The sequence below is a fragment of the Lineus longissimus genome, chromosome 3, assembly GCF_910592395.1.
Source record: "Lineus longissimus chromosome 3, tnLinLong1.2, whole genome shotgun sequence".
NCBI lineage: Eukaryota > Metazoa > Nemertea > Pilidiophora > Heteronemertea > Lineidae > Lineus > Lineus longissimus.
This window is the reverse complement of record NC_088310.1, coordinates 17,132,944-17,268,969: the sequence shown is the minus strand read 5'-3', so window position 1 is coordinate 17,268,969 and position 136,026 is coordinate 17,132,944. Positions and strand designations below refer to the sequence as shown.

The 136,026-nt window shown below is 42.2% G+C and overlaps 4 protein-coding genes across 8 annotated transcripts in view; 3 read left to right on the top strand and 1 right to left on the bottom strand.

Moving 5' to 3' along the window:
* The window catches only part of LOC135484048 (uncharacterized), a 3,911-nt gene extending 1,853 nt beyond the window's left edge, over positions 1-2,058 (top strand). Inside the window, exons 3-5 of the mRNA XM_064765121.1 lie at positions 1-84; positions 443-545; positions 983-2,058. The exon at positions 1-84 is cut by the window's left edge and continues 71 nt beyond it. Of these exons, the coding sequence (XP_064621191.1) occupies positions 1-84; positions 443-545; positions 983-1,240 (445 nt within the window). The 3' untranslated portion in view covers positions 1,241-2,058. The remainder of the gene's footprint in view (positions 85-442; positions 546-982) is intronic.
* A 7,851-nt stretch (positions 2,059-9,909) lies between these two features.
* LOC135485000 (sodium- and chloride-dependent glycine transporter 1-like) lies at positions 9,910-35,344 on the top strand. Of its 2 annotated transcripts, XM_064766724.1 has the most exons (14): positions 9,910-9,992; positions 17,910-18,098; positions 18,614-18,745; positions 20,369-20,696; positions 22,076-22,208; positions 22,578-22,712; positions 23,670-23,773; positions 24,772-24,896; positions 26,460-26,572; positions 27,337-27,474; positions 27,998-28,097; positions 32,687-32,787; positions 33,920-34,087; positions 34,818-35,344. In XM_064766724.1, the coding sequence occupies exons 2-14, from the start codon at positions 17,918-17,920 to the stop codon at positions 34,995-34,997; spliced, it is 1,938 nt and encodes a 645-aa protein (XP_064622794.1). In that variant the 5' UTR covers positions 9,910-9,992; positions 17,910-17,917; the 3' UTR covers positions 34,998-35,344. The 2 variants fall into 2 exon arrangements, with proteins under 2 accessions (XP_064622794.1, XP_064622795.1); XM_064766725.1 differs by lacking the exons at positions 9,910-9,992; positions 17,910-18,098 and adding an exon at positions 18,220-18,325.
* A 7,215-nt stretch (positions 35,345-42,559) lies between these two features.
* Positions 42,560-43,162, bottom strand: LOC135484820 (putative nuclease HARBI1). The gene has a single exon (XM_064766509.1). The coding sequence runs from the start codon at positions 43,160-43,162 to the stop codon at positions 42,560-42,562; it is 603 nt and encodes a 200-aa protein (XP_064622579.1).
* Positions 43,163-43,583: 421 nt separating this feature from the next.
* Positions 43,584-103,790, top strand: LOC135484047 (sodium- and chloride-dependent glycine transporter 1-like). 4 transcript variants are annotated; one of them, XM_064765116.1, is made up of 15 exons: positions 43,598-43,674; positions 61,218-61,330; positions 61,993-62,181; positions 62,698-62,829; positions 63,882-64,209; positions 83,953-84,085; positions 84,452-84,586; positions 85,610-85,713; positions 86,714-86,838; positions 89,441-89,553; positions 91,827-91,964; positions 96,562-96,661; positions 100,413-100,513; positions 101,860-102,027; positions 103,145-103,790. In XM_064765116.1, exons 3-15 carry the CDS (start codon positions 62,001-62,003, stop codon positions 103,322-103,324), a joined length of 1,938 nt encoding a protein of 645 aa, XP_064621186.1. In that variant the 5' UTR covers positions 43,598-43,674; positions 61,218-61,330; positions 61,993-62,000; the 3' UTR covers positions 103,325-103,790. The 4 variants fall into 4 exon arrangements, with proteins under 4 accessions (XP_064621187.1, XP_064621186.1, XP_064621189.1 ...); XM_064765117.1 differs by lacking the exon at positions 61,218-61,330 and having other exon boundaries at positions 43,584-43,674; XM_064765119.1 differs by lacking the exons at positions 43,598-43,674; positions 61,218-61,330; positions 61,993-62,181 and adding an exon at positions 62,331-62,408 and having other exon boundaries at positions 103,145-103,789.
* The last annotated feature ends 32,236 nt before the right edge of the window (positions 103,791-136,026 follow it).

The following is a 136,026-nucleotide window of genomic DNA, read 5'->3' as shown; positions in this document are numbered from 1 at the left end:
TAACCTTCAGCAGTCATCAATTGGAATTTTGAATTCAATTCATTGGCCTGGCAGCCGTGTCGAGATATTCTTGTCTGGTTGGAGGTAAGCTTACATGTACAGTCTGTTTGCAGCTGGTGTGGTGTTTTGAATTTCAGTCAGTATCACTACACCATATTTATTAAGATGTACGGTAAACAATTGAAGTTGCAGTACAGGTCGCGTGTTGATCTTGATCCTTTAAAACACAACAAAATGTTTGTCATCAAGGCTCGTCTTTTTTAAATTAGTATCAAAGGTTACATGTATATTAGGATGAGGTGGTTTGCTGGCCAAACCACAATAAACTGATTTGAACTTATGCATTTTAAACTTTTGCTATTAGTCTAAGGAAAAAGGAATGTCTTGAAAGCACTGATTGAAATAATTGGCGAAGTTTGAGCAGTAATATATTTTGTTTCAGAAACTTCATGCATGCCCGGGGTGATACCAGACCATGGAAATCCAAATTGTATGAATGCAGCGAGCAAGAAGACGGCAGCAGCTGTGGAGTCTTTCTTCTGATGGTATGTTCAAAAACATCGATCATTGGAGCATGTGCATGACACACTGTAGCACAGGAATGATCATGAATGAAAGGGGATAACTCATAGTAGCAAGGAAGCATTGGAGTGATTATGCATGCAAGGGGAGGAGCATGGGGATGACTAATTGAAGTTCTAGCAAGGAAGCATGGGAATGAATATGAATGCAAGGGGAGGAACATGGGGATGACGCATTGAAGTTGTAACATTGAGTTGACTTAATTTAGTTGTACCAAGGAAGCATGGGCATGACTATACATGCAAGGGGAGGAGCATGGGGATGACTCATTATAGTTGTAGCAAGGAATAGTTCATGGTAGAATATCTAAGCACTGGCACTGCTAAAACTGACAGCATTTTGGATATTGTCTTTCCTCTTTCCATCCATCCAACAAAAGAATATTTTTCATTCATTGCAGAATGTAGAGGCTATTTTGCTGGATGTAGTACCATCTGTTATGCGCCAGTTCCATGCCAGGATGTATCGCCAATACATAGTTGGTAGATTGCTCAAGGATGGTGTGGAAGACGTCAACCAGAGATGCGACCTTCCCTTCTGTAAGATGGAGGACAACAAGGATCTAGTGCAGTGCATTGAATGTGATCGCTGGTGCCACCTATCCTGCTGTGAAATGGAGCAGAGGCCAGAGATATTCTGTTGTTTGTATTGTATTTGAATGATGTATTAGATACTTTTACTTTAATAGCACCTTTCATAAATTTTCAAGAACATGTCTTGTGGTCTGGCGTGCGTAACAACTTGAAATTGCAGCTGCTGAAGATGTTCAGCTGAAGATGTATGTACTGCTGTCCACTTGTGTCAATAATTGTTTTAATCTACTGTTGTACTGTTGTTTTCATGTATGACCATCAGACCTAGTTCCAACATAAGTTTTCATCGATGTCTGTAGTCAGGAGTGAGGAGTTGAAATAGTTGCAGTTCTATGATATTAGACTTACAGTCAACCACATAAAGTTGGTCACATGGAGGGGAGAAGCAATTTTAATTTGAATTATCTGAAGTTCGACATGTGATTGCTGTGAGATGATCTTGGAGAGAGGCATCAGTTGTTGACAGGAGTAGTTCACATTCTCTCTCAACAGACACTTAATGATCGTGCCATATTTTAGTTTTAATACATAAATTATGATTAGAGAGCATGCATAGGTGGTCTGGGGATGTGATTTAAATGCTCATTTGTCTTTCAATATGCCCAACATGTATAAATAGAATAAAAGCTATTATGAGACATTTAGGTCAGAATTTTTTGCTGGCTCTACTATAAGACATTCAGGTTAGAATACTTTGCTGGTTCTACCATTTAATGCACACGCCAGTATAAAGTGATGGTGTTTTTGTGGTAATCTGTGCCTTGCATGCACAAGGTGGGGAGGGTACTGAAAATTGGAAAATTTCTTTGTGCATCTCTAATGTTGTTCATATTCAGTTCATATATATCACTTTTCATACAATTTTTTGGAATAATATGTTTATCGTAGAAATTTGCTGTTTAGCTTTATAAATAAAGAGTTTATTCCTTTTATTTGAATCTAATCTTGTCGTTTATGACTCGCCCGACTCTTCACTTCTTCTAAAACTGACCTATTCCCACCATTACAATGGAAATGCCTTCCTTCACTCGGAAAATCTCTATCAGACACTTTGCCTTGCTGTGTTGATTGACGGAAAGATGCCTTTTGAAGATGAAGCCCACTTTCAAGTCCAGTGTCAATGAATGCACCATAAAGTGTGCATGGCTTCTTCATAATGAAATGTGTGCCAACTTTAAACTTCATGATTGAAGTTGACATAGCCTGTCTTCAAAAAGGATGAACCGATGACTGCAGCAGTGCATAATATGAGACAGGAGATGTGTGCTGTAGTGTAACTTGCCTTCCTTGCTGCTGCCTAGTACCTTTAAAATTTCGAAATTACACTGTAACCTCGTACCCAGTGTAACACATGAGCAGAAATCCCAATGTAAAATGACGCGAGAATCCCTCGGGACGAGGTTGCTGACACCGGGGCCATTCGGTTATCTGAGACCGGGTGTATCTGTCAGTATTTTCAGATTATGCACAAAAGGGTTTTCATATTATGCACAAAACTTCAATGATCGAACGTACGCACTCGGCAATCGAGTGCCAATGCCGTCATTTCGCTTCAGAGGAATTTGGTTACTCTAAAGGAAAAACCGCATTAACAGACTATTTTCAGATCAATACGCTATTATGCATATTCATGAGTAGGCGTGGTTTATTCATCGGCTTGCCAAACAGGAAAGAAATTTTTCTCTGTTTGGCAAGCCCGGCTCTCCAAACAGGACAAAAAAGATGCCTGTTCGGCGAGCGGCTCGCCAAATAGACTATTTGGCAAGCCCGGCTCTCCAAACAGGAGAAAAAAAGATGCCTGTTCGGCGAGCGGCTCGCCAAATAGACCCGGCCAATTATAAAATACCTGAAGAAAAAACGGCAGCTCGATCGGCTTGTAAATTGATACGACAATTGCGAAAATTAGAAATCAATTCATTTTATTCTGACAACCAATGCATATGTAATGCGAGGCTTTGCTCACCTCCCACATGCTTCAATAAGCTTGTTTGAACTGATAACATAAACTGCTGAAACTCATTTTATCATTATTATTCAGCGTTCACGCCGCACTTGTATGTGTTATTCTCGAGGTATAGTATTCGCCTTCCAAGGCAGGATGCGTATTTTTACGTGCCACTACGATTAGGTGCCATAAAGGTTAATTGTCCCAGTGACTCCATTTTTGGCGCGAGGAAGAGTCCACGCAAGCTATTAATGTTTATCTCTTGGTGAGGTCGTTTGCATGCCTTGGCATTAGACACCAGATTACAGAACTCACTCGGAGTACTGTGAAGAGCAAGGAATTTTAAACCCTTGAAATCTACGCCAGTTCATCCAAAAATTCGATCCTGAATTCTCCCCGGGTCGAACCCGGTGTAATGTTTTTGAGTGTTTCTGTTTTTGAGTGTTTCCCCTCATTGTTTGGGAACGCTCAAAAATAGATTGACGAGTTTTTCTGTGTATCCCCCCTATTGAAAAGTCATGGTCTCTCTAGCTGCCTATTGTTTGGAAACACTGAAACATGGGGAACAACCACAGATGTTACACCGGGCATTATAACATGGTAGCTACAAGTGTTAACCCCGAAGGCTGTGAGGCTCTTTACTTATTCATGAGAGGTCGCACCATTGCAGATGGCGGAAATATACGACAGCTTACCAATCGATGTCCAAGTGATGTGTTCCTAATATGCTTATTCACGGACAAATTAAGGGATGCAACCTCGTTTGATATATTGGGTGGGCTTAAAGATCTCACAAAAGGCAATAAGCGATAATTCATGCACTCTATAATCGATTACACTGTAATTTATCAATAGACCACTTGGGACGTCATTTTAATTAACCTTCTTTTGTCTCATCAAAAATAAAAAATAAAATTGAACAGAACTCATGAATCAATCAAAACTTTCAACAAAATCAAAAGTATTCTATCCTTTAAAGGCCATATATCAAGGTTTTTTGCCATTTTCTGCTGTAAGACGATTTCAAAAGTGTACCTAACACTTTATACAATACAGAAAACCAAATGCAATTAGCTCCATCCATTTTGAAGATATAGCCAATTATGTGTTTGACAACTTGATTACCTAATCAGGCTAGCAACTGGCTTGTTAGAGCCAGGCGGCGGGTTCAGCAAAAGTTGTGATGTAGATCAGGTTATCTGTACATGTCATGCAATCATAAAAGCAGGAGGGCCTTAATTAATTATGCACACCTGGAAGTAATGTGTTTCATTCACTATGGTGTATTGTGTGGCTCCGAATTGTGTCAAGGATAGCACAAAGAACAATCGAATGACGGATGGGACCCATTTTCATGAATTTCCAAAGCCAGTTGAACGAGAGAGGAGGAAGCTGTGGATTCGGAAGTGCAAACGTTTGGAGTGTTGGAAGCCTGGGCCTTCGGCCAAACTTTGCAGTGATCACTTTATCGATACGGATTATCACATGAAGCCGGATATCTGCATCCAACTGAATATTAAATGCCACTTGTTAAAAACAGCTGTTCCAACCATGTCAATTGCATTTAATGCCCGAGGCCTAAGTTATTTTTTGTCATTTCCTTTTGAGAACGCACTCGATGATTTTCTCCAGCCTGAGAGCTCAAGACCGCAGGTTGAGAGCTTTCAGGCCAGATGAAATCATCGAGTGTGATCTGGACGACGAGGATTAGCCACGAGTGCACTTTTTTTTAATCACTTATCATATACCCTTAGTGAATTGAAACCTCCCAAAAATCCATTCAAATTCATCCAAAATTACGGACAGTGCACCAGGCGCCCGGCGGTGAAATTTTTCCCCGCAACCTTTCAGAATAGAATAGAATAGAATAAGGTTTATTGCTCAACTTGTTTACCGGATCAATGCACTAAGGGTATACGGTAAAAAGGGATCGTGACGGTTTTAGCCAGAAGTCCGAAAGATAACTTGTGATATAGGGCTCATTGTATGACATGTCAAATGGTTTTATTCGGTCAAATGATGACTGTCAGTATGGTACCAATTGGTGAATTACACGGAAGTGTACCGAACTATTTCAATTAAGCAGCTCTTTCATAGACAAATGAAGACAATAAATGCGACAATGGAGAACCTTTTTAATACCGCGACTGCATCAGCACCACCAGAAATTGTGGAGTGCCTTTCTGGATACAGAATGAAGCCTTTTAACACTGCTATAATTCATCTTCGCTTCATCCTTAATGTGCCGTTGACGCTTATGATAACACCACTTGGTCTGATTGGGAATTGTTTGGCTTTTATCGTCATAGGTCGTGAGCGGCCTTATACATCAACCTCGATTTTTCTCCAAACAATGGCCGTGGCTGATAGCGTGACATTGGTGGCGTGGTTTTTACGGGAGACCACGAGAGGAATAAACTACTATGTGGTTTTAATCACCACGTATATGGAATTTTATAATGAGGCGTTTATGTATATCACAACCGTGATGTGGTTTAGCAAAACAGTCTCCGTCTACGTCACCGTATGCGTCGCATTCGAGCGGTTCATAGCTGTCTGTAGACCGTTAAAGGCGGCTTCGGTTTGTACCAAAAGGAACTCCTATATCGCTGTTGGCTGTGTGCTTAGCTTTGCATTCACCTATCGCCTGCCGATACGATTTGGCTACACGGTCAACTACCTTTACGACCCTTGCATTGGGAGAATGAGACCAAAGTGGGGCCATTCAGAGCTACGTAAAAATCCAATTTTCGATATTGTTTACGAGAATATCCTAACAGTGATAGTAGATGCAGCTTTACCAATTATTCTCCTGACGGTCATAACATACTTTGTGCTCACAGCACTTAGAGACTCAAGGAAGAAAATGTCAGGAACTTTAGCCAGTGACACCCGAACTATAGGAACGAATTCGGCTACAACCAGGGTGGTGTCGGTGGTGATAGTGTTTATAATACTAGAAACACCAGGGGCTGCAAATGAAATAATCAGAATACTCGATGTCTACTCATCGGTAGATATGGACTCCAACTGGAGCGATCCTTTTTATTCAATTTGCCGTTTTCTCTCCGTATTCAATTGCTTTATTAATTTCTTCATTTATTGTGCGACTGGGAAACGGTTCAGGAGAGGTATAATGGATCTGTTCTGCGGATAAAAAAAGGTCGCTCACTTGAAGTTCGTTTACAGTTTTTATTTCATGTACATGTTTCAGCATCCCGTTCGATTTGATAACTCGAGTTATTTTCGAGCATTTTGGTTTTTCGGATTTAAATAATCGGGTTTTGGCCGTTACATGAGCACCTGTGTTGGTGCATTGATATTGTATTATTATGCCCCACGAAATTTTCTTCATAGTCACAGTTCAACGTTGCAGTTAGTTACTCAACAGAGTATCCGTCAAATTATCTTTAACCCAGTGAAGTCTATATCTCTAGTGATTAATGTTGATCAAAATATACATCATCTGTAGATAGTGTTCCAAAATACAAGATTATTTGCTCGACGTAGCGCTGTCTACATTGGGCACTCCTTTTGAGAGTTAACAAGCGCTATTGCAGATTTCAATCGTAAGGTGAACGTGCTCATTTCTCGATTTTAATATTATTGCGGTTTGAGACTATTCATTCATATTGTACATTCCTTTTATGGTTCCGTTCTCCGGAACATTGGTGATCGATCCATAAACGATATCTATATTGCACATGGAGAAAAGCTGTTAGGAGAGTCCTTGGACTGTATCCAATAATGACACATTGTGTTCTTCTGCCACTTGTCTCAGAATCCAGTCCGATCGAAACAGAGTCAGATATATTTTTGCAAAATCTTGTATAAATGGAGAGGTTGACGACATGTCCACGAAGAGATCAAAAACGTCTGCAAATGAATATCTATGCTTGGCGACTTACCAAGGTCTTATAGAGGACGAAGTAGTTCTGCAGTATCAAAGTCTTTTTGATACATTGCCACTGAAAAGAATGTAACCATGAATGGACTGCTGTAACTTGCGAGGTTGGATATCGGAATACCGACAGAAGATGAGCTATGGCTGAAGGTCTTATGCGTATCTCCTGAGGCTTCGAGATGCAGGTGAGAACAACTAGACTATCAATGATTTAATACGCCAAGCTGGCGATGGTTGAGCTGTTGCGCAGATCACCATGTTGAGGGGGTCACATATGAGGACCTGGTCTACACACTGCTGGTAATCCGATTTGTGTAAGCTAAATATTTCATCTTATGACAAAATGATGACCTGTAAACTTTAAGCACCTTCTCACTTTCGCACCATGCACTTCTAAACTATGTAAATATGACTTATTTACAGGAATAAAGAATATATTATTTTAGGTTTTCGGATACAGAACGAAGCCTTTTAACATTGCATGCCAGGATATCGTTCATGTGCCATTGACGATTATGACCACACAACTTGGTCGGACTTGGAATTGTTTGGGTTTTATCGTCATCGGTCGTGAACGGCCACCTACATGAACCTGTATTTTTCTTCAAGCTATGGCAGTGGCCAATGGCTGATATTTATAAAAATCAAGCATTTGCTTTTACATTGATTTTCAAGCATTTACTATAGCCCCGATATTCATAAAACACAAGGCAAAGCTTATACTTTTAATCTTATGCTACAAGCAAAAGTGTTTGCTTTTTAGTGTTGTAGCAAAAGCTTGAAATCTTTGCTTTTGCTTCATTCTACATGTATATTCATAAACAGGAGTATAAAGCATATGCTAAGCAGTAAATCCTTAGAATTTTCAGACCAAGATTGGAACTTGAACTGGCCAGACGTGATAGAGATGGCACCTTTTTTGCAACTGGGGGGGGGGGGGGGGGGGGGGGCGTCCGAAGGCGTTGCGTTGCGGAGGATGTTTGAAATTCTCAACCTACTGTTTCGAGAACATTACGCAGCGTACTTGACAAAGTTATCGAAAATTCAGGACAATGGATACATGCTCTTTCATAGACCAATAAAGACAGTAAATGCGACAATGGAGGACCTTTTTAATACCGCGACTGCAACAGCACCACCAGAAATTGTGGAGTGCCTTTCCGGATACAGAATGAAGCCTTTTAACAGTGCTAGCAGATATCTTCGCTTCATCCTTCATGTGCCGCTGACGCTCATGATAACACCACTTGGTCAGATTGGGAATTGTTTGCGTTTTATCGTCATCGGCGTGAGCGGCCATTTACATCAACCTCAATTTTTCTCCAAACAATGGCGGTGGCCGATAGTGTGACTTGGATAGCGTGGTTTTTACGAGAGACCTAGGAAGGAATAAGCTAATGGTTTCAATCGCCCAAAAAACCACGTCCCGGTGGCTACAGGCGTCACCTTTTTCAAGTTATTCTCTCTTCTTTGTCATCTTTTTTTACGGTAGATAACCGTAGCGGTTTAGCGACCACTATGTACGGTTCAGCGAACTTCCGTTTTGCCATGGTTTTCGAGGTAGCACATATTTTTACAATTTTCGGTAAGTTCCTGTTGTTTAACCCGGTTCTACTTTTTATGCATACATCATCGGTCGTTGTAGTTTACATCAGTATGCCCATACGGATGTAACTTCGAAAAACGGAGCACGTTTAAAGGTGAAAATTTTATGATGTTCAAAGACTTCATTTTTTCGAATTGACGCCATTCTTGCAGGGCTGCAAGTACTGCAATGTCAGCAGTAACGACTGACGAGTAGCTAGGAATATGCATTTCGCATTACTAAGATACAGCGCAAAATATCTTGACTTGACTGAAAGTTTACGGGCTGTATGGTCCAATGATTAAAAATTATTCATCGCATTTCACTCGAAATATGGCCCAGACAGTCACAAGTCCCAATCTAAAATGTAACTTTATCACCAATAGTTTATCGTTTTTGCTTTCGAGGCACGGGAATTGCCTTCAGTTAGCCAAATATTTTACTCTATTTCAGGAGCAATGTTTCTTCACAATTTTTTTGAGAAAACGTCGACGAAAATGCACGGTCTCGTCGAGCAATATCTCATACACCATCCCGGAGAGTGCACTTTATGCTTGTAGGTCTTGTTGCATAACACAATCTTGTAAAGGTTCTCGCCAGTGCTCTGTGCTGACTGAGCGTCCATTTTACAAACACGTCGCACACCAGTGCTTCGAACCTTGAGCTTTTTACGAACCGATGCTCGGAGAACAACTTGTTTGTTGAAAGTCTCAGTAAAATTCTATCATTTAAATTGCTGTTTGCTTATACATTTTTGTTCTGTTTCATATGAACCTTGATGATTATTGATAGGTTGTTCAAGGATGGGGACGAGAAGAACTGGGATCATCATGCCGGTGTGACAGCGGATATAGTCCCCCTGGAGTCATAGTCCGGTAGCATTGTATTTGACTAATTAAGCAGCATGATCTATTGTACCGCTAACCCTAACCAAAACATTTAGCAATGCGGACTATTGTTACACGGACTATCAGCCCTAGGACTACTATCCCCGTCACACCGGTACCGTGCCATGGAGTGCTGCAGTATATGCCGGAAACTGAATTCGGACGATGCAGATTGCCTTTGTTAAACCGTACAAGGTGAAGTCGCTGAACCGTACTCAAGGGTTCTCTAAACATGTACGGTCATTACAAGTCCAATATGACATGGACCTGATTCTTTCGTCTCTTCTATGAATACGAGGACAAGCGTTCCATTCAGAAACTCGCGTACGACTTGGTGATGCATAAAATTGTTTTGACACCGACTAAGGCGCGGTGAGGGCACTGTATTAGGTAGGCCACTTATTTCACTGACTGACCAAGTTCAGACAGACCAAGTCAAGATTGTTCATTCGTATTTGGTATTGAATTCCTTAAACGTTTCCTAGGCGTCTATATCGTGAGTACACGTATTTTACAATTTCATACATATTAAAGGGATTCACCTTTCGTATTTACTGATCGGCCAGGAAAGTAGAAATACTGTAATACACAATGGTGTAGTGCAGGAATCTTGTTTACAGATTTGCTAAAACCTGGTATTCATAGCGCATGTATTTGTTTTTCTATCTACTCACCGGCATTGATGAAATTTGTATTCAGTATGTATGTACACAATTGGACATTTTCAGATTCAATTACAAAACTTTTATTATTTTACTAATGGCGTAGTACTCATGGTATATTTTACTGAGGTACTGAGTCCAAACTAGTTTTCTTGTCAGATCTTCAATAAGGTCAGGTCAACTGTCCCCAGATCGTTGATCCGGATGAGTTCAATCACTACTATAATGGACGTAGAGCTGAAATAGTTTGTCTCCTCCGTCAGTTCAGATCGGATGACCTCGAAACTTTTCCTGAAAGTCGTGGTTGATATGGAGATGCACCTCGCCGGGTTATATAGGTAAAATTTGCAGCGATCTCGGAGAAATAGCATTTTTTGTTCTTTCTATATATGGGCATACTCATGAACATAAGGGGCCTTTTCAGCAAGTCTGATTTGCATATGTGGCCATCTGTTAAATCAAAAGTGTGGGGCTATACAAAAATAAGCCGGGAAAGTATTGGGGCCACTATATGTTTAAAGCATTCATCCATTTCCGTAATTTTCCCCCTTTAATTTGGGTCGTACTCTTTCACCTTACGTTGTTAATCGCTCTTAATTTTTTGAAGTAACGTATGGGAATTCATCACGTGATACACGTCTCATCATAACAAAACCGTCTGACCCGACCCAAGCACTGGGCGCAAAGTAGCGCAGCTCCCTATATGAATACCCGGGGCAAATATAAAATATAATATAAAATCCCGATTAACATTTCTTTACTGCGATAAAAACAGGCTAACCACTGCAGATTTACAAGTAAGTGAGTGTTCCGGAACGAGTGGAGTCCGTGCGGAGGGTGTCGAAAAAACCCTAGGTGAACTACTTCCTCCGTCTGGTGCTGCCACCCACTATGCTCGCGGCATTTGTTGTACTAAGTTCGTAACACGCCAACTCTTCACCATTCGCGAAATAGTTCGTCAAAATAAGTCGAGACCACTTTGAAGAGTGGTGGAGTTTGATTTTTCCGGTCGTTTTGGCCAAAAACGCGTTTATTGTAAGTAACTTGGAGGAAAATCATCCCCCCAAATCATGTTCGATTTGTAAACACTTGGGTCGGCGCGGAGTGCTCCACATCACCAGGTCAGGTCGAACTCGAGAACCCAGGTGCACTCTCAATATCGAGTGTAAGGTACCAAGATGCAATTCGTGAAAAATACTCGGAAAAGCAAGTGTACTCGCTTTCTCGAGTGTTATATCCCGTGAGTCACTGCGCCGATCGCACTTGAAATACCAGGTATACTCATGACTGTCTGCCATGTTTATGGTGTAACCATAGCGGACAGTCACACAGGTGCACAGAGGTAACCATAGCGGACAGTCTGCCGAATATTTTTGCATTTTACGTCACATTATAGAACACTTCGAGACAAGCGCTTGTAATCTTCCTATTCTGGTGTATATGCTAGCCAACACAGCCCGTTCAATAATCTCCAAAACTTAGGCAATTTTGGTAGAATACACGCAAATTGTGCCATTACTCTTGGCATAGAGCTTCAAAAACACTGATTCATCTACTTGTTAAGGACAGCTTCATTAATATTAACCTAATAGCAGGTGTGTTAAAGCTATGATTTAGAAATACCACCCAGCAAATCCCCGTCGAGTGCCATAGAACAGGAAATATTTGCGGTTGAATCAGCCTGTGCTTTCAAATTATTTGCTGTCGTCTGCTAGCCGCTTCGGAAACCATAGCGGACAGGGATTTGACAAGATAATTACTCCAAGGTTGAAGTGAGCTGGATATCAGACCCGAACTAAAACTATGACGAGCTATAGCTCTTTTACAGACCGATTGGAGATCTGGGACGAACTAGCAATGCAGCCGAGTCGTGTAAGGTCTCTAGTTTATTGATAGAATGAGTTGGATTGAAAATGAGTTGAATCATCCACATCCGTACCTTCCACATGGACAGCTATTCCAGAACCACTGTAAACTTCGACCACTGGTAGGCCTGATGTGGGTAACTTGACTTGTGAATGTAGGAACTACACACACGTTGCAAGAGCAGGTCTCGGACTATTACAAGACGAAATCGGCGATCATGTGTATGAATGGAGAGAAGAAAGGGGTAGGCCTGTAGTAAAGGGGATTGGGTGAGGGGTTGGTGAGGTGGGTGGTCCGCAGGTGAAACATCTTCAGTGAAATTTGCATGATTCAAACCCTCACCATATGAACAGGAAAAAGGAATGATATCAATTACCAGAGAGTACATATTACATGTATATTTTATGGCACCATCCCGGTAACAGAAAATGCCCTTACAGTTTCGTTACAGCAATTCCCATTGGCTAATCGTCCAGCTCCACGAATACCAGCTATTTGTGGCTGTCCATAAGGAGACCAAATTAGGATGACGCGATGGGTTGCCCAGGTAGTGTAGTCAACCATCGCTTAGTGATCACCCACCGTACTTCCCAGGTACTCCTCTCCGCCTCTTCCCAACTATAATGATGTACATGTATACAATTTACAAAATATGTTCTACTTCTTGTATATAGGCAAGATGGCAATGTGAAATCTATGGGCCATGGCATTTTAAAAGTTTTCTTTATCTGAAAAACATCTAATACTGTCTAGCTATGATCCACAGACACACCACTGTTTTACTGTCCAATAAACAGGTAATTTCTGAAACGCTCTAGTTTGTGTATCTTGTGGCTGGCTTGATCACAGTATTTGATCATGATTTTGCCTCTGCTCAACTCTGATAAGTGGTAACGTATGTCGATGTGCTTGAAGCGTTGGTGGTTTACTGGATTTTGGACCAGAGCAATGATGCCCCGATTACCCTCAAAGATCAATGCTGGCCCATACACATGTTTGCAATCGACATCCCTCAGTAGTTGCATCAAATACATGCTCTCCTGGACAGTTGCTGCCACGCATGAGGGCATGCACAATGCCACTGTGGGCTGTTTCCTTGATTTCCATGAAACTGGGGATGCCTCTTTGCTCAGAGTAAAACAATACCTAGTTGTACTCCTCCTGTCAGCAGAAGATGATTCCCAATCAGCATGTATCCTGTGAGAGATAGGCCATTTTCACTATTCGTGTAACACAGCTCGTAATTTAGAGTCCCTATGAGAACGTGCTTTGCAGCAAACCAGTGTCCTTTTAGTGGTTTAGCTAGGAACTGAGATAGCTTGGTGATCACTCAGTAACTATCTGGTCTTGTGCACGTCATGGTATATATCAGGCTGCCCAAAAGTTTCTGTTCGGCTAGAGCACGTCATCTGGGTTTACAATCAAACACTTAAAACTTCTCAAGCAGTTTGCACAAGTACATGTACCCCTTGTGGTTCATTTTGACAATGCCGTCCCTTTGTTCGAAATCTATGCCCTAGAAATAGGCCAACCGGTCCCGGTCTTTCACGTTGAACCTCTTTTTTCATCAGTTTGTAATGCCCGATGTCCGCGATACATCGTGGACAGCGGGGAAATCCGTGTAGATATTTAATAGTATAAATATTTTTGCTTATAGGACGGGTCCTATTTTTCTACAGATAAACGGTCCTTTTATAGATTATTACAACGTGGACAGCGGGTTTATATATTTCTATTAAACAAATAACCCTCTAAACCTCAACTTCCAATAATTCAAAAGATTGAAATGAATGGAACTCTGCGATGGGTCGATGTCATAGCCCATTACATCATTCCAGTCCTATTATTGCGCATGAAGGTAGAAATGGGAACGGTCAGAAGATATAGGGCCTAGCTTACTGCTGCACTTCACATGCGAACATGGTTTGGAAACAAGAAGAGGTGGAGGTCCTCATAGAGGAATATCGCAAACAACATGTCCTCTACGCAGTTCGAGACCCGGTGTGGCGGGGATAGTAGTCCTAGGGCTGATAGTCCTTGTCACAATAGCCTGCATTGCTAAATGTTTTGGTTAGGGTTAGCGGTACAATAGATCATGCTGCTTAATTGGTCAAATACAATGCTACCGGACTATGACTCCAGGGGGACTATATCCGCTGTCACACCGGCGCACCATAATCGTGTTAAAGTGGAGATAGCATGGCAAAAAATCAAAGATGCTCTGCAGACGAAAAAGCCGACAGTCACCGTCGATCAACTTAAGACCAAAATCAACGGCCTAAGAAGTCATTTTTCAACTGAACTCTCTAAGATAAAGGATTCACAGAGGAGTGGATGCGGGGCCTCTGATGTTCACGTTCCCTCGGTGGGATGGTACCAAAAACTACAATTCCTGACCCCTTATCTGAAACCCAGGCACATCACCTCGACCATGAAGACTACTACTATCGAAGAAGATGAGAAAGATATATCGGAAGAGGTATTTGTAATTTTCATTATTTAATTCACTTCAACGTACATTACAATACGTTTTAACAAACAAAAGGCAATTTCCTCTTATAACTACAAAACTACCTTCACTTTCAAAGTTCACAGTTATCATAAAACTATGTGTACCGGTATATATCTAAACTTACATGTTGTCTCCCACTAGGGCTGACCATGGATAATGAGGGGGGGGGGTCAATCGCGCACAATAGTATTACACAAATTTGTGTTGCCATGGCACACGACCTTCCCTGTTGACATAACGGCACAAGTCATCTCTCTGTTCCTGGGGACCTTTGCCATACCTATTTCCACCTTGTTGTGCAATATCTTCGAAACAAAGCTCTGCGCTGCGAACATTGCGCCAGTCACCAGCTTGTACTACACCACGATCCGTATCTTCTGTGTCGAGGGAGCTAATTGGGAAGTAATGGACTGGTTTCCTAACACGGAGGAAGTTGTGCAGTGCACATGTAGCCAGGATGATCTTCTCTACTTTTTCTGCGGACAGAAGAATGGCCGAGAGAAACACTCTAAGGCATTTTCGACAATCCTCCTTGCTCTACTCAATCTGTAGTTGTATGTCCGCTTTGCGAGATCCATATTCCGGAACGGATACGGTTTCATGATGTCATTCTGCAGAGGAAAGGCGTCGTCCGCCACAAAAAAAGTAGGGAAGGAGCATGTTACTGCCCTTCACAGCTTCTGCGGCTGGGAAATGCAAACTTCCATCGGTCATAGCACGATTGAGATCACTTTTTCGAAAGACACCACCGTCTCCTACCCGACCGTTGGTCCCAGCATCAATCATCAGAAACTTGTAGTCCGAATCCACCAATGCGAACAATACCAAACTGTTGGTACCTTTGTAGTTGTGATAAAAAGAGCCAGCCTTTAAAGGTGAACGGAACGTAACATGTTTTCCATCCATGGCTCCTACACAATGCGGCATATTCCACTTTTCTTCAAATTGATCCGCGACGGCTCTCCACTCTTCAGGATTGGAAGGCATCTGAAGAAAGGAAGATTAGGCTAATAAGCATGCGTTTTTAACTGATGGTCCTATTATATAATTCCAGGATTCCAATGGCGAGATAGGTGATGATGACTACCAGCAAACCGAAAGCGAGAGCCTTCCCGACAAACCAGTTTCGTTTCCAAGAAAGGCATGTCCGCGGAAGAAGGTCAAAACATCTACCGTATCCAGCTCGTCAAGTAAAGGATCATTTGACATGATTGAAACAGCAACTAACGTGATGAAAGAACTTAAAGATGCGGCTCTTGCTCCCACTGATAATCCAGATGATGAATATGACATCTTTGGCAAATTCATCGCTTCCGAACTACGAGGGATTTCTACGCCCGATATCCGACAAAGTGTCAAGAGGAAGATAACAATGGCCATATTCGACGGTCAGGACACTGATTCGTTGAGGAAGTCTGAAAACCATGCCGGTAACTGCCCTTTCAATCACACGCCTACAATCATGACCATGCCTACATCTTTGGATTCTGGTATTTACAATCCAGCTCCTCCACTTCGTTTCAGTGCTCCAGGCGCAGCTACTGTACGACCGAATCAACGTCACTTTGTCAACACAGATGTGCAACCTGTATCAGATGTTCTTTCAAAGGCCATGAGGGAATTGTATTAGCTACATACACCGGATTCTAAAATGTACGGTAACTCCATGACCTTACGTTTGAGGGTCTTGTGTATCTGCATATACATGCAGCTTCATTTGTTACTTTGGAAAGGAATAAAGTAAAATATACATGTACATCATTTCAATGTTTTGACTGAATTGAACGTAAAGAAATAAAAATGCTCACCTTTATGAAGTCTGCCTTTAGGACCTCGTACAGAACGTCGCACATTTCTGGTACAATACGACTGGTAGTAGTGGCAGGGATCCTTGTCGAGAACTCAAGACTTGAGAAAGTTTCCCCTGTTGCCAAAAATCGCAGAGTGATAGCCAGGCGTTCAGCAGGGCTTATTGCCTGGCGCATGTTTGTATCCTGCCGTATGACGTATGGAGTCACCAAATCGACCAGCTCCGCAAAAGTCTCTTCATTCATCCTCAAATAGTTCTTATATGAAGCTGGATCTTCTACTCTTAATTCGTCTACGAGCATGGTGTATGCCCCCTTTTCTGGTCGTCTTAATATCCACTTCCTGGTCCATAATGCCCCAGGTCGTGGCTTTTTCTTCTTTTTCTTCATGCCAGCTGCCAAAACGACAGCTGTGATGGCCACGCACGAGGCCATCGCACGTCGTAGTCTCGACTGGACGGGTGCCATGTTCGAAAAGAACGTAGATTTCTACGCCATGGACACCGGGGCGTTTATATTTTTCTCACTTAGATATTTGTTAATAGATATTTATTAATAGAAAAAGTCATCGTGGACATCGGGCATTAGTACTGTCAGCAATTATCAAATCATCAATGTATCCAGGGCTCTACCGAGCTTTTTGTGAAGTTTGTTTTCAAACAGGTGACTGTGCAACAAATTATTCCAATTTCTATCTGACTGCTTCAGACCATACACTAGGGATTTGTTTAATTTCCTCAGAACTGGGGACATCAAAACCTTCGGCCTGTTCTACATAAACTTCACTGTCGATATGGGCACTAAGATAGGCTGTTTTTACACCCATCTAGTGCAGCACCAAACCATGTTGTGCTGCCAATTGCATCACAGCACGCACTGAAGTAAAGTAATTGTTAGCTATTGGACTTTTGGAGCAAAGGTCTCCTGATAATCTACACCTTTCACCTGGCTATACCCCTTTGCAACATGCCTAGCTTTATAAGTCTTGGCCCCAGTGGCATCCTACCCCCTTATAGCCCCACTCTTTTCCTGCCCTTTGGCAAAGTGGTCATTTCCCCTCGGGGAATTCATTCCATCCTTCATGGCTACCTTCCAATATTTTGACTTATTTTCGTCAGCTTACTTTTTGGGTTCAAGTTCAGAGTTGCAAAACGTTTACGGTGACAGATCATAAAAGCCCTTTACCGCTACATTTTTAGGCTGACAATTTAAATTTCTCTTTATTACTCAATAAGAAAGGTAATCTCGCGCAAAACACAAATAATGTTTACAGTAGTACTCACAATGAACATTCAACATGTGTATGGGCATTTGCACGGCCCCGCGGTGACTCACGCGAATGCTGTCTAATTTGTGTGCCTGATTATCACATGTTTAGTCACTGTTTTAGCAAGATAATCGTGTCTAACTGAAAAACATCCTTTATGAATATCGGCCAATATTTTTACGGTGAAGTAGCAAGGGCTATTATTGAACGGTCTTTCTAAAGCCTGTATCGATGATTCTCTCACACGTCATGATGATTATATACATGTACATGTATATGTATTTTCATCTTTTTGTAGTCGTTTAAATGAAGAGTTCGATGACCTGCTGTTGCCGGAAGTCCGATGACGTCAAACAAGATGGGGACGAAAACACTATCCGTGGAAACTGGTCCGGCAAGGCTGATTTCTTTCTGGCGAGTTTCGGTTTTTCAGTAGGACTAGGGAACATGTGGAGGTTCCCATATTTGTGCTATAAGAATGGGGGCGGTAAGTAAAGACGCAGTATAATTGGGTTTATTTCATCTTCACTTTAGCTTACACTTTGGTGGTCGATGATCAGATGGGCAGCGCCGCCAAGTGGAAATACATGCTGAAAACCGGCCCTCAAACAAGCGTCTTTGATCGCTGCAACGTAGCCATGGCAACAGTTGGCGGCCGCTTCCAAATCAAAATCATCAGTCCGGTCACAGAGTACACATCCGTCTGAATCAACGGTAAAATGCGTTGTTTCTTGTTATCCTTTAATTGAGCAGCACTCCAGGTTCCAGAAACGCCCAATAATCACGCCAAAACAAAAAAAATGCTGCATCGAACTCTGGCATGAACTGAGGAGCAGGAAATCCACGATTTATAAGGAAACATTGCAAATCCCTTTTGATACCCTTGGCGTTATGACGCGTGCGCGTGTAAGGGGATGCAACACCTGAAAATCATGTTCCAATTTCTGCCGATCATGGTTTTGATGTCAAAAGAGAATTCAACTCGACTAATTGCCATTATAGGTGCCTTCCTTATTCCATATGTGCTCTTCCTATTGATGCTGGGCTGGCCATTATTCTTCCTCGAAGCTGCGTATGGTCAGTTCTCAAGTCTCAGCCCAGTTCTAGCATGGAGGATTAGTCCGCTGTTCAAGGGTAGGTTTGTGATATGTTTATGCATTGTGTTTTAAAAATGGCACACTTGCAAGGTTGAATATATGTACTCCAAGTCTATTTCACCGATCTTAGACCAGTCTTGAATTAAGGAATTGAACCCGAGGCGGAGGACCTTGGTTGAGTTACCAAGACACTCGAGGGTGGAGCTAAAATACAGTCCAAACCCGAGCCGACAGGCGAGGGTTTGGACGAAAATTTAGCTCCACCCTCGAGTGTCTTGGTAACTCAACCAAGGTCCGAAGCCGAGGGTTCAATTTCTATTCTAAAATACCTCAAACTTAAAAAGATAGGCCACGAAATAACTTGAATATGTGCGAATTTGGCAAATTCCATCCATCGCCTGCCCGGAGCGCCGGTAGCGCCGTTGTTTACATTATGTTACGGCAGCCCGTATAGGAAGTCCGGATCGGCTCGCTCAAGTGACGCTAAAATCCGCGCAAATGGGCTATTTGGAGCGTTTTTCTCAGCAAATATGTGTAGTGCTCATTAAAAAACTTAGGGTGGTTGATGCTTCCTTGGCTGATTTGTGTTTGAAGCAGTGTTTTGAGAGCCTCAAACTTCTGAAGTGAGCTGTGTGCATGGTTCCACATTTTAGTGCAACCCGAGGGAACTTTGGTAGAGCATCTTGGTTGCGTGTCCAAAACACTCCACTCTCAGAACGAGGCTTATGCATTTTCCATTTAAAAGTTGACTTTACGGTACCAAGGTATTTTAGAATATTCAATCAAGGCTAAATATTAAACAGACAGTGTTTTGATGCCATACAGTGAGTTGAGTTTGGATTGGGGGGGGGGGGGGGGGGGGGGGGGGGGGGGGGGGGGTGGCAACAGCAAGTTGTCCAAAGATTATGACGTTATGTTCTAGTTCGGGACTGTTTTGACTTTGAGGTAATTAACCAACATGTCTTTAAAAAAGATGATAAACTTTAGCTTCTTTGGTAGATGAAAGATGAAAACGTGAGCTATGGAGGGCTCTTTGACAGATATAAAATAATTATCAGTAAAAGAACAACAAATATATAGAACATACATGAAAACATACACAATAGATTGATCACAATATTCATGGTTAGTACAATACCGATGCTGTTCAGAGATTTGCCTCTAACTGTTCAGTAAGTAGGCCCTAGTCATGCAAAAATTAATCATTCTATATCTTGTTAATGCAATGCAATTATGAGTCTTTATCTTGAAATTCTGACTTGTCATCTCGAAATTCTGACTTTTTCTCTCGGAAATTGTTCGACAAAATCTCGAAATTCTGACTTTTTATCTCAGAATTTTAAGTTTGGACCACCTAACTCTAAACGTGAGGCTTCGGCGTAATCACCTTGTATATGGCAGGTATTAGGATGCCACGATTGTCCGCTGGTCATGCTTTGGTATGCTCGACGTACATCTAGTGATATATTTTAACTAAGTCAAAAGTAATTCAACTCGCTGCAGTCAGTTACAATGAACCGAGTTGCAATTCATTACGTTCGCCATTAATGCAAGACCACACCGATCTTAGCGATTCATTTCATCTGAATTCATATCCTGATCTCTAATCTCGATCTTTAGGGCCATCAATTATTCTTATCTCCATCGCTTTATTCCACAGGAGTTGGTTGCGGTATGGTGGTCATGGTAGCATTGGGTTCAATGTACTATAACGTGATTATTGCCTGGACCTTGTTCTACGTAGGAAATTCCTTCAGTGCAGAGCTGCCGTGGGCTACGTGCAATAATACCTGGAATACAGACGCATGCGTAGTACGTAACATGAACAACACGTGGTTATTCGACACCTCTCAGAATCTTACCAATGCAACCTGGAATTACCTCAGCGAGAGCAGGATGGAAGGAGAGAGGATTTCCACTGTCAATGACACGAATGGTTTGTTTCCCTTTCCTGTGAAATGGACATCTCCGAGTGAAGAATTTTGGGAGTAAGTTGGTCCATGTAGATTTATCATTTATTTCAAAATTTTCACTGCAAAAAACGCTGATCGCATTGATTCAGTTATATATTATCTTGAAACTTGATACATTTGTAGCCCTATGTTATGAAACCTTTGCAGACTAAATTTCGGTTTGCTTTGGCCCCAGGTGGCTAAAATCGAAAGCAATCACTTGTCTGCGAGGGAGGTGAGCACAGTTGCCCTGGCCATTTCATTTTCATCTAAATTGTTACGTCCGTCTAAGGTCTCATAAGGGAGGTTTTTTTTTATTCATGCGCGGCCAACCGTAGTTCCTAAAATCATTGATTTCTCGGTCCTCACAATATGTCAGTGTTGATTCAGCAGTTGCTTTGGCAAAGACATGTTTTTTTGGAGTTTCTGAAACCTAGAGCGCTACTCAATAGGCGGCTAACAAGAAACTACGCATTTACTGTTGTTGCCGACATATGTGTACACTGAACTTGGGATGTGCGTCGGCCCCTTGTTGAAATGCCGTCCAGTGCCAGTTGGTGCGTTTTTCGCTGATTTGTGCAAAATTCAACATGTCTCAAAAGTTCAATGGTTGACCCTCGTTTTTTGTTTTTTTTTGTTAAGCGTAAGCAACTGTCTTTCATGGGAGAATGGTCACTGTAAGAATTATTCAGGACGAAATGTATAATATTTGGGGTTTTTCGTGATTGTCCGGCCCAATTGGCAATATTGCCATTTGGGATGGTGAACAGAGCTAGGAGCAGATGCGACGCTTATGATTTATTTAAAGAAATAAAATGCCCGATTTAACATCCTGCAGAATCAGGGGAATCGGGCGTTTCAAGTGATATACGACACAAATGGGTTGTCCTCATGCATTCACTTTGGAAATGCATTTTAAAATAGATGTTACGTCCTGTTAATGGGGCACGTCATCATCGCGTACATTTGGGAAAAACTCCCTAACGAGACCTAACATGTCTAAGTTTGTAGGTGCATACACCGTGTAGAATGCGGTGTTCGTTCTCTGTCTACCTCGTTTACCTGATGATGACTCAACTGACCTGATGTAGTAAAATAAAATATCCGGTATTGATAAGTTGAAAAGAAGTGAAGATCTAGAAGTCTGAAACAACTAGCTTATGGTAGCTGGTCATTCCGTACGTTTTAGTTTTTGAAACAAGTCCTTTCTCATTTAATTGAGGTTTTTGCAGGCGTAACAAAATGTACGCTCCACATCTTTTCACCATTTAGCCGAACGCCATAGTAATGGTGTCCTGAAATTCACGTGTTATTGCATAGTGGATGCTTAAAAATAAGACCATTTGGGGGGATTTTCTTTTGTTGACGTATTTATATGCTTTCTTTATTATGAACAGCACGGTATCTTTTTGCAGTCGGCATGTCCTCCAAAGAACCAGTGGTATTCACAGCATGGGTGAGATGAGATGGGAGCTCTTTGCCTGCTATACTCTCACTTGGGTTGTAACATGTCTGTGCATCATAAGAGGCGTCAAATCATCGGGAAAGGTAGGTCGATTGTGAAATGGGAACTCGCGATCCTTTTCTAGACTTTACTGGCTCGGAAAGATATTCCTTCACGTGCAGGCAGTAAACACGCGGCCGCGTATTGAAACAATTTAGAATCATCGGTGTCTCCTGAAAAGGTTAATAAAACAAATTAGAATCATTGGACCTTTATCAAATTCATTTATGGCAATGACAAGATAAGGACTACACTTCTGCAAAGTTTGGTGCAAATCCCAGCATTAAGAGTGGATTGTTTTAAATCACGAAAATGTATGTCTAGAATTTACACGAATCCTGTGGCAGATTTTATTGTGTACTGCCGAGTGAGCCGGAATACAGAATCGCGACCGATTTCATTTCCTTTTCTAGGCTGTGTACGTGACAGCCCTCGCCCCGGTCGTTATTCAGATTGTGGTGCTCTGTCGAGGAGTGACCTTACCAGGAGCCATAGAAGGCATCAAGCTATACATAATTCCCAAATGGGAAACATTGCTCAACACCAGGGTGAGTATTTTAATATTTTATCCACTCACATTAGAATCCACATTAAAATCGCACGATAGGCTACTATACACGTTTCAATATTAATAAAATTCGTTAAAACACCATAATATAACCTTCTTTGGTGTGTAATTAGGCAAGTGCAAACATCATGCACTTGTCTTCACTATCGAGTTGAAACTCGGCCGTCTGGTTTACTGTGCTTGAGTGGACAAAAGTACGGTTAAGTTAGTAGCACGGGACCAGTGAAAACTCGTTCATTGTTAAAAGACTACACGTGATATGTTGCAAGTCATGTCCAGGCATCCAGATTGGGATCATGTTTCAAGTCGCGTTCTGGCATCCTGGTGGGGACCATGCTGCATGTACAAGTCGCGTTCTGGCATGTAGATGGGGATCATGTTGCAAGTCTTGTCCTGGCATCCAGATGGGATCATGTTGCAAGTCATATCCAGACATTAGTCGAGAGAGGGATCATGTTGCAAGTCATGGTGTAGTGTTTCCAGATCGGGGTCATCCCTATGTTCCCCGGTACCTATGTTCCCCGGTACCTATGTTCCCCCATATAGTTTTTATGATACAGTGTATGTACCAATTTGAAGCAAAGGCGCGTGCACCTTGGCCTTTAAGTCACGAAACAATGAATCTATGCTGAGTAGAAATGTCTTTAAATACAAACAAAAAATACTGAATCTCTGCTTTTTGGGGGATTTCTGGGAATTGCAATTTCCTGGAATTCAGTGACTTCATTCTGTGAGGTCTTTCCAGGAATTTGTGGAAACAAACCGTATCACAAAAAACACTCTTTTCTTTGCGGACATAGGTACTGGGAACATAGGTACCTCGGGAACATAGGTACAGGGGAACATAGGTACCTCGTCGGGGAACATAGGTATGCTCCCTCTAGATCGGTGCAGCATGCGCGTGACACCTTTCCAGACCATTGCTTTGATTTTGCAGGTATGGATAGACGCCGCCTTCCAGATTGCATATTCCAATGGAGCAGGATGGGGTGCTATCGTCACTATGGCCAGCTACAACAAATTCCATACAGATTGCTACAAGTATATATAAATATGATTCACAAATTAGGCTTAAACATTATGAAAAGTCTAGGGTCTGCCATTTCCTATCGGATTTCTTTGTGATTTAAAATATTTCATACTTTATGCATGTATTATGCATATGTATTCTCATTGCTTCTGATTTTACTGTGTTAAAAGTTGTTCATTCTTCTTTAACTCGAAGGACGCAAAAGTAACTATTTTAAGTCTTAGGCGAAGAGCCTCCTCTCCCATATCCAGTTACAAGTGAGACATACAACCGTGAAATCCATTCTAAAAGGTCAATGGTCGGGCCTATGTCTAGGACCATAAATCGACTCATTGTGACTGATTTTCATTCGAGTTGCTCGAAAAGGCCGGCGCCGTCCTTGAAATTGTTCTCGCCAGTGCCACAAGTAACAGAAGAAAACATTGCTGTTGCAGTAACCAGACTATCAGCGTGATAAAGATTGAGCTATAAAGAGATCTATTTAGGGTGGCCCAGAAAGCCTTTCCCTCACACAATGGATACACAATAGATTTCTATTGTGCAAGAGAAAAGTTTTCTGGGCCACCCTGTTTATCACGGTGTAGACAACTGCATAATTTTAAGTTTCAAAACGTAGGCCTTTATGAAGTGCAGACACCATCATATTGATACCGCCGTGACCGTGCGAGTTGGTTGGTACACGTCCGTAAATACCACCATGTTTACCATTACAACGTCAGATGACCCGCATAAGATCAGCTGAGAGATTCCAATAACATGTGAGGGGCGTTCCGTGTGAAAAAAATTGGCGCTGAAGGAGGGGGGGGGGGGGCACCAAGAAAAGTGGGTGTATGACGTAATATGAGAAGTAATATGGCGTGGTAAATACCTTTAAGTGCAGGCCTCGTCGCATGTCGGTAACAAGTTATCAGCAGACACAACTACCTGCACCACTCGGTCCCCGTATAATTAATGCTGTTAAAACTGTCGGCAAATAAGGAATTTACTGTGTCTACATTATCATTTCCAGGCAGGCTGTTGCAATTTCATCATTAGGGAGCGCCTTCAGCATTTTCAGTGGTTTCGTTGTATTTTCTATAATTGGATACTTGGCTCATGAGGTTGGCGAGGACGCGGAAAATGTCGTCAGCCATGGTATTTATCATTTATTATAGTGCCATCTACTAACATATGAAATATGATCTTACCAGAGCAGGCATGCGCTTATTATAGTCTTGTCCAAGATGTTGAGAAATCTTGAAAATCGCTCTCTAATTAAACAATTGCGTAGTTAAAAATGTAAATCATCAATTGATCTCAGTTCATGTTTTAAAATGAGCGGTTGATTCAGACTAATAGTATGCCCAAGTTAAGGACTTACAGGACGCTGAAAAATTCATTTGGTGTTGAGGACTTCGTGAAAGCTCCGCTAAGTAGAGCAGAGCGGTCAGTGTTAGCCCAGTTGCGGAACAGGTCATTTAATATCAATATTTAGATAGGGTGCTATAGGGGCATCCAACTTGAGAATTATTATAATCTGTCATGAATATAACTCTAATAGTGTAGAGAATGAGGAAAATTTGCTGTGTCTATGCCCTGCCAATAAAACGCAGGGTATAAGACTGTTCCGTGAGATTGAGGACGCAAATGACATCAATCTTCAAAATGCTTTGCCAAATGACATTCTGAAAACTATGCTTAAGAACTCTTGTATCGCCAGATGTGTTGCAAATATATTGAAATAATTAATTGTGAGAAACGACGTTTGTCCGAGTAATATTCTGTACTGTCTCATAGAGGTCCGTCGCGTGCCAAATCCTACCCTTAACCCTAACCCTAACCCCTAACCAAGCAATCTGATTGGCTCCGACGATTTGGCACTGGACACTAGTGCAAAGGCCTGTGAAAGGCCGGCTATTTAATAGGTGACAAGAAACATATATGTGTAACTAGCCTTATTAGGCTTACAGCATACAATATTACTATCCTTATTTCAAATGCTTGCTTGACGCTGGATACATATCTCTAAGTCTCTTAATTTCTTGCAATTAATAATTTTCGGGTGTCATCAGCTAAGGTATATGCATTTTTTTCAGACTCTTACACTAACCTGCTGATATTTCTCGGATACCATCAGCTAAGGTACATTGTAGACACTTACACTAACATGTAAACTGTAAATCTAGGTCACTCGCAAAAGGTCAATGCAAAAGGTCAATGCAAAATGTCACAAGCAAAAAAATGCTTTAAAAAAAGTACTATAATTCTACACCTCGAACAAAAGACTTTAGTTACAATGTATTACGTATTGACTGCCATTACCGCTTCAGTTGGTACAAAATGTGGAAAAAGAATCTTTTCAGTGTTTTGAACTAGAAATTGATATCGCACTGTTGACCTTGTTCAAGTTGGTTTTCTCTGCAAACACCGCTCAGGCGAAGTATTCTTAAAAACGTCGGAGAGGCGCCTCGGATTTTGCCTACGTTTTAGCTCCACCCTCGTACACCTCCAGTTCTGTATAATTTCCTTTTAAATAAAAGTTCATTAAAAAAATAACTATTGTAAATACATGACGCGTGTTTAGTTCCTGATGGGTCTAGCAGGAACTATGTGATGGTTTTGGCAGCTTGAATAAAGACCAAATCACTTTTATTCGATAATGCACATCGCTGGTTGCACTACCTTCCTAGCTGACTGAGTCCACTTTTCAATTTGCAGGCCCTGGTTTGATCTTCGTTGTATACCCGGCAGCACTAGCCAAAATGCCTGGTGGTCAGTTTTGGTCCGTCCTGTTCTTCCTTATGGTATTTATGGTAGGCCTTGACAGCCAGGTGAGTCTGAAGGGATCTCTCCAAACGGTATCTAAATAAATATGCGTATTTTGTGTTCGGCGAAATCCAGTTAATCATTCAAAGGCGGTTATAGAGACACGATTAGAAGTATCGTTATATAATGAATAAGGGAGAGGTTATATAATGACTAAAGGAAGGGATTATTGCCTAGGATTTTGAAGCATACTGTAAAATCTTTCACTTTATTGAATGACTCTACAAGAACTAAACCGGATATAGTACAACGCAAAATCCTTTATAATGGCCAATGGTTAATGATGACAAGGCTACACAGTGAAACCAAGGCTACACGTACATACAGCTTTCTATAGTTCTGATTGAACGAAAGCAACACTGTCTGGCTGATAAGCAATTAAAACCTCAACGCCAGGTGATCTAATTTCCATAGTGATGCACAGAAATATCTTACAAACAAGACAATGATTTGATAATCGCCGAACTCATTCATATTCCCGATTTCCTGCAGGAGAGGCATGTCAGTCTGCTATTGAAAACATTTTATACTCATTTAACATGTTTAATGTGAGTGTTCTAAACGTCGTCTGTTGCAAAATTCGTTTCAGACCTTTGTAGAAATTTATCATCAAATGTTGGGTTATACGTATCCTGTTTTTTTGAGAGGCATCTTGTCATAACTGAGAAGCTTCCTGTCACTACAAAAGAGACTAAGAGTCCCATCGTGATTATAAGCTTTACGCGTATCTTAGTTTCATGTATCTTGCTATCATTTCCATTCAATTCAGTTTGCAAGCGTGGAGACAGTGATCACGACCATCGTCGACAACAACCCTCGCCTAATCCGTGGTCGGTTGAGGCGAATGCTGTTGACCGCACTGACCTGTTTTGTTATCGCTATTCTTGGTATACCATGTGTCATGCAGGTAAGCAACCATACTACGCGAATCCAGATATGCGCCGATACGGACGGAATATCTCCAATTTGGATGGAGCCATTTTTCACTTTTTTAAGTATTTTTTCCGAGTAATAGCACCAACTCATGATTTGCCTTTCTTGTCTTCATAAACGAACAATTATAAGATTAATTAACGAGCCAAAGGCACATGAACATGCATGATCCGAGAACATAGCCACAAGTACCTAAATTTTTTGTTTTCTGACCCATGCGTCATGGTTTAAAGTGGTGATTCCGATCCATGAAATATGCTGTTCAAAGTAACAAAATGAAAGGATATTGGAGGTTTTAATCGTTTATATTTTCATTATACGTGTGCGATAGCAAAAAAGAACTGTCGATCCTTCCTTGCATGTATATCATGGACCTGATAACTGACATCTCAAAGGCCTACGCCGTTCGTTGAATATTTGACATTTGTAATTGAATTTGAAAATTCATTAAGAGGGATTTCACTGTATCATTCTTTCTTTATCATTTTTATTTTGAGGGCGGAGTATACGTGCTCTCCTTATTGGACTGGTACGTTGCCACTTTGTCTGTGGCTCTCATCTTCTTCACAGAGCTCGTGGTCATATCATGGATCTACGGTAAGATATTACTTACACAGTGAAACTCGTGAGTGCAATTAGGGACACTCAATACATTCAATTGGCGTTTGCCTTGTCACAACCACTAATGTAAAAACCGATGCTTAAAGGAATGGGTGGCTCTTTATTTTGATAGGATTAATATTCTTCTTCTGTTTCATGAGCAAACTATACCTCTGAAAATTTTTGACGATTTCTAAATTTTGATTTTAATCTGAGGTTTAAGAAAATCAAGACTTTCGTTAATCTTCGCCCTCAAAGTCAAAGGGTCAATGAATTTCTAGTGCGCCAATTTCTTTCCCGCTCCCTGAGGCCGGACGTCATTTTGAGTTCACCTCGTCAACAGGGTCACTGAGGACAGTGAAGGCAGTGTTGTTTTGCCGAGATTTGGGAGGCGGAAGCCTCGCAAATCACGCCTTTTCTTTCCCATTTTTCTTATTGTTCGAAGCCACATTAAGAAAATTACGAAATGGACGCAGTGTATATTTTTATGTGTTCTTACAACATCATCCGCCACTGGGGTGAAAAATCTACACCACGACGTCACGCTGCAGGCGCCCGATTACCCCATTTCTGCGACGATGATGGAAATGATGTTCGTCGTAATAACGGGGTGACGTGAATTCCGATCTCGGCGTGCACTCACGTAGCGGGAGAGTCTTTCGCGCCCATCTTGACCCGCAATGTCTTGAGATCGCTAAATCGCTCACCCAAACGTTTGTGAGGCTCGATACTAGTGATGACGCAAACGCATGAGAGTCGGGATGTTGGCACCAGGACTTGAGCGTACTAAAAATAACGAATAAAGCTTTTTCTGGTATCTAAGAGCAACCTCCTTGCACATGACCGGAAATATTTATATTGACGTAGTTCTGTCCCTGCTTGAAATGGCCGCCATTGCAATCTGAATATGGTGAAACACCTCATCCACGAAATTACTGGACTTTCTGTGGGGTTTTTTATTACCAAAATTCCAAAATGGTTGTCATATTTCATTTCATGTCTTTGTCTGAAAAATTTCCCCCTAAAAAACCGTGATTTTAAGGGGTTTTATGCGCACTGGTAGCGTATAGAAAATTGCTGTGTGATCAGGTTTGTTGGTGCGGACGGAGGTGAGTTCTGGCCCTAGACCAGTTCTAATCGGCTCTAAATGGAAATGAATATTCACTTTAGTAATATTAAACAGGGTACAGCAGACTCGAATATCGTTAGGTAATCGCCACATTTACGGTATTTTTTTCGAGCATTCTTGTCGCGTACATTTGTGTACGTTATACATGCAATACTCGGGCAATCGAAGCCAATGGAGCAGAGATAATATGCTTGATGCTTGAATATTATCGCTGCTTTGGAGAATGATCGAAGAGCTGAAACAAAATTGGAAAAGCATCAAACACGTTCAAAAAATAGTTCAGTGATGAACCAGAAGAAGAACAAACATACTGCAGTAAAAAGCCGCCCGTTCCTTTAATGTTAAAACCAACGCCTAAAAAAGACGTCGAAAGGATTGTACAGTTTATAGCGTCAGACGTTTTTATATCATGCGTTACAAAGATTTATGTCGATTTGTTTTCGCACCGTGGGGGAGTCTATATAATAGCGCAGTGTCCGACGTCTGTCGTCGTCTGTATACCGTTTCAAAAACAGTGGCACGTTCTTGGATCTGATTACCTCTGACACTGAATTTCGGTCCGAACTGAATCTCGACTTGGCCACCAGGGGGCCAAAGGTGACAACCTAAAAGTGTGATATTTCGCTTAAAAATGACTTGTTTTCAGAAATAGTTTTGTGGTACGTGCTCCGAGCAAGGATACATCACATAGATTTGACGGGCTTACTGGACTTTGCGCAATATTTCGCCAAAAAAGTATTCTACGCAACGGTCCCTAGGTGACTTTTCCTATTCATAATACACAGCCTGTCCATCCGAGATCGTGGTTACATGGGGAGTAATCGTTGTAAAATTAGGCCAAACGCAAAGACAGTTAACCCGGGTACCACTATGTTTACGATGCGAACAAGCCGTGTAAGTCATTATCAGCATTTTTTCATTGAACATTTGCGGGTACAGCGTCACAGGGAGCAGCATTGAACGGTAAACAGGTTCACACCATATTCAGACAACGGCTTGTAACAGCCATACAGGAAACGATTCGTATCAAAAACCGACGATCACAACTATTCGCTTGCTGAGAGTATACATTACGCGCATACATTACATTCAGACATTTGAGCTTCCAAGCTTTGAGAAATAACAGGTCATGTGTGAATTTGGCATGTAATTTTGGTAATTTACGTGAGTACATTTTCAACCCCGAAAAGTGTGATGAAGTTATGCTTTTATTTAGTAAAAATCGGTAGGCATGTCCAACAAGACATGTGTTTCAGCTGCCTGGGTGGGTGTGGGTCATCACTCAAAAGTCGTTCTCTGCAATGCATGCAAGCACTGCGTGTGTGTTTGATTTGTGTATACATGTACAATGTACGTTACCCTCTCTACTTCAAATGAATGAACCTCATAAGGGTTTGATTAATTAATTGTTTGTCGTACCTTCTTCGATCGAGGTCCGAAAAAATTTTCAGGCTAGAGTACCGGGGTAAAACATAATGGTCGCTCCCCCATTTCGCTCGTTTCGTTTCGTTGCGCAAAGTCTAGTAAGCCGATTTGACGTGCTTTTCACGGTCACAGAGGTCAAAAGGCGTAAATTTGTCGTTTGAGTGTAATTATTGCACGTTTCTTAACAACCAAAGCTATTAACTTGAAACTTGGTACACATGGCTCCCAACATCAGATAAACGTTGACGCCAAATTTCAGTCTGATCTTAGTCTTGACTTGGCCACCAGGTGGCCAAAACTGAAAAGGTGAAAGGTGCAATATCTCACTTATTAGTGACTTGTTTTCGATAATATTTTGACGGTAGGTACTCCAAGCAAGGATACACTACAGGTCTTAGGGGTGTTCGATTTGACACTAGATTGTCAAGATCACAGAGGTCAAATGGCATAAATTGGCCGTTAGGGTGTAACTATGACACGTTTCTTTACCGCCAAAGCTATGAACTTGAAACTTAGCAGGCATGACTCTCTAGGTCAGATAACCTTTGACACTAAAGTTCGGTCCAATCTAATTCTCGATTTGGCCACCAGAGGGCCAAAACTGAAAAGGTTGAAATTGAAAAAATACAGATTGTTTAAGACTTTTGTGATGTCCCTTTATGGTAGTTCCCTGTGGGATTACTCGCATCGGTCTTTCTCTAGGTTTTCCACGGCATGGATAAATTGTATGCGTAAACTACTATCATTACCAAGAAGAACACATAGGGCACTGTTGCCATTGATAGTGAGGGACGAAAATCCTAAGGCTCGGGTTTTTAAACGGTTTACGAAATTCTTCGAGACTTGTAGAAGGAGTGGTAATGAAAAAGTAAGAATGTCTGTAAATTTAACAATAACGGGACAATCAAATGCCAGAAACGTACTAGAAGTGAACAATTTTGAAGACAGGACTACAGAGGAGTACGGACAGATGTCGGAAATGATACGTGATTTATTAATAAAAAGAGATAGTGAAGATTACCATTTCCTTAACAGAATAGAGATAAATGACTTGTTAATATACCTGTGTGTTCACTAATAGTGAACTTTATATATATTTTTTTCTTTTCAAGCACCTGTGTAAATAGTTGCACCAACTGTACACTGTACGATCAGAAATAAATAAATAAATTAAGTAGCGTAAATTCTCGTTAGGCTTTAACTGGGGCATGTTTCTTGACAGCAGTGACAATTGATCTCACATTTGGTAAACATGTTCGGTACCATATAGTCAGATGATCCCAGTTCGGTTCAATCTGAATCACAGCTTGGCCACCAGGGGGCCAAATCTGAAAACCTTAAAAATGCGATTATTGCAGAACAACCTGCCCGATTGCCACCAATCTGGTATCTAACCACCATTATGGTATGAGGTCACAGACTAGGTTAAATGGCATAACATTTCCATTTGGCTACATACTATAGCATGTTTCTTAACCACCATGAATGTCTACAAAATATCTATACGGTGAGCACAATGGCCCCTGACCTTTTCATTTACTTTAAGCGTTGATCTTTATATCAAAGCGTCAAATGATCTCACAGTAAGCGTTAGGACGTAAACCTTTCACACTAAGTTTCGGTTTTTACATAAAGGGTTGTATATGGCCTTACTATCAATTGATGTGATAATAAAAACAGTAACCATTTCTTTATTCTCAGGTGCTAATATGTATGCCCTGGCGGCAGACCCTTTCTCAACACTTTCACTAAAATATAAGAACTTAACATTCAATTTCGAGAAGAAATTCTACTTTGACTCTATGAATCTGAACACTCTTTTTATGTTTTTAAGATTTACTATCCATTCATAACGGGATGTCAGACTGATGTTCAAATTAACATCCAGAGTCCTCTGAGGTCCTGAGTTCGTCTCCCAGTCAATGCACATACTCATGTGACAGAGAGGGCGACTCTCCCATAGTTTTACAGTTTCCTCCTGCAGCATATTACCAATGGCCAAATAGTTTTCAATGTGTCTTTTCTCGTGCAGGGCTTAATCAATTCTTCAAAGACATCGAGCTGATGATTGGTTACCAGCCTCACTTTATTTGGAAGATAATGTGGGGAGGTGTTTCACCAGCTTTGACGATGGTAAGTGGTGCTGGTCGTCAATCTTTCGCCGCTTGGCATATATCGCGTGGGCCACAGCAAACGAGTAAACTACTGAACATGGAATTGTACGTCAAATTTAGATAGAACAAGGGCTGTACATGTGCCTGCCCATGCCGATCTACCGTCGTATTATCCATCCTTGGAGACGTTAGGATTGATGCCGGTAAGTCGGCATGGCACATGTCACATTGCAGACTCATTATACCAGAAGTACCTGAGGAGGTAACAATGCATGGGTTGATTCTGAGCGAGCACCACTGAGTAACCCGCTGGTGAATCTACTTCGAAATTATATGCATTAGTGTCATATCGTCTATGTGGACACGGGTTATTTTAGTGAATTTACCAATTTACGCACGTTTTGGCCGTTTTTACTGATGCGGTATTCTCCCAGGGCCCAGGCTGGTCGACAAATTGGAAAACCAGCAGCCTTGATACCCAACATTAAGATCAGGGGTGATATGAATAATAACTAGCAAGTGCTTTAATCTAAAACTACATGTACATATACACTAGGCCTTTCTGAACAAAATTGAAGTAAAAGCTTTTGCTAGTCTTCATTCGTATCATCCCAAGATAAGATTCTCGACAATCTGGGGAACTGATTTTCCAGGGCCGTGAACGTCCTGTAACAATTTTTACCACCAGTGCAAGTACGGGGTAGCGAGGCATTGTTGACACTGATCTGGTTGAACTTTTTTATGGCAAAGACCAAGCCTTATATAAGGACGTAATCATAAGTGGCTGAAAACAACTTTTGCAATGTCTTAAATCGAATACAAAGCACGTTACACGTAATTTAATTAGCCGACATGACACCATTTCGTTCTCCGATAAAGAGGTTAGGAATTATGTGATGTTTAATCTCTTCACGTGCTGTCGTATAAATTTCAACGTTAAGCACTTCCAATATCCTCCTTGAAAGCCTCCATTATTTCAAACGACTTGGATTCTAACTCTTTAGTTAGCACACTGTTTTTATCAACACGCAGTATAACCCAAAATCGGCGGTCAGTCAGTAGCATGATGACATGGCTCCCTCGGAGATGCGTAGCTACAAAGATATGCAGATCCAATATTGATGTATTCCTTTTCCTTTGCTTTGTTCCAGGGTATATTTTTGCTGAGTGTGATACGATACACACCAGTGTCGTACGGCAGTTATGTCTACCCACAGTGGGCAGTGGCAATCGGTTGGACATTCGCCCTTTTGTCATTTGTGCCCATTCCATTATTCATGGTGAAAGTATTGATATCTGCCAAAGGAAATGTTAAACGTGTAAGTGATGTGATGTGTACTGAAAGGTGACATAATTTGAAGATTTACTTTCTGTATGATTGTAAAGTCTATTCTGCAAGAATCTAAAAATGGGATGTCGACTTTGATTACGTTCATCCGTGTATACCTCAATTTCAATGGAAATTCTCCCATATATAGTGGCAATCTGGGTGTGGCCCCGACAAAAATCATCAGGCCGGGGGGGGGGGGGGAAACCATTGGGGGGGGGGGGGGGGGTCGGCATTATGTCAGCCTTTTTGAGTTTCCGTATTTTGCTCAATACCTCATCAGAAAAAAATTAATCAGTACTATAATCAGTGTCACCACATCACCTTCACAGTCATACCTGTTATGAGGGCGATGATGCCCCCCAAAGTCTTTACTTTGCATGTGAGCCTCTGATGATGTAGTTTGTTAAAATGAAAACGTTGATCAGTTCTCATAAAAAAATAGCAGTTGTTATTTAAATCGACGTTGCAGCAAGACGACTGTGATTCATTCACGTTGAAGTCGAATTGGGAGTCGTATCAGATCCATGCATAAAGTAATTAATCTTGCCGGGCAAGAAAACATTTTAGGATATTGCTCTCGTCGAACAGGCAAGGCGTTTCTTTATGAAAAGTGGACGTGTAATGTCAGGTCTGTTGGAATCCGGCAATGCATCAGGAAGTAGCACGGTTTCTAACACAGTTTACATGTAACATCTGCACGTATGTTTTCTATTTTTCAGAGGTTAAAAGACGCGGTTCAGCCAGCACCTGAGTGGGGTCCAGCTTTACCTGCATTCAGAGAGTTGTATATCGCCACCCTGAGTGGGTCGCGGAAAAGAAGGATTTTGCCCTATATCAACTGTACGAAGGAATCCGAAGAAACTGGTACAGCACTTGTGTGGAATACGGCTAAATTATAGCCCACTGGCCGAGCCAAACTTCACCCTTGAGAAGGAATTTCCCACCAAATTCCATGTTAGAATATATTTCGAAACCAACCTGATGATAAACCGACGAAATCAGAGTGATTCGTTTGCGTTGATTATTTTTAGAGATGCAGTTTAATAATGTGGTCAATTTATCTTTGCATTACAACGTTTTAAATGAAAGCCTTACAATACAGTACGGAGAATCGTGTGCAGACAATTCGTCAGAATACTCTGGACGCTTTTACACGAAGTGCAGCCTACGGTGTCTGCGGAGAATGCCTTGCTTTCGAGGTGTGCACTGGGGGCCTACTAGAGTTGTCCTCTCAAGAGAACATTTCCAAAATTTCTAAAATCCCAGGTTAGGGTATGTCATAATAATAAATTAATTATTGTAATAGGTCTTGTCAACATGATATTTGCTAATTTGCTAATCACAACCGTGATGTGGTTTAGCAAAACAGTCTCCGTCTACATCACCGTATGCGTCGCATTCGAGCGGTTCATAGCTGTCTGTAGACCGTTAAATGTGGCTTCGGTTTGTACCAAAAGGAACTCGTATATCGCTTTTGGCTGTGTGCTTAGCTTTGCATTCACCTATCGCCTGCCAATTCGATTTGGCTACACAGTCAACTACCTTTACGACCCTTGCATTGGGAGGATGAGACCAAAGTGGGGCCATTCAGAGCTACGTAAAAATCCAATTTTCGATATTGTTTACGAGAATATCCTAACAGTGATAGTAGATGCAGCTTTACCAATCATTCTCCTGACGGTCATAACATACTTTGTGCTCACAGCACTTAGAGACTCAAGGAAGAAAATGTCAGGAACTTTAGCCAGTGACACCCGAACTATAGGAACGAATTCGGCTACAACCAGGGTGGTGTCGGTGGTGATAGTGTTTATAGTACTAGAAACACCAAGGGCTGCATATGAAATAATCAGAATACTCGATGTCTACTCATCGGTAGATATGGACTCCAACTGGAGCGATCCTTTTTATTCAATTTGCCGTTTTCTCTCAGTATTCAATTGCTTTATTAATTTCTTCATTTATTGTGCGACTGGGAAACGATTCAGGAGAGGTATAATGGATCTGTTCCGCGGATAAAAAAAGGTCGCTCACTTGAAGTTCGTTTACAGTTTTTATTTCATGTGCATGTTTCAGCATCCCTTTCGGTTTGGTAACTCGAGTTATTTTCGAGCATTTTGGTTTTGGGGTTTAAATAATCGGGTTTTGGCTGTTATATTAGCACCTGTGTCGCCGCATTGATATTGTATTATTATGCCCCACGAAATTTTCTTCATAGTCACAGTTCAACGTTGCCGTTAGTTACTCAACAGAGTATACGTCAAATTATCTTTAACCCAGTGAAGTCTATATCGCTAGTGATTAATGTTGATCAAAATATACATCATCTGTAGATAGTGTTCCAAAATACAAGACTATTTGCTCGACATAGCGCTATCTACCTTGGGCACTCCTTTTGAGAGTTAACAAGCGCTATTGCATATTTCAATCGTAAGGTGAACGTGCTTATTTCTCGATTTTAATATTATTTCAGTTTGAGACTATTCATTCATATTGTACATTCCTTTTATGGTGCCGTTCTCCGGAACATTGGTGATCGATCCATAAACGATATCTATATTGCACATGGAGAAAAGCTGTTTGGAGAGTCCTTGGACTGTATCCAATAATGACACATTGTGTTCTTCTACCACTTGTGTCAGAATCCAGTCCGATCGAAACAGAGTCAGATCTATTTCTGCAAAATCTTGTATGAATGGAGAGGTTGACGACCTGTCCATTCGTACAAGACAACTGAATTTTACGAAGAGATCCAAAACGTCTGCAAATGAATATCTGTGCTTGGCGACTTACCAAGCTCTTATAGAGGATGAAGTAGTTCTGCAGTATCAAAGTCTTTTTGATACATTGCCACTGAAAAGAATGTAACCATGAATGGACTGTTGTAATTTGCGAGGTTGGATATCGGAATACCGACAGAAGATGAGCTATGACTGCAGGCCTTATACGTATCTCCTGAGGCTTCGAGATGCAGGTGAGAACAACTAGATTATCACTGATTTAATACGCCAAGCTGGCGATGGTTGAGCTGTTGCGCAGATCTCCATGTTGAGGGGGTCACATATGAGGACCTGGTCTACACACTGCTGGTAATCCGATTTGTGTAAGCCAAATATTTCATCTTATGACAAAATGATGACCTGTAAACTTTAAGCACCTTCTCACTTTCGCACCATGACCTTCTAAACTATCTAAATATGACTTATTTACATGAATAAAGAATATATTATTTTAGGTTTTCGGATACAGAACGAAGCCTTTTAACATTGCATGCCAGGATATCGTTCATGTGCCATTGACGATTATGACCACACAACTTGGTCGGACTTGGAATTGTTTGGGTTTTATCATCATCGGTCGTGAACGGCCACCTACATGAACCTGTATTTTTCTTCAAGCTATGGCAGTGGCCAATGGCTGATATTTATAAAAATCAAGCATTTGCTTTTACATTGATTTTAAAGCATTTACTAGCCCCGATATTCATAAAACACAAGGCAAAGCTTATACTTTTAATCTTATGCTACAAGCAAAAGTGTTTGCTTTTTAGTGTTGTAGCAAAAGCTTGAAGTCTTTGCTTTTGCTTCATTCTACATGTATATTCATAAAATAAAGCATATGCTAAGAGGTAAATCCTTAGAATTTTCAGACCAAGATTGGAACTTGAACTGGCCAGACGTGATAGAGATGGCACCTTTTTTGCAACTGGGGGGGGGGGGGGGGTGGCGTCCGAAGGAGAACACCCCAAGAAAATCATGTCGACCATCGTTTTATCGACCATTTATTCGATTTGATGAGCCAACTATGGTCAGCTGATAATTTTTTAGATGACACTGGAGAAATTTTGGTGGAGCACTGACGCTGTAAACACAAATGGAGAGCTTCCTCCGAAAATCGGACCCAGGGTTTCAGTTTGGCGTTGCGGAGGATGTTTGAAATTCTCAACCTACTGTTTCGAGAACATTACGCAGCGTACTTGACAAAGTTATCGAAAATTCAGGACAATGGATACATGCTCTTTCATAGACAAATAAAGACAGTAAATGCGACAATGGAGGACCTTTTTAATACCGCGACTGCAACAGCACCACCAGAAATTGTGGAGTGCCTTTCCGGATACAGAATAAAGCCTTTTAATTTAACAGTGCTAGAAGATATCTTCGCTTCATCCTTCATGTGCCGTTGACGCTCATGATAACACCACTGACTTGGTCAGATTGGGAATTGTTTGCGTTTTATCGTCATCGGCGTGAGCGGCCATTTACATCAACCTCGATTTTTCTCCAAACAATGGCGGTGGCCGATAGTGTGACTTGGATAGCGTGGTTTTTACGAGAGACCATGAGAGGAATAAGCTAATGGTTTCAATCGCCCAAAAAAAACCACGTCCCGGTTGCTACAGGCGTCACCTTTTTCAAGTTATTCTCTCTTCTTTGTCATCTTTTTTTTACGGTAGATAACCGTAGCGGTTTAGCGACCACTATGTACGGTTCAGCGAACTTCCGTTTTGCTATGGTTTTCGAGGTAGCACATATTTTTACAATTTTCGGTAAGTTCCTGTTGTTTAACCCGGTTCTACTTTTTATGCATACATCATCGGTCGTTGTAGTTTACATCAGTATGCCCATGCGGATGTAACTTCGAAAAACGGAGCACGTTTAAAGGTGAAAATTTTATGATGTTCAAAGACTTCATTTTTTCGAATTGACGCCATTCTTGCAGGGCTGCAAGTACTGCAATGTCAGCAGTAACGACTGACGAGTAGCTAGGAATATGCATTTCGCATTACTGAGATACAGCGCAAAATATCTTGACTTGACTGAAAGTGTACGGTTGTCTAGCGATACTACTGTACACTGGTTTAGCAATATAACACACTGAAAGTTTACGGGCTGTATGGTCCAATGATTAAAAATTATTCATCGCATTTCACTCGAAATATGGCCCAGACAGTCACAAGTCCCAATCTAAAATGTAACTTTATTACCAATAGTTTATCGTTTTTGCTTTCGAGGCACGGGAATTGCCTTCAGTTAGCCAAATATTTTACTCTATTTCAGGAGCAATGTTTCTTCACAACTTTTTTGAGAAAACGTCGACGAAAATGCACGGTCTCGTCGAGCAGTATCTCATACACCATTCCGGAGAGTGCACTTTATGCTTGTAGGTCTTGTTGCACAACACATACTTGTAAAGGTTCTCGCCAGTGCTCTGTGCTGACTGAGCGTCCATTTTACAAACACGTCGCACACCAGTGCTTCGAACCTTGAGCTTTTTACGAACCGATGCTCGGAGAACAACTTGTTTGTTGAAAGTCTCAGTAAAATTCTATCATTTAAATTGCTGTTTGCTTATACATTTTTGTTCTGTTTCATATGAACCTTGATGATTATTGATAGGTTGTTCAAGGATGGGGACGAGAAGAACTGAGATCATCATGCCGGTGTGACAGCGGATATAGTCCCCCTGGAGTCATAGTCCGGTAGCATTGTATTTGACCAATTAAGCAGCATGATCTATTGTACCGCTAACCCTAACCAAAACATTTAGCAATGCGGACTATTGTTACACGGACTATCAGCCCTAGGACTACTATCCCCGTCACACCGGTACCGTGCCATGGAGTGCTGCAGTATATGCCGGAAACTGAATTCGGACGATGCAGATTGCCTTTGTTAAACCGTACAAGGTGAAGTCGCTGAACCGTACTCAAGGGTTCTCTAAACATGTACGGTCATTACAAGTCCAATATGACATGGACCTGATTCTTTCGTCTCTTCTATGAATACGAGGACAAGCGTTCCATTCAGAAACTCGCGTACGACTTGGTGATGCATAAAATTGTTTTGACACCGACTAAGGCGCGGTGAGGGCACTGTATTAGGTAGGCCACTTATTTCACTGACTGACCAAGTTCAGACAGACCAAGTCAAGATTGTTCATTCGTATTTGGTATTGAATTCCTTAAACGTTTCCTAGGCGTCTAAGTCGCTGAACCGTACTCAAGGGTTCTCTAAACATGTACGGCCATTACAAGTCCAATATGATATGAATAAAAAAAAAAAATGCTTCCCAGGTAATGCCTAAAAGTAGAAGCAGCACTTGCTTGAAGTATAAGGTAATGCTTGTTTCCGTATGAATAAACGCGACCTTTTGCTGCAAATGCTTTGCTTGAAGACCAGAAGCACTTGCTTGAAGGTCATTCGTCTGTGTCACATTTCGCATGACGTGATAACTGTCGTAATCGGTTATGCAATCGCTTCTCCGCGGCGATTTCTATGGTAGGATTAAAAATCATGTGGGATGACCATTGTAACTGAATTGTTGGGGTGGTTATTGACCCTCTCGGTCCGTTTATTCAGTACAAGAAGGCCTAGTGTAGAGATTCTGGAGATGGCGGATCCGTTGATACTAGTACCTGTAAGCAAATGAAATTCGTTCGGATGTTGGAGGCCAACCCGGTGGTTCTTAGCAAATCACAACTTCCAAAAACCGAGGAACGGAAGGCAGAAGGCATACAGAATATTATCAACCAAATAAAGGAGGAAACCGGCCTTGTTTTCACTGCGGTACAGATTGGAAAGAAGATAAATAATATAAAGACTGACGTCAAGTCGAAGACCGACGTCCTAAAGACGGGCAACAAGCCCATTCGCTTGAAGGATTGGGAAAAGTTGCTGTTGAAGTTGTTTGATGCGGAAGCAAACCCATCCTTCACACGTGTTAAAGGTAAGCTGTTCATCACCGACGTCTTGTTATCTTATATCACTGGTCTTGATTGGGGGTAAAAAATCGCGCGTCTCTGCTGTTATCATTCACAAAGATATTTGTAGCTGTTCTGAAGCCAAGAATGACAAGACCATAATTTTAAATACTTTACTCTTATTTATAGACTGATACACCTCTCGCAATAGCATGTTACACATTTCCTTCACAAAATATCTAAGATATAAATCAAAACATCAAAATTATTATATTGAACAATATAACCACACACCTAATTTTAATTGCAGAATTTATCAAAAGATCTCAGTCCTTTTCTGGACTAACCTGTCCTTGGTTGGTTGAAAAGAAACAATATTGTAAACATGTGGCGGGAAATCTCAGCAGTTTAAAACTCTTGCCGTGGTACCGCGGTATCGTGTTGATGATGTCCACAAACCATACACTACTTTCATGCTTTTCTGTCAAGTATCAAGTGGTTGCACAGGCAGACTTCTCCCGGGACCTCTCATCAACAAAACACTCTCTGAAACACAAATCGAAGATGATAAAACTAATTCCTCCTCAATATTTTCCTTTGCAGGAGGACTCTCAGTTGGTGTCGCACAGAAGAAAACCTCAACGACTGCAGCAACAGGCTCCGTGGAATCCGACGACCAAGGTCAAGTTGCATCAACGAGAAGATCTGGCGCTTCTAAACGATCTCGGCCGATAGACATCGATGCACTCATCCCACCGAAGCCTGAAAAACCCCCAGAAATCCTCGCTTTCGTCAGAAACTGAAGAGACCGCGAAACTGACCACACAGGAATTGCAACGGCTTGTACTTGTAGAGCAGCTGAAATTGGTTCGAATGCAACTGCAACGGATTCAAGCGACCACGCCGATCATACATTCAGATACTGAGTGACTTTGACCTCGTGCGTTCAGAAACTTCATGTTGAATTTATATAATTATTCAAAGTGAAATACTGCATTGTTTCTGTTTGAAATAAAACGAGGATTATATCAATATTTGAGTCTGAGTGCATTTATTCGATGAATCCATCAGAAAAGCTCTATGACATGCTATTCCGAACTAGGATACTGAAGAATCCCACGAAAGAGGAACCAGTTGCTTCTCTTGTCAGAAAAGGCTTCTCTTGTCAGAAAAGGTAAACCACAATACAGTTCAATTCAACCAATAGCAATTCATGTCCTCTCTCTAAGGTTCTTCCTGTCCCTCTTTTCGGTTAAGAGCAGGATCATGGGCTATATTAGTAGGCCTATCAATCCAACAGTTAATTTGTCATGATCTCTACTTACATAAGATATTCTGCATCTAGTCGGAATTCAGCAATTCGGCAATTGCTCGTCGCCTGTTCTGTCCGCGTTGGCGAACCCTTCTATCGCCATCTTCATCATCCTCATCATCGTCGCTGTCAGTGTCGGGCTCGTCGTTCTCCAGCTCGGGGAAGTCATCTTGGTCATCCAAGTATTTGGAAATATTATGGAGCATAAAACAGGCGACAATGACACTTGGTACTTTCACCAGTCGAACTCTACTTTCCCATTCAAAATTGGAAAGCGCCTTTTCACTTGGCCGAAGCATCGTTCTATGATGACCCTCTCCTATTAGAATGAGCTCTATTGAAGGCCTTTTCGAAAGGAAGAACTGGATCGCTGTAGGGTGTAAGCAACCACGGGGCTATCCCGTATCCTTCGTCTCCGAGAAGAAGGCCTCCATGGCGAGAGTGAATCATCGTTCGACCACGTCGGAATTCTTCCATATCCGACTGTCATGCACGGACCCAGGCCAACTAGCATCGACACTCGTAAATCGTTCAACTGCATTACATGTCGCCTGCACATTGATGGATGCTGAACCTTTTCTGTTTATGTATTCATCTCCATGCCTCCGTCGTGCATCCGGCTTCAGAATTTTATCATGCGTACAGTCTATCGCACCGACTGCACCTAGTATTTCATTACCAGTTTGCCACAGTTGTTGTGCCTCTCTTATATCCTGCAAGGCTGGAAACTTAATCCAAATTTGAGCTTTCGCCACAACATGGGTTAACACATTCGAAAATGTTTTACACACCGTTGACTGATGTATACCCTTGTCCTCGCCAACACCAACTTGGAATCCTGGATCGGACAAATAGCGAAGAAAAGTCTCCATCCTTTCCTTGTTTGTCAGACTTCCACCCCGCGTTTCTGGAGAATCCGGCAAAAAGTGAGTGGCTAACAACTCCACGTTCACCTCGTCGAATCTGTAAAATGTTCGATATGTTCCTGGCCGACATGTCTTCCGATTCATGTACAACTTTTCAGCGCGCACGTGCATAAACGCAACCATCACGATTGATACTGACCACTTGCTTCAAATCTCAAGCCACCTCAGGGGCTACCTTGAAAATTCGAAGCATATACTACCAAGTAAAAGGTTTGTGCTACACTTTATTCATATGGTTCCAAGCATTTGCTTCATTCTTGAAGCAAAAGGTTATTGCTTAAAAGCACTTGCTTCTACTGGTAGCACATGCTTCATTTTTCAAAGCATTTGTTTGGTTTTATTCATACCGTAGCAAGCATTTGCTTGAAAATTGGTAGTAAAAGCAATTGCTAGTTTTTATTCATATGGCCCACTTTCGTCTCCTCTATGAATACGAGGACAAGCGTTCCATTCAGAAACTCGCGTACGACTTGGTGATGCATAAAATTGTTTTGACACCGACTAAGGCGCGGTGAGGGCACTGTATTAGGTAGGCCACTTATTTCACTGACTGACCAAGTTCAGACAGACCAAGTCAAGATTGTTCATTCGTATTTGGTATTGAATTCCTTAAACGTTTCCTAGGCGTCTATATCGTGAGTACACGTATTTCATAATTTCATACATATCAAAGGGATTCACCGTTCGTATTTACTGATGGGCCAGGAAAGTAGAAATACTGTAATACACAATGGTGTAGTGCAGGAATCTTGCTTACAGATTTGCTAAAACCTGGTATTCATAGCGCATGTATTTGTTTTTCTATCTACTCACCGGCATTGATGAAATTTGTATTCAGTATGTATGTACACAATTGGACATTTTCAGATTCAATTACAAAACTTTCATTATTTTACTAATGGCGTAGTACTCCTGGTATATTTTACTGGGGTACCGAGTCCAAACTAGTTTTCTTCTCAGATCTTCAGTAAGGTCAGGTCAACTGTCCCCAGATCGTTGATCCGGATGAGTTCAATCACTACTATAATGGACGTCGAGCTGAAATAGTTTGTCACACATCTCCTCCGCCAGTTCAGATCGGATGACCTCGAAACTTTTCCTGAAACTTTTCCTGAAAGTCGTGGTTGATATGGAGATGCACCTCGCCGGGTTAAATAGGTAAAATTTGCAGCGATCTCGGAGAAATAGCATTTTTTGTTCTTTCTATATGGGCATACTCATGAACATAAGGGGCCTTTTCAGCAAGTCTGATTTGCATATGGGACCATCTGTTAAATCAAAAGTGTGGGGTTATACAAAAATAAGCCGGGAAAGTATTGGGGCCACTATATGTTTAAAGCATTCATCCATTTCCGCAATTTTCCCCCTTTAATTTGGGTCGTACTCTTTCACCTTACGTTGTTAATCGCTCTTAATTTTTCGAAGTAACGTATGGGAATTCATCACGTGATACACGTCTCATCATAACAAAACCGCCTCACCCGACCCAAGCACTGGGCGCAAAGTAGCGTAGCTCCCTATATGAATGGTTTATGCCTGTTTCGCCTATTCCTGTTTCGCCTACAAAATTCCTGTTTCGCCTATTCCTGAGTCGCCTATTTCTGTTCCACCTATTCCTGCTTCGCCTATTCCTTTTTCGCCTATTTCCTGTTTGGCTTATTTCCTGTTTGGCCCATTCCTGTTTCGCCTACTTCCTGTTTCGCCTACTTTCCAGTACCCCTACAATAAATCGACTCTCCCAGGGGAACCTTAGGGATGCATGTCCATTTTATGGGGAAAATGTGAGGGGACAATTGGATGATGTTAACGATGTGACGACAATTTGGCTAATCAAATGCCATCAACTTTGTTAACAAACCATGCCATGACCGTTTTGAAAGAGTCACCTTGAAAGCGGGGACAGTCCGGGACTTATTTGACCATAGGACCATAGGACCATACTGACACACAGTAAAAACTAATAGATTAAGTGGAGTAAAGCAGTCGTTCATTTTATAAAAACTGAAGTCATGAGTTTTTGATAAAAATACATAATACTGTACATTCTCATAATTATTTGATCAAAATCAGCTGTAAAACCCATGTCATAATATACATGTAGACACAGCACATATAAAGTCAAACAAGGTGGAAAATACATATCATGATATTATGTCAGACAAGGTAACTGATGGCATCAACGTAACTCATTATGTCCCTCTCTCCATTGACGTATTGTAGCCTTTAACACTATTAGTAAGGGACGGTTCATATTCCTACGTCTGTGGGGAGCCTGGATTAGCAATACATTTGAATAGGCGAAACAGGAATAGGCGAAACAGGAATTAGGCGAAACATGAATTAGGTGAAACAGGAATAGGCGAAACAGGAATAGGCGGAACAGGAATAGGCGAAACAGGAATACACCATATGAATACCCGGGGCAAATATAAAATATAATATAAAATCCCGATTAACATTTCTTTACTGCGATAAAAACAGGCTAACCACTGCAGATTTACAAGTAAGTGAGTGTTCCGGAACGAGTGGAGTCCGTGCGGAGGGTGTGGAAAAAACCCTAAGTGAACTACTTCCTCCGTCTGGTGTTGCCACCCACTATGCTCGCGGCATTTGTTGTACTAATTTCGTAACACGCCAACTCTTCACCATTCGCGAAATAGTTCGTCAAAAATAAGTCGAGACCACTTTGAAGAGTGGTGGAGTTTGATTTTTCCGGTCGTTTTGGCCAAAAACGCGTTTATTGTAAGTAACTCGGAGGAAAATCGTCCCCCCAAATCATGTTCGATTTGTAAACACTTGGGTCGGCGCGGAGTGCTCCACATCATAGCTAGCCGCTTCGGAAACCATAGCGGACAGGGATTTGCAGTCCAAATCCCCACACTGATTTAGTATCAGCCAGTTATGAGTAGTTCGGAGAATATTGTGCACAGATTTTGAATTCTGAAGCACCGCCCACTCTCCCTCATTGCGGCGGCAAGCGGACCACCTATGGTGTTCTTATCAGCAGTCAAGTATCAAATCTCATGCCTATGTTGAAGCTTGGAGTAATTATCTTGTCAAGATAATTACTCCAAGGTTGAAGTGAGCTGGATATCAGACCCGAACTAAAACTATGACGAGCTATAGCCCTTTTACAGACCGATTGAAGATCTGGGACGAACTAGCAATGCAGCCGAGTCGTGTAATGTCTCTAGTTTATTGATAGAATGAGTTGGATTGAAAATGAGTTGAACCATCCACATCCGTACCTTCCACATGGACAGCTATTCCAGAACCACTGTAAACTTCGACCACTGGTAGGCGTGATGTGGGTAACTTGACTTGTGAATGTAGGAACTACACACACGTTGCAAGAGCAGGTCTCGGACTATTAAATAGTCCGAGACCTACTCTTGCAAGACGAAATCGGCGATCATGTGTATGAATGGAGAGAAGAAAGGGGTAGGCCTGTAGTAAAGGGGATTGGGTTAGGGGTTGGTGAGGTGAGTGGTCCGCAGGTGAAACAACTTCAGTGAAATTTGCATGATTCAAACCCTCACCATGCATATGGGCTGAACAGGAAAAAGGAATGATATCAATTACCAGAGAGTACATATTACATATATATTTTATGGCACCATCCCGGTAACAGAAAATGCCCTTACAGTTTCGTTACAGCAATTCCCATTGGCTAATCGTCCAGCTCCACGAATACCAGCTATTTGTGGCTGTCCATAAGGAGACCAAATTAGGATGACGCGATGGGTTGCCCAGGGAGTGTGGTCAACTATCGCTCAGTGATCACCCACCGTACTTCCCAGGTACTCCTCTCCGCCTCTTCCCAACTATAATGATATACATGTATACAATTTACAAAACATGTTCTACTTCTTGTATATAGGCAAGATGGCAATGTGAAATCTATGGGCCATGGCATTTTAAAAGTTTTCTTCATCTGAAAAACATCTAATACTGTCTAGCTATGATCCACAGACACACCACTGTTTTACTGTCCATTAAACAGGTAATTTCTGAAACGCTCTAGTTTGTGTATCTTGTGGCTGGCTTGATCACAGTATTTGATCATGATTTTGCCTCTGCTCAACTCTGGTAAGTGGTAACGTATGTCGATGTGCTTGAAGCGTTGGTGGTTTACTGGATTTTGGACCAGAGCAATGATGCCCCGATTACCCTCAAAGATCAAAGCTGGCCCATACACATGTTTGCCATCGACATCCCTCAGTAGTTGCATCAAATACATGCTCTCCTGGACAGTTGCTGCCACGCATGAGGGCATGCACAATGCCACTGTGGGCTGTTTCCTTGATTTCCATGAAACTGGGGAGTGCCTCTTTGCTCAGAGTAAAACAATACCTAGTTGTACTCCTCCTGTCAGCAGAAGATGATTCCCAATCAGCATGTATCCTGTGAGAGATAGGCCATTTTCACTATTCGTGTAACACAGCTCGTAATTTAGAGTCCCTATGAGAACGTGCTTTGCAGCAAACCAGTGTCCTTTTAGTGGTTTAGCTAGGAACTGAGATAGCTTGGTGATCACTCAGTAACTATCTGGGGCCTGATTCACAAAACTTCTCAAGCAGTTTGCACAAGTACATGTACCTCTTGTGGTTCATTTTGACAATGCCGTCCCTTTGTTCGAAATCTATGCCCTAGAAATAGGCCAACCAGTCCCGGTCTTTCACGTTGAACCTCTTTTTTCAACAGTTTGTAATGCCCGATGTGTCATTTCAGGGGTGACACTGCGCCCCAGGCCTCGTAAACCTGGTAGTTAGCAGAAAGAAACTAACTCACTAAATGTCAAGCATGTAGCATGTCCTATATTTTGTCCAGCCTTTTTTAACATACTTCAAAGTAGTGATGCATACTACAGACAGGCAGCAGCACCGTACCGCCAGGGGAATAGGGGCCCTCTCAGAGGTACAATACATCACCCCCCTCCCCAAGCGTATCAAAGCTCCTGCTATACGCCGAGCATCAAAGTTAAACAAAAGATCTTACAGAATTAAACCTAACTAGGTCTATATATAAAGAAAAATTAAAAGTATGTACGCTACAGTACATGAAACAGGCATATATGTCGAAGGAGTTCTAACAAGACGAGTGTGAGGAAGTCGCTCAACCAACTGAGTCGCTCCTATCAAATTCGAAATAATGATAAACAGCATACTTAGGCCTACCTGGATGATGAAGAGCACAGGTGAATACAAATGCAATCGTAAAGAAACAAAATTATCAAATTACCCGTGTACCCTGGTACAAAAGTCAAAATTAGGCCCATACATTTATATCAAAAATGCAGAATAATAAGAAAACATACCGTAAATGCAAGTTAAAATGCCAGTTGAAAATACAGTTCAATGTTCAAATTCTACACAGTCGAAAAACAAAGCCCAATAAATTCACGGCTGGCTGAGCAATCCAGTCGAGATGTGCACGCACAGGAACAGTAGGTCACGGCCGGCAAAGCAATCCGGTCGACCCCGAAATGTGCTTGAATAAAGAGTCATTGCTCAAGAGGTCACGAATGTTCATAATGAGCCTCGAAATATCCACACTCAAAATTGCACCATGGATAAAACCCGACACCGAACTGGCACGAAGAGAGGAAATACAGTTGTTAACTACAAAACCAGAGGTACAAATATACAAAGTCTCTAATGGCATAAAGGTGATGGCACAAAAAGGTGATAACATTTGACAGAAAGATCAAACATTCTCCAAAAATATAAACCGAGTTAGGCCTACACTGTCCAACCACCCATGCCTTATCATACTATCCCGTATTAGTGAATGCACATTGACCTGCCACTAATAATATATGGCACAGAAAAGATTCAAAACGGATGAGGCTTCCCGATTACCTCAACCTGATTCACACACCATTCACACTCGCATGCAATCAAATGCGCAGTCAGTAAGCAAACACAAGCACATTGTTAAAAGCCAAACAGAGCACTCATAATTTGACCGCTATAGCTAGCTAATATTGGGCTCCAAGCATCAGCTAGCGTGCAGAATCCATCTCTAACTGGCCAGGGCAAAAGAGCTTTCAGCCTCCTGTCTATTTGCACGTCGGTCGCCAATTGTCCAGAGTTACACCATGGGCTAAACGAAGTTTGTCAGCGTGAGTGCGATATGTTCCACCTTCTCGATCCAACTGGATAGTGACAGTGAAATCCGAAGCTACCTCTTGCACCAAGTACGGTCCACGCCATGGTAGATGACGATCCCCTTTAAATGTCTTTCTGGGATTAAAGTACCAAACGAAGTCACCCGGTTTGATAGACTTATAGATAAATCAGATGGCTCAAATTGTTTCTTTTGGACTCTTTGAGCTAACTTGAGATGGTGGCGAGCAAGAGCATAGGCTTTGTGAAAGCGTTCTTCCAACTGCCTGATGTAAGCTGGCACAGAGGCCTCAGACTCGGATGGTTTGGAGTACAGGAGATCCAGTGGAACTTTCATTTCCCTCGCCGTCAACATATAATATGGCGTTTCTCCAGGGCTATTATGTACAGAGGATCTATAGGCCATGAGAAATAAAGGCAACATCGAATCCCAGTCTCCAACAGATTCGCGGTGGTCATAAATATACGTTTTCATCATGGATTTAAGGATTTTATTAAAATTTTCCACAAGGCCATTGCTCTTGGGATTGTAAGGAGTGGTCAAGCTCTTGTTAACACCTAACTTTTGAAGAAGAGAAGCATAGAGGTGTGAAACAAACTGGGGTCCTCTGTCACTATGGAGGAGGTACATACATCCAAAGCGAGAGATTAATTCTCTTATGATGGCGTTGCAGACTTCTGTGGTCTCCATTGTCTTAAGAGGAGCTGCCTCCACCCATTTCGTGAAGTTATCCTCCATTGTAAGTACATAGCTGAATCCTCGAACAGTCTGTCTCAAAGGGCCGATTATGTCTACGGATACTCTTTCAAAGGCCTCTCCAAACAGTTGTTGGGTTAAAGGGACACGACGCTTCTTGTGTGGATGTTTCATTACGTTGCATGGCTCACAGTGGGAAATAAAGCGCATGGTATCACGCCTCCAACCGACCCAGTAAAATCTTGCTTTCACCCGTTCAAATGTCTTTTGCATGCCAAGATGTCCTGAAGCTGGATCAGAGTGTAATTTCTCCAACACTTGATACCTCACAGTTCTCGGTAATACTAATTGCTTCCTGGTGGGCTTTCCTTGGACCTCTAATCTCCTGAAAAGTATGCCGTCCTCCACAAGCAAGTGTCTCCAGTGTTGCCGTAAAGCTTTGACACTGAGGCTCTCTCCAGAGATGTAACGGTAATGAGGATAATCAGATCCATTTTTCTTGAGCTGTAAAATGGGTGCAATGTCCGGGTCGGATGCTTGAATGTTGGCTACTTCTGAAAGTGTTATAATATTATCAAGTATAGAGATGGGCGGAGGCTTGTCAGTTGGAATTGACTGTTGTTCCCTTTGTTTTGCTGCCTGAGATCTGGTAGTCACTGCCGCACAATCCATCATGAGCCAGTCAACCGTCTCTTCGATAGACTCATCGGTGTCTTTGGTATGTTGACAAGGGGGGATATCAGTGTTTTCTTTTGCCTGGAGTTTTCTGGGCTTTCCTTTTGGATAAGATTTAGATACATCAGAGGGTGCTTCATCCGTCCTCCCACATTGTTGACAAGGTAAGCGACTCATGACATCTGCGTTAGTGTGCTTACGACCAGGTCGGTGGACAACGTCAAACACGAACTGTGACAGGAAAAGTTGCCATCGTTGGATCTGAGGTTGGGCATCGGTGAGGGTGAGCATATGGCTGACCGCCGAGTTGTCAGTTCTAATCAGGAATCTTCGACCATAAAGATAAGGTTTAAAATGCTGCACCGCTTTAACGACACCAAGAAATTCCCGCTTAGTAATACAATACTGACGTTCCGAGTCAGATAGTAAACGAGAAAAATATCCTAAAACAGTTTCCCTGTCCTCCTGTCGTTGACTAAGCACTGCTCCAACTCCTGTATTGGATGCGTCCGTGTCCAATATGAAATCACCCTGCTTTAGGTCAGGAAATGACAAGACCGGTGCAGTTATCAATGCACCTTTCAAGCGCTGAAATGAAGCTTCATGATCTGCAGTCCAAATCAGATCACTCTTTGCTTTTGTTAGTTCGTATAATGGGGCGGCAATAGTGCTCATGTTCCTAATGAACCTCCTGTAATAACCGACTAGGCCCAGGAACTTCCTAACTTCTGTCCTTAGTTTCTGACGTGGTACACCAGCTAATGTAGGCCACGATTGTATGGCGGCTATCTTATCACCCAATGGTTGGAGACCTTTCTCTGATATGCGGTGCCCAAGATACTCAACCGATGACTGGAACAGAATACACTTGCTAGGCTTCATTTTCAAATTTGCACGCTCTAGTCGTTCTAGCACTTTCTGCAAATTATGCAGGGTTTCCTCAAATGTTTCTCCGAAAATTAATACGTCATCAAGGTACAAAAGACATCGTTCCCACTGCAATCCACGTAAGACATTCTCCATGAGGCGTTCAAAGGTCGCTGGGGCATTACACGATCCAAATGGTAGCACAGTAAACTGAAATAAACCCTTTTTGGTCAAAAATGCGGTCTTCTCTTTGTCTGATTCAGACTTTAGGGGCACTTGCCAATAGCCAGCTTGAAGATCAAGCGTACAAAAGAACTTCTTGCCATGGAGTGAATCGACACAATCGTCAAAGCGAGGAATCGGAAAGCTGTCAGCCTTGGTAATGCTGTTCAATTGGCGAAAGTCTATACAAAATCTACTTGTGCCATCCTTTTTGGACACCACCACCGGAGCACTAGCCCAAGGACTGTTCGCGTCCTCCATTATTCCACGCTTTAACCCATCGTCAACTGCAGCGTCGATTTCTCGCTCTTTTGCCCAACCATGTCTTCTCAAGGGTAATCTAAAAGGCTCCGCATCCCCGGTATTAATCTCGTGGGCAACCAAGTTGGTTCGTCCAAGCTCCGTTGAGGAAGCAGCGAAGGTTGTCTTGTACTGGATGAGGAGAGAAGCTAACTTCTGCTTCTGTTCGGCTGACAAATCTCCACTCGACTTTTCATAGAGAGAGATCAGATGTTCTGGGATGTCATCTTCAAGTTCTTCCAACGGTCTCACGGCAGAACAATCCGCGGACTCGGTGGCAAGAACTGGACAAGGTGAAGTAAGACAGCATGATGATGTTTCATTTTTGCTGAGTGTCTCCGCCGGAAACGCATAGCCAACTACTGTTCCCTTAGGTATGATAATTTCCTGGTCTAGGGGATTAAAAAGTTGAACTGGGGTAGCACATTGTTTTCTAGACTGGTAGGTGACAGACTTCGCTGGCAATACATTGTATTTCTGTACAAAGTGAATATTCGGTTCCAGCATCACCTCTTCACGAGCACGAAACGGACTATTCAACCTGGCTGTCACTGCTACTTCTGCCCCAGGTGGTAGCTTTAAGCTGGTTGTTAGACTCACTGAATGCGCAGAAGTTGGTGCTTACTACCATGCATGGGATATTCATGCCCCTCAAAAGTGTAGGTATTGGATGTCATCTTCAAATCGCATTGGAATCTGGACATGAAGTCTATTCCCCATATGCCATCACATCCGTTCATGTTGGTCACCAACAGATCTGCAACAAATTTTGTGCCATGAATCCTAATAGGCATCGACACTTGTCCCATGATATTCATCCTGGATTCACCATCAGCCATGAGGACATCTTCTTGCTGCTTTTGAAGCGGGGGTCGAAACTTCTTAGGTATCCTGAAATATGCCCTTGACGAAAGAAATGAAGTCGAGGCACCTGAATCTAGAAAAAAGCAAGCAGGCATACCATTTAAATAAGTCCCAATGAATGCTCGCGACACTCTGGGGCCACATTTCGCCACATTTAGTTGCTGGGCTTCACCATGTCCATCGGCTCCAAATTCACGGACATGGACTATTGGTTTCCCTGATCAACGTTTGGTGCACCCTGTGAGACACCCTGGGATCCCGGACTGCCATTGTTGGCGTAAGTAGAATCCATATGTCGCTTGACATATTGACATTCCCTCCAGAGGTGGTCAGGAGACTGGCACACGTGACATCGTTTATCCACCTTGTTCAAGCGCCTATCATTCCCATCATACCTATAATTCCGGTAATCTCCACGACCGCCACGGTTATAGCCTCCGCGTCCTCTGCCACGTCCTCTCGAGTTACCAGGACCACTATGGCCACTAGGTTGGGAATATTCCCCGTTCCACACAGCCGACTCGTCCAGTGCGGCTACAAGAGCGGGGGTAGGCCTGTCAATTACCGGCTGATTTGTAGCCAAGAGATGATTCTCATAAGACTTAGCGTGCATGACGATCTCTTCTAAAGATTTGTCCTTGAAAGCGTACAGCTTATCGCCAAGGGGTGTGTCACGCAATGCCAGGTAAAAGTGGATCCCTAGGTCTGGTTGAAGTTTTCCATAAGCACGTTTAGAATACAGACTAATTCAAAACGCGAGGTCGTCCAAAGATTCGCCATCCTGACGCCTAACATCACGCATGTTGGTCATCCAGACTGATCTTTCCCCCCGTAGTGCTGTTCCAAGGCATGCACTAAACTTTGGTAAGTGACCACTGTCCCGGATAGATCCAAATTTGCTAGTACCTTGGCAGAACGCCCCTCAAGCTTTTCACGAAGAGCAGACAGCTTGTCCGCATCACTCCATCCACTTGTTATTGCATTGAAATTTGCTACGTAAGCTTCTACATCAATCTTGGAATCGTCGAACTTTGGGATCTTTGGACGTCTGTTGCTACTGCTGGTGTGTCCGTCAGGGCCAAAAGAGCAGTTGGTGTAATGATTGACAACCTGAGGTACTGCTGAATCCATTCCGCTTCTCGCCTCCGAAGGTTCATGGAGTTGATCGAATACCTGTGGACTTGGCTGATGTCTTGGGAGATTGTCCTGGGTGCTACTCTGAATCACTGGGGTGTAGTGATCCTGCAGCTGTGGAGCAGTTAGGTCACACTGTGTCGCACTTGTTTCCCGAAGCACTGGGCGAAAGTGGGGGTCTGGGTGTTGTCTAGCATCATGATATTCCTCCTCATCTATCCCTACCATTATGGGCCTGGTAGGAGCATTCAAAGCTCTCCGCCCTCGACTATGTGCAAGAGGGCTGAGTGGTGTCGAAGTTATGGGCTGTGGACCTCGATTGACCAATGTTGTGTCCATGGACACTTGCTCATATGATGTCCTATCCCCGAGACTTAAAGCGGAGAACACACCGGATAGTTTCTTCTTAACAGTTCCAAAAATACCCCCTATTTTATCCAAGGTCATCCATCCTTGGCGAGTATCTTCTACCGGTTGTCGGTTTACTATCTGTGGTGGCTCCTCGTTGTCTTCTGCAGCACGTGCCTGCTGTCTCGGCTGTAATACAGGCACAGCCCCCGGCAATGCCCTGCCACGCAATACCATTCCAGCTTGCCTCCCGGGATGCCGAACATCCTCATCCGCCATGGCCAAACAGAGATGGACACTACAAAATTTTAGAGGGAAATTATGGTACTATGATCAAAACACAGAAAAATTTGACACACTCACGCACACTCCCACCATGCGCCAGACACTATCCTAAAACAGAAATGCATTACCCATAGTACGCACATTCAATAGTACATGTCAACAGGGCCACAGTAAAGCATGGAAAATGTATACATAAACAATGAATGAGTGACCTATATAATGACCCGATGGTAAAGCATGCATACAGGTGAACAACAATAATGCTTTTAATAATAGCTTGTAAACAACACTATCCTAACACATATGAAATCAAGAACTAATTGTCCCTGAAAAGAATTTATGTTTAGGTATACTCAGAATGTTTATCCAACTTGCACAAAATCAATCCCGAGTCATCTAGCTGCTTCCATGCCTACCAGTTCCACGGACGATTCCCATGCCTATCCGGATTGCCTTCCTGATACTAAAATTGTAGAGTTGCAGTCCTCGTTGTGAAGTCACATGGATGTCATCTCCTGTAATGCTCTTACTTAGGTTCACCAAAATCGTACGATCGTGCTTGTAAGCTTTGATGTTTGGTTCAGAATCAATGAGTGTCCTTATTTTCGTATTAAAGAGCTGGCGCCATTCCTCAAATTTCTCAAAAATGTTCTGGTTTCGACTACGACGGCGGCGCCCCACCACAAGGCATATCACGACAGCCTTAACAGGCAATGCTTTGGCAAGTGTAACTAAACGTTCCGCCAAAATGTTTACATCCACTTCCGATTTCGCATCACATAGATCATTGGTTCCGAGTTCAAGAATTACTAGGTCTGGCTCCGTCTCAGTGACAGTTCTATGAATCAAAGACGGCTCTGTGATCTTGAGTCCGCCACGGCCTTTGATAAAAATGTTCTCTCTTGGTAGGCCAATATCAGGCCCAAAGTCAACACGATCAGGGTGTTTTTGGTGTTTTTTAATTAAGTAATCCCTGTACCTGCGTGTAAATGAGTGGCCAGCCACTAGGATTTTCATTTTTCAATAATGCATGCTTGATCTTTCTCACGCACCAATGTACATGATGTACTCAGTCATACACAGTGCATGCTACTCTACTGCCCTGCATCCATCAGTGGATTTGCTGGTGCCGATTCCCGAGAAACACCTGATGTCCTCCAAAATCATGAAATAAAGTTTATAACCGTTGGTTCATGTCCTGCCAGGGTTAGCCAGATGTGTCATTTCAGGGGTGACACTGCGCCCTAGGCCTCGTAAACTTGGTAGTTAGCAGAAAGAAACTAACTCACTAAATGTCAAGCATGTAGCATGTCCTATATTTTGTCCAGCCTTTTTTAACATACTTCAAAGTAGTGATGCATACTACAGACAGGCGGCAGCACCGTACCGCCAGGGGAATAGGGGCCCTCTCAGAGGTACAATACACCCGATGTCCACGATACATCGTGGACAGCGGGGAAATCCGTGTAGATATTTAATAGTATAAATATTTTTGCTTATAGGACGGGTCCTATTTTTCTACAGATAAACGGTCCTTTTATAGATTATTACAACGTGGACAGCGGGTTTATATATTTATATTAAACAAATAACCCTCTAGAGCTCAACTTCCAATAATTCAAAAGATTGAAATGAATGGAACTCTGCGATGGGTCGATGTCATAGCCCATTACATCATTCCAGTCCTATTATTGCGTATGAAGGTAGAAATGGGAATGGTCAGAAGATATAGGGCCTAGCTTACTGCTGCACTTCACATGCGAACATGGTTTGGAAACAAGAAGAGGTGGAGGTCCTCATAGAGGACTACCGCAAACAACATGTCCTCTACGCAGTTCGAGACCCGGCGCACCATAATCGTGTTAAAGTGGAGATAGCATGGCAGCAAATCAAAGATGCTCTGCAGACGAAAAAGCCGACAGTCACCGTCGATCAACTTAAGACCAAAATCAACGGCCTAAGAAGTCATTTTTCAACTGAACTCTCTAAGATAAAGGATTCACAGAGGAGTGGATGCGGGGCCTCTGATGTTCACGTTCCCTCGGTGTGATGGTACCAAAAACTACAATTCCTGACCCCTTATCTGAAACCCAGGCACATCACCTCGACCATGAAGACTACTACTATCGAAGAAGATGAGAAAGATATATCGGAAGAGGTATTTGTAATTTTCATTATTTAATTCACTTCAACGTACATTACAATACGTTTTAACAAACAAAAGGCAATTTCCTCTTATAACTACAAAACTACCTTCACTTTCAAAGTTCACAGTTATCATAAAACTATGTGTACCGGTATATATCTAAACTTACATGTTGTCTCCCACTAGGGCTGACCATGGATAATGAGGGGGGGGGGGGGGAGGGGGTCAATCGCGCACAATAGTATTACACAAATTTGTGTTGCCATGGCACACGACCTTCCCTGTTGACATAACGGCACAAGTCATCTCTCTGTTCCTGGGGACCTTTGCCATACCTATTTCCACCTTGTTGTGCAATATCTTCGAAACAATGCTCTGCGCTGCGAACATTGCGCCAGTCACCAGCTTGTACTACACCACGATCCGTATCTTCTGTGTCGAGGGAGCTAATTGGGAAGTAATGGACTGGTTTCCTAACACGGAGGAAGTTGTGCAGTGCATATGTAGCCAGGGTGATCTTCTCTACTTTTTCTGCGGACAGAAGAATGGCCGAGAGAAACACTCTAAAGCGATTTGCTAAAATACCAAAGGCATTTTCGACAATCCTCCTTGCTCTACTCAATCTATAGTTGTATGTCCGCTTTGCGAGATCCATATTCCGGAACGGATACGGTTTCATGATGTCATTCTGCAGAGGAAAAGCGTCGTCCGCCACAAAAAAAGTAGGGAAGGAGCATGTTACTGCCCTTCACAGCTTCTGCGGGTGGGAAATGCAAACTTCCATCGGTCATAGCACGATTGAGATCACTTTTTCGAAAGACACCACCGTCTCCTACCCGACCGTTGGTCCCAGCATCAATCATCAGAAACTTGTAGTCCGAATCCACCAATGCGAACAATAACAAACTGTTGGTACCTTTGTAGTTGTGATAAAAAGAGCCAGCCTTTAAAGGTGAACGGAACGTAACATGTTTTCCATCCATGGCTCCTACACAATGCGGCATATTCCACATTTCTTCAAATTGATCCGCGACGGCTCTCCACTCTTCAGGATTGGAAGGCATCTGAAGAAAAGAAGATTAGGCTAATAAACATGCGTTTTTAACTGATGGTCCTATTATATAATTCCAGGATTCCAATGGCGAGATAGCTGATGATGACTACTGTATTGTACGCGCCGGTCACCTATCCAAAGGTTGACCGCGCTCAACGTTGCTTAACTTCCACTCTGGGGCCAACGCGCCAACCACTGGGCCATAAAGGAATTCCCTCATGGCGGGCGGGTTAAGCCGTGCCATATACCTGGTGTTACTATACATCATTACCCCCTTCGGACAGAGATGGATCGTCCGCGATCCTACTTAGCGCTTCATGCGTCTCAGTACCGAACTACAAATCCAGAGCTCGCATCGCGTGGGAAGGTCGCCAGATGTATTGTACGCGCCGGTCACCGATCCAAAGGTTGACCGCGCTCAACGTTGCTTGACTTCCACTCTGGGGCCAACGCGCCAACCACTGGGCCATAAAGGAATTCCCTCATGGCCGGCGGGTTAAGCCGTGCCATATACCTGGGGGTACTATACAACTACCAGCAAACCGAAAGCGAGAGCCTTCCCGACAAACCAGTTTCGTTTCCAAGAAAGGCATGTCCGCGGAAGAAGGTCAAAACATCTACCGTATCCAGCTCGTCAAGTAAAGGATCATTTGACATGATTGAAACAGCAACTAACGTGATGAAAGAACTTAAAGATGCGGCTCTTGCTCCCACTGATAATCCAGATGATGAATATGATATCTTTGGCAAATTCATCGCTTCCGAACTACGAGGGATTTCTACGCCCGATATCCGACAAAGTGTCAAGAGGAAGATAACAATGGCCATATTCGACGGTCAGGACACTGATTCGTTGAGGAAGTCTGAAAACCATGCCGGTGACCGCCCTTTCAATCACACGCCTACAATCATGACCATGCCTACATCTTTGGATTCTGGTATTTACAATCCAGCTCCTCCACTTCGTTTCAGTGCTCCAGGCGCAGCCACTGTACGACCGAATCAACGTCACTTTGTCAACACAGATGTGCAACCTGTATCAGATGTTCTTTCAAAGGCCATGAGGGAATTGTATTAGCTACATACACCGGATTCTAAAATGTACGGTAACTCCATGACCTTACGTTTGAGGGTCTTGTGTATCTGCACATACATGCAGCTTCATTTGTTACTTTGGAAAGGAATAAAGTAAAATGTACATGTACATCATTTCAATGTTTTGAGTGAATTGAACGTAAAGAAATAAAAATGCTCACCTTTATGAAGTCTGCCTTTAGGACCTCGTACAGAACGTCGCACATTTCCGGTACAATACGACTGGTAGTAGTGGCAGGGATCCTTGTCGAGAACTCAAGACTTGAGAAAGTTTCCCCTGTTGCCAAAAATCGCAGAGTGATAGCCAGGCGTTCAGCAGGGCTTATTGCCTGGCGCATGTTTGTATCCTGCCGTATGACATGGAGTCACCAAATCGACCAGTTCCGCAAAAGTCTCTTCATTCATCCTCAAATAGTTCTTATATGAAGCTGGATCTTCTACTCTTAATTCGTCTACGAGCATGGTGTATGCCCCCTTTTCTGGTCGTTATAATATCCACTTCCTGGTCCATAATGCCCCAGGTCGTCGCTTTTTCTTCTTTTTCTTCATGCCAGCTGTTAAAACGACAGCTGTGATGGCCACGCACGAGGCCATCGCACGTCCTAGTCTCGACAGGACGGGTGCCATGTTCGAAAAGAACGTAGATTTCTACGCCATGGACACCGGGGCGTTTATATTTTTCTAACTTAGATATTTGTTAATAGATATTTATTAATAGAAAAAGTCATCGTGGACATCGGGCATTAGTACTGTCAGCAATTATCAAATCATCAATGTATCCAGGGTTCTACCGAGCTTTTGGTGAAGTTTGTTTTCAAACAGGTGACTGTGCAACAAATTATTCCAATTTCTATCTGACTGCTTCAGACCATACACTAGGAATTTATTTAATTTCCTCGGAACTGGGGACATCAAAACCTTCGGCCTGTTCTACATAAACTTCACTGTCGATACGGGCACTAAGGCAACTGTCACATAAAATGAACGATTCTTTTTTCACGCCTCACGCGTGAGGCTATACGTGTCACACATGAGGCCTCACGCGTCATTCATCCGTCATTTTTTAGGGGATGTCACATACGGTTCACTTTGAACTCGTTCATTTGTCACTTGGCGTTTCTCGCCTCAGTTGGATCCCACAAAAATGGTCTTTGCTGGACCGGCATAAAGAGTGCTTGTAGTCATCCATTCTGAAAAAGACAGAAAATAGAGGTGACCATTTGCTAGTCTTGTTTTAGTCATTTCCATGTTCCCACAAGTGGAATGGAATTGTTGTGTCTGCAGGTGTTTAGGCAAAAAATACTATATTTCTCCATTTTTTCCCCAATTCTACACGAAAATCACCATTGTTTGAAATGCAGTACACCTGCTGACATGCAGTAAAATTGTGGAAAGGTGTGAGGTTTGCTTTCAACTGTGGGCTATCGTAAACAGTAAAAAAAGGTCTGAAACCATCGGATACTCACATATTCAAGTGATTTTGGCAGCAGGCACCTCCTCTCTGCACCTTGTTCACGTCACAAAGAATTGGCCGTCCAATTCTTTGAGTCATTTATGACATTCTTGAGTTCACGCACGAAATGACATGAATCGGCCGAAAATAAAAAAGGTCTCCTGATAATCTACACCTTTCACCTGGCTATACCCCTTTGCAACATACCTAGCTTTATAAGTCTTGGCCCCAGTGGCAACCTCTTTGATGGCGTATTACTCCAAAAGTCCAATAGCTAACAATTACTTTACTTCAGTGCGTGCTGTGATGCAGTTGGCAGCACAACATGGTTTGGTGCTGCACTAGATGGATGTAAAAACAGCCTACCCTAGGCAACTGTCACATAGACCTCACGTTTTCACGCCTCATGCGTGACGCTTCACGGGTCATTCATGACCTGAAGAATTCCCCAGATATTTTCAATATACCATGTCACATAGGGCCTAATTTTGTAGTCATTTTTATTTTCGGCCGATTCATGTCATTTCGTGCGTGAACTCAAGAATGTCATAAATGACTCTAAGAATTGGACGGCCAATTCTTTGTGACGTGAACAAGGTGCAGAGAGGAGGTGCCTGCTGTCAAAATCACTTGAATATGTGAGTATCCGATGGTTTCAGACCTTTTTTTACTATTTACGATAGCCCACAGTTGAAAGCAAACCTCACACCTTTCCACAATTTTACTGCATGTCATGTACTGCATTTCAAACAATGGTGATTTTCGTGTAGAATTGGGGAAAAAATGGAGAAATATAGTATTTTTTGCCCAAACACCTGCAGACACAACAATTCCATTCCACTTGTGGGAACATGGAAATGACTAAAAACAAGACTAGCAAATGGTCACCTCTATTTTCTGTCTTTTTCAGAATGAATGACTACAAGCACTCTTTATGCGAGCCGGTCCAGCAAAGACCATTTTTGTGGGATCCAACTGAGGCGGGAAACGCCAAGTGACAAATGAACGATTTCAAAGTGAACCGTATGTGACATCCCCTAAAAAATGACGGATGAATCGTGACGCGTGAGGCCTCATGTGTGACACGTATGGCCTCACGCGTGAGGCGTGAAAAATGAATCGTTCATTTCTATGTGACAGTTGCCTTATAGCCCCACTCTTTTCCTGCCCTTTCGCAAAGTGGTCATTTTCCCTCGGGGAATTCATTCCATCCTTCATGGCTACCTTCCAATATTCTGACTTATTTTCGTCAGCCTACTCTTTGGGTTCAAGTTCAGAGTTGCAAAACGTTTACGGTGACAAATCATAAAAGCCCTTTACCGCTACATTTTTAGGCTGACAATTTAAATTTCTCTTTATTACTCAATAAGAAAGGTAATCTCGCGCAAAACACAAATAATGTTTACAGTAGTACTCACAATGAACATTCAACATGTGTATGGGCATTGGCACGGCCCCGCGGTGACCCACGCGAATGCTGTATAATTTGTGTGCCTGATTATCACATGTTTAGTCACTGTTTTAGCAAGATAATCGTGTCTAACTGAAAAACATCCTTGAATATCGGCCAATATTTTTACGGTGAAGTAGCAAGGGCTATTATTGAACGGTCTTTCTAAAGCCTGTATCGATGATTCTCTCACACGTCATGACGATTATATATATGTATTTTCATCTTTTTGTAGTCGTTTAAATGAAGAGTTCGATGACCTGCTGTTGCCGGAAGTCCGATGACGTCAAACAAGATGGGGACGAAAACACTATCCGTGGAAACTGGTCCGGCAAGGCTGATTTCTTTCTGGCGAGTTTCGGTTTTTCAGTAGGACTAGGGAACATGTGGAGGTTCCCATATTTGTGCTATAAGAATGGGGGCGGTAAGTAAAGACGCAGTATAATTGGGTTTATTTCATCTTCACTTTAGCTTACACTTTGGTGGTCGATGATCAGATGGGCAGCGCCGCCAAGTGGAAATACATGCTGAAAACCGGCCCTCAAACAAGCGTCTTTGATCGCTGCAACGTAGCCATGGCAACAGTTGGCGGCCGCTTCCAAATCAAAATCATCAGTCCGGTCACAGAGTACACATCCGTCTGAATCAACGGTAAAATGCGTTGTTTCTTGTTATCCTTTAATTGAGCAGCACTCCAGGTTCCAGAAACGCCCAATAATCGCCCCAAAACAAAAAAAAATGCTGCATCGAACTCTGGCATGAACTGAGGAGCAGGAAATCCACGATTTATAAGGAAACATTGCAAATCCCTTTTGATACCCTTGGCGTTATGACGCGTGCGCGTGTAAAGGGATGCAACACCTGAAAATCATGTTCCAATTTCTGCCGATCATGGTTTTGATGTCAAAAGAGAATTCAACTCGACTAATTGCCATTATAGGTGCCTTCCTTATTCCATATGTGCTCTTCCTATTGATGCTGGGCTGGCCATTATTCTTCCTCGAAGCTGCGTATGGTCAGTTCTCAAGTCTCAGCCCAGTTCTAGCATGGAGGATTAGTCCGCTGTTCAAGGGTAGGTTTGTGATATGTTTATGCATTGTGTTTTAAAAATGGCACACTTGCAAGGTTGAATATATGTACTCCAAGTCTAGTTTCACCGATCTTAGACCAGTCTTGAATATTCAATAAAGGCTAGATATTAAACAGACAGTGTTTTGATGCCATACAGTGAGTTGAGTTTGGATTGGGGGTTGGCAACAGCAAGTTGTCCAAAGATTATGACGTTATGTTCTAGTTCGGGACTGTTTTGACTTTGAGGTAATTAACCAACATGTCTTTAAAAAAAGATGATAAACTTTAGCTTCTTCGGTAGATGAAAGATGAAAACGTGAGCTATGGAGGGCTCTTTGACAGATATCAAATAATTATTAGTAAAAGAACAACAAATATATAGAACATACATGAAAACATACACAATAGATTGATCACAATATTCATGGTTAGTACAATACCGATGCTGTTCAAAGATTTACCTCTAACTGTTCAGTAAGTAGGCCCTAGTCATGCAAAAATAAATCATTCTATATCTTGTAAATGCAATGTTTTAAGAAATGGCGGTTCTGTATATTTTGGTGATACGGTGGTATAAAGGGGAACGACAGAATGTGATTTTTTTCGAATCCATTTCGGAATTTTTCCATCTCCGAATTATGAGTTTTTATCTTGGAATTCTGACTTGTCATCTCGAAATTCTGACTTTTTCTCTCGGAATTGTTCGACAAAATCTCGAAATTCTGACTTTTTATCTCAGAATTTTAAGTTTGGACCACCTAACTCTAAACGTAAGGCTTCGGCGTAATCACCCTGTATATGGCAGGTATTAGGATGCCACGATTGTCCTCTGGTCATGCTTTGGTATGCTCGACGCACACCTAGTGATATATTTTAACTAAGTCAACTCGCTGCGGTCAGTTACAATGAACCGAGTTGCAATTCATTACGTTCGCCATTGATGCAAGACCACACCGATCTTAGCGATTTATTTCATCTGAATTCATATCCTGATCTCTAATCTAGATCTTCAGGGCCAACAATTATTCTTATCTCAATCGCTTTATTCCACAGGAGTTGGTTGCGGTATGGTGGTCATGATAGCATTGGGTTCAATGTACTATAACGTGATTATTGCCTGGACCTTGTTCTACGTAGGAAATTCCTTCAGTGCTGAGCTGCCGTGGGCTACGTGCAATAACACCTGGAATACAGACGCATGCGTAGTACGTAACGTGAACAACACGTGGTTATTCGACACCTCTCAGAATCTTACCAATGCAACCTGGAATTACCTCAGCGATAGCAGGACGGGAGGAGAGAGGATTTCCACTGTCAATGACACGAATGGTTCGTTTCCCTTTCCTGTGAAATGGACATCTCCGAGTGAAGAATTTTGGGAGTAAGTTGGTCAATGTAGATTTAACATTTATTTCAAAACTTTCACTGCAAAAAACGCCGATCGCATTGATTCAGTTATATATTAACTTGAAACTTGATACATTTGTAGCCCTATGTTATGAAACCGTGCAGACTAAATTTCGACTTGCTTTGGCCCCAGGTGGCTAAAATCGAAAGCAATCACTTGTCTGCGAGGGAGGTGAGCACAATTGCCCTGGCCATTTATTTTTATCTGAATTGTTACGTCCGTCTAAGGTCTCATTGGGGAGGTTTTTTGTATTCATGCGCGGCCAACCGTAGTTCCTAAAATCATTGATTTCTCGGTCCTCACAGTATGTCAGTGTTCTGTCACAACCTCGGGGCTAAAAGTACCAGTGGTGACCTCCAGGTCAGAGCCTCTGGCCAAACTTACTGATCCTCCTTGTCATAAATTATCTCATCCCAAAATGACGCCCCCTGATATACACTGACATCAGGCGGGTAATCCAATTAAATAAAGTCCAGGCCAACAGTTAAAATATACGGCATTTATCCTCAATAATCACCCCACCCACACCCGGTTACAACATCAATATATACAGGTACATCACAATAGTCAATACAATCGCACATAAATGGTCCCTCATAAAACATCAGGGAGACAGACCACTCATCCGTGGCAATACAATCACTTCAGATATACGTCGTCAGGGCAACAGTTAGCAACTGTTACAAATCAAGGCAGAATGGTAAGGGGTTAATCCTCAGGAGACCGGCATGGAAAAATTTTTTTAAAAAAAACCTCTTGGAATAAAACTATTCCAAGACGAATCAAACCACACCTCGATTCCAGGTGTATACAAGTTTTGCCCCAGCAAAACAGAAAGATTCCCGCAATTGAAGTTACCCGATACAGGAGATTCTGGGCCCGTTTACCAGTCCAACCTGGTGAGCTCGCCAGAAGCAAAACAACTGGTCCAAAGAAAATTACGCGAGCTCAACACGCATATCGGGAGGTCTAGCGATTTTGAAATGGTCTGCAGTGACCGCAAGGCCCCAGTGATCCACCAGCAGCACGAGGGGTATGCAGAAAAAAAAGAAGTTGTATCAGTCAGAGACTTGAGCAAGTCACTGGCCTCTCCACAGACAGAGGAATAAAAAGGGTACCCTCAACTCCTGAAGAAAGGAGGAGATAAAAAAAACGTACCAACGCTCGACTCTTAGCAAGAGGAGAAAAACGTCTGCGTCTAATCGCATGTGAGCCGGTCTGCTCGGAAACCCACGCTATCCCATTAAATACCCGAAGTCCACGTGACCACATGATAATTCAACTGACATTCCGATCCACAATGCACTGCGCACACAAAGACACCCCCAATTAAAATATGAAAAGATCACCAAGCAACCCGATACAAAAGCCTTCGTTTCCTGGCAGAGATCGCACTGAATATAACTTAAAACACCGTAGTTCGAGGCACATGCTAAGGAGTGATTAAATAAGCTTACGATTAATCGAGATAAGTTCCAAATTTGCAAGTTAAAAGAAGTTTTCGTGAGAGAGGTAACAATGTAATTTTGACTTTAGCGGTGCTGTGGGAAAGGAGGTCATTCGGCATTCCTCAGCCACTCACGTGATAGGAAGAACCAATAAAAATACGAGGAAATTGTAAACAGTGATGGCCGCCGTCCAGGTCACATGACCGATAAAATGGCGACGCATCCAGGAAATTGATAGAAAGAGTTGTTGACAATTTGTCCGAAAATAAACGAAATAAACCGTTGTGCCTGGAACTAGGTTTACATAAAAGGTTACGAAAATGAGAAGGTAATTTTGGTGACCGTTTCACTATCCCCCTCTTTAAAACACAGCCGTCCTAGGCGGACTTAATATAATTCAATATAAAACGTGTGTGGTATGACGAATGTACACTACCATACATTGATACAATACAATAATATAAAGGGACAGTGAATGTGGATGGGAATGTCGAGTAAAACAACGCCCTGGCAAGAAACAAATATACGAACGGAACCATTTACAATCACAATGTCAGAACCACAGCTAACACCACTCATCTGTTTAGCACCCTTGTATAGCACCAGGATGAGAAACTCCAGGTTTAAATTCAATCTAAATCAACTAACTAAACAAACTACTGAACTACATGGCGGCCAGAAATAATATGATATGTACATCTAGAACATGGTAAAAGAAATGATATGACAGGAACTGATCAACATGATATATATTTACAACATCGACTGGGTAATCCGGGTGACAAAGGGGGAGGGGATTAACGTCGCTGGGAGTTGAGGTGCTTGTGGATATTACGCATCCTATCGTGATATCCCTCCACAGCGGGGCTAACCTCCGGGAGTCTCCCCCTTGCCACGCGGCCAGTCGAGTGGGCAACTCGAATGGTACTCCTGACTTGTTGTCGCTGGTGTCTCTGACTGCGGGGTCGTGGTGGGGGTGGGGGCGGCATTACTGGGGAGTGTTGGCGCGCCCGCTTCTTTGGTGGCAGGGTCGGCTCTGGTCCTGCCATGACAACTTCCTACTGGACCGTTGGTGATAAAAGTGAGGCAGGGGTGTCTGGCTCATTCCTAACACTGACATTCTTGGCTTCCGCCTGCTTTGGAGGGTCAACTCTAGCTTGGCGCATGGCCTGAATGCCCTCTACCTGGGTGCTTAGCCGGAAGATGGCATCCAGCACCTCTAGTTGCTGGGGAGCGGGTGGAAAAGTCGCCTCATCAATCACCGCCCCTTGTAACAGGTGAGACGGAGCTGGGTTGGCGGGTGGTGGGTTGGCTGCCCGCGGAACTTGCTCGGTCGGGCCTGTCTTTCGGTGAGGAAAGGAGACAATCGAGGATCTCTTGGCCTTCTGGCTGGTAGTCGTCATTCAAGAAGGCATCCAATTCAAGGTCAAAAGCGAGGGCGTCCATCTGGAAGCGAGAGAAGTGAAGCGTAAGCATATCTCCGGTTAATTCATCATTTACATAAGTGAAACACATCATGCGTCAGCCATGCACCCTCGGAGCGGAATGTCATATTCGCTAAAGTACACACCCTGTGTTTAGAGTATCGGCCACAAGTTGACCACGACCCGACATCAGTATGGATAGTAAATGAGGAACAGCAGTTCCTGAGTTGTAATAAGTCTTCTATTTTCCCTTCCAGCTGACTGGAACACCACCCTGGGCTATACCAGTGACCCAGTTGGCCATGAAGACATCATGGGCGTGGCATACCCTCACATCAATCGACCATGGATGGCAGCAGCATCAGCCAGCACATCAATAATATACGAAAACTCAACACCGAGGGGGGGGCTGGTCAACCCCAAAATACAGATTTATATATATGCATAATAAGTGACATCAACATGACTGTGGTTACAGTGGATATAGTAGTACTAGTAGTTCCAAGTACTGTCAGCCAAAAACATCGATAGAAAGGGCTACTAGTACAGCATTCAAAACAGGATGTGACGTCTACCTCGGCCAATAATTACGCAATATATAACTGAATGATACTTTATTACGCACCTCCTATCTCCTGGTTACAACTTTAATAATAACATATAACGTACGACGCTGTCAGTACGGAGAGCAGCTCTTGACTGCCACCAGGCCCACACCCGCTCACATTTATAAGGTCACCCGTGAGCAATCTCGTCCCCAGGCGCCACATTACCCCCACCTCTATTAAGAGGTTGTACTCCTGTACAATGTACCCCAACACATAACAACATAACAGTCCAAACACTAACTCGCAACACTAGAAAAACAAACTATTGACGCAAATCCAGAATCCACTGCTCCAGTCCAAAGAATTCCTAAATATGTTCACTGCCAGTCCAAAAACACATTATACATGGTATAGGAACATTAAAGTCCAACACAATCAAGAATGTCCACATATATACAAAAATTATATCCTGAGGGGTCTATTCCAGGCCGTAAGTGATTTCTTCGCGGGTCCCGTCCACATGACAAACTCTCTCGGTAACGGCCTTCACCCGGTACCGTGCGGTGTCGAACAGCCGCCTTCCGACGAGACGTAGGGTCCTCTTCCCTTCTGTTTCCGGACGTGGTCCTTTTTCTCCAACGAGAACACGGAAGCTGGGCAAGGTAGGCCCTGAATTTAGAACATTTCTGCGTTTGGGTGCACTGCCACTGACCGTTTCCACGGCCTCCACATCGCCATCTTCCTGCCGGCTTTCGCGAACACAAAAGTCGGGTGAGGGGGGTCCTGTATTTACCACCTTTCTACGTTTCGGTGTACTAACATGACTAACAGTCTCCAAAGCCTCATCACCATCGCCCTCTACCTCCCCTAAACTTACATTGGGTGAGGTAAGGTCGGCCATCGGGCTACCCGTCACCTTTGGGTAGGAGGACCGATTTACAACCACCACTGACGAGGCCACTTCCTTCCTTTTCGGGGGATGGCATCTGTCTGCATGACGCTCCAGGTTGGCCTTACGGTCGGTCGCATATTCGCACTGGTTGCACACGTATCTTTTGAAGGGCTGTTCTGCCATCTGGAACGAGAAATGGATACCCCGTGTTACTAGAAGGATCTATAGGTTAGGTCTGACCACAGCCTTTCTTTTTCTGGTGCTACGCCGAGCTGGCTGCTGGTCAGGATTTGTAACATCCTTATTTGTATCAGTTGGGGTTGTTGGTTTGACAATTTCCCAATCTAACCCCTCTGGTGTCGGGCCTATGAATGGTTTCAAGCGATTAATATGGACGACCTTGGCCTTCGATTTTGGACCTTGCTGAATACGGTACAGCAAGTCGGATATTTTGCGTACCACCCGATAAGGCCCACGCCAAGGTTTTCCCAATTTCTTGCTTTTCCCTCTTCGGATTGGTTGATCGTGAAACCATACAATATCTCCCTCAGCAAAAGGTTCTAAGCTGGCCTTGCGGTCGTAGTACTCCTTTTGTCTGTTGCTTGACATCTGTAAGTGGTCTCTCGCAAGATTATGAACTTTGTCCATCTTGTCTAACAGGGTCTCTAGGTATTCAGAGGGATTGCACTCAGGTTGGCCAGGGTATTCAGTACCAAATAGCAAATCAGCAGGTAGCGCAAGCTCCCTGCCAAACATAAGCTGGGATGGACTAAACCCTGTGGTCTCATGTTTTGACGAATTGTACGCCATAATCAGGAGCGGCAGATGGATGTCCCAATCGAATTGATTTTCGTCACAGAACATTGATATGAGGTTTCCTAAAGTCTTCATAAAACGCTCTGCCATTCCATCAGACTCAGGATGCTGCGGGCTGGTCCTGGTTTTCATGCACCCTAGTCGCTTGCACACCCCTGTCCAAACCTTCGACTCAAAGTTGGTGCCTTGGTCAGAGTGCGCCAAATCTGGTACCCCAAATATCGCCATAAAACGATCGACAAGGCAGTCAGCTACAGTCGTTGCTTCTTGATCGTGTATTGGGAAAGCCTGCACCCATTTAGTGAAGTAGTCTTCAACTACAAGAACATAGGAGTTATGATGGTCCGACTCGGGGAATGGCCCACACACATCGTATGCTATGCGCTCCATTGGGATACCCACGTTGAACTGTTTCATGGGAGCTCGGCGTCTCCTGGGACCCTTCCTCTGCTGACATGGCAGGCATTGGCTGCACCAGATCTCCACATCTCGTCTCATTCCAGCCCAGTAAAACCTTTGTCGTACTCTCGCCAATGTTCGTTTGAAACCAAAGTGGCCTGCAGCCGGTGCCTCATGCAATTCTCGTCGTACCCTGGCACGAAACCTGGAAGAAACCACTAACAGCAACACACTTTCTCCACTGTCGGACTCCCAGCGTCGACATAGTATGCCATCTTTCAACACCAGGCACTGCCACTGATTCCAGTAGGATTTGAGTTTTATGCCCTGATGTGAAATGTCCTTCCAATCTGGTCTCTGTGTGCCAGACTCCAACCATTTCACTACCTCTGCTAATTCGGGGTCCTCCAACTGAGCCTTCCTCACTGATTGGCTATCCCAGGCCCAGTCAGTGTCTGTATCTACTGGCTCATCTGCCTGTACGGCTCTGATAATCTGAAATACCCGCTCTCTCATAGGTGTTGTCTTTGGTTCATTCGTCACTCTCATTTCGTTCTGTGTACATTTCCTCGGGTTGTCCTCCCTGCTACCAGTATTACACCGGACATCCTTCCCCTTGTCTTCTTTGACCAGATCCTCCTCCTTCGATTCATGTCTGCCCAAGGATTCTGTCCGTACGACAAGGACAGGCTCCGGCATCGTGGGGACCTCCGACTGGTGTTGATGCAGGCATTCTGGTGCTAGGTCATCGTCTGGTTTATCTTCGACCATCAGTTTCAGCTTATCACACTGTTTACAATTGACGCAAGGTATTGGTCTGCGGGACAGACTGTCAGCATTGATATGCTTAGATCCCGGACGGTGTGCTATTGCCATATCATATTGGGACAGTCTTTCCAACCATCGGGCGGTCTGTCCCTCCGGGTGCTTGAAGGTCATTAAAAACCGTAGTGCTGAATGATCGGTTCTTACCAGGAATTTCTGGCCATAGAGGTAATGATGGAAGTTTTTAACACTATCAACCACTCCCAACATCTCTTTTCGTGTGACACAATACCGGCGCTCGCTCTTGTTCAGGGATCGACTAAAATATCCTATGACCTTTTCTGTGCCCTCTTGCTGCTGGCTCAGCACTCCACCAATTGCTGTGTTACTGGCATCCGTGTCGAGAATGAACGGTTCACCAGGCCTTGGATACGCCAAAATCGGTGACTCGGTCAGTTTCCGTTTCAATGTTATGAATGCGGTCTCTGCATCATCATCCCAAACAAAGGTCTTTCCTTTCTCCATGAGTGTGTTCAGGGGTTTTGCAATAGCTGCAAAGTTACGTATATATCGCCGATAATACGATGCCAAACCGACGAATGATCGCACCTCTCGCTGACTTCTCGGGATGGGCCATTCCACAACTGCTTTAACCTTTTCCGGGTCTGTGCTAACTCCGTCCTTACTCACGACATGGCCAAGGAAGGCTACTTTCTTCTGGAAGAGGTTGCACTTCTTAGGGTTGAGCTTAAGCCCTGCATCCCGGAGGCGCACAAATATTTCCTTCAGACCATCCAAAGCAGAATCAAATTTCGTATGATGCGAAATGATGTCGTCTAAGTATCGAACGCATATATCCCATGGAAGGCCTTTCAGCACCATGTCCATTAACCTCTGAAATGTGGCAGGCGCATTAACTAAACCAAATGGAAGGACATTGAAGTGGAAATGGCCAACCCCCGGCACAGAGAAAGCTGTCTTCTCTTTGTCAGACAAACTCGCCATTTCTGCCTGGTGGTATCCACTTTTCAAATCTAGGGTGGAGAACCACTCGCTGCCTGACAATGCATCCAGTGAGTCGTCAATTCGTGGGAGGGGGTAACAGTCCTTTTTTGTGACTGCGTTAAGAGGCCTATAATCCACACAGATCCTGAGCGATCCGTCCTTCTTACGCACTGGTACTATGCCAGATGACCAAGGACTATTAGAAGGATCAGCAATTTTGCGTTTAACCCAATTTGTTATCTCCTCAGTGACTTCTCCTCTGATACCTAGTGCAAGTCTCCTGTTTCCTTGTTTTATCGGTTTAGAGTCCCCAGTGTCAATGGAGTGTTTTGCGAGTGTGGTACGGCCTGTATCATCTCCATCTCTTGCAAAAACATCAGCAAATTCCCGAAGAAGAAGTGCCACCTTCAGCTTTTTCTTATGATCGAGGTGCTTGCAGCTGCGGTGGAAGAGGTCTTTTAGGTGGTCAGGCACAAACAGCCCATCCTTCCGTTTTGGTTGCAGACTGTCTTCTGCTTTCTTTGTCGTCCTAACCTTTTCTTCAGGTTTACTCCCTTGAGGTATTTCTATAAGAGGCTCTACCCAAGCCATCAAAGTATGTTTCCTCAAAATTACTGGCTCCTCTGATAGATTTAGGAGCCGGATGGGGGTCGTCTCTCCGGACATGTCGACCACACTTTTGGCAACTAGGAGACCATTTTTTTCGAGGAGGGACGTCGCAGGTGATATATATCCTGCCTGGGATCCGTATGATGTGCCTGCTATCTCACACGTGACTAGCTGCTCACTCCTGGCAGGAATTGCTACTTTGCTCTTTAACACAATTCGACGGCAGGCATTTTTGGCACTCCCTCCACAACCCTGGATTTCCTGATGACAACATATAACCCTGTTGTTCATGTAGTCTACTTGGCAGTATTTACTGAGGAAGTCGTGTCCCAGTATGGTGTCATCCTGTATATCAGCTACCCAGAACTCATGGTCCACCTGTACTGAATTGAAGCGCACTCGAAACATAGCCTTTCCAGTAAAAGGTATGTTTTCTCCATTAGCCGCTATCAGTCTACCCTTTGACATTTCCAGAGCAGGTCTATCCTCTTCTGGAATATTGTTGTATACCCTAGGGTTCAGCAAACATACTGATGCACCAGAATCAATGAGAAATTCCTCTCTTTGGTCCCCCAAGTAACCTGGGATGTACAGACTACTGTTTTCCTCTCCTGTTGCTCCCATGGCACGCATGTCCACGACGGGCCCCTCATCCTTTACTGCCGATCTTTGGCCCTCAAGGTCGGCATTTCCTCGTTTCCCTGGGCCTGGGCAATTTCTTTCTGCCAAGCAGGGCATTCCCGTTTAAAGTGTCCTTGTTCCTTGCAGAAATAGCAAGTGAGGCTGCTTTTCCTGGATGGCTTTCTGGCTCCATATTGGTCATTTGTTCTGGGTACCGAGCGAGTGCTGTTGTTTGACACAGTACTTGGATTTGCAAGTTTTAACTCTTGTACCGACCTCACTAACTGTTCCAGGGTCTTTACAACGTTGTCGTTACTTTGGTCTGATGTAGCCACCCCACGAACATGGGTACTGTCAGACTGCTTCCCTGACGTTGCCTGTTGGAAGGCCTCATATTCTACTGCAGTTCGCTCTGCATCTCGCAAAGTCCTGGGCCTCGATTGTTTTACAAACCATTGATGATTCGTTTCCAATAAGGCATCAATAAACTGGTCTCTTGCAAAGGAGTCCATCAGTTCTAGTGTCACATTTGGGTAAGCCTTCCTTGCAAGGCGGCGGATCTCTTGAGATAACTCAGCTAGTGAAGACCCTTTCTTCCTCTTGTAGGACCTCAGCTGAGCACGGAACAGGTCAATTTGATTTTCATTACCAAATCTCCTTTTCAATGCAGCAACCACCGCATCATGTTGCTTCCTTTTGTAAGGCTCAAGATCACTCAGAACACTTTGTGCCGTCCCCCTCAGACTTGCCGCCAGGTATTTTCCTTTAAGATCAATATTCCACTGATTAAGATCGGCGACCGCCTCAAAATGTGACAGGAAATCGTCAAGGATTCCACTCCCATCAAACGTATCTGGCCTCAATGACGGGCATCTCGGCTTCAGCGGGTCTGTTTCTTGCTGCACTTGAGGTGTAACATTGCCTGTATTCTGCCCATCATTATGTCCTTCTGGTGGTGGACCAGCTGATGGAAGTAATCTAGGGGTCGGTCTTGGCCTCGCCGGTGACATATCAGACAGATAACGTTCTCTTGTCATGATGTCAATCCTATTCGGGCACTCAGTGTGCGCTTCACGGGTCAAACCCGAGGGCTTTCCTTGCGGTTCCTCAGTTTGTGGGCAGTCATTGTCATACAGATCCTTGCGGACTGTGAGGGGCTCACACGTGGGCCTAATATTCCTCGGACATGTCTGATGCGCAGGCCTAAAATTTCTGACCTCCTCCAGAGGATTGAGAAGCGTCACATGCCTACTTCTCACATCAGCAGAATCAGGTGACTCATGAGTTGGACTCCCTCTTTCGTTGGTTGGGTAGAACTTGTCCGACGGATGGGTAGGTTGAATCGTGGTCACCATCTCTTGAGGAAAATAAGACTCGTCTCTCTCCGCACTGAATAACTCGAGGATGGGCTTATGGACACTCTCACCATGCTCACGAGTCGTGAGTAACCTATGAGCAGCCAATTCGTGAGTCGACCTGCTGCGAGTCGCCTCACCTTCCTCCCGAGTCGTGAGTAACTCATGAGCAGCAAACTCGTGAGTCGGCCTGTTGTGAGTCGTCTCACCTTTCTCACGAGTCGTGAGTAACTCATGAGCAGCAAACTCGTGAGTCGGCCTGTTGTGAGTCGCGAGTCGTGAGTAACTCATGATGAGCAGCCAACTCGTGAGTCGGCCTGCTGTGCTCCCGAGCTGTGCGTAACTCATGAGTGAGTAGCTCACCATACTCACGAGCCGTGAGTAATTCGCGAGAAGACTGCCTCGGAACCCTCTCGACGTGCTCACGAGCAACTCTAGTTAGGCTGTTGTCTGCCTGCCTCCGGCTGCCACTGGTGAGTAACTCGTGAGAAGACGGCATGTAGGGCCTCTCACCACAGCGAACAGGCAATTCATAGTCGGTATAACCATAGGCAGGCCTACGGTCGAGAAACTTCCTATCGTGATTTCTAGTTGAAGGCCTATTCGGTAAATTTCCCAAATTTACTTCCCCTCGTCTCAAGGCCTGTTCCAGTTCTCGAATCTCATCTCGCAATTTATTTTCAAGAGCCTGTTGTTCTAGTTGCCTGCTCCATCTCCGACGATTTGTACCCTGGAGGCGAGATCGGGATTCTCGACTGCGGTCTGTTGACCGCCGTCGATATCTGTCCAAGGCCAAAACGGAGTCAAGATCGCCACTTTCCGACATATCATGCTCAGTTACAGACATGCTTATTGTGTCAGCTAGTTCAAAAGAGGTAGGTGTACCCTTCCTGGGTCCGAAACGAACTGTTGGCGTGTATTTCCCGGCCATTTTTTAAGTGAATGTGACGGCCAAGTCTCATGCAATCGGCAATGCAATGGTAGCGTATGTAGTATACACGTCAGTTTCACTGGGATTCACACGTCAAAACTACCCAATTTGTGTTCGTAATTTCACCGCTGCCGCCAATGTGACGTCTACATCGGCCAATAATTACGCAATATATAACTGAATGATACTTACGCACCTCCTATCTCCTGGTTACAACTTTAATAATAACATATAACGTACGACGCTGTCAGTACGGAGAGCAGCTCTTGACTGCCACCAGGCCCACACCCGCTCACATTTATAAGGTCACCCGTGAGCAATCTCGTCCCCAGGCGCCACAAGGACAATTACTGCATGTATACCAGTGGTGTACATGTTCTATACATGACAGCGTATGACATCATTCAGGCAACTTCCGCCTGACGCTCCTAAACCACAACGGCGGACTCTGGCCCTCATATGGTTTCAACTTGTTGTGGTGGACCAGTTTGGTCTTTCCCCGCTTATCCATCTGGAGGACGTAGTCAAGGTCGTTCACTTTTTTGATGATTAGATATGGGCCTTGAAATGCCTTCCTTAGTTTTGGGGCTATCTCCAGCTGACTTATATCTGTGAGGTACCAGACGCCATCCCCAACTTTATACTTGGTAAAGACGACCTTGCCATCATGATTCTGCTTGTGTCTTTCAGCCGCGGCCTTCAAATTTTCCCGGGCGACATCATGGGCATGGACCATCGTGTCACGCAACTTGTCCACATACTCGCCATAAGACGTTATCTCATCATCCTCGAGGCCAGGTCTGTACGGGAACATCACCTCTGCCGGTAGTCGAACCTCACGGCCTAACATGAGCAGGTTTGGAGTTAACTTCGTCGACTCATTTGGAGTGGCTCGGTAGGCAGCAGCCAGACATCCTAAGTTAACATCCCATTGGTCTTGCTGACCCTTCAGATAGGCCTTGATCATCCGGATCAGGGTCTTGTTGAAACGTTCACATTGCCCGTTACAGCGGGGGTTTGCAGGAGACGCCCTTGTCTTCCTGATCTCAAGCAACCTACACAACTCTTTGAAGATGTTGCTCTCATAGTTTCGACCCTGATCTGAGTGGATGTCAATTGGTGTTCCAAACCTGGCGATCACCTCGTTGAGAATGAGGTTGGCCGTGGTGGTGGCAGTCTGGTCTGGCGTGGCAAATACTTCCACCCACTTACTGAAAGAATCAGTAATGACGTGTATGAATTTATTCCCACGCGCTGAGGTGGGGAGGGGTCCAAGTACATCGGTCGACAATCTGTCTAATACCCCCCCTGCAGTCATCTTTCCCATCGGGGCTCTCGGGGGTTTGGGGGCTTCTTGATCTGTGCACAGAGATCACATCGGGACACCCACAGGTTAACATCTATCCGCACCCCATACCAGTAGAATCGCTGCAATGTTTTCTCACGGCATTTCTTCTTTCCCAGGTGGCCAGCCAATGGAGAATCATGCATCTCTCGTAGGACTTCTGACCTCAAGACTCTGGGAACAAGGAATTGTTCGTGGTGACCCGTCCCGTCTTTCCTGCTGAATTTTCTGAACAGAATGCCGTCAGTGAGGGTAAGGCTGTCCCAACAGTTCCAATAATGTCTGGTGGCTTGGCTGGCTTCACATACAACCGCCCCAAATGGCCGTGTGCCTGTTTCGAACCAACTTAGAATTGGGCCTATGTCTGGGTCCTTGGCCTGATGACGTCTTAGGTCCGGTGGGGCATAGGGCAGCGCCCAGCTAGGCTGGGCCTGAGCATTAGGCCTGTTCCTGGCACGCGTTATTCGCCGCACTGGCTGAGTGCCAGGATACATGGTACTTTGCATGTCAGCCGATTTCTTGTCACATTTGGCACATAACCCACAGGGGATGTCCTCGCCATTGGTAGGGCAGGCGCAGTCCATCGGGTTGGGACAGCGACTCATGCTGTCAGCATTTTGGTGCTTTTTGCCTGGTCTCCATTTCAGGGTAAATTGGTTAGCTGACAAGATCTCGATCCACCGTGCAACGCGGCCCTTGGGGTCCTTGAGGGAAAAGAGCCACTTTAATGCCATGTGGTCCACGCGGCAGATGAAGGGCTTCCCCAGGAGATACTGGCGGAAATACTCAATAAAGTGTTTCACGGCCAATAGTTCCCTGTCTGTGACACAATAATTTCTCTGTGCCTTATTTAGGGTTGCACTGGCATAGGCAATCACCCGCTCCCGCCCGTCCTGTACCTGGGACAGTACTGCCCCTATTCCCACATCACAGGCATCAGTGTCTAGTATGAAGGTGTCCTCAGGCCTAGGGTAAGCCATGACTTCCGGGCCTGTAAGTCTTTCAAGCAGTATTTTGAATGCCGCCTCACATTCTCCAATCCAGTGAAAGGAGACCCCCTTCTTGGTCAGTTGGATGAGGGGATGCATCAGGGATGAAAAGTCCTTGATGAACCTTCTATAATATGAACCCAGGCCTATGATCCCTCGGACATCAGTGACATTTCGTGGAACGGGCCAATCTTTCAATTTCTGCACATTTTGCGCATTGGGTTTGACCCCATCTTTAGATACCGTGTGACCCAAGAAATTGACTTCGAGTTGCAGGAGGTGGCACTTTGAGGGCTTTAGTTTAAAACCGGCATCACGGATACGGGTAAAAACCGTTCGTAGCTTCACGATATGTGATTCAAAATCCACTGAGAAAGTGATGATGTCGTCAAGATAGAGGGCGCATACCCCCTCTGGCACTAACCCTTTCATGGCCAGCTCAATTAGCCGCTGGAAGGTCATCGGGGAGCCTGCTAGGCCCATCGGCATAGTCAGGTATTCAAAAAGTCCATGAGTTGTGGCAAAAGCAGTTTTTCGGATATCTTGCTCCCTTATGGGGACATTGTGGTAGGCCGACGTGACGTCAAGGGCACTAAAGTACACTGACCCAGACAGTTTATCAATCAGGGTGTCACATCTGGGGAGGGGTGTCGCTGGAATGTTAGTTGTCAATTTGTTGAGCATCCGATAGTCAACACAATGGCGGACGCCACCATCACGTTTTCGAACTAAGACGACCCCAGAGGACCACGGGGAGGTCGACTCCCTCACAATGCCCTGGTTCAGCATCTTTTTTAGCGACTTCAACTCCTCTCCGGCAAAGGCCATAGGAACTTTTCTGGGAGCCTGCTTGAAAGGTTTAGCATCCCCAGTATCTATTTCATGCTCAACCAGGTGAGTCCTTCCTATATCGGCATCATCATTGGAAAAGATATCAGAGAACTCCAGTATGAGTTCTTTTAGTGTGGTCTCCTCCTGGGGTGATTTTAGAGCCTCCTTGGCGCCATCTAGCATTGGCTGTAGGAACTCAGGTAATGTCATGTCTTGGGCGGGAGTAATAGGAGAGCCCTTTCCTACAGCTCGGATTCTATCAGTGACTCTGGGTTTAGGGCACATCTGAATCCGCCTTACAGTATCATTGTTGTCATGGCGACCAGACTCATGCCTAAGCACAGAAGCTTTTGGCTTCCCAACTGTCCTGGCCACTCCTATCACCATGTCCTGCTTGATGGAGACTGGGGCTTCGAAGGGGTTCATTACTCTTACTGGGACAGTGCAATCCTTGGTGGCATCAACAAGTGTTGGAGCAACGGCAATATTGCAATGCTGAACCATCACGGGGTTAGCCTCAATCAATAAACAGGCATCCTTTTTCCTGGTTCTGTTTGCTCTGTCCACAAGGCCTTGGATGATAACCTCTGACATAGCAGGAATAATGAAATGATCTGCAGCACGCACCCGTCGTGCTGTAATTGGTAATCCAATTTGCTTCAAGGGGATTAGTTGGTCCTTCAACATAATCCGGTTTTGGGACAGCAATATGTCCGCTGGGCCATCAGGGTCCCGCTGTAAAATGTCTGCCCCTAACAGCACTTCATCTTCAATGTCAGCGACTAACAATGGCTTCTCGAGTTTTAATGGCCCTAAGTCCATCCAAAACAGCGCTTTCCCGTAGTACGTGATGGACCCCCCATCAGCATTTGTTAGTAGGCCCCTCTTGGAGGGTGGAACTAATACCGGTCGCTCCGGTTCTGGAATTTTCATATAGGTGGCATGGGACATTATAGTCTTGGTCGACCCCGTGTCGACAGTGAACGTTACATCCAACCCCTGGATGTGGCCTTCTATGTATATTCCTGCATATGAAGGCTTTTGCCGCCTGATCGCCTCCAGGTCGGCCTCCTCCCCATCCCCAATATCGCTCTCACTTCCATCACCTTCCTCAACCTCAAGTGCTAACTCTGAGTCTGACAATGCTTCTGTTTCTTGGCCGACATTTACATCAATGCGGGCTGCCCCTTGGCCTACTGGGGTAGCCCGTTGCAGTTTGACGCCTGCTGTAGGGCTTGATCATTCCGTGGGGTAAATGTGAGCGCATTAGGACTAATGGCGGTCCGTGCTGCCTGGGCAGCCACTGGCGGTGCAGATTGCATCACAACTGGCGGGTTGGTGCATTCTCGCGAGTAATGCCCATATTGTCGGCAACGGAAGCAGAGGATATTCTCCTTTGGTTGCCGGGGACGACCTGGCTGGCGGCCATGTTGCCCGCCACCCAAACGGCCTTGGGATGAGCCCTTCTTTTCAAGATTGCTCAGCCGTGACATCACATCTGTCATCATGCTAACAATCTTTGTCATCTCCTCACTAGGGGGAGCAGCGGGTGATGCATCCTGGCTAGGCTGCTGATTACCCGTCCCATTACTGGTCGGTCTCTTGTGAGACTGAGTCTGAGGTTTGGCCCCATGGTTTTTAGCCATTCACACATTCTCCTCATCAGATTCTTCAGTCTCAATGTCAGTCTCCCGGGTAATTTTCACTGGCTTCTTACGCTGAACCCGCTGTGTGTCCTTGAATCGGACTACCTCATAAACAGCTTGGTCGATATTCTTTGGATCTTTAATGTATTCAACATGAAAACGGACATCATCATCATGGAGGCCATCCAGAAAACTCCGGAGGAGATCCTCACTCCTGGTTTCGGCATCCCTTGACCCATAGGCCTTGCAATACAACCGTTTTAGCTCAGCAGCAAACTCGGAGGCGGACTCTCCTGCTTTTTGGGAGCGACACGAAAATTTGGCTCCATATGATTTTGCTGTTTCAATCCGCCTAAAGCGGTGATTTAGCTCTATAATCAAAGCCCTATAATCACCCCTGACTGATTTGTCCAGCTGGCCGTAAACAAATTCAGCCGCGGCGCCCTGGAGCTTAGGGAGGAGGTGGTCCAGCTTCTCCTCAACGGTCCAGCCACATCGGCTGGCCACATCTGAAAATCGGTTATAGTATGCCTCCCAAGATTCCTTGGTGGTGTCTCTGAATGGCGGTAGCTTAGGACCCCTTGACAACTGATGACGGGGCTTTGGGGCTTCATCCTCAGTGTCGCTGTCACACCAGCGATCTATTGAGTTTTTCCTAGGCCGCTCAGAGCTTGAACTGGAAAGACTAGCCTTTCTAGGCCGTCGCACAGCCTTACTGGACCTGGGGACATGGGGAGTTTGCTGTGGCTCTTTATTCATACTAGCGCCATCCCCAATTGGTGCCTGAGGCGAGGACACATGGCCCTGGCTTGGGCTGGCTGAATGACTCACCAGCACGGTTGGCTGTACGGGCGGCTGCGGGGTCCATGAGGCATAGCCATAGCCATTACTAGTACTCATCAAAGGGTACTGCTGCGGGCCTAACGACATTTGGGGATTACCCATCCCAAACATTTGGCCATAACTCGTCCCCACCATCTGGGATTGGCCATGAGTGGCATAACTACTGGGGTGTGGGATTTGTCCTGCAGTCCAAGGTGGCATACGCTCGCCCCTGGATGTGTTCAATGCTGGCATCGGCATTGATACGGGATTCAGTAAGGCAGGCCCAGCCACGGACATCATTGTTGATCCGGCCACAGCCCCAGCCATGGTTCGAGTGGTGCTCATCACCACACTTGTACCACTCGTCATCATTACTACACTCGTGGTAGTAGGAGTCGTCACCCGGGACGGCATCATAGAGGGCCCAGCTCCCTGTGCTGGGGGAGCACTAGAACTCGAGATAGGGAGATTACTGGCTCCCTGATCAGGCCTACCTGCACTACTATCTTCCGCCAACATTATGCGTTGGTATACCTCGTCAATGTATTCGTCTGGTATCTCTGTTTCAGCCTCAGTGAAGTATTCATCAGATTCAGATTGAATCTCTCGCGGTAGCAATCGGATCGGGGTGAAATTCTTCCGTTTGGCTCTCAATCCCACTGATTTCCTGGGCATCGTGGTATCACTGGCATCAAGGGGAGGTTCGCATCACTGGACCCAGAAAGTATATCTGATCCCACAGCTGTCACCAAAAATGTCACAACCTCGGGGCTAAAAGTACTAGTGGTGACCTCCAGGTCAGAGCCTCTGGCCAAACTTACTGATCCTCCTTGTCATAAATTATCTCATCCCAAAATGACGCCCCCTGATATACACTGACATCAGGCGGGTAATCCAATTAAATAAAGTCCAGGCCAACAGTTAAAATATACGGCATTTATCCTCAATAATCACCCCACCCACACCCGGTTACAACATCAATATATACAGGTACATCACAATGGTCAACACAATCGCACATAAATGGTCCCTCATAAAACATCAGGGAGACAGACCACTCATCCGTGGCAATACAATCACTTCAGATATACGTCGTCAGGGCAACAATTAGCAACTGTTGCAAATCAAGGCAGAATGGCAAGGGGTTAATCCTCAGGAGACCGGCATGGAAAAATATTTTAAAAAAAAACCTCTTGGAATAAAACTATTCCAAGAAGAATCAAACCACACCTCGATTCCAGGTGTATACAAGTTTTGCCCCAGCAAAACAGAAAGATTCCCGCAATTGAAGTTACCCGATACAGGAGATTCTGGGCCCGTTTACCAGTCCAACCTGGTGAGCTCGCCAGAAGCAAAAAAACTGGTCCAAAGAAAATTACGCGAGCTCAACACGCATATCGGGAGGTCTAGCGATTTTGAAATGGTCTGCAGTGACCGCAAGGCCCCAGTGATCCACCAGCAGCACGAGGGGTATGCAGAAAAAAAAGAAGTTGTATCAGTCAGAGACTTGAGCAAGTCACTGGCCTCTCCACAGACAGAGGAATAAAAAGGGTACCCTCAACTCCTGAAGAAAGGAGGAGATAAAAAAAACGTACCAACGCTCGACTCTTAGCAAGAGGAGAAAAACGTCTGCGTCTAATCGCATGTGAGCCGGTCTGCTCGGAAACCCACGCTATCCCATTAAATACCCGAAGTCCACGTGACCCCATGATAATTCAACTGACATTCCGATCCACAATGCACTGCGCACACAAAGACACCCCCAATTAAAATATGAAAAGATCACAAAGCAACCCGATACAAAAGCCTTCGTTTCCTGGCAGAGATCGCACTGAATATAACTTAAAACACCGTAGTTCGAGGCACATGCTAAGGAGTGATTAAATAAGCTTACGATTAATCGAGATAAGTTCCAAATTTGCAAGTTAAAAGAAGTTTTCGTGAGAGAGGTAACAATGTAATTTTGACTTTAGCGGTGATGTAGGAAAGGAGGTCATTCGGCTTTCCTCAGCCACTCACGTGATAGGAAGAACCAATAAAAATACGAGGAAATTGTAAACAGTGATGGCCGCCGTCCAGGTCACATGACCGATAAAATGGCGACGCATCCAGGAAATTGATAGAAAGAGTTGTTGACAATTTGTCCGAAAATAAACGAAATAAACCGTTGTGCCTGGAACTAGGTTTACATAAAAGGTTACGAAAATGAGAAGGTAATTTTGGTGACCGTTTCAGTTCATTCAGCAGTTGTTTTGGCAAAGACATGTTTTTCTGGAGTTTCTGAAACCTAGAGCTCTACTCAATAGGCGGCTAACAAGAAACTACGCATTTACTGTTGTTGCCGACGTATGTGTACACCGAACTTGGGATGTGCGTCGGCCCCGTGTTGAAATGCCGTCCAGTGCCAGTTGGTGCGTTTTTCGCTGATTTTTGCAAAATTCAACATATCTCAAAAGTTCAATGGTTGACCCTCGTTTTTTTTTGATTTTTGTGTAGCGTAACCAACTGTCTTTCATAGGAGAATGGTCACTGTAACAATTATTCAGGAAGAAATGTATAATATTTGGGGTTTTTCGTGATTGTCGGGCCCAATTGGCAATATTGCCATTTGGGATGGTGAACAGAGCTAGGAGCAAATGCGACGCTTATGATTTATTTAAAGAAATAAAATGCCCGATTTAACATTCTGCAGGATCAGGGGAATCGGGCGTTTCCAGTGATATACGACACAAATGGGTTGTCCTCATGCATTCACTTTGGAAATGCATTTTAAAGTAGATGTTACGTCCTGTTAATGGGGCACGTCATCATCGCGTACATTTGGGAAAAACTCCCTAACGAGACCTAACATGTCTACGTTTGCAGGTGCATACACCGTGTAGAATGCGGTGTTCGTTCTCTGTTTACCTCGTTTACCTGATGATGACTCAACTGAGCTGATGTAGTAAAATAAAATATTTGGTATTCATAAGTTGAAAAGAAGTGAAGATCTAGAAGTCTGAAACAACTAGCTTATGGTATAGCTGGTCATTCCATACGTTTTAGTATTTGAAACAAGTCCTTTCTCATTTAATTGATGTTTTTGCAGGCGTAACAAAATGTACGCTCCACATCTTTTCACCATTTAGCCGAACGCCATTGTAATGGTTTCCTGAAATTCACGTGTTATTTCATAGTGGATGTTTAAAAAATAAGACCATTTGGGGGGCTTTTCTTTTGTTGAAGTATTTATATGCTTTCTTTATTATGAACAGCATTTTTTTGCAGTCGGCATGTCCTCCAAAGAACCAGTGGTATTCACAGCATGGGTGAGATGAGATGGGAGCTCTTTGCCTGCTATACTCTCACTTGGGTCGTAACATGTCTGTGCATCATAAGAGGCGTCAAATCATCGGGAAAGGTAGGTCGATTGCGAAATAGGAACTCGCGATCCTTTTCTAGATTTTACTGGCTCGGAAAGATATTCCCTCACAGGCAGTAAACACGCGGCCGCGTATTGAAACAATTTAGAATCATTGGTGTCTCCTGAAAAGGTTAATAAAACAAATTAGAATCATTGGACCTTTATCAAATTCACTTATGGCAATGACAAGATATAGGACTACACTTCTGCAAAGTTTGGTGCAAATCCCAGCATTAGGAATGGATTGTTTTAAATTACGAAAATGTATGTTCAGAATTTACACGAACCCTATGGCAGATTTTATTGTGTACTGCCGAGTGAGCCGGAATACAGAATCGCGACCGATTTCATTTCCTTTTCTAGGCTGTGTACGTGACAGCCCTCGCCCCGGTCGTTATTCAGATTGTGATGCTCTGTCGAGGAGTGACCTTACCAGGAGCCATAGAAGGTATCAAGTTATACATAATTCCCAAATGGGAAACACTGCTCAACACCAGGGTGAGTATTTTAAAATATTTTATCCACTCGCATTAGAATCCACATTAAAATCGCACGATAGGCTAACTATACGCGTTTCGTTAAAACACCATAATATGACCTTCTTTGGTGTGTAATTAGGCAAGTGCAAACATCATGCACTTGTCTTCACTGTCGAGTTGAAACTCGGCCGTCTGGTTTACTGTGCTTGAGTGGACAAAAGTACGGATAAGTTAGTAGCACGGGACCAGTGAAAACTCGTTCATAGTTAAAAGAAGACTACACGTGATATGTTGCAAGTCATGTCCAGGCATCCAGATTGGGATCATGTTTCAAGTCCCGTTCTGGCATCCTGGTGGGGACCATGCTGCATGTACAAGTCGCGTTCTGGCATGTAGATGGGGATCATGTTGCAAGTCTTGTCCTGGCATCCAGATGGGATCATGTTGCAAGTCATATCCAGACATCAGTCGAGAGAGGGATCATGTTGCAAGTCATGGTGTAGTGTTTCCAGATCGGGGTCATCCCTATGTTCCCCGGTACCTATGTTCCCGGTACCTATCTTCCCCTAAGAGGTACCTATCTTCCCCGAAGAGGTACCTATGTTCCCCGGTACCTATGTTCCCCCATATAGTTTTTATGATACAGTGTATGTACCAATTTGAAGCAAAGGCGCGTGCACCTTGGCCTTTAAGTCACGAAACAATGAATCTCTATGCTGAGTAAAAATGTCTTTTAATACAAACAAAAAATACTGAAACTCTGCTTTTTGGGGGATTTCTGGGAATTGCAATTTCCTGGAATTCAGTGACTTCATTCTGTGAGGTCTTTCCAGGAATTTGTGGAAACAAACCGTATCACAAAAAAAAACACTTTTCTTTGCGGACATAGGTACTGGGAACATAGGTACCTCGGGAACATAGGTACAGGGGAACATAGGTACCTCGTCGGGGAACATAGGTACCGGGGAACATAGGTATGCTCTCTCTAGATCGGTGCAGCATGCGCGTGACACCTTTCCAGATCATTGCTTCGATTTTGCAGGTATGGATAGAGGCCGCCTTCCAGATTGCATATTCCAGTGGAGCAGGGTGGGGTGGTATCGTCACTATGGCCAGCTACAACAAATTCCATACAGATTGCTACAAGTATACATAAATATAATTCACAAATTAGGCATAAACATTATAAAAAAGTCTGGGGTCTACCATTTCCTATCGGATGTCTTTGTGATTTAAAATATTTCAGACTTTATGCATGTTTTATGCATATGTATTCTCATTGCTTCTGATTTGTCTGTGTTAAATGTTGTTCATTCTTCTTTAACTCGAAGGACGCAAAAATAACTATTTTAAGTCTTAGGCGAATAGCCTCCTCTCCCATATCCAGTTACAAGTGAGACATACAACCGTGAAATCCATTCTAAAAGGTCAATGATCGGGCCTATGATTAGGACCATAAATCGACTCATTGTGACTGATTTTCATTCGAGTTGCTCGTAAAGGCCGGCGCCGTCCTTGAAATTGTTCTCGCCAGTGCCACAAGTAACAGAAGAAAACATTGCTGTTGCAGTAACCAGACTATCAGCGTGATAAAGATTGAGCTATAAAGAGATATATTTAGGATGACCAAGAAAGCCTTGCCCTCACACAATGGATAGACAGTAGATTTCTATTGTGCAAGAGAAAAGTTTTCTGGGCCACCCTGTATATCGCGTTGAAGACAACTGCAAAATTTTAAGTCTCAAATCGTAGGCCTTTATGAAGTGCAGACACCATCATATTGATACCGCCGTGCACCGTGCGAGTTGGTTGGTACACGTCCGTAAATACCACCATGTTTACCATTACAACGTCAGAGGACCCGCATAAGATCAGCTGAGAGATTCCAATAACATGTGAGGGGCGTTCCGTGTGAAAAAAAATTGGCGCTGAAGGGGGGGGGGGGGGGGCACCTAGAAAAATGGGTGTATGACGTTATTTGAGGCGTAATATGGCGTGGTAAATACCCTAAAGTGCAGGCCTCGTCGCATGTCGGTAACAACTCATCAGCAGACACCACTACCTGCACCACTCGGCCCCGTATAATTAATGCCGTTAAAACTGTCGGCAAATAAGGAATTTACTGTGTCTACATTATTATTTCCAGACAGGCTGTTGCAATTTCATCATTAGGGAGCGCCTTCAGTATTTTCAGTGGTTTCGTTGTATTTTCTATAATTGGATACTTGGCTCATGAGGTTGGCGAGGACGCGGAAAATGTCGTCAGCCATGGTATACATGTATATCATTTATCATAGTGCCATCTACTAACATATGAAATATGATCTTACCTGAGTAGGCATGCGCTTATTATAGTCTTGTCCAAGATGTTGAGAAATCTTGAAAATCGCTCTCTAATTAAACAATTGCGTAGTTAAAAATGTAAATAATCAATTGATCTTAGTTCATGTTTTAAAATGAGCGGTTGATTCAGACTAATAGTTTGCCCAAGTTAACCCTTTCGGACCTGAGCAACCGTGACACGGTTGATCTTGACCCCACCGCAATTACCCGAGCAACCGTGGGGCGGTTGATGCAGAAGATCGTTGATAACTAGCAAATTACGGTGCTGCCATCTTCGAACTTGCCTATCAAACCAATGTCTACAATCAATGAAACCAGTCTCGCTGGTTTCGGGGATTCCCCACCGATATATACGGCCGTAGTAGACATTTGTACTCCATGCATTGTAGAGCAGCAGCGCGGCGATATGGCGGCAAAACGGAAAGCACATTTGTCTACCGAAGATGTTCTTGCGGCGCTCGATGATGATAGTGAGTCCGATTTAGACCTGGGGGGTGAATATATGGAGCTGTCAGATGGGGAAAAACATTGATTCGGACTGGGAGTTCAACCACTCGGACCATGAATCATACAATCTTACATGTCGCAGTTGCGGGTGTGAAAAATTCAAAAACAGGGTGATCTTGTATTTTTTCCCCTAAATATCAGGTAAAAACAATTTTTTTATCACAGTTTCAAAGTTCTAATAGTTATTATAAAGATATAATAACAAAAGAAGTGGTTTTTACCATTTATTTTGGCTAAAATATGAAATTATGTCGTTTTCGTCAGATTTTGATGTTTTCGCCCAAAAATGAGGAAAATGTCCCCAAAATCATAATTTCGAAGATAATTGAAAAAAAAATGTGTGAAAATGAATATGCCCCACCCCCCTACCTATTCCATGCAGTTTTTGTTCGTGGTTCTTCAAACTAAGAGAGCCAAGAATTTTCAAAGTAAAAAAAATCACTTGCGGACAGTTTTGAGAATATGCTAATGAGGTCACATGACCTCATTAGCATTAAAAAATTATTTTTTTCCCTACCAAAATATTCTCCATTTAGTTGTATATCCAACCCAAGCAGTCATTTTCCTCTATCTCTCTTATTTTCAATACACCAGGCGAGCAGAAAAAAGCTCTAAAAATCACCATTTTGGGTCTGGGTAGATGGGTGGGTTAGGTGTTGGGTCCGAAAGGGTTAAGGACTTACAGGACGCTGAAAAATTCATTTGGTGTTGAGGACTTCGTGAAAGCTCCGCTAAGTAGAGCAGAGCGGTCAGTGTTAGCCAAGTTGCGGAACGGGTCCTTTCCTATCAATATTCAGATAGGGTGCTATAGGGGCATCCAACTTGAGAATAATTATAATCTGTCTTGAACATAACTCTAATAGTGTAGAGAATGAGGAACATTTTCTGTGTCTATGCCCTGCCAATAAAACGCAGGGTATAAGACTGTTCCGTGAGATTGAGGACGCAAATGACATTAATCTTCAAAATGCTTTGCCAAATGACATTCTGAAAACTATGCTTAAGAACTCTTGTATCGCCAGATGTGTTGCAAAATATATTGAAATAATTAATTGTGAGAAACGACGTTTGACCGAGTAATATTCTGTACTGTCTCATAGAGGTCCGTCGCGTGCCAAATCCTAACCTTAACCCTAACCCTAACCCCTAACCAAGCAATCTGATTGGCTTCGACGATTTGGCACTGGACACTAGTGCAAAGGCCTGTGAAAGGCCGGCTATTTAATAGGTGACAAGAAACATATATATGTGTAACTAGCCTTATTAGGCTTACAGCATACAATATTACTATCCTTATTTCAAATGCTTGCTTGACGGTGGATATATATCTCTAAGTCTCTTACTTTCTTGCAATTAATAATTTTCGGGTGTCATCAGCTATAAAGGTATATGCATTTTTTTCAGACTCTTGCACTAACCTGATGATATTTTTCGGATACCATCAGCTAAGGTACATTGTAGACACTTACACTAACATGTAAACTGTAAATCTAGGTCACTCGCAAAAGGCCAATGCAAAAGGTCAATGCAAAATGTCACAAGCAAAAAAATGCTTTTAAAAAAGTACTATAATTCTACACCTCGAACAAAAGACTTTGGTTACAATGTATTACGTATTGACTGCCATTACCGCTTCAGTTGGTACAAAATGTGGAAAAAGAATCTTTTAATGTTTTGAACTAGAAATTGATATCGCACTGTTGACCTTGTTCAAGTTGGTTTTCTCTGCAAACACCGCTCAGGCGAAGTATTCTTAAAAACGTCGGAGAGGCGCCTCAGATTTTGCCTACGTTTTAGCTCCACCCTCGTACACCTCCAGTTCTGTATAATTTCCTTTTAAATAAAAGTTCATTAAAAAAATAACTATTGTAAATACATGACGCGTGCTTGGTTCCTAATTGAGCTAACAGGAACTATGTGACGGTTGGCAGCTTAAATAAAGACCAAATCACTTTTATTCGATAATGCACATCGCTGGTTGCACTACCTTCCTGGCTGACTGAGTCCACTTTTCAATTTGCAGGCCCTGGTTTGATCTTCGTTGTATACCCGGCAGCACTAGCCAAAATGCCTGGTGGTCAGTTTTGGTCCGTCCTGTTCTTCCTTATGGTATTTATGGTAGGCCTTGACAGCCAGGTGAGTGAGTCTGAAGGGGTCTCTCCAATCGGTATTTAAATGAATATGCGTATTTTGTGTTCGGCGAAATCCAGTTAATCATTCAAAGGCGGTTATAGAGACACGATTAGAAGTATCGTTATATAATGAAGAAGAGAGAGGTTATATAATGACTAAAGGAAGGGATTATTGCCTAGGATTTTGAAGCATACTGTAAAATCTTTCACTTTATTGAATGACTCTACAAGAACTAAACCGGATATAGTACAACGCAAAATCCTTTATAATGGCCAATGGTTAATGATGACCTTAAAGGGAACTGGAACCGCCGAGCGATTTATTCAACTTTTCGACTTTCACCGCCCGAGAAAGTCAAACTTCCAACTTCCTATTCGAGTTCAGATTTGTAGCTCCGCCCCCAGTGCACGAGCATGCGCAGTTCAATTTGTTATTATTGAGAATCATGTGAGAATCACGTGAGTCATGCGATCTTTCATTCATGAGTTTTCGTAGTAAATTCCATAGTAGTGACGTCACTCAATGATTGACAGCTAGGCGCCATGTTTCATTCACGCCTCGCTCTGATCACCCGATACGCGGGAAATGAAAACGAGGTCATACAAACTGGCTTGGCGGTTTCAGTTCCCTTTAAGGCTGCACAGTGAAACCAAGGCTACACGTACACTCATGGTCAAAAGTAAATGGACACCAGTTTTTCTTGAATTTCTCAAAAACTAGGCTAAGCAGACACATTCACCTAACACCGATTGTAGCAAATGATCTTGGCTATTGAATAATGCTAAAATTTTAAAAATCTGTTTAGTTTTGCCTTTGATAGGAGAAATTTGATAAATGTCTCTTTTTCACTTCTTCTTTATTAGCAGGAATTCACCAATAAAAATTACATCCTCATGTTCGACTCGTGAAGGCCTTTCATAATATATCCAGTTTTTGAAATAATTCAAACTAGAAATGTGGTTTTTGGCCACTTTCACGGTAATGATTTTTACCCCACTGGAGACACCTTTGACATAGTCCCATTAAACCATTGTCAACTCCAAATGAAGTGAAGTGGTTTGTGAATGAATGCCAATTGTCTTGTATTGTGATCTGTCTGTTTCACAATGACCAGGCACAGGCCCAACGATTATGGTCAGGTCTATTACCAACTGCGTTACATGGTTGTCATTTTAGTTAACTGGTCAGATTACTAATCTGGGAATCCCAATACAATTATTCAAGTGTCCACCCTTTGTAAAAGGTCTGTTGACCACTCTGCCATGAAAAACACAATGCCCACTCATTCACTCAAAAGGTCTGTTCAATAGATAAGGAGGGACCATGTCGTAGATGTGTCAAGCATGATCCAAATCATTACCGTAAAAGTGGCCAAAAACCACATTTCTAGTTCGAATTATTTCAAAAACTGGATATATTATGAAAGGCCTTCATGAGTCGAACATGAGGATGTAATTTTTATTGGTGAATTCCTGCTAATATTAGCTTTATTAGCAGGAATTCACCAATAAAAATTACATCCTCATGTTCGACTCATGAAGGCCTTTCATAATATATCCAGTTTTTGAAATAATTCAAACTGAATGAGTCGAACATGAGGATGTAATTTTTATTGGTGAATTCCTGCTAATAAAGAAGTAGTGAAAAAGAGACATTTACCAAATTTCTCCTATCAAAGGCAAAACTAAACAGATTTTTAAAATTTTAGCATTATTCAATAGCCAAGATCATTTGCTACAATCGGTGTTAGGTGAATGTTTCTGCTTAGCCTAGTTTTTGAGAAATTCAAGAAAAACTGGTGTCCATTTACTTTTGACCATGAGTGTACATACAGCTTTCTATAGTTCTGATTGAAACGAAAGCAACACTGTCTGGCTAAAAAGCAATTAAACCTCAACGCCAGGTGATCTAATTTCCATAGTGATGCACAGAAATATCTTACAAACAAGACAGTGATTTGATAATCGCCGAACTCATTCATATTCCCGATTTCCTGCAGGAGAGGCATGTCAGCTTGCTATTGAAAACATTTTATACTCATTTAACATGTTTAATGTGAGTGTTCTAAACGTCGTCTGTTGCAAAATTCGTTTCAGACCTTCGTAGAAATTTATCATCAAATGTTGGGTTATACGTATCCTGTTTTTTTGAGAGGCATCTTGTCATAACTGAGAAGCTTCCTGTCACTACAAAAGAGACTAAGAGTCCCATCGTGATTATAAGATTTACGCGTATCTTAGTTTCATGTATCTTGCTATCATTTCCATTCAATTCAGTTTGCAGGCGTGGAGACAGTGATCACGACCATCGTCGACAACAACCCTCGCCTACTCCGTGGTCGGTTGAGGCGAATGCTGTTGACCGCACTGACCTGTTTTGTTATCGCTATTCTTGGTATACCATGTGTCATGCAGGTAAGCAACCATACTACGCGAATCCAGATATGCGCCGATACGGACGGAATATCTCCAATTTGGATGGAGCCATTTTTAGCTCAGCTGACAAAGTCAGCGGAGCTAGTCAAATAGCTATTCGATTGGTGTCCGTCCTTCCTTCCATCCATCCTGCCATCCTTCCATCTAGCCATCTGTAGACAAAGTTGGGCATTTTGTAATCATACAACCGAGGCACTTCAAATCTAGTCTTGCTTATAAACACCGCAGAAAATGTTGCTTACGGAAAAAAATTTGGGCGATTCGACTCAAATTCAGCTCCCCAGGGGGCAAAATGCGTAAATGAAAAAACAATTTTTTGACGCTCTATTCCAGCAGATAAAAGCTTGAAATAAAGTTGAAAAGGTTTTCATGATACAGAAGTTTTGATATAAAATAGATTAGTGTCGATTTATATCACCAGTTGGCGGTAGTGAGCAAAACTGTTGTTTGACCCCGGATGACCCCGCTTTAAATTTCCCGCCGAGGTTACCTGGAGTACTATCATCAAGAAAATGGCGGTGACCTTTTTATTTCTACCGGAGCGATGATTTTGAAAGTGACAAATTTTCTTTTTTAAGCCTTTACGGAAACGTATTTTGGTACGAAACTTCACACGTTTATAGAAAAGATCAATGAGAATGTGTTCAAATGCCCTTATAACGATGAGTTCAACAGAATTTGGTCAAAACAACCTTCGAATGGAGTCAACTTTCTTTGCGAAATTGAAGCGACGACTTCATTATTTATTGTAATTTATGCAGATCTGAGTCCAGCTGATGGGTGATGTTCTGATTTGTGTTCAAACTATTGGAAACTTCGAAAATTAGTTCTATTAGTGCTACTATTCTGCAGGAGTATATTATAGCCATTGATGTTGACAGCTAAAAGCACGAAAACTTTGTTCAGGTTTCTCGTCCAATCACGTGACCTCTCCAACACTCGATAATGCACTCTTTTTGTCCACGTTTTAGGCCAATCTTCGGCCTGAACATGAAATCTAATAAGCGCAGTACTTAAATCAGATGTTTCTCTCGCCTTGAAAACTTTCCTGGGTAAAATCCATGGAGATTAGCCGAGTTAATCCACTTTTTCCGTGCCTAAAATCTCTGCCGCTGAATTCTATAAATAGAAACTATTAACATCGCGGCAGTGTGGTTCCCATTGTGCGCCCTCCCACTTCACATCATGTCAGGAACTTTTACGGAGAGAGAGGGCGTGCGGTAAGAAGAATGCCCAAAATGACGTCACGTTTTCCTGGCAATGTCTCAAGCATTGGGAAAGCATCTTTAATTCAGACAACGTTAGAACTAGAAAAACGAATATGTTATGCAAAATTAAAAGCAGATTTCACCACTAACCAGCCAAATCGGAATACGACGGCGCAAAATGTTCTCGCTTTCCTCCTGCTAAAAAACCTTGTTCCCGCACTCCTATTTTAATTTATGCCAAGGAATATGATATGATCTGTTTTCACTTTTTTGTAATTAAATGGTATTCATATAATGAGATCAATAGTAGTGTCCGTGTCAGATCCCATCATGGAGGTATAAATAATTATTTATACCTCCATGATCCCATCGTTCAACTAGTCTTCTCTCCCCAGGTGCCTCGCACGGACCTTCACGTCCCCATACTCAAGACCAACTCTTACAATATCGCCCTCAAAACAACCCTGGAGTCATGAATTCACAGGTGCTCTTGTGAAATCTCAGTTCTAGTTTATTCATCAAACTTTATCGAGGGTTATCGAATCGAATGGATGTGTCGATCGTCGGGGCGGATTGATATGTGGTTAGGTTTAAGGAATTGAACCCAAGGCGGAGGACCTTGGTTGAGTTACCAAGACACTCGAGGGTGGAGCTAAAATACAGTCCAAACCCGAGCCGACAGGCGAGGGTTTGGACGAAATTTTAGCTCCACGCGAGAGTGTCTTGGTAACTCAACCAAGGTCCGGAGCCGAGGGTTCAATTTCTATTCTAGAATACCTCAAACTTAAAAAGATAGGCCACGAAAATAACTTGAATATGTGCAAATTTGGCAAATTCCATCCATCGCCGGCCCGGCCGGAGCGCCGGTAGCGCCGTTGTTTACATTATGTTAGCGCGCATAGGAAGTCCGCATTGGCTCGCTCAAGTGATGCTAAAATCCGCGCAAATGGGCTATTTGGAGCGTTTTTCTCGGCAAATATGTGTAGTGCTCATTAAAAAACTTAGGGTGGTTGATGCTTCCTTGACTGATTTGTGTTTGAAGTAGTGTTTTGAGAGCCTCAAACTTCTGAAGTGAGGTGAAATTTCTTTGACGTGACGTGTGCATGGTTTCCACATTTTAGTGCAACCCGAGGGAACTTTGGTAGAGCATCTTGGTTGCGTGTCCAAAACACTCCGCTCTCAGAACGAGGCTTATGCATTTTCCATTTAAAAGTTGACTTTACGGTACCAAGGTATTTTAGAATGTGCGTCCAAGGCGATTAGGTCATTCAGTTAGTTTGAGAAAGATCATGATCATGAAGATGCGTGTTGTGTTATCATAACTGGAAAATAAGTTGAAGTTATTATTAGTACTACGATTCTTACATGAGTAAAAAGTAGACGTTTTAAGCAACACAATAATGTTACTCCCATAAAAAAACTGTCAATTCTCCTTACCACTCACAGAAGCCAAGCCATTGCTGTTAAGTTATGCAGGGGCTTAATCAATTACTTGCACTCCCTGTGGGGTGAATAACATTACCTTTTGAACGGCTTGCTGTAGGGGATGATTGGAACAGCCGGTATACCTGCTGACCTGCTGAACCGATGTTAATGTTATTTTCAATCCACAATTGCAGGTCACCTGATTTTCGAGATTTCGCGGGAAATGAAATTGTAAACAAACACATGTGTGCAGTTCAAATGTAAACAAAAATGTATTTTTGGTACTTTTGGTTGCTGGACTTGGGTTTTCCCGCAGTTAGGAGCTGGATCAAATTGGTGGTCTATTGTGCTGTTTTAGTCAGAGGTAGCCCTTGATTATGAAGGGATTTTCAAATTAAGGTGACCATGGTCTTTTATGTGCTCAGCTCACCACAGCTTTCAATACTTGATGGATCTGATGAGGCGCGCGGAACCTGACATGGCCTTACCAAGGAGCTGCTCACGGTGCTGAACATCTAGCTTGCCTGTCGACTAAGTGCCTTTTTGGCCGAGACATTGCTACATGTAGGAGGAGCACGCATTTTAAAGTTATAGTAGTGATAGTACAGTTGGTTCGAGCCATTTGGAAGCCGACATGTGAAGGCCTATCTGGGTTCTCCTTCTTCTCCGTATAAAAAGGGGCATATTGCTGACTAAGGAACAAGGCATATTGACATTGCCTCATCATCTGTATGGGACCAATTGATATACTTTTATATGCACGCATACATCGTGCCATTTCAGGGTCCGAGTCTGTGGACAATTGGTTAGATTAATTTGTCTCTTCGATATTGCTCCTTTATTGCATTAGATTTTCATCGCAATTCGATCTATTCAAGATATAGCCAATTTGAACCTGTCTGCGCCAAGGATAGATTGGTTCCAGATCGACTCACTATGACTAGGAATACGCAGTAGAGCACAATGTCATGAAAAACGACCCTTTGTATTGTAAATTCTAATCACCTGCAGGACAGGTCAATTTCTCTCAATAAAATTAATTTTGTTGACTCCTGTAATCTCTACCTTATTAAAAAAAAAAGAAAGTGGTGCTAGTCCCAAACTGGTAATTTCTATTTATTTTGACCTCTGTTAAATCAGGATACCTCTCAATTACAGACAGCATTTTGTATCCTTGTGCTGTACAACCCAGCCTGGACATACCACAGTTGTCCATGGAGAGGTCTCATCCTCTCTGACACTTTTTTTCTGTAAAGCTACTGATACAACATACTGAACTAGGGATATCTTCCGTTGCCTCCTGTAATATTTACATACCATGGCTGATTAGTTCAATCATATTTCATCCAGCTGGCAGCTCTGCATTGGAAATTTTAGTGGTATAACGTGTTCTCTTGACCTTCAAACAGTAGTATAAAGCATATATTTACTACTTTATATCCTCAGTCCTATGTTATTAGGTCATCCAGCTGAGCGCCAGGCCCTTGGGCCTCTTGTTCACTTATTTAAGTATTTTTTCCGAGTAATAGCACCAACTTATGATTTGGCTTTCTTGTCTTCATAAACGAACAATTATAAGATTAAATAACGAGACAAAGGCACATGAACATGCATGATCCGAGAACATAGCCACAAGTACCTACATTTTTTGTTTTCTGACCCATGCATCATGGTTTGAAGTGGTGATTCCGATCCATGAAATATGCTGTTCAAAGTAACAAAATGGAAGGATATTGGAGTTTTAATCGTTTATATTTTCATTATACGTGTGCGATAGCAAAAAAGAACTGTCGATCCTTCCTTGCATGCATATCATGGACCTGATAACTGACATCTCAAAGGCCTACGCCGTTCGTTGAATATTTGACATTTGTAATTGAATTTAAAAATTCATTGAGAGGGATTTCACTGTATCATTCTTTCTTTATCATTTTCATTTTGAGGGCGGAGTATACGTGCTCTCCTTATTGGACTGGTACATTGCCACTTTGTCTGTGGCTCTCATCTTCTTCACAGAGCTCGTGGTCATATCATGGATCTACGGTAAGATATTACTTACACAGTGAAACTCGTGAGTGCAATTAGGGACACTCAATACATTCTATTGGCGTTTGCCTTGTCACAACCACTAATGTAAAAACCGATGCTTAAAGGAATGGGTGGCTCTTTATTTTGATAGGATTAATATTCTTCTTCTGTTTCATGAGCAAACTATACCTCTGAAAATTTTTGACGATTTCTAAATTTTGATTTTAATCTGAGGTTTAAGAAAATCAAGACTTTCGTTAATCTTCGCCCTCAAAGTCAAAGGGTCAATGAATTTCTAGTGCGCAAATTTCTTTCCCGCTCCCTGAGGCCGGACGTCATTTTGAGTTCACCTCGTCAACAGGGTCACTGAGGACAGTGAAGGCAGTGTTGTTTTGCCGAGATTTGGGAGGCGGAAGCCTCGCAAATCACGCCTATTCTTTCCCATTTTTCTTATTGTTCGAAGCCACATTAAGAAAATTACGAAATGGACGCAGTGTATATTTTTATGTGTTCTTACAACATCATCCGCCACTGGGGTGAAAAATCTACACCACGACGTCACGCTGCAGGCGCCCGATTACCCCATTTCTGCGACGATGATGGAAATGATGTTCGTCGTAATAACGGGGTGACGTGAATTCCGATCTCGGCGTGCACTCACGTAGCGGGAGAGTCTTTCGCGCCCATCATGACCCGCAATGTCTTGAGATCGCTAAATCGCTCACCCAAACGTTTGTGAGGCTCGATACTAGTGGTGACGCAAACGCATGAGAGTCGGGATGTTGGCACCAGGACTTGAGCGTACTAAAAATAACGAATAAAGCTTTTTCTGGTATCTAAGAGTAACCTCCTTGCACATGACCGGAAATATTTATATTGACGTAGTTCTGTCCCTGCTTGAAATGGCCGCCATTGCAATCTGAATATGGTGAAACACCTCATCCACGAAATTACTGGACTTTCTGTGGGGTTTTTTATTCCCAAAATTCCAAAATGGTTGTCATATTTCATTTCATGTCTTTGTCTGAAAAATTTCCCCCTAAAAAACCGTGATTTTAAGGGGTTTTATGCGCACTGGTAGCGTATAGAAAATTGCTGTGTGATCAGGTTTGTTGGTGCGGACGGAGGTGAGTTCTGGCCCTAGACCAGTTCTAATCGGCTCTAAATGGAAATGAATATTCACTTTAGTAATATTAAACAGGGTACAGCAGACTCGAATATCGTTAGGTAATCGCCATATTTACGGTATTTTTTTCGAGCATTCTTGTCGCGTACATTTGTGTACGTTATACATGCAATACTCGGGCAATCGAAGCCAATGGAGCAGAGATAATATGCTTGATGCTTGAATATTATCGCTGCTTTGGAGAATGATCGAAGAGCTGAAACAAAATTGGAAAAGCATCAAACACGTTCAAAAAATAGTTCAGTGATGAACCAGAAGAAGAACAAACATACTGCAGTAAAAAGCCGCCCGTTCCTTTAATGTTAAAACCAACGCCTAATGTAAAAAGACGTCGAAAGGATTGTACAGTTAGCGTCAGACGTTTTTATATCATGCATTACAAAGATTTATGTCGATTTGTTTTCGCACCGTGGGGGAGTCTATATAATAGCGCAGTGTCCGACGTCTGTCGTCGTCTGTATACCGTTTCAAAAACAGTGGCACGTTCTTGGATCTGATTACCTCTGACACTGAATTTCGGTCCGAACTGAATCTCACTTGGCCACCAGGGGGCCAAAGGTGACAACCTAAAAGTGTGATATTTCGCTTAAAAATGACTTGTTTTCAGAAATAGTTTTGTGGTACGTGCTCCGAGCAATGATACATCACATAGATTTGACGTGCTTTTCACGGTCACAGAGGTCAAAATGCGTAAAGTTGTCGTTTGAGTGTAATTATGGCACGTTTCTTAACAACCAAAGCTATTAACTTGAAACTTGGTACACATGACTCCCAACATCAGATAAACGTTGACGCCAAATTTCAGTCTGATTTTAGTCTTGACTTGGCCACCAGGGGGCCAAAACTGAAAAGGTGAAAAGTGCAATATCTCACTTATTAGTGACTTGTTTTCGATAATATTTTGACGGTAGGTACTCCAAGCAAGGATACACTACAGGTCTTAGGGGTGTTCGATTTGACACTAGATTGTCAAGATCACAGAGGTCAAATGGCATAAATTGGCCGTTAGGGTGTAACTATGACACGTTTCTTTACCGCCAAAGCTATGAACTTGAAACTTAGCAGGCATGACTCTCTAGGTCAGATAACCTTTGACACTAAAGTTCGGTCCAATCTAATTCTCGATTTGGCCACCAGAGGGCCAAAACTGAAAAGGTTGAAATTGAAAAAATACAGATTGTTTAAGACTTTTGTGATGTCCCTTTATGGTAGTTCCCTGTGGGATTACTCGCATCGGTCTTTCTCTAGGTTTTCCACGGCATGGATAAATTGTATGCGTAAACTACTATCATTACCAAGAAGAACACATAGGGCACTGTTGCCATTGATAGTGAGGGACGAAAATCCTAAGGCTCAGGTTTTTAAACGGTCTACGAAATTCTTCGAGACTTGTAGAAGGAGTGGTAATGAAAAAGTAAGAATGTCTGTAAATTTAACAATAACGGGACAATCAAATGCCAGAAACGTACTAGAAGTGAACAATTTTTAAGACAGGACTACAGAGGAGTACGGACAGATGTCGGAAATGATACGTGATTTATTAATAAAAAGAGATAGTGAAGATTACCATTTCCTTAACAGAATAGAGATAAATGACTTGTTAATATACCTGTGTGTTCACTAATAGTGAACTTTATATTTTTTTTTTCTTTTCAAGCACCTGTGTAAATAGTTGCACCAACTGTACACTGTACGATCAGAAATAAATAAATAAATTAGTTAGTAGCGTAAATTCTCGTTAGGCTTTAACTGGGGCATGTTTCTTGACAGCAGTGACAATTGATCTCACATTTGGTAAACATGTTCGGTACCATATAGTCAGATGATCCCAGTTCGGTTCGATCTGATTCACAGCTTGGCCACCAGGGGGCCAAATCTGAAAACCTTAAAAATGCGATTATTGCAGAACAACCTGCCCGATTGCCACCAATCTGGTATCTAACGACCATTATGGTATGAGGTCACAGACTAGGTTAAATGGCATAACATTTCCATTTGGCTACATACTATAGCATGTTTCTTAACCACCATGAATGTCTACAAAATATCTATACGGTGAGCACAATGGCCCCTGACCTTTTCATTTACTTTAAGCGTTGATCTTTATATCAAAGCGTCAAATGATCTCACAGTAACCGTTAGGACGTAAACCTTTCACACTAAGTTTCGGTTTTTACATAAAGGGTTGTATATGGCCTTACTATCAATTGATGTGATAATAAAAACAGTAACCATTTCTTTATTCTCAGGTGCTAATATGTATGCCCTGGCGGCAGGCCCTTTCTCAACACTTTCACTAAAATATAAGAACTTAACATTCAATTTCGAGAAGAAATTCTACTTTGACTCTATGAATCTGAACACTCTTTTTATGTTTTTAAGATTTACTATCCATTCATAACGGGATGTCAGACTGATGTTCAAATTAACATACAGAGTCCTCTGAGGTCCTGAGTTCGTCTCCCAGTCAATGCACATACTCATGTGACAGAGAGGGCGACTCTCCCATAGTTTTACAGTTTCCTCCTGCAGCATATTACCAATGGCCAAATAGTTTTCAATGTGTCTTTTCTCGTGCAGGGCTTAATCAATTCTTCAAAGACATCGAGCTGATGATTGGTTACCAGCCTCACTTTATTTGGAAGATAATGTGGGGAGGTGTTTCACCAGCTTTGACGATGGTAAGTGGTGCTGGTCGTCAATCTTTCGCCGCTTGGCATATATCGCGTGGGCCACAGCAAACGAGTAAACTACTGAATATGGAATCGTATGTCAAATTTAGATAGAATAAGGGCTGTACATGTGCCTGCCCATGCCGATCTACCGTCGTATTATCCATCCTTGGAGACGTTAGGATTGATGCCGGTAAGTCGGCATGGTACATGTCACATTGCAGACTCATTATACCAGAAGTACCTGAGGAGGTAACAATGCATGGGTTGATTCTGAGCGAGCACCACTGAGTAACCCGCTGGTGAATTTACTTCGAAATGATATGCATTCGTGTCATATCGTCTATGTGGACACGGGTTATTTTAGTGAATTTACCAATTTACGCACGTTTTGGCCGTTTTTACTGATGCGGTATTCTCCCAGGGCCCAGGCTGGTCGACAAATTGGAAAACCAGCAGCCTTGATACCCAACATTAAGATCAGGGGTGATATGAATAATAACTAGCAAGTGCTTTAATCTAAAACTACATGTACATTTACACCAGGCCTTTCTGAACAAAATTGAAGTAAAAGCTTTTGCTAGTCTTCATTCGTATCACGAGTAAGTCTACAAGGGCTCAGGCTGGTCGGCAAATTGGAAAACCAGCAGCCTTGAATACCCAACATTAAGATCAGGGGTGATATGAATAATAACTAGCAAATGCTTTAACCTAAAACTCCATGGTCATTTACACTAGGCCTTTCTGAACAAAATTGAAGTAAAAGCTTTTGCTAGTCTTTATTCGTATCATCCCAAGATAAGATTCTCGACAATCTGGGGAACTGATTTTCCAGGGCCGTGAACGTCCTGTCACAATTTTTACCACCAGTGCAAGTACGGGGTAGCGCGTCATTGTTGACACTGATCTGGTTGAACTTTTTTATGGCAAAGACCAAGCCTTATATAAGGACGTAATCATAAGTGGCTGAATACAACTTTTGCAATGTCTTTTAAGAATCGAATACAATTTAAAAATCGAATACAAAGCACGTTACACGTAATTTAATTAGCCGACATGACACCATTTCGTTCTCCGATAAAGAGGTTAGGAATTATGTGATGTTTAATCTCTTCACGTACTGTAGTATAAATTTCAACGTTAAGCACTTCCAATATCCTCCTTGAAAGCCTCCATTATTTCAAACGACTTGGATTCTAACTCTTTTATTAGCACACTGTTTTTATCAACACGCAGTATAACCCAAAATCGGCGGTCAGTCAGTAGCATGATGACATGGCTCCCTCGGAGATGCGTAGCTACAAAGATATGCAGATCCAATATTGATGTATTCCTTTTCCTTTGCTTTGTTCCAGGGTATATTTTTGCTGAGTGTTATACGATACACACCAGTGTCGTACGGCAGTTATGTCTACCCACAGTGGGCAGTGGCAATCGGTTGGACATTCGCCCTTTTGTCATTTGTGCCCATTCCATTATTCATGGTGAAAGTATTGATATCTGCCAAAGGAAATGTTAAACGTGTAAGTGATGTGATGTGTACTGAAAGGTGACATAATTTGAAGATTTACTTTCTGTATGATTGTAAAGTCTATTCTGCAAGAATCTAAAAATGGGATGTCGACTTTGATTACGTTCATCCGTGTATACCTCAATTTCAATGGAAATTCTCCCATATATAGTGGCAATCTGGGTGTGGCCCCGACAAAAATCATCAGGCCGGGGGGTGGGGCAAAAAACCATTTGGGGGGGGGGGGGTCGGCATTATGTCAGCCTTTTTGAGTTTCCGTTAACATTTCATTTCCTTCAGTTATCCGACAAACGTCTCCGTCGACCGGTCCGAGTTTTTGTGGCTTGTCGGGATGATTTCTTCCGAAATTCGAATGATCAGCTGGAATAGTGCCCCCACAGCAGCCATCATAGATTTTATTGGGAATGTCGATCGGAATGTTTTATGTGATCAAGCCGATTGTATGTGAATAGGGGAAGTTCTTTTTGAACATCGGCGTGATCTCATAAAACTTTCCACAGAAATGTCAATTTTCCTTTTGTTTGTTATAAGGGATTAGCGAGGCTATGTGTTTTTTTCGAGGCCCGATCATTGCGGGTGATTAGATTTAGAGGAAGGATTCTTGCGTTGCCATTTTTGAAACTTGACTTCAGTGGCCATCTGGGATGTCATTTTGCTCAATACCTCATCAGAAAAAAATTAATTAGTACTATAATCAGTGTCACCACATCACCTTCACAGTCATACCTGTTATGAGGGCGATGATGCCCCCAAAAGTTTTTACTTTGCATGTGAGCCTCTAATGATGTAGTTTGTTAAAATGAAAACGTTGATCAGTTCTCATAAAAAATAGCAGTTGTTATTTAAATCGACGTTGCAGCAAGACAACTGTGATTCATTCTCGTTGAAGTCGAATTGGGAGTCGTATCAGATCCATGCATAAAGTCATTAATCTTGCCGGGCAAGAAAGCATTTTAGGATATTGCTCTCGTCGAACAGGCAAGGCGTTTCTTTATGAAAAGTGGACGTGTAATGTCAGGTCTGGTGGAATCCGGCAATGCATCAGGAAGTAGCACGGTTTCTAACACAGTTTACATGTAACATCTGCACGTATGTTTTTTATTTGTCAGAGGTTAAAAGACGCGGTTCAGCCAACACCTGAGTGGGGTCCAGCTTTACCTGCATACAGAGAGTTGTATATCGCCACCCTGAGTGGGTCGCGGAAAAGAAGGATTTTGCCCTATATCAACTGCACGAAGGAATCCGAAGAAACTGGTACATCACTTGTGTGGAATACGGCTAAATTATAGCCCACTGGCTGAGCCAAACTTCACCCTTGAGAAGGAATTTCCCACCAAATTCCATGTTAGAATATATTTCGAAACCAACCTGATGATAAACCGACGAAATCAGAGTGATTCGTTTGCGTTGATTATTTTTAAAGATGCAGTTTAATAGTGTGGTCAATTCATCTTTGCATTACAACGTTTTAAATGAAAGCCTTACAATACAGTACGGAGAATCGTGTTCAGACAATTCGTCAGAATACTCTGGACGCTTTTACACGAAGTGCAGCCGGCTTGTGGTATTCGACTCGATGACTCGACGACGCGATGGCTCGATGACGCGATCGTTGCTATGGATTTTGCTAAAATACGGAATCCCATGATCCTGGTCTCCGGGCTACCGCTGCAACAGCAGAGGTTTTAGCTCGGCCTTCCCATACCCAGCTACGGTATGTAGAAGGATGTGCCCCCCCCATGCCATGGCCACTGAAGATTGGTCCCCGCGATTGATTTTGATATTTAAAGGACTCGCGGAAGTTTCATAGCATGCAAAATGACCGGAGATTTAATTGACAAACAAGCTTCTAGTGGCCAATGTCAGATGTCATGTGGTAGTCTGTCAACAATCGGAATTTCGCATATGTGCAGTTTTTTAGACTCAGTCACTCAGTCCCTCTTCCGCCCCTTGACATCTGCCCCCCCCCCCCCCCAATACATCAACCCCTATACATGCTTTCCGAAATTGGTGGCTTGCATTGGAACTAACTTTTTCCCCCTTGTCCGTCATTAAAGGCATCCAAGTGTGTTGGTCAACCATGACTATCTCCTTTGTCCCTCCACCACAGGCCTAGTTTCCCCTTATGACATCACTATTTCGGACACTCAGCGCCCCATTTCTGGAAAGGTGTATAGGACATTTAATATTGCCGTGCTGAACGGATATCCAGAGCCAACCTTGTCTCCAGGAACTCGCGTGTCATTTTAACATTGGAATTTCTGCTCGTAAAGAACCTGGGTAGGAGGTTGATCTGAACCAGCTATATTTAGGTGTATTCAGCTGTATTGACGGTAAGCTTGCATAGCAACATGGCGCATGGTTTTATCAAAAATGCGAACTTGTAGGAAACGAAAAATGGTCGGATTAGATACGGTGAAAACAGCTGGAAAGGGGTTGGTAATGATCGGTTCTTTTTTATTTTCCTCCACTTATGATTCTATGTATAAATTACAGTCCAGGCAGTGATATTCTTTAAAAAGATTCCAACTTGATCGCGTCATCGAGTCATCGCGTCGTCGAGTCATCGAGTCGAATACCACAAGCCAGTGCAGCCTACGGTGTCTGCGGAGAATGCCTTGCTTTCGAGGTGTGCACTGGGGGCCTACTAGAGTTGTCCTCTCAAGAGAACATTTCCCAAATTTCTAAAATCCCAGGTTAGGGTATGTCATAATAATAAATTAATTATTGTAATAGGTCTTGTCAACATGATATAAAGAAATTATTTGATGAAAAAATTAAATTTGAATTTTGCTAATTTGCTAATCACAACCGTGATGTGGTTTAGCAAAACAGTCTCCGTCTACATCACCGTATGCGTCGCATTCGAGTGGTTCATAGCTGTCTGCAGACCGTTAAAGGTGGCTTCGGTTTGTACCAAAAGGAACTCGTATATCGCTTTTGGCTGTGTGCTTAGCTTTGCATTCACCTATCGCCTGCCAATACGATTTGGCTACACAGTCAACTACCTTTACGACCCTTGCATTGGGAGGATGAGACCAAAGTGGGGCCATTCAGAGCTAGGTAAAAATCCAATTTTCGATATTGTTTACGAGAATATCCTAACAGTGATAGTAGATGCAGCTTTACCAATCATTCTCCTGACGGTCATAACATACTTTGTGCTCACAGCACTGAGAGACTCAAGGATGAAAATGTCAGAAGGTTTAGTCCGTGGCACCATTCATTCGAAATTTTCTTCATAGTCACAGTTCAACGTTGCCGTTAGTTACTCAACAGAGTATACGTCAAATTATCTTTAACCCAGTGAAGTCTATATCTCTAGTGATTAATGTTGATCAAAATATACATCATCTGTAGATAGTGTTCCAAAATACAAGACTATTTGCTCGACGTAGCGCTATCTACCTTGGGCACTCCTTTTGAGAGTTAACAAGCGCTATTGCATATTTCAATCGTAAGGTGAACGTGCTCATTTCTCGATTTTAATATTATTGCAGTTTGAGACTATTCATTCATATTGTACATTCCTTTTATGGCGCCGTTCTCCGGAACATTGGTGATCGATCCATAAACGATATCTATATTGCACATGGAGAAAAGCTGTTAGGAGAGTCCTTGGACTGTATCCAATAATGACACATTGTGTTCTTCTGCCACTTGAGTAATAGGGAAACGCATGTACGACTTACCTACGACTTTTCTGGAAATTTGGGAAAAAAACTTCACCTTTCATCATTATTCATGGAAATTTGGCAAGAAAACTAAGTTTACACTACAAACACTACCAAAAACCCAACATGGATAATTTCTGTAAACACAGGGGGTAAGCTGATGTCATCATCATTGATGGAAATTAGAAAAAAAAAACTTCGTAATCATGCCAAAACCTACCAAATACGTAACATGGGTAAAACCTACATGCGTTTCCCTATTACTTACTTATCCCAGTGGGATAAAAACCTATCCCGGTGGGATAAGTTTTTCGGCCACTCTATTGGCCACAAATAAAGACTATTCCACATATGTTGCCGTCACCGGGAAACGAACCCACGCCAATACATAACCTCAGGTGTTGAAGCTCCATACTTTATCCACTCGGCTATTGAATCAATCCTTGGATCAACAGCAGTTAGGCCTATTTAACAGTACTAGACCTTGACTAGTCTTAACTTGTAATTGCGACAGTGCTGCCATCTGCTAACTTTTTACCTAACCAAAATTCAAGTAATCCAGTAAAATAAATGTATTACCCATTGGCAACTAAGCATAAGGATAACATTACATTTGACTTTTATCGCTTTGATGCCTATGTTACTGCTAACAGATTTTTCAAAGTACAAGAAAGTGATATCACGCCAGGGTTTTTAAAATTGAAAAACAGAGATGATTGTCTTAGACTTGAAAAAAATCCACTGAAGTTCTACCAGAATCAGTTTAACATGGCCGTCTGGTTCGCGACAACTGGATGTGGCATTTCACTCGAGCACCTGAACAGCAGCAATCAAATGATCAGATCATTTTACAGGTTTCACACTTACTATCAAATCAGAAAAATTATGAAGAACCTTGATATCCCCATTTTGGGAGAAAGCAATTTCAACGAAACAAATAATAACATTAACCGTAGGAAACTAGGCGAGTTACTAAGCGAATTTGGCTTAAAAAACGAGTATGATTTTTCAGTGTTTGAAAGTAATTACGGATGGACTTCCTGGAGTGTACCGGATTACAACCCAAACATAACTGATCCTGGCTACCACATCAATGATTCGAAAATCAATTTCTTCTTAATGCAAGTTCACGAGAATAGAATGCCCTCGATGTTTAAATCTGATTGGGAAGCTGGGATGTCTAATTTTAAGTGCTCGGATATCTTCATCAAGGATCATGTCAGGAGACACAAGAATGTATTTGATGTGATAGAACAGAAACCATGTCAAACATACCAACAATTCATGACTCTTAAGTCCTCAGGTTTCTCGAATCCAGGGATAGAAAGATTGAATGATTCCATCAGAACATATGTTTACTGTATACTGGGATCACAGGCCCTCACTAGAACCCCGATTACTGGACAACCAGGAATAGAGTTAGACGCACATAAGGAATTCATCAAACTGCTAAGTGATTCAATTGAACAGCATGTGGATATCCCTACCTCAATTGCTAGATACCAGAAAGCACTGTCGGACACTCACACACGATTAGACTATGTAATTGCCCCAGGCCTGTACATCATAGGGTCTGACATGGTACTCAAGATCGGTAAGATCGAGAATTACAACAACGATATCCTGATAGCAACTAAACACTTGAAGCCTGGTAAGAATGACATAAACAATGAAAAGACTATCCCTCCTCCATTGATGCAAGGTCAAACTGCTAAGAAGATAAGGGTTAAGGCTAATATCACTACACCAAAAGATGTGAAGACTGATGTGTCAAGTAAAACTGCTGTGACCAGTAAGACTGCTGTAACAAGTAAGACTGACGCAACCGGTAGGCCTGATGAAACCAGTAAATCTGATGATACCCATGAAACAATCAAGTTTTTTACTCTATGCTGTTGTTGGCAGTTTAATTCTTATTACTGTAAAGTAAATGGCTGAAGGAGGAGAAGATATCCCAATGGAGGGCTTAGACAATTATCGCATTTCAGAAGCAAACAGTGGAACTGCTGAAACATCATTCAGTAACCAAATTAATGATGATGACACAACATACAAGTCAATTAGTGACAAGGATTTTGAGCATTTAATGAATAGGATTGATTATGAACCTACTCAAAATCTAACTTTCGATGATACATTTCAAAATACACGTGTTAATTACCCTGTTGATGAAACATATTGGATTGAAAGAATTGAGAAGGAAACTGAAAAAATGAGAGATATTTTTAATGAAAGATACAATACAGAGGATGCAAAAGTTGCCAAAGATAATAGATTGAAAGTGATTAGATCTAAAGATTTTATAAAGGACAAAAAGATTAAATTTACTCCCGGAAATTTAGTGAATATTTCCAAATTTGTTTTACAGCAGGAGAAGTCTATGAATATGTCAATGATACGTTCATTAATTACTTTAGTCGTGATATTGTAATTTCTGGTACTGAGCTCTTAAAAGTAATAACAAATGAAACTCTCTACATGATAGGACACAATGAAGGAGAACTAGTTTGGGTTAGAATAACAGATAAAACGGGTAGTCTTTTAGCCAATTCTACAATAGCAAAATCTCCTGGTGGTAAATCAGTAATGAGGAAATTAAATTACATAAATATTTATTTTGAAAACACAGGACTTATTGCCAAACAAACACAAGAACAAAAAGCTGCAGATGAAAAGAAAGAACAAGAGAGCAGAGAAGCAGCCACCTTCTTTAATCATCTAAGCGGTGATGATAAAACGTCAACACCAAAAGAAGAATATCGAATGCAGGAAATTGTTCATGACTTACGTCCGCTGTCACCGTCAAGAACACGAATCAATATACCGACAATACAGATAACAGATTTTGATTCACAAATTACTGACGTAATTGATAGTGAAGATGGAAGTTTAGATGAAGATACGATGAAACAAACACTAATGGAAACATTTATGGGAGCAACTGATCAAGAACTAGTGGAAGAATTTGGTGAGAAAGAAGCTAGAGAAATTAGAACAGTAAGATTGAATGAGAAAAAGATGGCTGAAACAAGAGCAAGACTCATCAGTAGGATTTCACTCCTTGATGAACAACATGACCAAGAAACAGATCCTGTTAAGAAACAAGAAATTAAGGATGTCTTGGACAGAGAGAAAAGAAGCTTAGATTATCTTAACAATGAGTATGAATCACAAATTAAAAGATGGAAGAGAATTTGGACAGATTTTGTTAAAAGACCAGATTCAAAGATTCCACTCAAGGACAGAATCAAGTTACTTTTTAAGGTTGAAGGCCTTACAATTGCTGCAATAGTCACTGCAGTGACTATGATACTGACCACTTTAGGTCTTGGTATCAGTAATGCTTTGAAATCTGTACCACCAACTCCTACGCCACCAAATCCGGATAAACCACCATCAATTCCAGATAAAGTGAAAGAAGGACTAAAGAAGTTTGCTGAATGGCTAAAAGAACTGGCCAAGAAATCAGCTGCGGCTTTACCGGGACTTATCGGTTCTATCATCGGTTCTATTGTCTCATTTCTCCTGAAAACAGTTGGTGCAGTTGTTGGGTTCATGACCGAACATCTAGTCATTCTAGTGACTGTTGTTGTTAGCTCCATAATTTATGGTTTAATAGAAGGTGTTAAAGCTGTTAAGTCATAGATGAAATGATCAGATTAATGATCAGATTAATGATCAGATTAATGATCAGATTAATGATTGATTTTTCAAGTCAAATCAATGATTGATTTTTCAAGTAAAATTAAATCAATTTCATGTAAATTAAAAAGAATGACAACTGGAGTACTGCTCAACACTGAAAGGAGTCATAAGATCCACTAGGATTAAAGGCCGAGAGAAATCATCACATCATTACACACAATCCGTCTTCTGCTAATCCAAAAGAAACATTGTACATTAGAATACCTGCTTTAAGAGAAAATACGTTCTTTGTACCCAGATCTCTTTTTCTGTCAGCTGATGTCACCATTTCTGGTGATTCAAAGAACAGCGTGGTTAACAATCTCAGCAGAAACCTGTTATCCAAGATAGTAATTAAGTGGGGAACGGAACAGATATTTGATCTCAATGAATACAGTCATTATTCGACTTTTAAAGATCTGTGGTTAACACAGGCGGAAAGAACAACAGGGTTTTTCAAGGTATTCAATCAGAAAATCTTAGAAAGTTGAGATCAGGTGTGGCAGAAGCCGACGTTACCGGCGAAACCAGCGATGAGAAAACACTGAAGAAAGTGTTTGGAACCAAGTACAAGATACCGTTAGATTTTGAACTATTTTTCAACTATGCTCCATTTTACAAGTTTCCAATTCAAGAGGATGTGATCATCGAGATTACGTTAGCGCCAAAGGAGGAGATCATCGTTACCAGCACAACTGCAAACATGAATTACAAACTTGAAAATATCAGTTTTGAATATGACACTGTAACTAACAAGGGATTAGCCAATACGCTAACAAACAAGTACAATTCAGGTTTCTCCATCTATTATGACTGGGTAGATCACTTCAAAACTGTCAACGTAACGGCCAATGAAACGCTGATCAACGAGAACATCAATTTTCCTCGAATGTCAATAACAGGACTATTACTTCTCTTCATCTCTGATTACACTGATGGTTCAAGAGATTCTGAAAAGTTTGAAAATCCTAACATCACAAAAGTTCAAATAACCATCGAAGAAGTTGCTAATCAGGTGTTTCCAGAAGGAATGAGAATGCTAGATCAATGGGAGGAGATCAAGAAACACTTCATGACCGAAGACTTAAAGAAAACTTATGACTGCAACATGTCTATGAAAAAGTACTATGGAGACTCGAATAGCTACGGTCTTTGGTTAGACCTGAAAACTACAGAAGACAATAGATTACACGGATCGGGCAAAAAGCTTCAAAACACTAAAGATGGTATTCAATTGTCGATAACAAAAGAATCTGGAAAGGGGCCAGACAAAATGCACATATTTGTGGTTTCTGATGCTCAAGTTAACATTCAAAATTCACAGATTGTTTCCTTGCAACATTAAGATCGTTTGACTGCAACATTAAGATCGTTTGACTGCAACATTAAGATCATTTTACAGTCAATAGGAATCAATAGATTTCATTCTAAATAAATGGAAACACCAGGAAAGAAGGAAATCATCAATACACTGTACCAAAGTGTGTTATTGTCAACGGCAACAATTGGTTACTCATATTTACTTAAGAGATTCTTGAGAATTGCCATTGGCCGCCAAGTCAGGCAAACTTAGAAGAGATTCTTAAACTTGGCGGAATTGTAGCAGTCAGTAATGTAACATTGGAATACTTTTACGATCAAGGTATTTTACCCAGAAACATAAACAAGTAGAATTTAAGTTCATTAAATTAAAATTTATGTGAAGTAAATGAAAACCGTGGTGTACATTAATTCCAGTGACTACCCAGAACAGAAATCACATGATTTAACCATACATCTTAACACTGAAATTCAGAATGTCATTAGCGTCAGTTTGACATTTGCAGGAATACCTTGTACATTCTACAACATAAGTAAAGCAAAAAAAATAACGAAATGAAGGTGCGTGGACTTTCAATAGATGCTACAGAGATAAAAAATACCCGATGGTCTCTATGACCTAGAAAGCTTTTCAAAGGTGTTTGCAAATGAATTGAAAGAAAATAGTTTAAGCAGAAATGCTGTTAAGTTTAATATTGATGAACCCACTGGTAGGACAGTAATGAAGATTATCAAGAAAAAAAATAAGGAGTTTTACCAGATTATGTTTTTTGGTGAAAGCAATGAATTATTTGGCTTCAAATCGGGATGGCCTTATCCCACATATCCAGTTTTACCAACAAATGGTGAGTTTGTAAGCGAGAGGCCCATAAATTTTAGACCAATGGACTATTTTGTTTTCCACTGTGACATCGTCAACAATGTAATGAGCAATGGCAAGCCATCATATGTATTAGCCACTAGACCAATAAAAGAATCTAACTTTGGAGACATGATAGCATATTCCTTTGGAGATAACATGGAAATTCCTTGCAAATCAAGTGTTGGAAAGTTGAATATTCGCATAACAGATGAAAACAATGGCATTATCGACCTTAATGGTTTTGATGTACAGTACCAATTGACCTTTACTCACTGCGCCTGATTTTTTTACTCACTGCGCCTGATTTTTTACTAAACTAAATGGCAGGCATAGCTATGATGATTGGTTCTGCGCTGGTGAATGGTTTAGCCTTCACCGGTTCTGGCTGCCTTTTTAAATCACTAGACAAGAATGGCTACGAGGCTGAAATGAAGAGATATAATCTAGCTCAAGAGCAATTGCAAAGAGCATCCACAGAATGGGATGAGCGTAGGAAAAGTACCATTGACTTCGTTAACCTTGAATTAAAGAGAGAACATGAAGCGGCAATTGACTTCAAAAATGCCGACGCCTCACTTTCATTGTACAACAGTTTAAACCCACATAATGGAATTACCATTCCTAGACAACCGCAATGGAGCGACTACTACAAGCCCAGCGATGAAATGAAGAATTACGAATACCTTTGGATCATTTTAGAATTGAGCGTCTTGGGTTTTGGGATTTACTATTTTGTTGGAAGGAAGAAGAAAGACTAAACATGAATAAAACCATACGGGTGTTCTAGTCTTATGATTATATATATATATGTTTATTTCGTACTAGGTACAATCAGAGGTGCATGGTGTTGAAATATATACAGTGCTGTAACAAGTTTGAAAAATATCGATACAAAATGAGGACATATAATTTAGTTGTACATGAGGCACTCCAGCGGTAGAATCCCATCAACCGAGGAAGTCACCTAAGATGTACATAAATAGTCTAATATCTCATTGATCTCCTCGGTTGCTAAGAATCCATCACCCGAGTCCCTCATGTGAAGCAACTCTTGAATCTGAGTACACAGAAATGACGATGGGATTTTCCATGACTTTGTAAGACACCCTCTCCTTATCAGATCCATTCTTGGTACACGGTGCCTTGCACTAATTACAGTCAAGGACTTGCCAACAGACGATGTGCTGCCCGCCAGTACCATCTGTGTGCACATGTTGAGGAGTGAATTTGAAGATTGAGTAGAATTAGATATAAAGTTAATGAGGCGCTTTTCAAGGGTTATCATGATGTCATAATCATCAATGATAGCGGGAATAAGGTTATTGTGGGTTCTGGGTGAAATACCGAGAACCCTACGCACACACTTCCTCCACGCAGTGTAAACACGCTGTATTTGGGGGTGAGCCAAATCCAGCACAGGGCTGCCGTAGAGGGACATACATAAACTCTTGAATAGACCATATCTCACCACTGCAGAGGCATATTGAAACTGCGCTAGTAATAGATTTGTACGCTTGTACATATCCGATATTGTTGTTTCGATTCTCTCTCCCTCCATATTTGGCCCTATAGGAATTCCGAGATGTATATCATGTAAACTAGAGATCATGACGATACCATTAAACCGGACCACAATGCCTTCAGTATTCCTTAAGCCAAACACCAGCAGTTTAGATTTTCCATTTTGATTTAGATCCTTTCGTCTTTTTAAGGGCATCTACGTATTTTTGCCTCTGGTCTTTAGGGATAACACTATTTTCTTCTAAGGCATCTTTCATTGCCGATTCATCCTTGTTGAAAAACAGGACTGAAACCCTTATGTTCTCTCTGAAGTCCTTAACAACAGAGTTGTACTTCTGAACGAGTAACCGAACAGTCAGATTGTAGTGTCTACCGGAAAAGGCAAGATTACATAACTCAGACACCTTCTTCTTTGTGTCTCTCAAATTAGCACAGTCGTCAATGATGAATAATGTCTGTGATCCTTCGAAGGCCATGGTGGCAAATTGAAGCACAGGGTCTAAATTATTGGCTACAGCAATTGGATTGACAATGAAAACATTCTTGTCTTCGTAAATCCATCTCCTATTGTACGTCTTGTTTCTGAAGTAAGTTGGACAGAAAATGACTATGTTCTGGAACTTATGACGATATTCCTTCTCCAAGAGGTCAAGAGCAAAATGGGTCTTACCACAATTGGTGACTCCTGAAATTAGCCCGAAAACTAGTATGTCTTTTGCCTTCATTTAAATGAGTAAAACAGAACTAAAAGACCCAGACAACATCGAACAGTCTAACCCAGACAACATCGAACAGTCTAATCCAGACAACATCAAACAGTATCTGAGAGATTTGTACTACAATCCTGAAAGTCCTGTGGCTTACAGTTCATTAAGTAACATATGGAAACAAGTAAGGGAAGATAGTGTTACTAGTAAAACTAGTACTAGTAAAACTAGTAACAAAATCAGGTACAAGGAAGTAAAAGAATTTCTAGACACAATACCAACTTACCAACTACACAAACCGGCCATTAAGAAATTTAAGTTCCGAAAGACAATGGTATCTTACATCGATCAACAATGGCAAGCAGATCTTGTGGACATGCAAAAATTTGAGAAACGAAATAAAGGCAACAGATTCATTTTGACAGTAATTGACCTATTCAGTCGCTATGCTTGGGCTATGGCCGTTAAGAGCAAGAGAGGAGAAGAAATCAGAGATGCATTTAAAGTGATCTTTGAGGAGGCTAAACCAGAGAAAATCCAATTTGACGAAGGCAATGAGTTCTACAACCAACACTTCAAAAAACTCTTGAGAGAAAACAACATAAAGTGGTTCTCTACATTTTCAAGTAAGAAGGCAGCAGTTGTGGAAAGATTAAACAGAACTTTAAAGGATAAAATGTGGAAGTACTTCACCGCAAAGGAAACTGACGAGTGGGTCGATGTCTTCGAGCAAAGCTCTTGAGGTCGTAAGGACCTGTTAGATGACTTGGTAAGCGGCTACAACAACTCATTTCACTCCTCAATAGGGATGAAACCAATTGACGCCAGAAGGAGGGAGAATGAAGGAATTGTCTGGTACAACCTTTACGGCCTTCACCTCAAAGAGACATTTGGTGATCCGAAGTACAAAGTAGGTGACAGTGTAAGAATTTCAAAGTACAAGACTATTTTCGATAAAGGTTACCTACCAAACTTCACTAAGGAAGTCTTTCAAATAAGACAGATAATATTTACCCATCCAATTGTCTACAAACTTGAAGATTACCACAAGGAAGAAATTTAAGGATATTTTTACGAACAAGAATTAAGTTATGTTCCCAATCCTGAACAAATAGAATACAAGATCGAGAAGATGATAAGGCGCAAGACCACTAAAGGTAAAAAATATGGATTAGTTAAATGGAAAGGCTACAGTGATAAATTCAATGAATGGTTACCAATTTCAGACATAAAAAGCCTAAAAACATAATTTAAAAACTTTTTATCCTTAAAATGGAAGGACAAATTACAGTGAACAACTATAGTGGTACAGTAAATGTTAATTTAGGAACAGGTAAGGAATGTGTTAAATGTCATGTAACAAAGCCTGAAAGTCAATTTGAAAAGAACAGAAGAGGCAAGTTACTAGACTACTGTAAAGCATGTGGTACATTAACCAAGACATGCGTTACATGTGGAGAAGTGAAATTACTAAGCGATGGTGAATTCGGTAAAGAAAGAAAAAGAGGAAAATGTAGAGCTTGTTTTAATTCATACTACAAAGGTTATCTTACACAGAGTGGTAATTATGACCAACACAAAGTCAGAGTTGGTATTAACAGAATAGCCAAAGAAGAGTGTACTGTTTGTTAACTCGGAATTACGTCTGGGTTGTTCCAAGGATTTCTTCAATGATTGGTTAAACTACCAAAGAGGTATATCAACAATAATTGAAGAAGAGTTGGATCATGTTTTACCAATCAAGAAATTCAAAGATCATCCAGAACTGTGTTACTCTTGGTTTAACATGCGACCAATGTCTAAAAAACAAAACAGGCAGAAGAGTGCCAAAGTCGATTGGAGTATTTTCAAAGAGCAATTGGACCGCTCAATTAACTTTATGATCAATAAGCATAATGAAAACTGGTTTGTCTATCGAGACGAAAACGTGATAAACGAGTGGATAAGGATAACAAACAAGTATTTTGGGGTTTATCCCCAGTTTTACAATATGTTTCTACTTAATGATATTTGGAAATTAAATAACATTATGTTTCAAAATGGATTAAATCAAGAAGTATCTAATTTAATGATGGAGATCAGTAATAGACTAAATCATAATTTAATGACAGTAAAATTAACTACACCAGAGGATTTAAGAGATAAATTTCAACTGGTGAATAAGTCACCATCTTTTTAAACTGAAAACATTATTGTACATTGGATTATTGAACTTTATTGTACATTAGATTGATTTTCTTTTTAAATTGATTTTTTCATTTGAATAAATGAATAGAACTTGGGGTTACACAAAACGACCACGTAATTGGAAAGAAAGATTAGAACAATTTCATGGAAAATTAGAGGCGGAAGAGGCAAAATTGGAGACTGAGCCCGAAAAACCTTTAAAATTTAATGTAATTCAAAAACCTGTCGTGTCTGCAAGATCAACACCAAATACTAGCTAGAAATGTCAGAGCAACTGATTCTAGTTATTCCCACTAATTAAATGGATGGAGACAACAAAGTTTATCCAAATTTAAGTCATTTAAACTCTGAAAGTCTTTTAAACTATGAAAGGGTTGAAAAGCACACAGAAAGTAACCCTCAGGCTTTCAGACTACAACAAATATGTGAGGTTAAGAGTTTCTTAGAAAGCGAGATTTAATTTAGAAGAAAGATATTTTCAAAGTACAAAAAAGCATTCAATGCAATTACTGGCACCAGCCACTTCCTTAATTTAACTAGCGTTACGGCTGGCTCAGTTAGTATGTCTGCATTAGCTGGTGTCATCACAGCACCAATAGGTTTAGCTTTGGGTGGTGTGACAATTGGTAGCGCCATTATCTCCTCAGTCCTAAGTTTGAAGAAAAAAAGATATCCTGAAGAAAATTGAAAAACATGAGAATATCAGAATGTTGGCAATTTCAAAACTTAACACCATCAATGATCTGGTAAGTAAGGCCATGAGTGATTCACACATTTCAACAGATGAGTTTACCTTGATTCTCAAAGAAAAGGAAAAATACATTGCCATGAAAAATTCCATCAGAAAAAAACAGAGGGAGGCAAGTTCAGCTGTTGATGTGGAATCTTTAAAGAAGACTTTTTTAGAAGAAGGAAAAAAACTGGCACTAACAGAGATGATAGAGAAACTGAAGTCACAGTAATTAACCACCATTATCACTACTATCCTCAACCATTACCAACTCCTGATTTACTAGGATCAGCATTATTGCCATCAGCACCCCCGATGTATGTTGAAAATTAAATTTAATACTTTTGTTTATTCTAAATAGAAATGGTTGACAAAAATGAGAAAATACATTGTTCAACATGTAACAAGGAGATATCCTACAGCAATCTTTCAGCACATAGGAAAACCAAAGGTCATCAAAGAATGAAAGGTCATCAAAGAATGGAGTTATCAAGCCAGTCAGACTCGCGTTCACTGCGTTCTCGTTCACTGCATTCTCGTTCACTGCGTTTACCTAACCCAGGTACATTAAATGTTAATTTAGGTCCACTACAAGATACCAAGAAACTTGAATTCGAGGCTAAGGAATTGGAGAGCATAAAGAATGTAAAGGATATCGAAGTCGTAAAAGAATTTGGTAAGCCAGTTGTTACCATTCGTCTGAAAATTAGAAAACCGGCAAAACACGTTTACGAGTACAGAGGTAAACTGGAAGAAATTCTCTTCAAGCTAACTGGTTACCATCATAAAATAAGTATTTCAGTCAAAGCTGAATTTGACAGATCTGGCGAAAAGGCTATCTATCCTATTCAATCTCCCATGGAAAGCATAATTTCAAGAAATCAGACAATTAATGCCCTAAACAGTCAATTGAACTACATAAAGGTAGCGATTGAGGAACGATACTTCGAAGGAAGCGGCCTGAGTTTAAATGAAATCAAGTCGTGTGATCTCACAATATGTTCCTACAAGAAATGTAAAGGCGGTCACTACACTACTTTACCATTCAGAACTAAAGCTGTCATTAATGTGAAATCAAATGATGAGAAATGTTTTCTATGGAGTCTTTTGGCTGCCAAATACAAAAACGACATAAACGTCACTGAAATCTATCCCAATCAAATGGTGCCACCAATGAACGAGGAAAGCTCGACAAAGATAAAATCATTTCCTGTGTGCGTTCAAAAGGATATCCCTAAGATCGAACAAGATAATAATCTTAAGATTAATGTTTTCAAGTTAGAGAACGAATGGGCTAAAAGCATTTATGCCGCAAATCTGGAACCACTCTACCTCTCTAAGAACCACGATGATGATGATGTTATCGATCTTTTGTATTTCAAGGATCATTTCATGTACATAAGAGACATAAATCTATTCTTCAAGACTGACAGGAATAGTGTATTCATTTGTAGGAGATGCATGAATTACTTTTACAAGAAATCTACACTAGAAAGACATAAATTCAAATGTGGACAACACGATTACTGTAAGATCAGTCTGCCTCAACAGAATAGTAAATGGTCACAACTTAAGTTTGAAAAGCACTCATTCAAGAACAGAGTTCCCTTTGTAATCTATGCTGATTTCGAAGCGATAAGCACAACAGTCAATGGTAATACAAATCGGAGAGAGTTTAGAGAGCAGTGCTCAAATGATACTGATACCACTAAAAAACTATTCAAACAGATTGCATCAGCAGTTGGAGTTTACGTTCACTCTGACTATCCACAAATCTACGCCAGTGAGTATCTCTGTCACAGAGGTGCTGATGTAGTTGACGTTTTCTGTAACTAGTTACTCAGAATGGAAGAGACGTTCTCAACTCTACTGAACTGCAACATTCCTCACATCATGACAGACGAAGATTTGGTAAGATATCCCCAAGAAACAAACTGTTCCTACTGCAATAAATTTTTAGGTGAGGACAGAGTTCAAGATCACAATCACTACAATGGAAAATACAGAGGTGCTGCTCACAACGCTTGCAACTTGAACGAGAAGAAAGCCATGTTTGTCTCAGTGTTTTTTCACAATCTCAGTAATTACGATGCTCACCTCTTCATCAGAGAATTGATGTCTAGGTCACACAAGAAACTGAAGCTTCTTGCTAAAAACGCAGAAGAGTACATTTCATTTGAGTTAGGTTGTTTTAAATTTTTAGACTCTTACAGATTCTTATAGTCTGGATTGGACAACATCACCAAATCGATGGAAGATGGTGACTTTAAGATAACAAGACAGTCTTACCCTAATCCTGACGATTTTAAACTATTGAGGAAGAAAGGATCTGTGCCTTATTCATTTTACACGTCACATGAAAGTTACAATGTTACTCACTTAGAGAAGTCTATGTTCTTTGATGAATTGAAGAATGAAATGGCGGATGATTCAGTTTACCTAAAATCCAAAGACACATGGGATCATTTCAAGATCAGAAATCATGGAGAGTTCATCGACCTGTACCTCAAAACAGACGTTCTTTTGTTAGCTGATTTATTCGTGAAATTTAGGGACGTTGATTTAAACAATTTTCAGATCGATCCTTGTCACTGCTATTCAGCACCTGGCTTGACCTGGTTGGCAGGATTGAAACACACAGACATAAATCTCGAACTTCTTACCGATACCAATATTCTACTTACTTTTGAAAAGGCAATAAGAGGTGGAATTTCAGGTGTGATGGGAACAAGACATGTCAAGGCAGATGAACACCACAATCTACTCTACATAGACGCAAATAATCTCTATGGTTGGGCTATGATGGAAAGTCAGCCTTACGGCAGTTTTCAAATGTTTGACGATACCATGAGCAAAGCAAACATAACTTATCAGAAGATCATGTCAATTCCTAAAGACAGTAAAGTAGGATATCTTTTCGAAGTAGATTTGGCTTATCCAGATGAAATCAAGTTCAAGTCAAAGAACTTTCCATTCTGACAAGAATCTCTTTCCATAGACGACGACGAATTAAGCCCTTACCAGAAAGAGTTACTTGGTGACGAGAAGAGGTCAAGGGTAGAAAAATTGATCCTCACACAGAAGGACAAGACCAACTACATTGTGCATTACAGGCTTTTAAAGTTTTACTTAAAGCAAGGAATGACACTAAAAAAGGTCCATTCTGTCATCAGTTTCAAACAATCAAAGTGGTTGAAATCATACATCGACTTCAACACTAAAAAGAGGATGGCTTCTACTACTGATTTCGAGAAAGATTACTTCAAATTAATGAACAATGCTTTCTATGGAAAGACATGTGAAAACGTAAGGAACAGGGTAGAAATTGAACTGGTGACAGATGGAGAAAGTGCCAAGAACTTCATGGCAAGTCCCAGGTTTTCATCGATTAACATCTTTGATGAAAGTAGCGCGGCAATTTGTATGAGGAAAACATCAATGAAGTTCAACAAGCCAATCTACATAGGAGAGCTGCAGTACTGGAGTTGTCCAAGCTGCTGATGTATGAATTCTACTACAACATACTTCAACCTTACTTTGGTGAGAAAAACCTAGAACTTCTTTATTTGGACACGGATTCTTTCGTTTTGAAGATCAAAACCGACGTTTTAACAGCAGACCTCAAAGGGTTAAAGGATCACTTCGACTTCAGTAATTACCAAAAGGATCATCCTCTTTACGATACTAGCAAGAAGAAAGTTCCAGGTCACTTTAAGGATGAGCTGGGAGGAGACGAAATGATAGAATTCATTGCCTTGAGAAGTAAGATGTATGCGTACAGAACTAAAAATTCAGAATCAAAGAAATTGAAGGGAATCGCTAGTAATGTAGTGAAGAAGTCTATTACATTTGATGACTACGTTAATTGTCTTGAATACACTAAGACTTTTAATCACAAAATGCGTCATCTGAGGTCAGAAAAGCATCAAATGTATCTGGAAGAGATTGACAAGAAAAGCTTAAGCCCTTTCGATGACAAGCGTTTCATCTTAGAGGATGGCATCTCTACACTGCCTTTCGGCATGTACTATGAAAAATACATTGATTACAGTGATTTAATGAATGTTTAACCTTAATGAATGTTTAACCTTAATGAATGTTTAACCTTAATTTTAAAAAAATAGACTTCATAATTTTTGAGAATGAATGCGATGAAGCCATATTTGAGCTTAACTTAACAGACCCATTGAACATAAAATCGATCACTTTGAAAACGGTAGCGTTTTACAACTCGTGGTGGACAAGCGATATCCTACCAGCGAGTGCCCAAGTATTCATGTTACTTTACGAAGAGTTTAAGCTTAATAAATCACGGAATGCAACCATAATGGAACAGTGCATTGAAGACATTAACCATACACCCGATGCGATGCCAGATGAATTTTGTAATAATTTTTTTAGATAACCCATCTATTAGAACAATAATAAAAAAGACAATCTGCATTTCCATACTCTCGAAATTTTAGTTTAAGTTCGTTTTGTGAGGAATAGCAAACATACATAAAAGAAAACGGAATAAGCCATGTTAAAATTTACTGTGACAAAAATTGCCTAGTCCTTGAACTTACAGAGGACAAATACTTTTATCTTAATAACATATTTCATGATGTTGTAAATGATACACCAGCTGACAAAACATTCTACTTTCACATGGCCTATGTGGTAAATAAATGGTTAGGCTTTAAACAAGATGCGTTCAACAAGAAAGGAAAATACTACTCTGCCAAGCCACTTAACTTTTACAGAAAAGAATTATTCATAAGATCAAATTTGGTTGACAAAACTAAGACCCTCTACAACAATAAACCTTCTGATATTTTATGTAATTTTCCTGTTGAAGATGGTGATCAGGTACAATACCAGAGATATGAACTCAATTGTAAGAAAATAGTGAACAAAAAAATGTACAAATCATGTCAAATTTGAAATCACTGATGTGAGTGGTAAAGTAATTAATTTCAGAGGGAGCTCAGTTACTTTAAATTTTTCACTTGAAACTAAGAATAGTGTGTTTAAATAAATTCTACTCCATTAAACTAAGATTACATGTTTTAGGAGTTGTGTAACAGTTATCTTTTCCTTCTGGTTTACTACCTTTTAATTTGCTTACTTCTCGTACTTTCTTGTTAGTTTTAATCTTAGGATAGTAGTAAATGATGACTGCAAAACCAAATGCAGCTAAAATGACATACAGTGTTGTACTCCTGGAGATTCCAGTATTTTCAGGCTCTGCTCTTTGGACTTTTTCCGAATTGATACCAGTATTTTCAGGCTCTGGTTGATTTAAACTTTGTTCGTGTTCATCGTCTTTCCTGGGTTCATCGTCTTTACTAGTAAACCTCTCCTTTTTTGACTTCTTGAATTCCTGAGATCTTTTACCTAATTCTCGAAACCATGCAATTTATTTTTCTGATCTTGCTCTCTTAATGGGCTTTTCACTGTCCGTCACTCGAGCTGTGCTCTCGGGCTCTGATCTCTGGACTTTGTCCTGATCCACTTCCATTTAATCTTATGAAATGTTCATGTTCACTAGCAGATTTTGTTTCTTGACAATGTCCTAAAGTGATCAGTGTTGATGAGGCAAGAGCAGTTAGTGCGCCCATTCTCAAACTAAACCATCCTAACCATTTGTCCAATTCATTGGTAACAATGTAATCATTTCTTAGGTCTTCGTACAGCTGGTCTTCGTCATCAACAGGCAAGAAAAACTTTGTTAATTTAGTGTAAGTTTTTAAGACTGTCTTAACCAATGAATCATTAAGTCTTGCTGCCATCTTTGTCTGGTACATTCTATGGTGTTTCAATACTTCCTTCTCATTCATTGCGTCTGAGTCATTAAATGTAATCTGTTTATTTAGGAAATCCTTGCTTTTACCTGTTGCAACAAGCACCTCAAAGTCTTGTTTAGTTTTAAGGCCATTTTCAGTTAAATTAGCTTTAAGGCCACTATCAGTTAAATTTTGTTGACAGTTAGTCGAGCTTTGTTGACAACTAGTCGAGCTTTGTTGGCAACTAGGGTTAACTAGACCTTGACTAGAACTTACTAAATTTGAACTAGTTAACGCCTTGTTAGAAGCTTGTTGCTTTGTAGTGTAATTCTGTTGGTAATTAGCATTGTACTGTTGAAAGTTAGCTGCATTCTGTTGGTAATTAGTTGCAATGGGGTTAGCTGGATTTGAACTAGCATTAACTGGGATTACTCCGATTTGTTTCATTCGCTGCTCAATTATCGTTGATGTCTGATTATTCATTTATTTGAACGGAAAATCCTTTACAGGAAAAGTCCTAATAGGATATCTCGATCTGGCAAGTTCTAGATTACATGGTAAAGGGTAACATTTACTGGTATCTTGAACCTCTAATGTCTTCAATAAAATTTCACTTTGTTTATCGATTGCTTGTTCATTTTCATATTCAAGCCTGCAATTTTTGAAGAAAATACTTCCTAAGAAACCAGACCATAGAGAGCTCAAGTCATCCAGTCGGGCCTTATCGGTTGGATTCGGTTTCAATACTACATAATCAATTTTCAATGCTTTAAATGCTTGGTGTAAAAACAGCTTGTAATTTATGTTAATTTTAACTCCCCTGTAATGAAGATATTTGAGGAATGCAAAGAAAACCATTCTGAGATCTGTGAAATTGTCTTTGGTCAACTGAGGTTTACCAATTGCTCTGTTAATGAATTCAATTTCTAAAGAAGTGTCACACTCTAGACCAGGTAAAACATCATTGGGTTTGAGTTTAACAATACCAAATCGCAAGGCATTCAGGACTGTTTTTTCATAGCTGGCCGCACAGAGCCATTTTCTTGGACTTGAGAAGTAAACCTTAATCCTACTTTCAACAAAATGTTTCAAATCATTTACTGATAAATCTGACAGACGTGTCTGGCCAAGGTTTCTGATGATGTAGTCAAAGTAACGTGTTTTGTTCTCAATAGTGATTTCTGGGTTCTTAAAGTCATCACTGTAAGTGGTAGAATTGCAATTCCTGCAGTACGTGTAAAAGTTGCTTGGCCGGTCTGTCAAAATTCAGTTTTTTCTGGCATTCAAAAAGTGTCCATCGTTTGCAGTTGTGGCACAATTGAGCATCACTTCCTGTGAATGTATCATACTGTTTCATAGGTGTTACCTGATTCATAGGTGTTACCTGGTTCATAGGTGTTACCTGGTTCATATGTTTCATAGGTGTTACTGTAAGATCGAGCTCTTTATCCGGATCTTCTTCAGTGATTGTCATTAATGGTTCAACCCTTGGTCCAATGTAACCATTTTGTTTCATTGGATTGAAATACTGCATTTGATTGAAATACTGCATTTGACTGAAATACTTCTCTAAAGAGACATAACTGTACATCCTTTCACTCATGATTTAGAATAAAAAAATCATTAAGTAGTAAACTTGCTTTTAATTTTGTGACATTTAGCGCACTTGACCAGTAGATATCTGTGTCCATTTGAAGTGATGTGATGAGTTAACTTACCCGAATTACCTGTCATTTCCTTACATCTAAGGCAGTAAATCTTTTTCATATTTAATTAGCAGAGGATATCTTTAACCAACTTAAGTAAGTAATAGGGAAACGCATGTAGGTTTTACCCATGTTACGTATTTGGTAGGTTTTGGCATGATGACGAAGTTTTTTTAATCTAATTTCCATAAATGATGATGACATCAGCTTACCCCCTGTGTTTACAGAAATTATCCATGTTGGGTTTTTGGTAGTGTTTATGTGTAAAACTTAGTTTTCTTGCCAAATTTCCATGAATAATGATGAAAGGTGAAGTTTTTTCCCCAAATTTCCAGAAAAGTCGTAGGTAAGTCGTACATGCGTTTCCCTATTACTCACTTGTCTTAGAATCCAGTCCGATCGAAACAGAGTCAGATCTATTTCTGCATAATCTTGTATGAATGGAGAGGTTGACGACCTGTCCATTCGTGCAAGACAACTGAATTTTACGAAGAGATCCAAAACGTCTGCAAATGAATATCTGTGCTTGGCGACTTACCAAGCTCTTATAGAGGATGAAGTATAGTTCTGCAGTATCAAAGTATTTTTGATACATTGCCACTGAAAAGAATGTAACCATGAATGGACTGTTGTAACTTGCGAGGTTGGATATCGGAATACCGACAGAAGATGAGCTATGGCTGAAGGTCTTATACGTATCTCCTGAGGCTTCGAGATGCAGGTGAAAACAACTAGACTATCAATGATTTAATACGCCAAGCTGGCGATGGTTGAGCTGTTGCGCAGATCTCCATGTTGAGGGGGTCACATATGAGGACCTGGTCTACACACTGCTGGTAATCCGATTTGTGTAAGCTAAATATTTCATCTTATGACAAAATGATGACCTGTAAACTTTAAGCACCTTCTCACTTTCGCACCATGCACTTCTAAACTATGTAAATATGACTTATTTTCATGAATAAAGAATATATTATTTTAGGTTTTCGGATACAGAACGAAGCCTTTTAACATTGCATGCCAGGATTTCGTTCATGTGCCATTGACGATTATGACCACACAACTTGGTCGGACTTGGAATTGTTTGGGTTTTATCGTCATCGGTCGTGAACGGCCACCTACATGAACCTGTATTTTTCTTCAAGCTATGGCAGTGGCCAATGGCTGATATTTATAAAAATCAAGCATTTGCTTTACATTGATTTTCAAGCATTTACTAGCCCCGATATTGATAAAACACAAGGCAAAGCTTTGATACTTTTAATCATATGCTACAAGCAAAAGTGTTTGCTTTTTAGTGTTGTAGCAAAAGCTTGAAGTCTTTGCTTTTGCTTCATTCTACATGTATATTCATGAACAGGAGTATAAAGCATAAAGCAACTTGAACTGGCTAGACGTGATAGAGAAGGACCCTATTTGCAACGGGGGGGGGTCGTTTTATCGACCATTTGTTCGATTTGATGAGCCAACTATAGTCAGCTGATCATTTTTTAGATGAGACTGGAGAAATCTTGGTGGAGCACTGACGCTGTTAACACAAATGGAGAGCTTCCTCCGATATATATCGGACCCAGGGTTTCAGTTGGGCGTTGCGGAGGATGTTTGAAATTCTCAACCTACTGTTTCGAGAACATTACACAGCGTACTTGACAAAGTTATCGAAAATTCAGGACAATGGATACATGCTCTTTCACAGACAAATGAAGACAGTAAATGCGACAATGGAGGACCTTTTTAATACCGCGACTGCAACAGCACCACCAGAAATTGTGGAGTGCCTTTCCGGATACAGAATGAAGCCTTTTAACAGTGCTAGAAGATATCTTCGCTTCATCCTTCATATGCCGTTGACGCTCATGATAACACCACTTGGTCTGATTGGGATATGTTTGTGTTTTATCTCCATCGGTCGTGAGCGGCCATTTACATCAACCTCGATTTTTCTCCAAACAATGGCGGTGGCCGATAGTGTGACTTGGATAGCGTGGTTTTTACGAGAGACCATGAGAGGAATAAGCTAATGGTTTCAATCGCCCAAAAAAACCGCGTCCCGGTGGCTACAGGCGTCACCTTTTTCACGTTATTCTCTCTTCTTTGTCATCTTTTTTTACGGTAGATAACCGTAGCGGTTTAGCGACCACTATGTACGGTTCAGCGAACTTCCGGTTTGCCATGATTTTCGAGGTAGCACATATTTTTACAATTTTCGGCAAGTTCCTGTTGTTCAACCCGGTTCTACTTTTTATGCATACATCATCGGTCGTTGTAGTTTACATTAGTATGACTATGCGGATGTAACTTCGAAAAACGGAGCAAATATTTACGTTTAAAGGTGAATTGTATGATGTTCAAAGACTTCTTCTTATGCGTTCAGATTTTCATAACCATTATAACCTCAAGTCGTGCGCCGCGACAAAATCGGCTGTTTGTTGCAGGTCTTCGGCTGTTCCCCATAGCTTAGTCTTCAGTGACAATGGCTCCGGCCAAAATTCCTGTCTTCTTTTCATCAAGGGACAGTCCTGCAGAATGTGCCTTGGCGTTTGGTCGCCGAGTCCACATTCGCAGGAAGCAGTTGGATGGAGCCCAAGTCTCTTCAGGTGCTGGTGGAGTTTGCAGTGCCCTGTACGGAGTCGATTGATGGAGACTTGGCCTTTTCTGTCAAGTTGGTGGATGCTGTCTTTCCATGGCTGGTACCCGTCAGTGTCGTCTCTCCATTGGTTTTTCAGCTTCGTCTTGAGTAATGTTTTTGATTCCCGGTAGGTCATTCTGGTGTTTGTTTGGTGCTGCTTGCTACCTTCCTTCGCCAATTGATCTGCTCGTTCATTTCCTGGTACTCCTACGTGAGCTGGTATCCATTGGAGGACTACTCTTCTGTCTTGAAGAAGACTACTTATGTTCTTCAGTAGATTCTCCGTCAGTTGGTCTGATGTTGCAGCCATAAGGGCCTGTAATGCGGACAGAGAGTCGTGTATTGTATTTAGCATCTACCGCAACTGTATGGGTTTTTGTGCCCAGTTTCATGAGAAGTAATAAGATAGAAGTACCACGAGTTTCGTCTTCGGTTTTATTCTGTGGAATCCGCCCTAAAACCACCCCGCATATCAGGGATACGAGGCCCGGGGTATAATCCCCGCCCTGACAATGCATCTGGCGACCTGTCGGCAGGACTGAGCTTGTTGTACATAACGAAAATGACGTTTAATTGATAGAAAATCCGTTTGAAATAATGGGATTACGCGGCTGCCGCGCTCTGTACAGTGTACATGCATGCATGTTCCATGCATGTTCTAACCATGACGTCACGTATGTGTAGCATGCAAAGAAATGACCAAGCTGAACTGAATTTGATTGTGGTGTTTATTTTTCGTGCTACTAAATGAAGATTCTCATAACGGGGCACTCATTTATTAGGAGGTTCAAGGACTTCTTGATCCTTCGTGCTGGTAGTGGCCCCCACGAATGTAACTTTGCATCAGAAATAGGACTCCCGAGGGAGGAAGTATTCATTGAGGGACAAGGTGGTCTAAAGTTGGTAGAACCCTCTATCATAACTTCTGCTGTGGCTCGGAGGAGACCGGATCTAGTTATTCTTGAACTAGGAACAAACGATTTATGTGAGGCCAGATCAGTTTCTGATGTTAATGTCCTGGCCAGTGGACTGATGAATTTGGCCAATTCGCTCCAAGTAAAGGCAGTGGTCATCTGCCTGGTTGTGAAGCGCCGTCGCCGCAGCAGGCACAAAGAAGTCTGCAGCAACTTTGAGCAGTTTAGGCAGATTTTCAATGAGAGGATAAGGAATCTAGTTGTGGATAATCCTAGGATCAAGGCGTATAAGCATGATCGGTGTGTTTTAGTGAACCTAAATAACAATCTTACCCGCGATGATATCCACATTACTTCCCCAAGAGGACTGGAATTGTACAACTTCAGTGTACGGAAAGCTGTGAGAATTGGACTTGGGATCATTCATGCCTTGCAGTGAGCTGCCCAACTGAGTGACAATAGACTATTTTTGCTACTTGTTCGAAAATTTTGAGATATTCTGAACTCAATTTAGTTGTTGCATGTACTTGGGTACACATTAAGGCTAGCCCTTTGAATATACACTAGAATCCCAGATATAAGGCCTGGTAGGTATGGCCTGGCCTAAGTCATAGCTCCTCCCAGAAATGCCATTCAAATGATAATACTACACTAATTCACCATGGGTAGCCAAGTTGAATGCCTTGTCAAAATTTGGAAATGTCAATGACCAGTTTTACTTCATGAATGATTGACACGCTCTTCAGGCTACAGTATCCTATTGATTAGGCAATAGGTGGTGATCACTATACAATGCTTGATCAATAGCTACTCATCTTTCTTGGACCAATTATAGATCAGGCATACACCGTGGTGGCTGCCTCATTGTTAGGAGTTTGATTCCTCATTCTTTGATTTATTGCTTTGCGTTGACTTTAAAGCAACATGCTTTGGTAAAATTAATGATTCCATTCATTGGTAAAAAACGTTTAGTTAGGAAGGGCTTAAAACAACATCTACATGGAAGGAGACGTACAGATCAGTACAAATCGAAGACTCAATGATGGCGGAAGGTGGGTTACCTGCCCGCCGCCGAAGCTATACAGTTAAAGAAAAACGTCAACATCTAACTGACTTCGAAAATGTCCTGGCTGCTGGAACGGTACAGACTGCTCGTGAATATGCCGAACACTACCGGATACCATTCGATACATTCCGAAAGTGGGAACCGCAACGAGCAAAGTTTGAAGAAGCTGCAACGGACCACAAGAAAGCTCGCCGCAGACTACGGGATGATCATGATGGTTACTGGCCCGAAATTGAACACATGCTACACGGGTGGTTTCTTGTCGAAAGGGCCAAAGGAATAACAGTTTCATGTTTAGAGATACAGGAGAAAGCCACCCATCTCTTTAACGAATGTTGGGATGATCTGCCACAGGAAGAAAGGGACCGTCTCATCCAGACAAGACCAGAACACGTGCGCTTTCAAGCGTCGGTGGGATGGTGTGATCGCTTCAAGGAGAGGAAAAGGATTTCCTTTCGTAAGACGAATAAAAACAGCACGCTTATCCCAGCCGATGCTCAAGCTCTCATCACCGTTCTACGAGATGAATTAAACGATCTTGTTGTTGTATATCACCTAAGGCCAGAGGAGCTATTCAATATGGACCAGACTTTTGTATTGTTTGATTGTCCTTGCCTCTACACCTGTAGCCTTGAAACTGCTCTGCACTGGATGACAGAAATCTTTGAACCACACGTTGAAGAGAATAGGCAGAATGAGAACTTTGTACTTCTTGTCGACAGATACCGGGTGCATCGGTCAGAGGACTTCGGTATGGCAGTAACAAACCTTGGGGTATCCTGCAATTCGTCCCTGCAGGCTGCACGTCACTGGCTCAGCCTTTGGATATCGCCGTCATGTACTCCTTCAAGTCAAAGATTAGAAGGCATTGGAAAATGTGGAAAAAGGAGAGGACGGGCATGGATGGCCAATGCGATCCTATCGGACTACGAGATGTAGTAGCGATCATCAGCAACGCTTGGACTGATGTTTCACCGGATCGACCACGCCGTGGATTTGAGGTCCTGTTGGAGGTCCTGTTTGAGGTCCTGTCGCGACGGGGCAGCAGAGGAAGCAGAGCCAGTGGACGCTGATCACCACGACGCTGATGAGAATAACAATGATGGTGATGCAGTGTTGTTTGTGGACATGCCAGCCCACAGTGACAGTGATGAGAATGGTAACGATGAGTAACTGATCATGTGAACGTTCCTATTGAAACCATGAGGATTACGCACTACTGTTTGACTGCAGTAGCTTTAAGGATTTTAAGAGCGCCGCAACTAGTGTTTCAGTGGAGTCATGAGGATTACTCACTTCTGTTTGACTGCAGTAGCTTAGGATTTTAAGAGCGCAACTATTGTTTTTGTTTAAGAAAGACAGGGCACAGTGGGGCGTTGTCAATTTGAACCATTTTCTATTCAACATGTTTATGTGCATGACAGGGATAGCCATGGATGTTTTAAGATTTATGGAAGACGAGAATGTTAGTGGAGCATTGACGATTAACGGCTTTCTACTTGGTTAGGATGCCTCAAGGATTTAAAGAGTTGTTTCTTGAAAGTCAAGATGCTAGATATTGCTAAATGCTGACTATATAACTTTAAGGTTTATGCACATAAATGTACAGTATAACTAGACGTTTCAGAGTGCATCTAAATGTACCTCGGCTAATTCATGCTGCTGAAGCCTATTGTTATTGAGTGCGATTTAACTCAAGAGTTGATTTATGCTGCATTAAGGCAGTCATGTAACAATCAAAGGTGAAATGACATGTCTCTTACAAATTGTTTTAATGTACATGTATCTGGTCTGTAAGACTTAGAACCTTTATAGATGAACTTATACTTTTATTTCAAATCTTATTTCTAATTATTTAGCTTTGTAATCCAATTGCACTCTGTTATTGGTTTACAGACAATGGGTGATATGAATAAAGACTAGCAAATGCTTTTACTCCGGTTTTGTACAGGAAGGCCTAGTGTAAATGTACATGGAGATTTAGATAGAAGCATTTGCTAGTCTTTATTCATATCACCCAATGTCTAGTGTGTTAAAAACTTTACCTTCACTTCACATCCTCTCCCTGGAAGGGTTTAAGTTTAGAAACTTTTGTCGCATAAAGTATGATACAGGTAACTGTGAAGAAAAGAAACTGGCACCAGAAGAAGTGTGAACTAGGAGCTGAAGCATTTGTGTTGGTAATGCCCCCCCCCCCCCCCCCCCATGAGCACCCACCTCGGATGGAGCAATCCATCCACTCAACCACCCAGTAACATAGGCTATCCTTTTGCTTGGGAGGTACATGGTGTACAACCTTTACCAACAGGAAATTCAGCTCATAGTTGTAAAGTTCCATTCATTTGCATTTTATCAGTTCTTACACAAGATCAAAGTTTGAGGAGACCCCTTACAGTCACTTGATGAGACTGAGACATGCGTAGCCGGCAATGGATCTTTCCCTACCCTTCCCCTTGGTGCAATGGATCACTCTAAGTCTGTTCAGAGGGGCGTAGTTGGAGGGGGTGGGGATGGCAAATCCCCCTCCAAAAAAACTAACTAATACACTCCCTGTTTATGGATGTGCAGCCCTTAAGATGTGGAAGCTAGTGGAAGTGGAAGCTAGTGGAAGTCGCAGCGGATGTGGATTTACACACTCACTCAGCAGCTAAGCACTTGTTCTAGGAGAAAGGGACTCTAACAGGAATGTGGCAGGAGAAAGTTACTGGCGAGTCCCTCAAGTCATCATGACCACGAAGTAAACTTTCAGGGTGAAATGTTTGCCTAGGTTTTATTGTCCCTATATGTCTCTGACAGCATCAGAGAATTAAAATCCACTTGACTACCACGATTCATCAACATTGTGGTCACGGTTGTACTGTAATGCATTAGGCCTATTACGTCCAACGATCTAAGACAACTCATTACCGATCACAAAAGTGTTTACCAGTACAGGCAGCGCTATTCAAAGACAGCAGCTCCCCTTTGTATTCTGCAGTTTGGACAATATGACAGCGCGTGAATGAAAAAAGCCTGATCAGATTTAGACTGGGCCAGTTGACATGTGGAATTCAAGACTGTGACCAGGTGATCGCAGCACTTCATTGCTGCTGCCTATTGGTCAACGGCTTTGTTCAGCCCCTTCATGTTGTCAACTTATCCACCCTTTGGCAATAGTACTATTGAGAGTATTATTCGTGTGAGGAGCTATTATTGAGGCCTGGTCAAACCCACCAGACCTTATATCTGGGATTCTAGTGTATTTCATGTCATTTTGTGCTCTTTTTTCAGGGAACTGTGAAATATTTTATTGTGAATATGTGCCCTGCATAGAAATAGGCCCAACGCAAATATCTATAATTGGGTAAGAGAGTACACCAAGTTGAGTAGAAAAGTGTTGGGTTGTAATATTAACCCCTTCTAGTCCAAACTGCTGACTGTATATAAATGTTGGTTTCTTTACAGTGCATGATTTAGGCCAACATTTACTGTTGTTTGATTCATTGGGTGCAGTACATGACATTGTATGTAGTTGTCACCTGTACATTTTGAATGTCATTGGTACATTACACTTTGTGCATGTTTAGTTTCAGGTTGGTGTGTATACATACAATATGCATTCATAGTATGCACATGTTGTATGTTTGATGCATGTTAGGTGCATGATTGTGTGGTGAAAAGTCAGTGAGTGCATGATCGTCTCCACATTTTGCCTTGCTTTGTGGCATATGTGACTGAAGCATCTTGGTGTTTTTGTGCATTTTATGTTTTAAATTGGTGCTGCTAACTCAGTAAACATGAGTGATGATGAAGTCCCAGTAGAGGTCCAGGAGGGAATGCGACTCCGTGATAGAGGGCTTCCGGGGGTTGTACCTGTGGTGCAACCTGGACGACAAGCTCCCACTCCTCAACCGCGATCACCAGTAGTACAGCCAAGGCAACCTGAAACACTGTTTGGATCCATAAAAAAGACCCAGTGGATATGGAGGAGACATTCATTCCAACTGAAAGTACAGCAGCACCGGTTACATCGACCCCGATGTCTCAGGTCCCGACTACGGCTACATCTTACCCAGAAACACCAATGGCTGGCATCCCCTGGTCACCAGTGATGTCCAGTTACCCTAATGATGACCCTGTGACCCCAGATCCGGAAAGCTGGACAACTCCAAGAAGGAAAAGGGCAGATCTTGAAAGGCCTGTACCAGCACCGCGAACATCACCACCAGTTGTCAATCACTATAATAACTGCTCTTATGGGTCAGGAATGACGGAGAACACCACCCGCAGAGCAAAGATACCTGTTTTTGATGACTCCAAGATAGACGTTGAAGCCTATTTGGCAAATTTTGCAGCAATTACCAGAGGTTGGGACGAAGAGGACAAGTTGAAGGCCCTGCGAAAGAAGCTGGAGGGCAGAGCAGCAAAGGTACTAGTCAACTTAGACCTTCAGGGTAAAGATGTAACCTATTCCACCCTGGTGGAAGAGCTTGAAAAAAACTATGTGGGAGAAAGATCACTATGGATGACTACATTACGTGATGCCAGGAGAGAGGAAGGCGAGTCCCTCGATGACCTTGCTTTCGCTTGAGCCTATACTCTAAGAGGGCACATGGGGCAATGAGGAAGGATCTTGGTCTGGAATTTTATCTTGCCCTACGAGATACGCCCCTAGGTGATAAATTGTATGCCTACAAAGACAGGCCTCTGGATCAAATCCTTCAGCAAGCGAAATCATACGAGAACCATCTCCTGGCAACCAATCAGGCAGTCAGAAACAAGTCAACCACCTCAGTGCCAGTTGCATCTTTGGTAAGGGACCCACCTCAGGAACCTCGCGACAATAGTCAAGCTGCTGGAAGAGGTAGAGGCCGCGGACGTGGAAGAGGCCGAGGCTGGTACAACCATCAAGATCGCCGCTTTGATAGAAATGACCGACGCTGTAATATATGTAATTCTCCTGACCACTTTTGGAGAGAGTGTCCTTATGCACAGCGCTATTTTGAGGGTCAAATGCAAGTACCAGTAGAGGGTGGTACACCAGCAGCAGCAAATCATGATCCTTTAAACCAGTAAGCCATGCCCCTGTCACAGGAGCCTAAGGTCATGGCAACAAAAAGGAAAAAGGAAACGTAGCTGCATCTTGCTCCTGTATTTCAAGGACCTACATAACTACCTATTTGAATGGACTTCCTAGCTGTTTTTTATTGGACACTGGTTCTGTTTCCACTTTTCTCTCTTCAAGAGCTTATTTTAGGATTCCAAAACTATATCGTCCTCCTTTACATTGCTCTTGGGAATGTATCACCATGGCGGATGGCCAGTCATCGTTGAAGATCTTGGGCAAAGTAACCATGCCGATACGCGTACATGGTGCAAATTTTACATTCCAGATGACTGTGGCCGAGCTTGATGGCATGGACGGGATTTGGGGTACTGAATTCATGGAAAAGTTTAACATTGATATCAAGTACAGTTTAGGTACCTATACTTTCAATGGAAAGGATTACCCCATGGATGGTGTAAAGCATAGCCTTCTGCCACATTCAGTCTGTCTGTCTGAAGCTGTTACACTCCCACCTGGAGATGAAGTTGCCAAGTTGCTAAATTGAAAAGTACTTTTAGGACTGGACAGGAGGTTATTTTCGAACCCAGTATCTTCTTCATTCAGAGGCATAGTGTCCTACCAGCAAAGTCAGTGACAGTTCAATCCAAGAAACAACGGAGGACTCCAGTACAGCTATATAATCCAAATGAGGAATCCATCACTCTTCCGAAAGGCGCTGTTGTTGGATATTGTTTTCCCAACGGGGGACTTTCATGCTGAGGAGCCTGATGAGACTTACGAACACACTGCCGACCCAACTCCTCTGGGTTCCATGGATTGTTTTGCTGTGCGATCCTGGGAGGAGTTGGAAGAGGACATACCATCTCATCTAACTGACTTATACAATAGATACAGTAAGGAACTAGATGCCAAGCAGAAACAGCAGCTTGCCTCACTTTTGATCAAGTATAGTTCAACTTTCTCTACTTCACCAACAGACCTCGGATGTACAGATATGATCAGCCATGAGATTGACACAGGAACTAATAGACCTTTTCGCTTGCCCTTGCGGAGACAAGGCTACAAGAAGGAACAGGAAATCAAGGCCGCCGTTCGAGACGGATTAGAGCGAGGAATCATGGAGCCTTCTAAAAGTCATTGGGCTAGCGCACCAGTGATAGTATCTAAAAAGGATGGAACTAGTCGTTTCTGTATCGATTTTAGAAAGTTGAACTCTGTCACCAAAGCTGATAGCTACCCGATACCAAGATTTGACGACTGCATAGACTCCCTCCATGGTAGTCGCTTCTTCTGCTCAGAGTGGCTACTGGCAGGTACCCTTAAAATCAAACGAAGATCGCGAAAAAAGCGTATTTTTGACAAAAGAAGGTTTGTTCCAATTTAAAGTTTTAGCTTTCGGTATGTCAAATGCTCCCGCTACATTTCAACGGCTGATGGAAAATGTTCTCCGAGGACTCCAGTGGGAGAAGTGCCTCCTGTATCTTGATGATATTCTTGTTTTTGGAAAGACCTTTGAGGAAACTCTCCATAACTTTGAACGGGTTCTCCAGCGTCTACAGAAGGCCCGGTTGAAGATGAAGCCCAGCAAGTGTTTTCTTTTCCAATCCAGCTTGGAATACTTAGGTCACAGGTTTTCAGAGAAAGGCATAGAACCATTAGTGAGCAAAGTATCATCTGTCGAACTTTGGCCATCACCAGGGAATGTTCCAAGGTCGAAGTTAAGGACTGAAGTCAAACGATTTCTTGGCCTTGTCAGTTACTATCGACGATTTATCAGAAACATGTCTGACCTAGCTTCTCCACTCTATCAACTCCTCAAGAAGAATAGCACCCTTATTTGGACTGAAAAGCATGCGATATCATTTAGACGACTGAAGGCAGCTCTCATTGCTGCTCCACTACTGTCTTATCCAGATATTACCAAAGGAGATTTCATCTTGGACACAGATGCCTCCAATACAGGGGTTGGATCAGTCTTGAGTCAAATTCAGGATAAGAAGGAAGTTGTCATTGGATATTATTCCCATTTGCTGGCGGATGCTGAGAGAAACTATTGCATCACAAAGCGCGAATTCTTGGCTGTAATCAAGTCGATCCAGCATTTTCGACCATACCTTTATGGCAGAAAGTTCCTCATCAGAACGGACAATGCTGCAGTTAGCCTAGGCTCACGTTG

Excerpts from the sequence above, each read along its gene's own strand:
- LOC135484820 (XM_064766509.1), bottom strand. The coding sequence starts at position 43,162 with ATGGTTGCGTTTATGCACGTGCGCGCTGAAAAGTTGTACATGAATCGG.
- LOC135485000 (XM_064766724.1), top strand. The coding sequence starts at position 17,918 with ATGAAGAGTTCGATGACCTGCTGTTGCCGGAAGTCCGATGACGTCAAA. Across the intron at positions 20,697-22,075 it reads CCGAGTGAAGAATTTTGGGA|TCGGCATGTCCTCCAAAGAA; the intron begins GTAAGTTGGTCC and ends ATCTTTTTGCAG. Across the intron at positions 27,475-27,997 it reads GTATACCATGTGTCATGCAG|GGCGGAGTATACGTGCTCTC; the intron begins GTAAGCAACCAT and ends TTTTATTTTGAG.
- LOC135484047 (XM_064765117.1), top strand. The coding sequence starts at position 62,001 with ATGAAGAGTTCGATGACCTGCTGTTGCCGGAAGTCCGATGACGTCAAA. Across the intron at positions 62,182-62,697 it reads GTGCTATAAGAATGGGGGCG|GTGCCTTCCTTATTCCATAT; the intron begins GTAAGTAAAGAC and ends TTGCCATTATAG. Across the intron at positions 89,554-91,826 it reads TGGTAGGCCTTGACAGCCAG|TTTGCAGGCGTGGAGACAGT; the intron begins GTGAGTGAGTCT and ends CATTCAATTCAG.